A 144,179-nucleotide genomic window follows, 5' to 3' on the forward strand; every position below is an offset into this window, starting at 1 on the left:
AATATTTGCAAACTATGCATCTGACAAAGGTCTAATATTCAGCTTTCACAAGAAAACTTAAGCACATTTATAAGAAAAAACAAAATACATTAAAAAGTAGGCAAAGGACATGAACACTTTTCATAAGAAGACATACATGCAGCCAACAAGCATACGAAAAAAACCTCAACATCACTGATCATTAGAGAAATGCAAATCAAAATCACAAGGAGATACCATTTCAGATCCAGTCAGAATGGCTACTGTTAAAAAGTTTAAAAAAAAAAAAGATGCTGGTGAGGTTACAGAGAAAAAGGAATGCTTATATACTGTTGGTGGGAGTGTAAATTAGTTCAATCATAGTGCAAAACAGTTTGGTGATTCCTTAAAGACCTAAAAGCAGAACTGCCATTCAACCCAGCAATATCACTACTGAGTATATACCCAAAGGAATAATTCTATCATAAAGACAAATGCAAGCATATGTTCACTGCAGCACTATTCACAATAGCAAAGACATGGAATCAACCAAAGTGCCCATCAATGGTAGACTGGATAAAGAAAATGTGATACATATACATCACGGGATACTATGCAGCCATAAAAAAGGATGAGATCATATCCTTTGCAGCGACATGGATGGAGCTGGAAGCTATTATCCTTAGCAAACTAATACAGGAATAGAAAACCAAATATTGCATGTTCTCACTTATAAATGAGGGTTAAAAGATGAGAACACATGGACACATAGAAAAGAATAACAGGCACTGCATCCTATTGCAAGGTAGAGAATGGGAGGAGAGAGGTGATCAGGAAAAATAACTAATGGGTATTAGGTCTAATACCTGAGTAACAAAATAATCTGTACAACAAACCCCCATGACATGAGTTTACTTATATAACAAAGCTGGGTCTGTAACCCTGAACTTAAAGTTAAAAAAATTAATTAAGGTATAGTTGGCAGGTAAAAATTATATATATTTATGGTGTACAACTTGATGTTTTAATGTATGCATATACTATGAAATCATGAAATCTAATTAACATGCCCATCACCTCATATACTTATCATTTTATGTTGTGAGGACATTTACTATCTGGTCTCTTAGCCATTTTCAAGTATATAAGATATTATTATTAACTGTAGTACAGTAGATCACCTGAACTTATTAATCCTATCTGACTAAATTTTTGTACGCTTTGGCCATCATCTCGTCACTCCCCTGTCCCCACTCTCACCCCCTGACAACCACCATACTACTCTATGCTTCTATGAGTTTGACTTTTTTAGTTGCCACATGTGAGTGAAATCATGCAGTGCTCATATTTCTGTGCCTGGCTTAATTCACTTAGTACATGTCCTGCAAGCTCATCCATGTTGTCACAAATTATAATTATTTTCCAAGACTGAATAGAATTCCATCACATGCACACACACACGGACACAGACACACACACACACAACATATTTTCTTTATCCATTCATCTATTGATGAGCCCAGGTTAATTTCCTTTATTGATTATTGTGAACAATGCTATAATGACATTGGTCTAGGCAATGGTTTTTTGTACATGACCCCAAACACAGGCAAAAAAAGCACAAATAAATGAGATGGCATCAAAAAAAAAAAAAAGCTTTTGCACAAACAAAGCAATAGTCAATAGGATGAAAAGATAATCTATGGAATGGGAAAAAATATTTGTAAACTATCCATCTGACAAGGAGTATCCAAAATATATAAGAAACACTCAACAGCAAATAACTCAATAGAAAAAAAATCTGATAAAAAATAAAGAAAGGATCTGAATAGACATTTCTCAAAAGAAGACATGCAAATGTCCAACAGATATATGAAAACAATGCTCAAATCACTACTTATCATGGAAATGTAAATTAAAACTCAAACTACAATGAGAAACTACCTTACACTGTTGGAATGGCTTTCATCAAAAAGACAACAGATGAGTATTGAAAAGAATGTAGAAAAAAAGGAATCCCTGTACACTAATATGGTTTGACTCTGTGTCCCCACTCAAATCTCATCTTGAATTGTAAGCCCCATAATCCCCACATGTCCAGGGAAGGAGCTGGTGGGGGGTGATGGATCATGGGAGTGGTTTCCTCCATACTGTTCTTATCATAGTGAGTGAGTTCTCACGAGATGTGATGGTTTTACAAGGGGCTCTTCTCCCTTCATTCATTTGCTCTCTCTTGCCTGCCACCATGTAAGATATGCCTTTGCTTCTCTCTTGCCTTCTGCCATGATTGTAAGTTTCCTGAGGCCTCCCTAGACATGCAGAACGATGAGTCAGTAACCTTGATAAATTACCCAGTCTCAGGTATGTCTTTATAGCAGTGTGAGAATAAACTAATACACACACTGTTGCTGGAAATGTAAACTGGTACAACCATTATGGGAAACAGTATGGTGGTTCCTCAGAAAATTAAAAATAGAACTATCATATGATTCTGCAATCCCACCTCTGGATACATATCCAGAGGATATAAAATAAGCATGTCCAAGAGATGGCTGCACTCCCATGTTCACTTAAGAAACTTCTTACAGTGGAAAGCAGCGTTTTGATTATTTGCCTATTTGTGAGAATTGAGTCTTTATGTGCAAGTCTTTAAACTTTATTAACAGATTTACTTGTTGGTTTATTTGTTGTTTGTTTTATTTAATCATTCCATTAGAAAATACGTATATTCGGCACATTCTTGTCAGCAACTTTCTTAAAGCTGAAACAGAATTTACCTAATTTATTCCAGTAATTGTTACTAAAGTACAAAGTGTAAAGGAAAAATTAATTGTGTGTATTTCTGTGATGTCATGAATTATTAAAATATAATTATCTGCTTTTGGCATACCTATAACTTCAGTTACTATGGGTTTAAGATGCTGGTCACATTTATGAAGGCACCCCACATATACACACCCTCCTCTCATACATGGAAAACAAAACCTGCTGTTGTTTTCACTGGACAGTGGGTGTCAATAATTTGACCTGGAGACTGGAGGGAAGAAAGGAGGAAAGTGGAAAAGAGGTTCCTTTCTTCAGATTCAGAGAAACAGTTTAAATTTTATTGTTAAAGGATCTGACAAAGCATCGTTTAGGGAGGGGATGCTGCCATTCTGGAAGGGGAGATTTCCCATAAAGGAGGCCACCAGAGAGTTGGGCTGCATTTTCTTTCTCTGTGGTTACCTCTTATTCTTTCTTCACTGAGTCTCACTCACAGCCCTGTAAATCCTTCGGGCAAGAAGCAACAAGTTGCAGGCTGCTTCTACATCTGCCTAGGAAGCGAGTGTTAGGTGGGAGGAGGGCAGAGGACTCATGCATCTCTCCCCTGGACCTTAGTTTCCACCTGCAGACTTTCTTTTAATGTAATCTAGACTCTGTTAGGACCTAGGACCTGAGACCAGTTCCACAATCTCTCCCCCTGCACTGGGCACTCTCCAAGAGTATGCCTGGCAGTCAGGCTCTGGATCCTGGCATGCTGCCTATTCTGGCCTTTCCCTTTTGTTGCCCTAAGGGCTGTGTGTTGTGAATGAAATCACTGGGCAACGAAGTACCTTCAAAAGAGCCCCAAGCTCTCTGGCAATTACTGTGTATTCCAGCCAAAACTGCAAAGAAAGGAGGGCATCAAGCTAAGGGGACCAATCCTCGTCTTTCTACCAGTCCCTTATAACTACTCAAGCTCCCTTTAAAGAGGCTCATATTGGAATACTCTGTTGACAAGTAGATACCACTGCACCTCTGCTAGGGTGAGTGCTGGTAGCTCCTCCCTGTTAAATGCACATCTCAATGCCTCTGCCCTAAGTGCATTGTGCAATAAACGAGCTGTCACACTGAACAGGTGGGAAAGAAGTGAACTGCTTGTTCACTTGCTGCTGTTGCCACTGCTGTTCCAGAAATAGAAGATAAGACAGGTGAGAACTGCTTTTCCTTCTAACAAGAAAGATTCTAAACTGAGGCAATGCTTTGCATTGAGTTCTGGGTTTTGTGGTTTTGGGAACCAGCAGTAGTCAAAGTATCTTCTCTTGGTAACTCCTTCCCCTCTAGGCCATAAAGCCTCTTTTCTTTTTTAAATAAAACACAACAGCACACACACACAAAAAAAAACAAAGACAAAAAAACCTTCAAGCTCCCTTCAGTAGTTGCTACACCTTCAGATTGAGACATCCTTCCTTATTTGCAAAACTCAGCTGCGTCCGGGGGCAGGGCCACAGTGAAACTGCCGGGAGCAGAAAGGCTTCCAAGAAAAAGTACCACATCAGACTGGAAACTGGGGACAGATCAATCCTGGGATATGATGGGCATCAGAAGGCTCCCTCTCCGAAGGACTTAAGAACCAAAGCTGACAGTTTCTTTACTTGGTAAGTTTTGTGTGGTTTGCTGTGTAAAGCATAGAACAGGTATTATTGAACTCAACTTCCTTTTCTCCTTATTGGAAAGGTTTGTGAATTCAAGTCTGTGGACTGAGGTGGTGGGGAGCATCCAGTTAGAACTCTAGTCACATGTCGCTCACAGCCATGTGGGCTGTGCTGGGGATGGTCCATCAAGCATTTGGAATAGGCTTGGTTTTTGGAATGCAGTGGATCTGATTGCTTCTTGGCAGCTTCTCTTTCCCAATTACGTTTGGCTTAGTCTGATAGTCAAATTACTTTACAATCCCTACTCTGATCCAGAAAGTATACAGAGGAGAAAGAGAGAATGCTGTCTAAAAAGAGACTGGGGATGGGGGAAGGAGGATTCTGGTTGGATTTTCACAATGTTCCCTGAATAATCCACAACCCATCCCAAAGAATGGTGACTGCATATGATACCCTGGCTCTTTGTTAAGCTCAAAAAGCTGACTATAACATACCTTTTTAAAATGCTGGCCAATTAAAGCCATTGCACACATTTTCAATTGTTTTGTTCCCTTAATGAAACTCAAGAATGTATATTACAGGTATGGATTTGATTAAAAATGTAAGGTTTCTCATAATGAAGATATGTTCTGGTTCAAATAATTTAGACATTTCCTAAAATCTAAACCCAGTACTTTGCATTACATCAGAAAACAAAACCTTGATAATTTGAGTTCCAATCTGAACATGGTGATTCCACTGAAGTGAAGCTAATGTTTTCCTTTGTATAATTTACAAATGAATTGTTTGCATGAAATTTAATGCAAGCAAAATTGTGAACCTATTTTAGAGAATGGACTGGTTTTTCTAATTGCGTTATTTTTGTTGTTATAGTTGCTGAGACAGGGTCTTGGTCTGTCATCCAGGCTGGAATGTAATGATGCAATCACAGCTAACTGTAACCTCAAACTCTTGGGTTCAAGCGATCCTCCCGTCTTAACCTCCCAAGTAACTCAGAGTACAGGTATGCACCACCATGCCTGCCCAAATTTTTTTTTTTTTTTTTTTTTGGTAGATGTGGGGGAGTCTCACTATGTTGTCCAGGCCAGTCTCAAATTCCTGTTCTCAAGCAATCCTTCTGCTCTGGCCTCCCTAAGTGCTGGGATTACAGGCCACTGCACCTGGCCTCTAATTGCTTTATAGAATTCATTATTCACATGATAATAAATTCACAAATTGTTAAGTATCTCAGCCACCTATTAAACCAAGTTTTAAAATAATAACAACCATTTTACAATTTTAAAAAGACTTCAAGTTGAAGAGCCTTAGGTAGCAGGTATCTTGAGTAGAGTATGTATGTATTTAAATGATGTTAAAGAGAGGCACTACAAATATTGTCTGGTCAAATTCCATCTTACCAAGTAAAAATTAATTGATTTTATTATTTAAAGGTTGAAATATAAAATAATAACAATATAGTTAAGCCTCCATGGTGTAATGTCTAGAAAACTTCTTGCCCTCTCTCTCCAAAGCTGAAATGTCAGATGGTGAGGTTAATTAACACACAACAATCTTGAAGGTTAGCTACTAATTTTTTTTAAATTATACTTTAAGTGCTGGGGTGCATGTGCGGAATGTGCAGGTTTGTTACATAGGTATATACATGCCATGGTGGTTTGCTGCACCCATCAACCCGTCATCTACATTAGGCATTTCTCGTAATGCTATCCCTCCATGCTCCCCCTACCCCACGACAGACCCCGGTGTGTTATGTTCCCCTCCTTGTGCCCATGTGTTCTCATTGTTCAACTCCGATTTATGAGTGAGAGCATGTGGTATTTGGTTTTCTGTTCTTGTGATAGTTTGCTGAGAATGATGGTTTCCAGTGTCATCCATGTCCCTGCAAAGGATATGAACTCATCCTTTTTTACAGCTGCATAGTATTCCATAGTGTATATGTGCCACATTTTCTTTATCCAGTCTATCACTGATGAGCATTTGGGTTGGTTCCAAGTCTTTGCTATTGTGAACAGTGCTGCAATAAACATACATGTGCATCTGTCTTTATAGTAGAATGATTTATAATCCTTTGGGTATATACCCAGTAATGAGATGGCTTGGTCAAATGGTATTTCTGGTTCTAGATCCTAGAGAAATTGCCACACTGTCTTCCACAGTGCTTAAAGTCATTTACACTCCCACCAACAGTGTAAAAGTGTTCCTATTTCTCCACATCCTCTCCAGCATCTATTGTTTCCTGACTTTTTAATGATCGCCATTCCTGGCATGAGATGGTATCTCATTGTGGTTTTGATTTGCATTTCTCTAATGACCAGTGATGATGAGCTTTTTTCATATATATGTTGGCTGCATAAATGTCTTCTTTTGAAAAGTGTCTGTTCATATCCTTTGCCCACTTTTTAATGGTGTTGTTTATTTCTTGTAAATTCGTTGAAGTTCTTTGTAGATTCTGGATATTAGCCCTTTGTCAGATGGATAGATTGCAAAAATTTTCTCCCATTCTGTAGGTTGCCTGTTCACTCTAATGATAGTTTCTTTTGCTGCACAGAAGCTCTTTAGTTTAATTAGATCCCATTTGTCAATTCTGGCTTTTGTTGCCATTGCTTTTGGTGTTTTAGTCATGAAGTCTTGGCCTATGCCTCTGTTCTGAATGATACTGCCTAGGTTTACTTCTAGGGTTTTTATGGTTTTAGGTCTTGCATTTAAGTCTTTAATCCATCTTTAGTTAATTTTTGGATAATGTGTAAGGAATGGATCCAGTTTCAGCTTTCTGCATATGGCTTGCCAGTTTTCCCAACATCATTTATTAAATAGGAAATCCTTTCCCCATTGCTTGCTTTCGTCAGGTTTGTCAAAGATCAGATGGTTGTAGATGTATGGCATTATTTCTGAGGCCTCTTTTCTGTTCCATTGGTCTATATCTCTGTTTTGGTACCAGTACCATGCTGTTTTGGTTACTTGCAATCTTGTAGTATAGTTTGAAGACAGGTAGCATGATGTCTCCAGCTTTGTCTTTTTGCTTAGGATTGTCTTGGCTATCTGGGCTCTTTTTTCATTCCATATGAAATTTAAAGTAGTTTTTTCCAGTTCTGTGAAGAAAGTCAATGATAGCTTGATGGGGATAGCATTGAATCTGTAAATTACTTTGGGCAGTATGGCCATTTTCACAATGTTGATTCTTCCTATCTATGAGCACGGAATGTTTTTCCATTTGTTTGTGTTCTCTCTTATTTCCTTGAGCAGTGGTTTGTAGTTTTCCTTGAAGAGGTCCTGCACATCCCTTGTAAGTTGGATTCCTAGGTATTTTATTGTCTTTGAAGCTATTGTGAATGGGAATTCACTCATGATTTGGCTCTCTGTATTGGTGTATAGGAATGTTCGGGATTCTTGCACATTGATTTTGTATACCGAGACTTTGCTGAAATTGCTTATCAGCTCAAGGAGATTTGGGGCTGAGACAATGGGGTTTTCTAAATATACAATCATGTCATCTGCAAACAGAGACAATTTGACTTCCTCTTTTCCTAATTGAATACCCTTTATTTCTTTCTCTTGCCTGATTGCCCTGGCCAGAACTTCCAATACTATGTTGAATAGGATTGGTGACAGAGGGCTTCTTTTTCTTGGGCCAGTTTTCAAAGGGAATGCTTCCAGTTTTTGCCCATTCAGTATGATATTGGCTGTGGGTTTGTCATAAATAGCTCTTATTATTTTGATATATATTCCATCAATACCTGGTTTATTGAGAGTTTTTAGCATGAAGAGCTGTTGAGTTTTGTTGAAGGCTTTTTCTGCATCTATTAAGATAATCATGGGGTTTTTGTCATTGGTTCTGTTTATGTGATGGATTACATTTATTGATTTGCATATGATGAACCAGCCTTGCATCCCTGGATGAAGCCGACTTGATCATTTTGGATAAGCATTTTGATGTGCTGCTGGATTTGGTTTGCCATTATTTTATTGAGGATTTTCACACTGATGTTCATCAGGGATATCGGCCTGAAATTTTCTTTTCTTGTTGTTTCTTTGTCAGGTTTTGGTGTTAGGCTGATGCTAGCTTGATAAAATGAGTTAGGGAGGATTCCCTCTTTTTCTATTGTCAGGAATAGTTTTAGAAGGAACGGTACCAGCTCCTCCTTGTACCTATGGTAGAATTAGGCTGTGAATCCGTCTGCTCCTGGACTTTTTTTGGTTGGTAGGCTATTAATTGCTGCCTCAATTTCAGAACATGTTATTGGTCTATTCAGGGATTTGACTTCTTCCCGATTTAGTCTTGGGATGGTGTATTGTCCAGGAACTTATCCATTTCTTCTAGATTTTCTAGTTTATTTGTATAGAGGTGTTTATAGTATTCTCTGATGGTAGTTTGTATTTCTGTGGGATTGGTGATGATATCCCCTTTATCATTTTTTGTTGGGTCTGTTTGATTCTTCTTTCTTTTCTTCTTTATTAGCCTAGCTAGCAGTCTATCTATTTTGTTGATGTTTTCAAAAAACCAGCTCCTGGATTCATTGACTTTTTGAAGGGTTTTTTTTGTGTCTCTCTCTCCTTCAGTTCTGCTCTGATCTTAGTTATTTCTTGCCTTCTGTTAGCTTTTGAATTTGTTTGCTCTTCCTTCTCTAGTTCCTTTAATTGTGATGTTAGTGTATTGAATTTAGATTTTTCCTGCTTTCTCTTGTGGTCATTTAGTGCTATAAATTTCCCTCTACACATTGCTTTAAATGTGTCCCAGAGATTCTAGTATGGTGTGTGTTTCTTCTCATTGGTTTCAAAGCACATCTGTATTTCTGCCTTCATTTCATTATTTACCCAGTAGTCCTTCAGGAGTATATTTAGTTTCCATGTAGTTGTGCAGTTTTGAGTGAGTTTCTTAGTTCTAAGTTCTAGTTTGATTGCACTGTGGTCTGAGAGACTGTTTGTTATGATTTCCGTTCTTTTGCATTTGCTGAGGAGTGTTTTACTTCCAGTATGTGGTCGATTTTAGAATAAGTGCGATGTGGTGGTGAGAAGAATGTATAGTCTGTTTATTTGGGTTGGAAAGTTTTGTAGATGTCTATTAGGTCTGCTTGGTCCAGAGCTGAGTTCAAGTCCTGGATATCCTTGTTACTAATTTTAATAGTACATTTTTTTTGTAAACTGAAAACATTACTTAGAAAATTATTCAGCCACAAATTTTCCATGATGGAATAGCATGTCAAAATTCCTGTTTCCTTTGCATTCACATCAGTTACTTCCCCTCTCCAGGCTTCAGGTCATCTATATGATGGAGGTGATAGCACTGATCTTAGAGGGTTTTCTAGGGGATTAAGGTAATGTGTAGAACGTATCAGCTGAGTGGCTAGAACGTAATTGCTGTTTTAGCAGTTTGACACACACCTTGCACATATACATCCATACAATTTGCTTGTTTCTTTTATTTTGATCATTTTTTATCCTACCACCCAGAGGGAGGAAGTCAAACATATTAGTGCATCCTGCTATATTACAGCAGGTTTGATAACTTACACAGAGGAAGAGAAGATGAATATTAACAGATACTGACATTTGCTAACATAGGCCTATGCTGGTCTTATTTTCCATGTACTAAAAACACTCAAGAAATAACAGGCTTTTATTCTGAGGGATAAGTAATTTAGTAGATAAATCAGCCTTCTCAGGCACATATTAATCTGCTACGATTTTAATTTTATATATAATAACTGTAAAGTTTCTGCATCCACTTCCTGTGAATTCCCTCCAAAGCCTATGATGGAAATTAGTTGTAATTAATGTTTGAATAATTTTTGTACATTCTTTTATGAGAATTTGAAAAGTTTCACTTAATACATATACACTTGGCTGGCAAATGCAAGTTTGGGGCAACCTCTCTCACTAACCAGCAATGTGAGCTTAAACAAATTACATCCAACATCTCTGAGCTTCTATTTTCCCTGCATGTCTGATGAGGGCCCTGTGACCCAATAATTGCACAGGCTGTTTCTTTCTGGCTCTAAAAGCCCTAGCTCTAAGTTACTTTTAGTTCCAAGATCAATGCATAAAATAAAGTTCAAAGCTACTTTCTTGATTTTCCAAACAGTGCTGAAAAATCAGGAGACAAATTTGAATTTGTAATATTAAGGAAAAGAAACAAAGGGAGAAAACCCACACTCATCACCGAAGTAGAATAATTTCAAAATCAAGCAATTTAGTTTTGCCCAACAGAAGTCCCAGACAAACTTCTATTACTCTGAAGAGAAAAAATGTGGTAGGTGAATGCATTAGGAGGGAAACACACCACACACACACACACACACACACACACACTACACACATGTATTAATATGAAATGAAAGAAACCTATCCCATCAGATAAGAATATGCCAAAAATCCAAGGGCTGTTTTTCAGAACAGGTGAAACTACTCCTTCCCACCAAAACCAATCTGATAGTTCATAAACTAAATTATAATTGTAAGAAGAAAAACAAATAGGGAATCCTTTCCCCGTTTCTTGTTTTTGTCAGGTTTGTCAAAGATCAGATGGTTGTAGATGTGTGGTATTATTTCTGGGGGGCTCTGTTCTGTTCCATTAGTCTATATCTCTGTTTTGGTACCAGTAGCATGCTGTCTTGGTTACTGTAGCCTTGCAATATAGTTTGAAGTCAGGTAGCATGATGCCTCCAGCTTTGTTCTTTTGGATAAGGATTGTCTTGGCAATGCGGGCTCTTTTTGGGTTCCATATGAACTTTAAAGTAGTTTTTTTCCAATTCTGTGAAGAAAGTCATTGGTAGCTTAATGGGGATGGCATTGAATCTATAAATTACCTTGGGCAGTATGGCCATTTTCACGATATTGATTCTTCCTATCCATGAGCATGGAATGTTCTTCCATTTGTTTGTGTCCTTTTCTATTTCATTGAGCAGTGGTTTGTAGTTCTCCTTGAAGAGGTCCTGCACATCCCTTATAAGCTGGATCCCTAGATATTTTATTCTATTTGAAACCATTGTGAATGGGAGTTCATTCATGATTTGGCTCTCTGTTTGTCTGTTATTGGTGTATAGGAATGCTCATGGTTCTTGCACACTGATTTTGTATACCGAGACTTTGCTGAAGTTGCTTATCAGCTTAAGGAGATTTTGGGCTGAGATGATGGGGTTTTCTAACTATACAATCACGTCATCTGCAAACAGGAAAAATTTGACTTCCTCTTTTCCTAATTGAATGTCCTTTATTTCTTTCTCCTGCCTGATTGTCCTGGCCAACATTTCCAACACTGTGTTGAATAGGAGTGGTGATAAATGGTGCTGGAAAAACTGGGTAGCCATATGTAGAAAGCTGAAACTGGATCCCTTCCTTTCACCTTATACAAAAATTAATTCAAGGTGGATTGGAAACTTAAATATTAGACCTAAAACCATAAAAATCCTAGAAGAAAACCTAGGCAATATCATTCAGGACATAGGCATGAGCAAGGACTTCATGTCTAAAACACCAAAAGCAGTGGAAACAAAAGCCAAAATTGACAAATGGGATCTAATTAAACTAAAGAGCTTCTACACAGAAAAAGAAACTACCATCAGGGGGAACAGACAACCTACAGAATGGGAGAAAATTTTTGCAATCTACTCATCTGACAAAGGGCTAATATCCAGAACCTACAAAGAACTCAAACAAATTTAGAAGAAATAAACAAACAACCCCATCAAAAAGTGGGCGAAGGATATGAACAGATACTTCTCAAAAGAAGACATTTATGCAGCCAACAGACACATGAGAAAATGCTCATCATCACTTGCCATCAGAGAAATGCAAATCAAAACCACAATGAGATACCATCTCACACCAGTTAGAATGGTGATCATTAAAAAGTCAGGAAATAACAGGTGCTAGAGAGGATGTGGAGAAATAGGAACACTTTTACACTCTTGGTGATACCGTAAACTAGTTCAACCACTGTGGAAGACAGTGTGGCAATTCCTCAAGAATCTAGAACTAAAAATACCATTTGACCCAGCCATCCCGTTACTGGGTATATACCCAAAGGATTATAAATCATGCTGCTATAAAGACACATGCACACATATGTTTATTGCGACACTATTCACAATAGCAAAGACTTGGAACCAGCCCAAATGTCCATCAATGATAGACTGGATTAAGAAAATATGGCATATATACACCATGGAATATGTGCCACAATAACAAAGACTTGGAACCAACCCAAATGTCCATCAGTGACAGACTGGATTAAGAAAATGTGGCACATGTACACCATACACTATGCAGCCATAAAAAGGATGAGTTCATGTCCTCTGTAGGGATACGGATGCAGCTGGAAACCATCATTCTCAGCAAACTATCACAAGAACAGAAAACCAAACACCACATGTTCTCACTCATAGGTGGGAATTGAACAATGAGAACACTTGGACACAAGAAGGGGAACATCACACACCAGGGCCTGTTGTGGGGTGGGGGGACGGGGGAGGGATAGCATTAGGAGATGCATCTAATGTAAATGATGAGTTGATGGGTGTAGCACACCAACATGACACATGTATACATATGTAACAAACCTGCACGCTGTGCTCATGTAACCTAGAACTTAAAGTATAATAAAAAATAAATAAATAAAAAAGAAGAAAAATAAGTATAAAATAAGAAAATTTGTTTTACAGGTGTTATTTAATTTGTCAAAGAAATCCCACCGATAAAAATTCATCCTGTATGGCTAGGAGCATCTACATTTTTCTTTTCTTCAGAGAAACAGAGTAGCTTATCATCTAACTAAATTGCCATGGTGCTTCAACTGAGCTCAATTCTAACAAGTCAAGTTGGTTAAATTACAAAAACAAATTTCAACAAATCATGTTAATATACAAGCTATAATTTTCAGAAAGCATTTGCTTTTAAATACTGATGATCCGTGATTTTTTTATATTTTTTAAAATTTTCATCACATTTGTCCCAGTAGACATTTAAATAATCTAGAAAAAGTTAAAGTGGGAACTTATTTTCCCATTTTGCCCTGCTTTTGTTTTGATTACCTTTCACATTTATCATAAATTTAAGAAAGGGATTGTGAAGAGAAGGAATGACCCACCAAGTTTCTATAGAGATACCTAAGTAACATGAGCAACACCCAAGTCTTTCCAGTTCTTCCACATTCTCCCATGTGCCTTGGGCACCCTCCAATCAGATACTATCCTGACATCACCTCTCTTGGAACACCTTTCTCAGGATATCCATTTGGCAAAATGGGTTGGAGATAATGTTCTCAGGTTCCTCCAGTGATTGGAAATGTACTTCTCCCTAAAAATAAAAGATGGAAAGCTCAAAACAGCAGTCTGAAATGTAATTGATGTTTCTTGGCACAGATGTCTATAGGAGTGGTCAGTCACTTCAATAGTTGGTGTGACATGGACACAACACCATCTTTAAGCAGAGGAACAATATTCCTCATGGTAGAAAACAAATCCCTGGACTGAGTATTCATTAAGTATTAGTGTTTCACATTTCAAGTTATATCAAAATACTTTCAGCCAAAAAATTTTCAAACACATGAATGAATATATTTTTTAATGCATTGAGTTTAATATATATAAGCACACAAAGAACTTCATAAAAATAAATAAGAATAATTTTTAAATGGTCTTATTCCTACAAGAACTTAAGATAAATCATCTGTATGCTGGTATTTCCTAGCCTCTTTCTACTTCTGTTTTTTGGGTAATTACAGTAGTTTTTTTTCTTTGGCTTGAAATGAGGAGAGACAGGGAGACCTGGAGTACTGGCTGGAGGGGCCCCCCAGACGGGGACCACCCCCAAAAAAACCCTCCATTGGGAAGAAACAGGCAGGACCCCAGGGAGGTTGGCAGACAAAGGAATGGCTTTTCAGGGGGAAGAAGAACAAAAGGGACATTCCTCTCTGGCCAAAGTTGGTTGAAAAAGGATAAGCTGTCTGAGAGAAAGGCTGGGGAGGTGGAAATTTCTATTCCAAGGGTGTGATTCTTCCTTGGCCAAGACTCCCAACCCATTAAACAGTACAAATTCTTCCTGGACCCCTGAGTATGGCCAGGAATAATAAAACAAACTAACTCTTCTACTCACATCTGAAAATGGAGACAGGGCTCCCTCATCTCCCCAAGGGCAGGCTGAGAAATAAAGAAAGAAAGGTCGTTCTCAAGCCAGACCCCGATTGTCTTGTCTTGGGGAAAAAAAGTGGGGAGGTGGGAGAGATGCCCTAACCACCCTAAAAGGTTAGGTCAGGCTCCTCCCAGTGGCCTTCAAACAATAAATAAACCGCCCCTACCATTGATGTAGGAGCCGTGCAAGGGCGACCACTGGGGGACTGACAGAAAACAGAGAAGTTGTGGACGCTGTGTGTTTTCTGTGGAGGAGATAATGAGAATTACTCTTGAGAGTAATTCTTCCCAAGGATCCCCACCCCACCACAATCACAGCATGAGTCTTTCAGTTGAACTATGTTTCTCCTTGAGATGGCTGGCTGGAGAGAGCATGGATGGAGTGACCCCAGAAAGGGTGGTGGTGGTGGTGGTGGTGGTAGTCATGGCTTCTGGGGCCCTGGGGAGAACACCACGGGGGTCGAGAGGCCATCCACGCTGATGGAAGGGATGTGCACCTGGGCGCTGCCACTGGACGGAAACTGGAAGGAGAGCTTGGCCTGGCTACGGGGCGCAATGTGACTCAGGGTGCTCCAGAAGTGAATGCTGGGAGGCAGCGAGCTGGGTGTCAGCAGCACCGGAGTCAATGTATGCGTAGGAAGTAGGGACCGAGTTAGCGCCCGCTCAGGCGCCTGAAGGCCGGAGCCAGTTCCCGATCCTGGGGTCCGTTCGGGTCCTGGCCCATCTAGCAGGCTCGGGCTGAGTGGAAGCTCTAGGTCCCGGGGCTTCCAGCCCTTCTGCGGCTGGGAGATATCAGGGCTGGAAGCCGCGTGGCCTCCCGCTTGCCTTGCGGTGTCCATAACGACCGCCAGCAGCCGGGCTGGCACGCCCTCCTGTGGAGGGACTTCTGGCTCGGCCTTGGTAGTTTCCAGCACAAACCCTCTCTCCCTGGCAACTTCCAACTCTTCCTTGGACCCTTCCACTTTCACTTCCGGGGGCAAAACCTGGCCCAAACCTGGCTCCACATTCAGCTCTTCCAATTTCAGGTTTGGGGCCTCGGGCGGGGTCAGGATGACCTACCTGCAGAAGCAAGCTGGCCTCCTCAGCCTCCAGGCAGGCCTCCAAGGGGCTTGGACTGGTGCTCCTGCTCCCCGAGGGGGGCGCTGCTGCTCCTGCAGGAGCTGCGTTGGGGAGCAATACAGCAGGCCGAGGATGAGGGGGTGGCTGTGGCTGCAGAGACTGGATGGTGAAGGTGGAATAGAGGCCCGAGCCCACGTACTCGTTCCGGCGGCTACGTGCCAAACCGCTCGGGCCTGCCATTCCTGCATCCTTGGGTGTGCCTGGCTTTCCAGAGGCAGTGTCCCCTGGGGCGGCATGTACAGCAGCAAGGGCCACATTTGGCATGGCCGAGGTAACAGACACCTCTGGCTGGGGCGGGCAGTCCCCAGTGGAGCACCCTGCGACCTCAGGATAGGACACAAACTTATAGACGAACTTCTGGCCGCTCACTTTGCGGATGATGTTCTTGTCATAGTAGTACTGCAAGGCCCGGCTGAGCTTCTCGTAATTCATCTTGGTCTTGTTCTTGCATAGCCCCCACAGCCGGGCCACCTCCTCTGCATCCACCAGCTTGAATTCACCACCATCCCGTGAAGTCCAGGAGATGATGTCGCCATTGCCTTGCTCTCTGAGCAGCTGCAGCAGAAACTGCCACAGCGTCACAGATGGGTCCATCACTGGGGGCGTGCTCACGCCATCCCAGGGGTACCTGTGTGTAGCGTGGCGGTGGCGTTGGCAATGTTGGCAGCTCCGGGGGACGGGGGCTCCATACGCGGCCCCACCGCCCCCCAGGCCTAGGTTCCGAGGAGGCAGTGGCGGTGGTGGCGGTGGCGGCGGCGGCAGCACCTAGAAGCCCCATACTGTTTTCTATAATGGCTAAAATAATTTACATTCCCATTAACGGTGTACAAGGGTTTTCTTTTCTCCATATTCTCACCAAGACGTATCTTTTGTCTTTTTGACAACAGTCATTGTAACAGGTGTAAGATGATATCTCATGAGGTGGTTTTGGTTTGCATTTACCTAATGATAATTGATAGCATTTTTATATACTTGCTGGCCATTTATATGTCTTCTTTAGATAAATATCTATTCCTTTTCTTTGCCTATTTTTAAAATTTTTCTTTTATTGTTTTAGAGGTAGAGCCTTTCTGTGTTGGCCAGGTTGGCCTCAAACTCCTGAGTTCAAGCAGTCCTCCTACCTCAACCCCTCAAAGAGCTGGGATTACAGGCATGTACCACTGCACCCAGCTGCCCGTTTTTTAATTGAGTAGTTTGTTTTCTTGCTATTGAATTGTTTGAATTTCTCATATATTTTGGAGATTAACCCTCTATCAGATGTATGGGCCCTGCTGTGGCTTACAGAAGAGTCAGCATGGCTCCATTTGAAAGTGACTTTAGCATATTGAATGATACAGGATGATTGCTTAACTTTCTTGATTAAAATAAGTAAAAACATAGATGGCCCCGAGATGTATGCTTTACAAATATTTTCTCTCATTTTTTAGGCTGTCTCCTTACTCTCTTTATTATTTCCTTTGTTGTGTAGGGATTTAATTCAATAGCATCTTATTTGTTTATTTTTGCTTTTGTTGCCTGTTCATTTGGGTTCCTATCCAAAAAAATCCATGCCCAGACAAATGTCATGGAGTTTTCCCATATGTTTTCTCCTAGTAGTTTTAAAGTTTTGTATTTTATGTTTAAGTCTGTAATCCATTTTGAGTTGATTGTTATGTATGATGTGAGATGAGGGTCCAATTTTATACTTCTTCATCTGGATATTTAGTAACACTCCACCATTTGTTGGAGAGACTGTCTTTTCCCCATTTAGTGTTCTTGGGATCATTGTGACAGATTAATTGACCTTAAACGCACAAATTTGTTTCTAGGCTGATTATTACTTTCTATTGATTTATATGTATTTTTTATTCCAATACCATGCTGTTTTGACTATTATAGTTTTGTAGGCTATTTTGGGATCTGATAATGTGGTAGTTCCAACTCTGTTTTTCCTTCTCAAGACTGCTTTGGCCACTCCGATTTTTTGTGGTTCCATACATATTTTATAGTGCTTTTTAAAATGTATTTGATAAATGTCATTGGAGTTTTGATAGTAATTGCACTGAATCTGTAGATGACTTTGGTAGTATGTTTTACTGATATTAATAATTCAAATCCAAGAACACAGAGTATTGTTCCACTTACCTGTGTCTCATTTAACTTTTTTTGTCATTGTCTTATAGTTTTCAGTGTATAGATCTTTTACTCCTTGGTTAAATGTAATCCTAAGTATTTTTAGTGATCCTGGAAATTGAATTGTTTTATTGATACCTTTTCCAGAATGTTAGTTGCTATTATACATAAACGTTACGAATATTTGTATGTTGATTTTGTATTCTGCAACTTTACTAAATTTATTAGTTCTAAAAAATTTTTCTGTAGTCTTTAGGGTTTTCTGTGTATAAGATCATGTCATCAGAAAACAAGGACAATTTTACTTATACCTTTCAGATTTGGATGCCTTTCATTTATTCTTCTTGCCTAATTGTTCTGGCTAGAACTTCCACAGTACTATAATATTAGAAGTGGTTAGAGTGGGCATTCTTGTCTTGTTCCCAAACTTAGAGGAAAAGTTTGCAACTTTTCATCAGTGAATATGATGTTAGCTGTGGGCTTGGCACATGTGGCATTTATTATGTTGAGATACATTCCCTCTATACATCTTTGTTGATAATTATTATCATAAAAGGATGTTGAATTTTATCAAATACTGCTTCTGCATCTATTGAAATGACCACCTAATTTTTATCCTGAATTCTGCTAATTGTTGTGTCATATTTACTGATTTGTGTGTGTCAAACCATCTTTGCACCCCGGGGATAAATCTCACTTGATTATACTGTATGTTCCTTTTAATGTGTATTGAATTCTTTTTGCTAGTATTTTGTTAAAGATTTTGCATCTATGTTCACCAGGAATATTGGTCTGTACTATTGTATTCTTTCAGTGTTCTAGTCTGCCTTTGGTTTGAGGGTATTGCTGGCCTCATAAAATGAGTTTGGAAGTATTACCTCTCTGTCAATTTTGGGGGAAAGTTTAAGCAGAATTTATGTTAATTCTTCTTTAATGTTTAGTGGAATTCACTGGTGAAGCCATCAGGTCCTGGAGTTTCCATGGTTGGAAGGTTTTTGATTACTGACTTAATCTTCATACTTATTGTTCTGTTCAGATTTTCTATTAATGATTCAGTCCTGGTAGGTCGTACATTTCTAGGAATGAATTCATTTCTCCTAGATTATTCAATTATTGGCATATAACTGTTCATAGTAGTCTCTTACAAGCTTTTGTATTTCTGTGGCATCAGCTGTAATGTCTCCTCTTTCAATTCTGATTTTGAGTCTTCTCTCTTTGTTTCTTAGGTTAGCTAATGGTTTGTCAATTCTACCTTTCAAAAAAGTTTTAGTTTAATTTTTTCTTGTCTCTATTTCATTTATTTCTCCTCTAATCTTTTTTTATTTCCCTCCTTCTGATAACTTAGGGATTAGTGTGTTCTTCTTTTATCTAGCTCCTTGAAGTGTAAAGCTAGATTGCTTATTTAAGATTTTTTTTTATATTTTATGAACGCATTTATCACTATTAACTTCCCTCTTCAAACTACTTTTACTGCATCTCAAAAGTTTGTTATGATGTGTGCTATTTTTGTTTGTCTCAAAATATTTTTAATTTCTCTTTTGATTTTTTCCTTGACCCATTGGTTGTTCAGGAGTTTGTTGTTTAATTTTCACATTTGTGAAAACTGAAAATTCACAAGAGTTTTTCAGTTTTTCCCCTGGTATTGATTTGATGACAAAGTCATTATCTTTCATAAAATGATATTTCATATAATAGCAAAGAGAATAATAAAACTTTTTGTGAGAACATAAACTGCAGGCAATTTAAAGTATATCTTTGGAACATAGTTTACGTGTATCCTCCCATATATGTTTTTACTCCTACAGTTCTCATTTCTTCTAGACTAAATTTTTATGACAGCTCCATACAATGTATCTGATTTTAGCCCTTTAACCTGGTTTCAATATACCATACACACTGTCATCACCTTCATTGTCAAATCTGCTACCTGAAAAAAATATATAAAAATTCCCATTCATAATAGAATGAAACCCAAACTCCTTATCTTGCTATGCCTGGTGCTTCATGATCTGGTATCAACATGCCTTTTAATCTCTCTCAACCACCATTTCCCCTTATAGCCTTTTGTTCCAGCCAAACAACATGTTTTCTACTGCTCAAACACTGTACTTTCATATCGTTGTTTTTGGCTCAGCCTGCACCCTAAATGTGGAATGACCTTTCACAAATCTTTCTTAAATTCAACTTATCTGTACCCAGATGAGCTAGCAAATAAAGGTTTAACGAAGTAAGGAATTTAGTTTTTATCATGTAAAAAAGAGGTCCAGACATGACCATCTATTGCTGGTAAAGTGCTTTCACAGAACCTTGGGGAACTCTGACTTCTTTTAGATTTTATACTTATGCTTCTTGCCTCATGGTTGCAAAATTACTGCTTCACCTCCAATACTACATTCACATTCCAGAGAGTAAGTGGAAGAACAAAAATAGGGAAAACAGCATATGACAGCAAGTCTTATCACCTTTTTAAAAATTTCCCTACACAGCAACTTCCAAATATATTTCATTGGGCATAATTATATCATAACTAATCTTAGCTATAAAGAAAGCTGACAAAATATTTACTAGTCAGAAAATGTTGTACTAGTGAGGAAGGAAAATGAGGTGAAACCAATATACATTCAGCAATGTTGGCCTTATTATTTGTTTATTTTCGTAATTATCTTTTCCTGGTTGTCTGAAACTTCAAAGTCATCTTTGTACCTTCTAGTGCAGCACGCACTAAGAAGATGCTTATTATATATTTGAGTAAGTTTAACTTTATAAATGACAAGGGAAAGAGAACCATTTTCTGCATTTAAGCATGATTATATTTCACTTTAATGAAAGCATAAACTTAGATAACTTGATCAAGAATAAGTAAACTACTGCCTGGGGGCAAAATGTGGCCTACATTGTTTGTGCACACCATGAACTAAGACTAGCTGATACTTTTTTTTTTTTTTTTTTTTTTTTTTTTTGAGACAGAGTCTTGCTCTGTCCCCCGGGCTGGAGTGCAGTGGCCGGATCTCAGCTCACTGCAAGCTCCGCCTCCCGGGTTTACGCCATTCTCCCGCCTCAGCCTCCCGAGTAGCTGGGACTACAGGCGCCCGCCACCTCACCCGGCTAGTTTTTTGTATTTTTAGTAGAGACGGGGTTTCACCGTGTTAGCCAGGATGGTCTCGATCTCCTGACCTCGTGATCCACCCGTCTCGGCCTCCCAAAGTGCTGGGATTACAGGCTTGAGCCACCGCGCCCGGCCTGATACATTCTTACGGTGTTTTAAAAAATAAAAACAGGAATATGCAGCAGGGACTGTATATAAACTGCAAAGCCTAAAAGATGTGGCATCTGGCATTTTACAGAACATATTTGCCATCCTTTGATATAGGTTAACATGTACTACATTTCTTTTTTTTTAGTGTTAAGGATTTAATTGTATTATTCCAGGGTCATTGAAGCCATCTTTGTCTTTTGAAACAATGTATGTGAGAAAACTTGCCAGCCAACCCTTTCTCTTGTCAGGAAACTCAAATGTCCTATACCCATTCCACAGAGAAACTGATGTTAGGACTTCTGTAATGATTCTCACTCAGACTTATGAGCTAAATTTTCAGGTTTGAAAGTACAACATAATTTTTGATGATTTTTAAGTAATAATGTTCTCCTATGACTATGAAAATTTTAAGAAAAAAAATTATGGTTCTGAAGCAGAAATAAGCATGAGAGTCAATTGTATTTCACCCATGCAATTACTGAATAACTCTATACGTGAGGCTAAAGGGAGAAAGCAATCTTTTTCCTATTGACTCTGCTCCATACCTTGACTAAATTATCCAAGCCAATGATTTGAGGAAGCATATGTGAAACCACCTAGAAGTATTTTACTTTCATGTTGTGTAAAGTATATTTTAAGTTATCTTAACGTTGCATAAAGTCTTCCTGTAATCTCAAGAAGGAGAGGGAGCAATTTTATCTTACTTATCACTAAATCTCCCAGTGCCTATTGCAGTGCCCTGGAGGGAATTATAAGCTCTGTGTGTTTGTGCGTGCACACGTGTGCAAGCATTCCTACCTCCCCTTTAGCTCAAGGCAGTGAAGGCTTGTTTCCATTGTCACATGTCACCTTCTGTTAATGATGAGCAAATCATCACATAGAAGAAGTTTAGGAGTTCTACTTCTCGCATATAAATTCTACTTTTCCTATGTAAGTTCTACTTCATTCATGTAAGTTTAGAGTACTGGAAAATAATATGCGAAGAAAGTAAAATGTAGAACATTGGCATGGTTTCTGAAGGTCAAATATACAGTCACTAATGGAATCAGGATTAACACAGGTGCTCAAGCATAATACCATGGTGTCTCTGTTTCACTAAATTTCCTCTCCTATAAATAGTCCATGTCCTTAAATTTGCTGGATTTTTTAATAAAAAGTAAGTCATGTAATCCCAAGTAATATGAAGGTATACACAAGTACTCCAAAAAGGTTCAGAATAAAGTAACTAAAGTAACAAGGCACACTCTACTGATATGTATTAAAACAAAAAATCTCAAGAAACCAAACGAGTTTCTTGCAGAACCTAAGGACTTCTGTATTTCATTAAGAAAATGTATTGTAAAGGTAAAAAAGCAAATGATAGAACAGAAACAGCACAATATTCTGAATTATAGTGGCCTTTAAGTAAATAATAAGCATTAATATTCTCCTCATAAAAACAAGTTTACTAATTTAGTATCATAAAAACATTTTTTTCAAAAGCCATGTCCAAGGGGGCACCAGTTAAAATAGGGCAGGGATGATTGTTACACTTTCAATTTGTGAAACATTTTTCTTCCTTAAACATTCCAGAGCTTTTATGCAAACATAATTATTAAAGTTCATACGTCATTGGTTCTGAACTTATTATCTGAATTTTCTGTGAGAAAAGCAAGGAATTCTTTTCATTTGGATCCTGACTCAGCACTTATGTCTCATTTACTTTTAGTCACTGTGTTTCTGCTTACAGCATGTGAAATACTCTCACCAGAACAAAGGTCCCAGCGTCAATAAGTCAAATCCCAGACTCTGACAGCTGAGTGAATAGCAGAGGCCAGAGTCCACTTGAAGTGTTCACATTCTCAGAGGCCAAGTTTAGATCTTATCTGCCTGAGAATCCTTTTAACACTGATTTGTCATAGCAGGTAGCTGACAGAACTTAATCCTGAAGACCGGAAACATGGCTTGTACCATCCAAAAGGCAGAAGCACTTGACGGGACTCGTTTGATGCAGATCCTCTGGCATGATGAGAAAGAGTCTCTCTACCCAGCTGTATGGTTGAGAGACAACTGCCCGTGCTCTGATTGCTACCTGGATTCTGCAAAAGCACGGAAACTTCTAGTCGAAGCTCTTGATGTGAACATTGGAATTAAAGGCTTGACATTTGACAGAAAAAAGGTAATTATCTCTAAATTATGTCTCCCTTCTTTCTCACATTCAATAATGGGGCTAGTCAACAATAATTTAGATAACTCTTTTTTATTTGGTCACACATATATAACCACATACGGACCCAGGTTTGTATAGTACTTGGTGCAAATTAAGTATACTCAGTAAATGGAAGCTTCAGCTATTATTATTACTATTATCATTACTACCACTATTTTTAATAAAATTTGCAGTGTTACTTGTCACTCTTTCAATGAGTGGCAGCCTTGAAAACACAAATTGTCTACAATAAGAGCAATGCTTCTAAGCCTCAGTTTATTCATTTGCAAAAAGGAATACTAAAAGAACTTGCTCATAGAAATGTGAGGCATCACTGGGATAATATGGATAAAAATGTTTAACAGTGCCTGGCATACAGTAAGCACAAAAAAAAAAAAAAAAAAAAAAAAAGGACATTAACTAATGTCTTTTAGTCAAATTAGTATGTAGAGATACAAGGCTTGTTCTTGGATTCCCAAAACTACAAACCAGAGGCAGCCACCATTCCATGTTTCTCTCTTCCAAATTTACTAGAATTCTTATTACGTTCCCGTCCACATCCCCACATCCCGACTTGAGGACTTTACTCCCAGATTTCACTGCTTGCTAGCTAGATAGAAATGTTGTTTACTCTTACATTTCTCACCTGAAAAAAATGAGAACAATAGTAGTATCTTCTCCCTAGAGTTTTAAAGATTAAATGTGTTATGTCTATAGTACTTGTTATAAACACTCAAAATAGTGTTATTTTTATTATTGCTGTCGTCCTCCTTATCATCACTACTATTACTTTTTTTTTCTTTTTTGAGATGGAATCTTGTTCTGTTGCCCAGGCCAGAATGCAGTGGGGCGATCTCGGCTCACTGCAACCTCCGCCTCCCGGGTTCAACAATTCTCCTGGCTTAGCCTCCCAAGTAGCCGGGATTACAGGCACGGGTCACCACGCCCGGCTAATTTTTGTATTTTTAGTGGAGACGGGGTTTCACCATGTTGGCCAGGCTGGTCTCAAACTCCTTACCTTGTGATCTGCCCACCTCAGCCTCCCAAAGTGGTGGGATTATAGGCGTCAGCCACCACACCCAGCTGCATCATTACTATTTCTAATACTCTTGGCAGGAATCTTAATTGATAACTAGCTTCAGTTATCACAGAAAGTGTGGGGATCTCAGGTTTAGAGGATGTGGGTCAAGAACTGTAGATCTATCCATGCTCTATTTCTTGAGTGCTATTTAAGGGCTTCAGACCTCAGATGTATTGTTTTGGCTTCCTTGTTTTCCAAAAGCTTATGCTTAATCTCTATCTTAAAAAATCAAGCTGGTCAGGCATGGTGGCTCACGCCTGTAATCCCAGCACTTTGGGAGGCCGAGGCGGGTAGATCACGAGGTCAGGAAATCGAGACCGTCTTAGCCAACATGGTGAAACCCTTTACTAAAATACAAAAAATTAGCCAGGCATGGTTTTGCTTGTCTGTAATCCCAGCTACTTGGGAGGCTGAGGCAGGGGAATCGCTTGAACCTGGGAGGCAGATGCTGAGATTGCATCAGTGCACTCCAGCCTGGCAATGGAGCAAGACTCCTTCTAAAAAAAAAAAAAAAAAAAAAAAAAAAAAACAAATTAAGCAAAGCATAATTGGATTCCCTGATTATCTTAAACAGGATTCAAAAACAGAGCAATAGTGGAGAACAGAAATAAAATCCATATACGTGAAATTTGCTTTTTGTGTTATAAGGTGTACATCACATGGCCCGATGAGCATTACAGTGAATTCCAGGCTGATTGGCTGAAGAAAAGATGCTTTTCCAAGCAGGCCAGAGCAAAGCTCCAAAGAGAATTGTTTTTTCCAGGTAACTTTGCCAAAGTCTTCAATGTCTTTTTAAACCCTTACAGTAAAGGATTTTTATTAAGAAATTTGCTCACAGAAAATTCAAACTTTTGTGCTTTGATTAAAATATGTGATGTGTAAATTATGTGACATTTTTAAAGTTTTACCAACAAAGATCATTTGGGTAGAGATGAAAAAGAGTATAGAGTAATTCTAGACATTCTATAGAGAAAGGAACAAAATAAGCCCAGCAAACTTGTGTCTTTGTCATCTAAAGCAAAACCTGGCACAGCACACCTCAGACACTCCGTAAGTGCTCACTACAAAGAAGCAGGATGAACTAGAGGCAGACTGGCCCTTTATACAAATTTTGTCTAAGACCAGAACAACACAAATCAACAAAGCAAGAATTCTTAACCTGGTCTTCACAGATGGAATTATGGGATTTACGAACCCATGAAATGGTATGCATAGCACTGCATATGCCTGTGAATGTGGGACAATTTGTCTGTGTGTGTGCATGTACAGACACGTGCACGCAAAGCCACATTTGTCTAGGAAGAATTTATATAGGTTTTAAGGGGATCCGTGAACAGAACAATGTTCAGAAAAACTTCAAGTATGGATTCAGTGGATAAAGAGGGCTCTATTGCTGAGCAAAGAAGCAAAATAAATACTTAAAACAGGTGGAAATATTTTTTTAAATATAAATTTTAGGAGACACACAGTAATAGAACTCAAGCAGAGGAACTGGTAAGGGGCGAGGGGTGTTTACAATTCATTCCCTGACTATTTTGAAGATTTATTACATGAAACTATGTGAATCAAAGATAAACTGAAAAACAGTTCTTGCAAGATCTAGTCATTTAAAAGTGCGTAGCACTCCCCTCTCTCTTTTTTTTTTTTTTTTTTTTTGAGGCGGAGTCTCGCTCTATCGCTGGGACTGGAGTGCAGTGGCCGGATCTCAGCTCACTGCAAGCTCCGCCTCCCAGGTTCCCGCCATTGTCCTGCCTCAGCCTCCGGAGTAGCTGGGACTACAGGCGCCCGCCACCTCGCCCGGCTAGATTTTTTTTTTTTTTTTTTTTTTTTTTTTAGTAGAGACGGGGTTTCACCGTGTTAGCCAGGATGTTCTCGATCTCCTGACCTCGTGATCTGCCCGTCTCGGCCTCCCAAAGTGCTGGGATTACAGGCTTGAGCCACCGCGCCCGGCCTCCCCTCTCTCTCTTGCTCCTGCTTTCCTCATGTGACCTGCCTGCTCTGCCTTCACCTTCCATCACGATTGTAAGTTCCTGAAGCCTCTCCAGTAGTTGAGCAGATGTCAGTGCCATGCTTCCTGTATAGCGTGCAAAACCATGAGCCAATTTAATTTCTTTTCTTTACAAATTACCCAGTCTCAGGTATTTCCTTATAGTGATGCAAGAACGAACTAATACAGAAAATTGGTCCTGAGAAGTGGGGCATTGCTATAAAGATAATTAAAATTTAGAAGCAGCTTTGGAACTGGGTAACAGGCAAATGTTGGAAGGGTTTGGAGAGCTCAGAAGAAGACGGGGTAAGTTTGGAACTTTGTAGAGACAGGTTAGATGGTTGTGACCAAAATACCGATGGTGATATGGACAGTGAATGCTTGGCTGATGAGGTCTCAGATGGAAATGAGGATCTTGTTGGGAACTGAAGCAAAGGTCACATATGTTATGCCTTAGCAAAAGAACCTGGCTGGATTGTGTCCATACCCTAGGGATATGTGGAGGTTTGAAATAGAGAGTGATGACCTAGGGTATTTGACAAAATAAATTTCTAAGCAGCAAAGTAAGTGTTTAAGAAGTAACATGACTGCTTCTGACAGCCTGTGATCAGATATGGGAGCAAACAAATAAGTTGGAACTTTCATATTTAAAAGGAAAGCAGACTGTAAAAGTTTGAAAATTTTGTAACCTATTCATGTCTAGGCAGAGAAAGAAAAAGCTTTTTCAGGAGAGGAAGTCAAGCAGGCTGTGGATCAACCACTTATTAGAGATATTTGTGTAACTAAGAAGAAGCCAAGTGCTAATAGCCAAGACAACAAGAAACAGGCTTCGAAGGCATTTCATAGACCTGCACAGCAGCCTCTCCCATCACAGACCCAGAGGCCTAGGAAGGAAGAATGGTTTCCTGGTCCAAGGGCTCCACTGCCCTGTGTGTAGCCTTGGGACGCAGCTCCCACATACCAGCTGCTCCAGCTCCAGCCTCGGCTCCAAGGGGCCCAGGTATAGCTTGGGCCGTAGTTCCAGAGGGCATAAGCTAATGTAAACCTTGGTGGCTTCCATGTGGCTTTAAGCCTGTGGCTGCAGAGAGTGCAAGAGTGAATGAGGCTTGATGTTCTCTGCCTAGATTTCAGAGGATGTATTATGTTGGTGCAAAAGTAATTGCGGTTTTTGCCATTAAAAGTAATAGCAAATATAAGAAAGCCTGGGTGCCCAAGCAGAAGCCTGCTGCAGGGGCAGAGCCCTCTCAAAGAACCTCCACTAGGGCAGAGCAGAGGGAAAATGGGTTGGAGGCCCCACTTAGAGCACCCACTGGGGCACTGCCTAATGGTGCTGTGGGATGAAGGCCACCATCCTGCAGACCCCATAATGGTAGATCCACCGTCAGCATGCATACTCAGCATGGAAAAGCCACAGGCACTCAACCACCTGTGACAGCAACCTCTGGAGCCGAACTTTGCAAAGCCATAGAGGCAGAGCTGCCCAAGGCATTGGGAACCCATGCCTTGTACCGTTGTGTCCCGGAGGCAAGACATGGAGTCAAAGGAGATGATTTTGGAGCCTTGAGATTTAATGACTGCCCTGCTGGGCTTTGGACTTGCATGGGGCCTGTACTCCCCTTTCTTTTGGCTGATTTCTCCCTTTTGTAATGAGAATGATTACCCAATACCTATAACTCCATTATATCTTGGAAGTACATAAATTGTCTTTAATTTTACAGGCTTAGAGGTGGCAGAGACTTGCCTTGTCTTAGATGAAACTTTGGACTTTGGACTTTTGAGTTAATGCTAGAATGAGTTAAGACTTTCAGAGAATATTGGGAAGGCACGATTGTATTTTGCAATGTAAGAAGTACATGAGATTTAGGGGGCCAGGGGCAAAATGATATGGTTTGCATGTTCCACCCAAATCTCATATTGAACTGTAATCTCCAATGTTGGAGGTGGGGCCTGGTGGGTGGTAATTGGATCACAAGAGTTAATTTCTCATAAATGGTTTAGCACCATCCGGTTGGTACTATCCTCACAATAGCAAATGAGTTCTTTGAAGATCTGGTTGTTTTAAGGTGTGTAGCAACACCTCCCTCTATGTTTCTCCTGCTTTTGCCATGTGACCTGCCTGCTCCCCCTTTCAGCTTCCATCATGATTTTAAGTCTCCTGAAGCCTCCCCAAAAGTCAAGCAGATGTCAGCACCATGCTTCCTATAAAGCCTGTAGAACAGTGAGCCAACTAAACCTCTTTTCTTTATGAATTACTCAGTCTCGGGTTTTTATTTATAGCAATGCAAGAACAGACTAATATACCAGCCTTGCTGAGTTTTGTAATACCTTTCCTGGAAATTCTTAGCCACATACCAAGAGAGAGATTTTACCTTAACTCATTTCAAATCTGAAATTCTTAAAAATGTATGGTAACTCTCTGTGGCTTTAAATGAGACTTATGACACTTTACTATGTATGAAGATGTTGCTAATCTATTTGAACCAAATAGCTTCACCATTTCTTCTGGTTATCAATAATAGGGTATGATATTGTACCCTTCCTCTTTAAGCATAGACCAGCTGTGTCAAGAATTTGGTTGCTCCATTTCCTTAGTCTCACCATTTTGATGACTGACAAGGTTTTGTTCTAATGCTTTCTCTCTAAACTGCCAGTTCATTTTTCCCTTTATCTAGCTGGTTAAATCCAGATGGATATTCAGGGAAAGATGTTTTCATTGCCTTCCTCCAATGAGTGCACTGCTAGATTCTTCAAGGAGTCTCCAATTACATAATTGAGTACCAATTGTCTGGGTCACATCACAGTATCAAAAATATATTTTTTTATTTATTTTAGATTTCTTCTGGTACTCAAAATATTTTTCCTTAACTCCGTTCTAATTTTGTAATCCTATTGGATTTTACTTTCATTTCCTTCAAGTTCTTCTTTTGATTTTTTCAGGAAATGCATGCCAACTTTTTATTATTACAGCTTAAGCTTTTAAGCATTGTGAAAGGATATGGACATCCTACTCCATTAATATTTCTTGATGAGTACAGTTTTATAGCTTACATTTTTCAGTACTATCGGGCAGTAGCAAAATGGAAATGATACTACACTCAATTAAGTAGTGGAAAAAACTGGTCACAATGACAGGCTGCAATCATGAATAATATAAGAACTGGCTGCTATTTAGACACTGGAAAATATTTTAATAGTTTAAAACAAGATCAGATTTGTAAAATATATTCTCAAGCTGTGCAGTTGCTGGGTAAAAAAAGAAATTAATGAGCCATTTTTGGAATATTGGTTCTCTGGCTTTTTGCCTGTAGAATTTGATACCTTATTTCATTGCCATTGCAGATTTTCAAACATTTATATTCCAGAGCATGCAAACAAACTCAGTTACATTTGTGAAAGGATTTTGTTTTTTAGTCCCAGTGGTAATGTTTTCTCTTCTGCAAGCACAACCCTCGGAGTGAGGGTTACAGGGCTTTTAAAATCTGGAATCAAGATGCAGACAGTTTTTCCTTGATCTTCCCCTGGCACTTGCTATTGAACTGAAAAATGACAAGACAAATGATCATCATCCAAAAAAACTTTTGTCATGGGAAGGAAGGAAGCTGAAAGGAAGACATGTATAGTGATCACTTCCTCATAAATTTCTATTCAGTTGTGCGTATATTGGGTATCTATTTTGTGCCAGGACCTCTGTAAGGAAATATCAAGACTTTTTAAAAAGACATAGATTCTCTCCTTGAGGACTTACCAAGTCTGAAAGGGAACAATAGCCATGAGAAAATAAGTATAAGACATTACTTGAAGTACATTAAAACCACACATAGAAAGTTAATGATGACACATAGGAAGGAACTTGAAGGGATGAAAGAATGATCCTCAGAAATGAGGTAATACTTGAGCTGCATTTTGGAGAATCAATCAGTTTGTCAGCCTAAGATAGATAGAAAGGAAAGAAATTCTCAGCAAAGAAAAAGGCAGGTAGAAAATCATCAAAGGGTAAAATGGTAGGATAGGTTTAGAAAACTGCAATTAGTTTAATATTGGTGAAGTTGAAATTGTTAGGCAACAGAGAAGAAGGAAGGGGCCAAGCCATGAAGTGACTTATATGCCCTGCTTGGTCCTAAACCTGTAGGCAATTAAGAGTTTTCCCAACAAGGCCTCAGATACGCCATACCATTAGCTTCTCCAGACTGATGTTCTTCTTTTAAAGCCAGAGAAAGGAGTTTAAGATCTGTATAAGTTTAAGAAGATGATTGCTTTCATTTTTTCATCTGTATTTTACATTTTTCAAGTTATGTATTTCTGGTTTTAGTCAAATGAACATAATTTCTCAAATGCCTACAAGTTTGTACATGTCTCCTATGCTTTTTTTTTTTTTTTTTTTTTTTTTTTTTTTTTTTTTTTTTTTTTGAGACAAAGTCATCATCTCTCGTCAAGCCAGAGTGCTGCAGTGGCACGATCTCAGGTCACTGCAACCCCTGCCCCCGGGTTCAAGTGATTCTCCTGCCTCAGCCTCCCAAGTAGCTACAGGTGCTGCAGGGACTACAGGCATGTGCCACCATGCTCAGCTAATTTTTGTATTTTTAGTAGAGATGGGGTTTCACCATGTTGGCCAGGATGGTCTTGATCTCTTGACCTCGTGATATGCCCACCTTGGCCTCCCAAACTGCTGGGATTGCAGGCATGAGCCACCGTGCCAGGTGGGCTTCCTTTTTTCTGCTTGCATTCTCCCCTCCTCCACAGTGCACCTGCCTGGCTCTTGGCTTATCTTTACCCCACAAAAGAGAGTGAAGTAATCAGATCTGTGTTGTAGAAGGCCTCTGAGTTTGGATGGACCAGCATAGGGAGTGACTGGGGTCAGGGTAACCATAGCACGACCTAGAAATAGTCCTGTAAAAGACAATGAAATTTTGAGAGGCAGGGAGGATGGAGGAGAGTGTAGAATCTGTATTCAAACGGAACATACATGACCTGCAGGACAGAAAGTTGCTGGCCATATTCTCCAGTCTCTATCAACTGAAATCCAAACACTTCAAGCCTAGCAGGTATATGTTTCCAAACATATGGGTGAAAATGAAAGACTTTAAATTATACTAGAGACAAGCTTTTTAGGTACTAATTATAATTTAGCTCTCGTGTGAAATTTTGACATAATTATACGCTCATTTTTGTCACTAACTTTGAGATGTAACATTCCCAACATATAACTGGCAGGACCAAAATGGAGAAAAAAAATCACTATATAGTTTGATATACATATGAACCTAAATATTTGTTCTTTTTATTAATCCTCAATATGAGAATGATAAATGCTTGCTTTATCTCTTTGAATTGGTACTGAAGTATTTTTGTATTAATCTCTGACTTTAATAATATTTCTTACAGAAAATTGAGATTTAAAAAGCTATAACTTGAAGAAAATATTTTATTTCCGTGGAGACAGGCTGCTCAGTTTCTCAGTAATCCAGGGATGGAGTACGTTGCACAGCCAAAAAAAAAAAAAAAAAAAAAAAGAATATTGCCCCACAATTCTTTATGCTTCTCTCATGGCAGTCTTTACCACCTACTTAATCAGATTATAGCCCTTCCATCTAAAGCTATAACGCACTTCTTTGTTTCAAAGGAAACATTCCACAAGAGGAAGTGAAAACTCACAAGTAACTGTTGGGACCCTCTAAAATCTATTCATCTTGTACATGGCAAGACAAAGTAGAGAGTTCTTCCTTTTTTGCAGAGAGCCATATATTTACTTGAAGATGGAGATTTTATGATGGTGCAAAAAACAGATTTGGTTTGGTGCGGAGGCCATTTTTACAAAGCCTTGTCATAAAGCAAAAATTGTGTGTGTTTTTCTTAATTCAAGTAATGTGCAAAATAAATATGCCACACCCATGTGACATTTTGCCCCCATTCTAAGCCTTGCTACATCCGTTCTTGAATCCTCAGAAATGGGAGCCTGCGATACAAATCAGAGACGGGGTGAGTGTAGTTGTTTCATTATTTCTTGGTAATTATAAAAAGAACTAGCAAGATTTAGTGAGTTGTTGTTTTTTTTCAAGCTGCGTTAGGATGTCCCAACAGTATCAGGGCTGCCAGGTCAGAATGGCTTCCAAACAGCCCTGTCAAAACAGCTGCCTTAGAGCAATTAAGCCCCCACCACATCATCTTCTGAAATGCATTCTGTTCCCAAGAGAGACAAATTAAGTTTCCTTCCCTAAGGTCACCCAAATTCATAACTCATATACACAGGTGGGAGAAGAGCTCACAGGATATATATGTTTAAGAAGCATGTCTTTGTTCTGTTTTGCCTGTCATATGCAAAATGGACCTATTGACTTGCAGACAAATATCTCTAGGGTTTTTGTGAAATGAATATAGCTATCTCAAATGCATGTGACTTTCTTGTAACTGCCTGAGGGATTCTTCCTGCCTGCTGCTCAAAGAAAGACTATGGTATTACAGTAAAAAAAAAGTAGTTTAATAGACATGAGGCCAGCCATGCCACAGGGGAGATGGAATTAGTACTCAAATCAATCTATCCAATGCTCATAGGTTAGGAGTTTTTCAAAGGCATTTTGGGGAAAGGAGTGCCAGTGGCTAGGCTTGCTGCTGATTGGTTGGGGCAGAGATGAAATTTTAGTGGGTCAAAGCTGTCCTCCTGTGGGCTAAATTGTTTCTGGGTGGGGCCACAGGGGCAGGATTGGAGGGTCCAGGTAGAGCCATGGGGTCCAGTGGAGCCATAGGTGTCAGACATGAAAAAAAAAAAAAAAAAAAAAAACTGAAAAAAAACTCAAAGGCCAATATAAAATAGTGGTGTTACCTGCAGGAATGGCTGACAATCTGTTTCTGCGCCTTAGCAGAATCAGGCTCCTCTCTTTCCCCTAACCTGATGGTCTTTCATTGGTTTTGCAAAGGCCATTGAGTTTTTGGGAAAGTCCTAGTCCAATTTAAAACCATAAATTAAATATCTCTCAAAGACAGCTTAGCCTAAGCCCAGGAATGATTGGGGGAAAGGCAAGATGGGGGAGGTAGGTTAGATCAGTTCTCTTTCATTGCCATAATTTTCTCACTGGTACAATTTTTGCAAAGGGACCTAGTGACTTTCAGAGAAATATCTTTGGGGTTTTGATTAAGTGAATACAGTTATCTCAAATGCATGTCAATTTATGAATGTGTACCTTGCTTCATTTTTCCTCTGTGCATATTGATGTCTTTCAATGTGTCCTATTCTTTCCTGAATTATATAATAATAGATTATTCTCAATTTCTGCACTGCGCTTGGTAAAATCAGGCATAACATCTAAAGAGTCTAATGTACCTATGCAAGATGAGGCTGCCCTTGTTCTGACTGTAAACCCACCAGGAGAGACTCAGAACCTTTGAAGCACACCTCAGTGCCCTATGCTTTTCATAGGTGCCACTAATCTGCAGGTTGCTCCCACAAAATCTGCCTAGTTTGGGTTTCATATGTCAACTCCAGATAAACTTATCTTCCTCATTCCTTTTCTAAACTCCACCCGTACTTCCAGCTAGAAAACACATACCACATGTTCAGATATAAATGTTAAAAATAAGTTTATTTTACTAGATGTATTAAATAAATTTTTTAAAGCCTGTATACTACTGCATCTATTACTTTTTTAAATGCTTGAGTAAGAGGTATATTAATTATATTCTTCTTCAAAAATTCTTTTCTCATTACTTAACAACTTCATAAAACAATGTTAGTGCTAGACAGGACCTTGAAAAGCTGGTATTTTAAAATATTTTAAAAGCCATGATAAAGTTTGAGGGTATTTTTGAGAACCTAAAGTAAATATATTTCAAGAAAGAATTATTACAGTCCATTCCCTTTGTATACCTTTTTAGTGTAGTTGCCACATTGAGAATTAAGGAAAATATTCTAACTTTTTTGCTCTTGGAAAAATAGTTTTTTGTAGTTATACTAAAGTAAATGTATTACTTTTTAAACACAGAAAACAAAATAGAATGGGTTTTCCTTAGTGAATGATGAGCTTCCATTTCTCACAAGCTAGGTTTTTTTGTGTTTTTGTATGTGTGGTTTTTTGATTTTTGTTTTGTTTTGTTTTGTTTTTTGTAGCCCAGGAATAAGTTTTATAACATTGGCAGTTGGGCTACAAGTTTAGAATTTATACATTTAGAAAATTCCAAAGTGTTGCAATTTCCAAAAGTAAAGTTGGAATACTTTCTACACTGGCTTCACATTTACCAAATGTACACATAAGGGATAAATTTAGCCTGCCAATTTTGTTAGTGCCTATATATCAGCAGATTCACCAGACAATAAAAAAGAGGACAATTGATTCGAAAACCATTACCTCTCATTTCTGGTTCCACTTTGCTTCGAGATGGCAGAACATAGAACTACACAGCGTTAGGTTTGGAGTTGCAGTTATCTTCAGCACACTTAAATTTCTTTTGCGTTTAAATAATCTTTATTTACAAAATACTATACTAAGAACTATAATTCCATTAAACTTCAATTTGAGAAAAGTGTAATCACTTAAGTAACAGCAGTTACTTAAAGTGAAAATGAGATCAGTCTAAATTACTTTTGAATAGAGCAAAAATATTGTCAGGTTTCTTGCTGTGGTTCTGGATGTTCAGTAGCAGGCTCCTTTGAAGGCGGAATCAACCCTGAAGGCAACTCGCTTCTACCTTCAGAATATGGGGGTGGGGTAAAATCCAGGTCTTGGGTGAAGGTAAGGAGGAAAACTCCTCGGTGGATAGATGTTTCTCATTGCAAATGGAGCATGTGGTGGACCTGGCAGATCCGTTGGTGGATAGTAACCTCGAGAAGCTCCAAACATGGTTCCTGGAGGAGGTGGGGGGAAAGGAGGTCCTCTTCTCATGAACGGGCCCCTTGTATTCACTGGAAACAATGGACCTCTGATTGGAGCTGGGGGTGGAGGAACAAAGCCGGTGCCAGTGGCTTCATTTTCAGCAGGGAGAGATGAATCAGGCACATTTAAATCACCAAGATCATCTTTGGCATCATTTCTACTGGATACCATTTCTGAAGGCATTGACCCATCCATTTTATCCAAAGAAGGCATATTAAAACGTCTGAGTTCTGCTGGCCCAGACAGTCTATCAGAATTAGAATAAAATCTCTCTTCCCTTTGTGGAGGAAGACCTGAATCAGGATATGATTGTCCTGGTGGAGGAAACATCATCCTTCGTTCCTGATCCCACGGAGATGACAGGCACCCAGTATCAGAAGGAGCCCTGTGAGGATCGGTTAACTTATCACAGCTTGGTTCTCCTCTTTCATTGGTAATCTGATGGTCCAGAGGATTCCCTGGGCCTCTTGGGCCTCTTCCTCCTCTCCCCGGAAGCACAGGTGAGAGTCTGAGTGGACCCTCCAACAAAGTTTGAGGAGAGAGAAAAGCTCTCGTTTCAGATGAAGGCCGACCCAATGGTGAGGGACCATACGGGGAATGCTCTCTGTCAAATGCTGTATTTGAAACATCAGGTGCAGAAGGATCTTTTTCTAAAAGTGCAAATTTAAACCCTGTTTCAATTAATTTTTGTCTATTGTTAGCATTTTCTTTCCTTAAATCATTGAGGTTTCTTTCAGCAGTCCGAGCTGCCAACCAATTATCATGTCCTTTTCTCTCATAGGAAATAACCTGCCTTTGATAAAAATTAATAGTTCTCTCCAATTCTTCTTCACAATCTTTGGCTAGCTTTCTGTAGGTCTCCAGCCCTTCAGTGGTATGGCTGATCTTTTTTTCCACTTTAGAAAGTTTCTCTTCTTCCTGTATCTGGTTATTTTCCTCTAGTGTCAATTTCCTGTGGAGTTTCATTTCATTTTCTTGATATAATTCAGTCATTATTTTAAGTTTCCGTTGAAGTTTCTGATTCTCACTTTCAAAATACATGTTTTCTGACTGCAAAGATACTTGTTGAGTCTGAAGATTTTTAACATGCTTTGTAAGCTCCTCCTTTGTTTTGTCAGCTTCAGATAACTGAGTAATAATGTGGTTTCTTTCTCCTTCTAAGGTTTTTAAAGAAACATTTAACTTAGCAGCATGAATCAGTTTCTTCAAAGCTCCTTTTGGAGGATCATCTAAGTAAGCACCATTTTCTGGTTCACTGTTCACTTCTAATTCCAAGTTATCATCATCCGTTATGTCCTCTCCAAGCACAGCAGCCCGATCTTTCATCTTCAGCAAGCATCCAGTCAGAGTCTTGATGTGATTTTCTTTATCATTTAGAACTTGTTCTGTGTGTACTTTGGAGTCTTCAAATGTTATTTTCTGTTTGTTAAGTTCACTCACTTGTTCCTTCCATACTTCAGCTTCTTGGAAAAGCTGCTTCTGGCTTTCCTGAAGTTGAGAATTTTCACTCAAAACATCTTTTATTGCTATCTCCAGTCGTTCTTCATTCATTTGAAAAATCTTGAAAATGATTTTGGCTTCAGCTATTTGTGATTTGAGGGATTTTGACTCGTCTTGTACAGACTGTATCGTTTTTGAAATATCCGCCATCAATTCATCTTGTTGAGAATGTTTAGATTTCTCTTCTTTGAACTCTTTTTCTAGACAGAGGATTTCATCCTCAAGTTCAGAATTGAACCTGTTCAGCTTTTCACGGGTTGCCTCCAAACTTCGTGCTTCTGCTGCCGCCTTCTCAAAGCTGACATCCTCTAAAGATGACTCTACTTCATAGTCTTCGTATTCTTTTTGAATAAGGCTAAATTTTTCAAGTAGTTTACATTTTTCTTCAATTAGTCCAGAAAGCGTTGCAGCAAGTTTTTTTTCTCTTCCCACATAGAGCCGACTCCTAACCGATCTAAAACTTCTCCACAGAAAAAGGAGAACAGCAAAAAATCCAACAACAGCTGCACATACCACCAATTCCCATGGAAAACCATAAGGATTCGAATCTCGTCTCCTACTTTCAGGTAGTGCTGCCACAACCCTGCATAGCTCCTCCAGGACCAATCCCAAATAGGGCTGAGGGGTAGCGCCGGGCTCCTCCATAGCGCCAAACTGCTCTGGGATCACCGCAGTAACACCGGCCACAACAAACGGTGGAGAACACGCAGCCTTGGGTCTAGAATCCGAATCCGCAGGTGGCAACCGACCGGAGTGGACCACTGCGGAGCCGGCTGCGGGGGCCGCTGGGGAACGCTGGCACCCCATAGGCCTCACAGACCCATGCTGAGAACCCCCATCCCCCCCCCCCCCCCCCGCCACCGGTCACCTTGTTACACTTTACATCCTGAGGCAGCTCAGGTCCGAGCCCGACCCGCCTTAGTTCTGGCAATTTTCACATCGCATATTTTGAAGCTCTGTTGTTTGGTGAATACACTTTTAAAATTGCTGTCTTCTTCATGGATTAAACCTTTGATCATTACATAATCTCTCTGTTTCTGGTAATTTTCTTTGCTTTATCTGATTGATATACATATAAGCACTCTTGCTTTCCTTGCATTAATGTTTGTGTAATAAATCTTTTTTCATCCTTTTAATTTGGCCTGCCCTGGATTGGTAAATTTCAAGTAAGTTTCTTGTACATAGCATACAAGAAACATATACAAAATGGTCATACTTTTAAATACACTCTTGTATTATCTGTCTCTTGATAGACCATTCATAATTAAACTAATTATGGATAATTTAGTGCATAAGCCTGACATGTTTTTCTGTATCAATTTTTGTTTCTCTGCTTGTTTTTCTTTTCTTTTTTTTTTTTAATTATACTTTAAGTTCTAGGGTACATGTGCACAACATGCAGGTTTGTTGCATATGTATACATGTGCCATGTTGGTGTGCTGCACCCATTAACTCGTCATTTACATTAGGTATATCTCCTAATGCTATTCCTCCCCCTCCCGACTCCCCACAATAGGCCTCCGTGTATGATGTTCCCCTTCCTGTGTCCAAGTGATCTCATTGTTCAATTCCCACCTATGAGTGAGAACATGCAGTGTTTGGTATTTTGTTCTTGCGATAGTTTGCTGAAATTGATGGTTTCCAGCTGCATCCATGTCCCTACAAAGGACACAAACTCATCCTTTTTTATGGCTGCATAGTATTCTATAGTGTAGATGTGCCACATTTTCTTAATCCAGTCTGTCACTGATGGACATTTGGGTTGATTCCAAGTCTTTGCTATTGTGAATAGTACCGCAATAAACATATGTGTGCATGTGTCTTTATAGCAGTATGATTTACAATCCTTTGGGTATATACCCAGTAATGGGATGGCTGGGTCAAATGGTATTTCTAGTTCTAGATCCTTGAGGGATCGCCACACTGTTTTCCACAATGGTTGAACTAGTTTACAGTCTCACCAACAGTATAAAAGTGTTCCAATTTCTCCACATCATCTCCAGCACCGGTTGTTTCCTGACTTTTTAATAATCGCCATTCTAACTGGTGTGAAATGGTATCTCACTGTGGTTTTGATTTGCATTTCTCTGATGGCAAGTGATGATGAGCATTTTTTCATGTGTCTGTTCGCTGTATAAATGTCTTCTTTTGAGAGGTGTCTGTTCATATCCTTTGCCCACTTTTTGATGGAGTTGTTTGTTTTTTTCTTGTAAATTTGTTTGAGTTCTTTGTAGGTTCTGGATATTAGCCCTTTGTCAGACGAGAAGATTGCAAAAATTTTCTCCCATTCTGTAGGTTGCCTGTTCACTCTGATGGTAGCTTCTTTTGCTGTGCAGAAGCTCTTTAGTTTAATTAGATTCCATTTGTCAATTTTGGCTTTTGTTGCCATTGCTTTTGGTGCTTTAGACATGAAGTCCTTGCCCATGCCTATGTCCTGAATGGTATTACCTAAGTTTTTTTCTAGGGTTTGCTGGTTTTAGGTCTAACATTTAAGTCTCTAATCCATCTTGAATTAATTTTCGTATTAGGAGTAAGAAAGGGACCCAGTTTCAGCTTTCTACTTATGGCTAGTCTGATGGGCTTCCCTTTGTGGGTAACCCGACCTTTCTCTCTGGCTGCCCTTAACATTTTTTCCTTCATTTCAACTTTGGTGAATCTGACAATTATGTGTCTTGGAGTTGCTCTTCTCGAGGAGTATCTTTGCAGTGTTCTCTGTATTCCCTGAATTTGAATGCTGGCCTACCTTGCTAGGTTGGGGAAGTTCTCCTGGATGATAGCCTGCAGAGAGTTTTCCAACTTGGTTCCATTCTCCCCATCACTTTCAGGCACACCAATCAGATGTAGATTTGGTCTTTTCACATAATCCAATATTTCTTGGAGGCTTTGTTCATTTCTTTTTACTCTTTTTTCCCTAAACTTCTCTTCTCACTTCATTTCATTTATTTCATCTTCAATCACTGATACTCTTTCTTCCAGTTGATCAAGTCAGTTACTGAAGCTTGTGCATTTGTCATGTAGTTCTCGTGTCATGGTTTTCATCTCTATCAGTTCATTTATGGACTTCTCTGCATTGGTTATTCTAGTTATCCATTCTTCCATTCTTTTTTCAAGGTTTTTAGTTTCTTTGCACTGGGTACATAGTTCCTCCTTTAGCTCTGAGAAGTTTGATTGACTGAAGTCTTCTTCTCTCAACTTGTCAAAGGTCATTCTCCATCCAGCTTTGTTCCATTGCTGGTGATGAGCTACATCCCTTTGGAGGGGGAGATGCTTTCTACTTTTTGAATTTCCAACTTTTCTTCACTGCCTTTTCCCCATCTTTGTCATTTTATCTGCCTTTGGTCTTTGATGATGGTTATATACTAATGGGGTTTTGGTATGGGTGTCCTTTCTATTTGTTAGTTTTCCTTCTAACAGTCATGACCCTCAGCTGCAGGTCTGTTGGAGTTTGCTTGAGGTCCACTCCAGACCCTGTTTGCCCAGGTATCAGCAGCAGAGGCTGCAGAAGATAGAATATTGCTGAACAGCAAGTGTTGCTGTCTGGTTCTTGCTCTGGAAGCTTCATCTCAGAGGTGTACCCAGCTGTGTGAGGTGTGAGGTGTCAGTCTGCACCTAGTCAGGGATGTTTCCCAGTGAGGTTACTCAGGGGTCAGGGACCCACTTGAGCAGGCAGTCTGTCTGTTCTCAGATCTCAACCTCTGTGCTGGGAGCACCACTGCTGTCTTCAAAGCCGTCAGCCAGGGACATTTACGTCTGCAGAGGTTTCTGCTGCTTTTTGTTTAGCTATGCCCTGTCCCCAGAGGTGGAGTCTACAGAGGCAGGCAGGCCTCCTTGAGCTGAGGTTGGCTCCACCCAGTTCGAGCTTCCTGGTGGCTTTGTTTACCTACTTAAGCCTCCGCAAAGGTGGGCACCTGTCCTCCAGCCTCGCTGCCACCTTGCAGTTAGATCTCAGACTGCTGTGCTAGCAATGAGGGAGGCTCCATGGGAGTGGGACCCTCTGGGCCAGGTGTGGATATAATCTCTGGTGTGCCGTTTGCTAAGACCCTTGGATTAAGTGCAGTATTAGGGTGGGAGTTACCCGATTTTCCAGGTATAGTGTGTCTCAGTTTCCCTTGGCTAGGAAAGGGAATTCCCTCCCCCATTGCGCTTCCCAGGTGAGGCAGTGCCTGGCACTGCTTCAGCTCTCACTGGTTGGGCTGCACCCACTGACCAGCACAGACTGTCCGACACTCCCCAGTGAGATGAACCCGGTACCTCAGTTGAAAATGCAGAAATCACCCGTCTTCTGTGTCACTCACACTGGGAGCTGGAGGCTGGAGCTGTTTCTATTCCTAAATTTCTTCTTTTAGGTTTTAGAACCAAACTTCCAAATGTTTCCATCCGTGGAATAGCTGTGGGCTATCCCTGTAGGGGAAAAAAAAAAAAAAAAGATTTTAAGAATTTGTTGATGTTTACATTCATACATAGTATTGATTTGCCTAATTTCTGGCTTAGCAAATTAAATAAAAATGTTTAAGTTCTACTCTATCCAATAAATCCTTTCATTTTTCTTTCTTTTTTCTTAAAATTTGATATTTTTCTCAATCAGTAACTTTGTTATTAATCAATAAGAAAGTAGGGTACTGAAATTAAGAGTGTTTTTGGCCCTAAGTCTTGCTACGTCTGTGATTTTGAGCAACTTACTTAACCTTTCTGTGCTTCGATATCCTTATCTGCACAACAGACATAGTAATAGTATATACTTAACTTCTCAATCAGTGCAATATTGGGTGAAGGATAGTGTTGCACAATGCTTATCAACTCATTATTTTTTCAAAACATTTCCTTGAAAGTGGTTGTAAATAACTATAAACAGCAACTCTGGGAGTTTTCTTTTTTGTTTTAAAATAGGTTTATTTCTTTTTTTAAATTTTATTTCAATAGCTTTTGAAGAGTAAGTGGTTTTTTATTACGTAAATGAATAGCATAGTGGTGAAGTCTGAGGTTTTAGTTCACCTGTCACCCAAGTAATGTACGTTGTAACAAATATGTCATTTTTTATTTCTTACCTCTTCTCACGCTCCCACTTCTGAGTCTCCAAAGTCCGTTATACCACCCTGTTTGCCTTTGCACATACTTGATCTCCAGGCCAGGTGCAGTGGCTCATGTCTGTAATCCCAGGACTTGGGGAGGCCAAGGCGAGTGGATCACCTGAGGTCAGGAGTTTGAGCCTGACCAATATGGTGAAACCTCATCTCTACTAAAAATACAGAAATTAGCCAGGCATGGTGGCACGCAACTGTAGTCCCAGGTACTCGGGAGACTGAGACAAGAGAATTGCTTGAACCCAGGAGGCAGAAGTTGCAGTGAGCCAAGATTGAGCCACTGCACTCCAGCCTGGATGACAGAGTGAAACTCCGTCTCAAAAATAAAATAAAATAAAATAAAAATTTTAAAAACATAGTTGAGCTCCCGCTTGTGAGGACATACAATATTTGGTTTTCCATTTCTGAGTTACTTCTTTTAGAATAAAGGCCTCCAGCTTCATTCAAGTTGCTGCAAAATACATTATTTTATTCATTTTATGGTTGAGTAGTATTCCATGGTGTGTATATACCACATTTTCTTTATCCACTCATTAGTCGATGGGCACTTAGATTGGTCCCATAACTTTGCAATTGCAAATTGTGCTGTAATAAGCATACATTTTCAGGTGTCTTTTTTACATAATGACTTCTTTCCTTTTGGGTAGATACCCAGTAATGGGATTCCTGAATTGAAAAGTGGTTCTACTTTTAGTTCTTTAAGAAATCTTGGCCGGGCGCGGTGGCTCACGCCTGTAATCCTAGCACTTTGGGAGGCCGAGGCGGGCGGATCACAAGGTCAGGAGATCGAGACCACAGTGAAACCCTGTCTCTACTAAAAATACAAAAAATTAGCTGGGTGCGGTGGCGGGCGCCTGTAGTCCCAGCTACTCAGGAGGCTGAGGCAGGAGAATGGCGTGAACCCGGGAGGCGGAGCTTGCAGTGAGCTGAGATCTGGCCACTGCACTCCAGCCCGGGAGACAGAGCGAGACTCTGTCTCAAAAAAAAAAAAAGAAAAGAAAAGAAATCTCCACACTGTTTTCTGTAAAGGTTGTCCTAATTTACATTCCTACCCACAGTGAATGCTTCCCTTTTCACCACATCCATGCCAACATCTGTTGTTTATTTATTTTTTAGTAATAGCCATTCTGGTGAGGGTAAAATGGTATCTCACTGTGGTTTTAATTTCCATTTCCCTGATGACTAGTGATGCTGAGCATTTTTTCATGTTTGTTCGGTCGTTTGTACATCTTCTTTTGAGAAATGTCCATTCATGTCATCTGCCAATGGCGTTGTTTTTTTCTTGCTGATTTGTTTGAGCTCCTTGTAGATTTTGGATATTAGTCCTTTGGGATGGATAGCTTGCAAATGTTTTCTCTCATTCTGTGGGTTGTTTAACTCTGGTAATTATTTGTTTTTCTATACAGAGCTTTTTAGTTTAATTAGACCCCATTTATTTGTGTATTTTTGTTTGTTACATTTGCTTTTGGGTGTTAGTCATAAATTCTTTGCGTAGGCCAATGTCCAGAAGAGTTTTTCCTAGGTTATCCTCTAGAATTTGTGTTATTTCAGATCTTCAATTTAAGTCTTTAATCCACCTTGAGTTAATTTTTTTATAAGGTATGAGATAGGGACCCAGTTTCATTCTTCTATATGTTGCTATTCAGTTTTTCCAGCATCATTTATTAAATAAGGTGTCTTTTCTCCAATTTATAGTTTTGTATGTTTTGTCAAAGATCCATTGGCTACAGATATTTAGCTTTATTTCTGGGTTCTCTATTCTGTTCCATTGTTCTATGTGTTTAATTTTGTACAGTACCATGCTGTTTTGGTAACTATAGCATTATAGTATAATTTGAAATCAGGTCAGATGATGCGTTCAGATTTGTTCTTTTTGTTTAGGATTGCTTTGGCTATTTGGGCTCTTTTTTATTTTTTTGGTTCCATATGAATTTTGAGTTTGTTTTTTTTTTACTAATTCTGGGAAGAATAGTGTTGATATTTTGATAGGCATTGCCTTGAATCTGTAGATTTCTTTGGGCAATGTGGTCATTCTTAAAATATTGAGTCTTCTAATTCATGAGCATGGGATGAGTTTCCATTTGTTTGTGTCATCTATGGTTTCTTTTGGCAGTGTTTTGTGGTTCTCCTTATAGAGATCTTTCATCTCCCTGGTTAAAAATATTCCTAGATTTTGTTTTGCAGTTATTGTAAAAAGGACTGAGTTCATGGTTTGATTCTCATTTTGGTTATTGTTGGTGTATAGTAGTGCTACTGATTTGTGTACATTAATTTTGTAACCTGAGACTTCACTGAATTTGCTTATGAAATCTAGAAGTCTTTTGGAGGAATTTTCAGAGTTTTCTAGGTGTATAATTACATCATCAGTGAACAGTAATAATTTGACTTCCTCTTTTCCAAGTTGGTTGCCCTTTATTTTCTTTCTCTTGTCTAATTACTCAAGCTAGGACATTCATTCTAGAAAATGGATGCCCATTTTCTGGTGAAAGTGGGCATCCTTGTCTTGTTCCAGTTCTCAGGAACTGGAACTTTTAACTTTAACCTTTTAATTTTTAACTTATACTTTTAACTTTTCTCCATTCAGTATGATGTTGGCTGATGGTTTGTTATATATGGCCTTTATTCACCTCCTGGCATTTTGAGGTATGTTCCTTCAATGCCTAGTTTGGGGGTTACCTAAAGAGATGCTGAATTTTATCAAATGCTTTTTCTGCATCTATTGAAGTAATTATATGGCTTTCGTTTTTAATTCTGTTTATGTGATGTATAGTAGTCAACATCTGTATCACAGAGATTTTCATAACTTGTGTCAATATTATCATTCATTTCAAAGAATTTTTTAATTTCCTTCTTGATTTCATTGTTAACCCCAAAATCATTCAGGAGAAGATTGTTTAATTTCCATGTGTTTGTATTGTTTTCAGGGTTCCTTTTGGAGTTAATTTTCAGTTTTATTGCACTGTGTTCTGAGAAGGTGCTTGACATAATTTTGATTTTCTTAAATGTATTGAGACATGTTTTGTGACCTATCATATGGTCTATCTTGGAAAATATTCCATGTGTTAATAAGAATGTGTGTTTTGCAGTTATTGGGTAGAATGTTCTATAAATATCAGGTCCATTTGTTATAGAGTGTAGTTTAAGTCCATTGCTGCTTTATTGACTTTCTGTCTCAGTGATCTGTTTAGTGCTGTCAGTGGGGTATTGAAGTCCCCACTGACAGCAACACACTATTGAAGTCCCCAATAGCAACACACTATTATTGTGTTGCTGTCTGTCTTACTTCTTAGGTCTAATGGTAATTGTTTTATAAATTTGGGAGCTCCAGAGTTAGGGACATATATATTTAGGATTGCAATATCCTCTTGTTGGATTGATTCTTTCATCATTGTATAATGACCTTCTTTCTTTTTTGTTTTTAATATTGTTGCTTTAAAGTCTGTTTAATCTGATATAAAAATAGCTACTTCTGCTCACTTTCTATTTCTATTTGCATGGAGTATCTTTTCCCACTCCTTTGTCTTGAATTTATATGAATCCTTATGTACTAGGTGAGTCTCTTGAAGACAGAAGATATTTGGTTTGTGGTTTTTTTTTTTTTTTTTTTCCATTCTGCCAATCTGTATCTTAAGTGGAGCATTTAGGCTGTTTACATTCAATGTTCATGTCGAGATGTGAGATACTTTCTCAGTCATCATGTTGATTGTTACCTACTTTATTTTCTTCATTGTATTATTGTTTTATAGGCCTGTGCATTTTATACTTTCAAGAAGTTCTATTCTGGTGCATATCAACCTTTTGTTTCAAGATTTAGAACTCCTAGCATTCCTTGTAGGGTTTGTCTAGTAGTAACAAATTGCCTCAGCATTTACTTATCTGAAAATGACTTTATTTCTCCTTCATTTATGGAACTTAGTTTTGCAGGATACAAAATACTTGCCTGACAATTATTCTCTTTAAAGAGGCTAAAGAGGCTGGGTGCGGTGGCTCACGCCTGCATTTCCAACACTTCAGGAGGCCAAGGCAGGCGGATCACGAGGTCAGGAGATAGAGACCATCCTGGCTAATACAGTGAAGCCCCATCTCTACTAATATATATATGTATATTAGCCAGACATGGTGAAAAATTAGCCAGACATGGTGGTGGGTGCCTATAGTCCCAGATACTAGGGAGGCTGAGACAGGAGAATGGCATGAACCTGGGAGTCAGAGCTTGCAGTGAGCTGAGATTGTGCCCCTGCACTCTAGCCTGGGCAACAGAGTGAGACTCCGCCTCCAAAAATAAAATGGCTAAAGATAGGATCCCAATCCCTTTGGGCTTGTACGGCAACATAGTTTGGCTCTGTGTCCCCACCAAAACCTCATGTCAAATTGTAATCCACACATGTGAGAGGAGAGGGCTGGTGGGAGGTGATTGAATCATGGTGCTGACTTCCCCCTTGCTGTTCTCATGGTACTGAATGAGTTCTGATGAGATCTGATGGTTTAAAAGTGTGTGGCACTTGCTCCATTGCTCTTTGTCTCCTGACACCATGTGAGAAAGATACTTGCTTTCCCTTCACCTTCCACCATGATTGTAACTTTCCCGAGGCCTCCAAGTCATGTTTCCTATAAGCCTATGGAAATGTGAATCAATTAAAACTCTTTCCTTCATAAATCACCCAATCTCGGGTAGTTCTTTATAGCAGTGTAAGAATGGACAAATACAGAAAATTGGTACTGGGAGTGGGGCACTGTTATAAAGATACCTACAAATGTGGAAGCAATTTTGGAAATTAGCAGAGGTCGGAGCAGTTTGGAGAGCTCAGAAGAAGACAGGAAGATGTGGGAAAGTTTGGAACTTCCTAGAGGCTTGTTGAATGTTTCTAACCAAAATGCTGATAGTGATATGGACAATGAAGTCCAGGCTGAGGTAGTCTCAGATGGAGATGAGAAATGTATTGGGAACTGGAATAAAGGTCACTTTTTAGCAAGAAGAAAGATGGCCTTTTGCCCCTGCCCTAGAGATCTGTGGAACTTTGAAATTGAGAAAGGTGATTTAGGGTATCTGGCAGAAGAAAGTTCTAAGCAGCAAAGCATTCAAGTTGTGACCTGGCTGTTTATAAAAGTCTATACTCATATGTGCTACAGCTATTCAAATCAGACAGGCATCTCTTCATGTACAGGAATGAAATTCCAAGTAGAGTTGAATACTTGATATTCCAAATAGAGACGAATTGTGACACTACCCCTCAGGCAAGCCTGAACCCAGAGGGCATTCCTCCTGTGGCGATTCATTCACCCTGAAGTGTTCCAGAAAGGCTGCCTATAGGTGGACTCATGCTGAACTCCTGTGAGAGAAGCCCTAGCTCTGTCTTCAGTGATTGACAAGAGAGAAAAGAATTCGTCTTCTCCAAGACCCTTTGTGAGCAAAAGGGCTGCCTCACAGTTGGGGCAGAGCTTCAGACTTTCCCCACTGAGCCCAGCACTGTATCTGTGCCTCTGCTGAAAGAAACTTCCCACCAGCAGAAAGTTCTGGGATTCAAGGCCTACCATCCAGATTCATTTATCTCTCAAGGTGTTCTCTTAATATGGTACATTTGCTGTCTGCCTAGGAATAGGAGTTGCTGAGAACCAGACTACTGTGAGTGCTGCTGCTCCTCTAGGTCTAGCCACCTAGTGGGGCTGCCACACTCCAGGCTGGTGCTGGGAAATGTCTGCAAGGGAACCAGTGATGTGATCTGTCCTCAAGCCTCCCAGTTCTGATGGAGATGGCAAGGGAGTGACGTAAACTCTGTAAAGTTCCTTGGTTATAAATAACTTTAGTATGTTGGCTTTCTCAAATGCTGGCAGAAAAAGTAATGAACTGGTCACACGGGCAAACTCAAGACCTCCTGGTTAGCCATGGTGCTGCAAGCAATGGTGATAACTGAGGTAACACACACATTTTCTTCTTCCTGAGCACTGTGTTATTCTACCTGCAGATGTTGTAATGGACTGTGTCAGTTGGCCTCCAGCCAGGAGGTGGCACTTGCAAAAGAGCACAAGCTGTGTTAGCAGTGGGATTTGTGCTTGCTTTGTTACCTAGGGGAGGTATTCTGTATTCTCAGACAATGAGTGAGGCCATAAAGCTCCCAAAAGTTTCTGTCCATTGTGTTAAGTTATCAGGGTGGGTAGAGGGGCAAAGCCAGGTAGCAGCTGGGTCAGACAGGGCCACACTCTGACTCTCCACATGCAGGACAAGCAGCAGTTTTTGTGAAATTGGAGGGCAGTTCTCCTGCCACTGGGGTAATATTCCAGAGAGAAGCACAGCTATCTCTGCTGCACAGAAGAGTTTGTGCAGGAAGTGGGGAACAGCAGGTGGCAATAAACACCACCCAGCTCCCATTCACTTGGCAAGGCAGGTCTCACACTTGCTGTGCTCTCCACTAGCAGCAGCTAGCTAAGTCCTAAGCAGTCTGTGCTCAGAACTCCCCCAGAAGATGCTACCATGGCTTTCAGACCTCACCCCTTCCAGTCCACCCACAAAGCCAGAACACCCAGCTCCTGCACCTGTGGCAGCAGCACATTTCCCACCCACCCTTAAGTTCTGGCCAATGGTGTTTGTCCGCACTTGAGATTATATCCTGAATTTCAGTTGAGAGCCTCTCTCAACCTGTGACTGCCACCTGCATTCGCTGACAGACTTCTGTAAGACCAAAAATGGCTTCCCTCCATCCATGCTGGAGACTGAGAATGCACAGAAGTCTTCCCACTGCTGCTCCTACTTTTATGTTCCCTACCACTCCCTACATCAGCTCCAGTGTTGGGTAGGATTAAGGCCTTCCCCCATGGGCTGTATTGCCAGGTTCCCCAGTGGGAGGGTGTATCCTGGAGGCAGTTTATGCGCCCTCGCACTCTGGGGACTTACAGTTTTCCACCTGGCTTACAGTGAAGACTACAGCCTGCCACTTATTTCAAAGGGCCTGTGGTTTCTTTCAGTTTTCCTGTTAAGTTCCTGTGTTGCTTCTTGGAATAAAAGTTCATAGTGTGAATCTCTACACACTATTTTGTCTTTACAAAAGGGAGAGGCATACTAACAATGTCTCCAATCCACCATAAAACAAACGAACAAACAAAAAACAGTTTTCTTGACCCTCTTCAGCAGAATACTTGTTTTTGAAAAATGTAGAATATTATTATTAAAATTGCTTTTTCGTCTCCCATTGGCTTTCGATTATATTGCATATTTGCTGTTTGCATAGAGATAATTGATATTTAAGTTAGGCTTATGGAGGGAAAGATTATATAGATTGTCTCTCTTGCCAACAGCTTAGGTGGAGCCTTTTATCATCCCATGTCTGTATTACTGACATAACATGGCCTCTCTGTTCATACCCAGCTTGCACAATTCTAAGGGCAATCCCCCTGAGGCTCACAATCATCTCTCCTCCCCCTTGCTCATGTGTTTCATTGCCTAAAGAATAAAAGTCTTCACTAGGGCTTTGCAATCATCCCACAATCTGGTACCCCCTCCACGAGCATGTGGACTCCCTTTTTTGTCCAAGTTCTGCTTGCCTCCTGCATGACTTATTCTTCTCTTTCTGACTGGTCAAGCTTTACCTACCCATTCTACAAGGTTTACTCACATCCTAATGAAGACCTTCATCAATTATTCCACCCTACATTTATATTGATCCCTAAACCAAGCCACAGATATCAATAGGAAAGAAAGTAAGCCCAGGAAACAGCCATCATTTCATTGGTAACATTCAAACAGCAAGGCTTTCATATACAAATGGAAACATACACATTTTTCTTTTCTTTTTTTTAATTACACTTTAAGTTCTGGGGTACATGTGCAGAACATGTAGGTTTGTTGCATAGGTATACATGTGCCATGGTGGTTTGCTGCACCCATCAACCCATCACCTACATTAGGTATTTCTCCTAATGCTATACCTCCCTTAGTCCCCCACCATGGAATACTATGCAGTCATAAAAAAAGGAAGAGTTCATGTCCTTTGCAGGGACATGAATGAAGCTGGAAACCATCATTCTCAGGAAACTATCACAAGAATAGAAAATCAAAGACTGCATATTCTCAATCATAAGTGGGAGTTGAACAAGGAGAACACATGGACATGAGGAGGGGAACATCACACACATACACATTTTTCAAAAAGAATTTTATTAGAATTTGCTAGAAGAGAAGATGAAAGAGTCCACTATATCAAGAAAGCTCTTGACTCACGAAATAACATGGTGTTAACAGAAGGAGCACACACTTTGGAGTCAGAAGAGCTGGTTTTGACTTATTTCTGTGAACTTGACTTAGTTTTATAAATGGCCTGAGCCTCACTTTTTCCATATTTAAAAGAGGCGATGCCTATTAGCTTTGGGAGATGAAGAATAAGTGATAAACTGTAAGTACTTAGCACAGTGTCTGGCACACAGTGGATGCTCAAAACCTGTTAGATCCTTCCTGTCTCCCCTTTTCCTTCCAGTTAAAGCACCATAAACGTAAGAGCAGAGGCACATTAAAGAACATTTGGGAAAAAGACAGGAGAGAAGAAGAGTGCCTTATAATATCTAATGTTTGAGCGCCCCTTACATGAAGAACAATCATGTTCTATTCCTGATTAAACACATGAGAGTATCTCAAAGGTGGACAATTGCCATTTAGTCACACATTGGTTTGATTCCTAGCAAAAGTTTACCTACCTGGTAGATAGTTTCATTTAAATAGAACTAAAGAAGGCAGTGAAAGGACTGTCAATTATGAACCTAATTCCAGTCAAGAATATAGAAATGTTTGGTGAAGCTGGAATGACCAGCACACTTAGAAAAAAGTGATCCTGTGTTATCTATTACTTAGTCAAGAATAGCTACAGATGAAAATACCAGCAATCATCAGCTACATTATATGTCACATATGTGCTAGATACTTGAAAAACAAAAATTCCAATCCAAAAATCAGTACAATCTCATCACCATAGAAGAGCAGATCTCAATAGGGAATATAAAAGAAAAATATCTAAAGAAAACAGTGTGCCCATAAAATGAGGAACCACAGTCTTTAAGCTCGAACTTCAGTAAGGTGTAATAGGAGTTTCTAGACCAGAATAAATTGACCAATCGAGATACACGATGGGAAACCATAGAGGGGATTAATGAAGTTATTTACTTGGAACAATAAGAAAAACATTGAGGAAAACCAAAGGAAAAAATGAACCCGCTGCTGGGAGCAGATGGTCTAAGATTAATTCTGCTCCACGTACAGCATTTTCCATCTCAGCTGATGATGGCAACTCCATCTCTCCAGTAGCAGGCTTATCCTTGACTACTGTTTATCTCTCATGATACCCATCCAACTTATTGGAAAGTTCTATTACTCTGTCATCAAAATAATTCAGAATCCAACCATATCTTGCTGCTTCCACTGTTAACCTTCTGCCACACTACCAACATCATATGCCCTTCTTCTTCCTCCTATAGCTTATTTCCTATTCCCGTCCTGCTCTTTCTTTTTAAAAAATGTTTTAAAATCATTTTCCATGTGAGTCACTGAACTCAGCACTTAATATTTATTGCCCTGCTTAATCTTAGCAATAACTCCCAGGCAGCATTATTATTGTAACCATTTTATACACAAGAAAAATTGGGCTGATAGAAATAAATAACTAGTTTGTAATCAAAGAGAGATGGAGTGAAAGAGCCAAGGTTTGATTTAAGAGCATCTGCACTATTAAATACCTTCTATATTCTTCCTCTTCTATGTGCTCACAGCAATTTGTATGGATCCTCTGTCACTACAATTACTACACCGAATGGTCATTATCTATAATATTTGACTCTCTGTCACAATAGACAGTTGAAATCTAGAGAAATAACTAATATTAGTAACATATATCATTACTGAGCACTTTCCATGGATTGTGCATTTATTCATTCATCACACTTAATGAGTATCTGCTATGTACCAGGCACTATTCTAGGTACTGGGGACTCAGTGGTGAACAAAATAAGAGAAAAATCCTGCCCCTTAGCAGTTCACATTTTGGGAGAGAAATAGACAAATAAATGTACAAATATACCTATAATATATCAAGTAATGATAAGGACACAGACTCAGGCAGGTTGATGGGTGTGGTGGTAGCAGTGTATGGAAATTCTCTTGTGAGTCCTTCTGTCTTTTCATTGAAGTAAGAATCAAAGTCACCAGATGAGCATAAATATGAGGAGGAAGTGTGGAAGGTTTGAGGATAGAAAACATAAGAAACAGTCAGATAGGACCGTGTAAGGTATAGTTAACTAGAGATTACAATAAAATCAGTCATCCTCGTGTGTTTTCTTCCAGCCACATTCAGCTGCTTTGGTTCAAGTGAAGACTTAACCAGACAGCAGGCACACCATGTTAAATTCTTGATAGATATTATCTCATTCAAATTTTACAACTCTGTAGGTTGTTCTCATCCTGTACTTTCCAGATAAGGAAACTGAACTTAGAGAATTTCTCATTTTCCAAATGTCATGCAGATGGGAAGTGTTGAAATTAGGATTTGAACCCAGATTTTTCACCTTCAAACCTTGAGCTGTAAAATTTGACAAATGACCATATCAGATGTAGTCTTTTTCTCATCTCTGTATGTGCTTGGTAAGTTATTTTTCAATGAACTAGCTTCAGAAATAAAGTGCATTAATCGAGGAGACAAATACTTGGCTAACAGGCAATTCTTACATGTTCTGGTGGGCTGAAAAGTTAGTATGAGTCATCAGAGTTGGGACTGCCAAAAAACACTAATTAGATAAGGGCTGCATTAGTAAAAAATGTAGGAATGAGCCCACCCTGCAGGCATAGACCAGACTATACCTGCAGTGTTATGTCCGATTCAAGATGCCAGTGCTGTCATGGGGCATCAGCAAATTTAAACATGTCATCTGAAGAAAAGCAAAAAGGTTAGTAGAGTGCGTGGTACCCAGAAAGCATGAAGAAATACTGGGGAGGAAAGAGACCACTTAACCTTACAAAGAAATACTTAATGCAGTAGTTGTCTTTATGCACATCTTCAAGACTGCCTGTGTTAGGCTGTTCTTGCACTGCTCTAAAGAAATACCTGAGATTGGGTAACTTATTTTAAAAAGAGGTTTAACTGTCTCAAGGTTCTGTAGGCTTTACAGGAAGCATGATGCTGGCATCTGCTCGGCTTCAAGGGAGGCCTCAGGAAGCTTACAATCATGGCAGAAGGTGAAGAGGGAACAGATACATCACATGTACAAGCAGGAGCAAGAGAAAGAGAGAGGTGACACCGACTTTTTTTATTATTATTATTATTATACTTTATGTTCTGAGGTACATGTGCAGAACGTGTCATTTTGTTTCATAGGTATGCACATGGCATGGTGGTTTGCTGCACCCATCAACCTTTCACCTACATTAGGCATTTCTCCTAATGTTATCCCTCCTCTAGCTCCCTACCTCCTGACAGGCCCCGGTGTATGATGTTCCCCTCCCTGTGTCCATGTGTTCTCATTGCTCAACTCTCACTTATGAATGAGAACATGCAGTGTTTGGTTTTCTGTTCTTGTGATAGTTTGCTGAGAATTATGGTTTTCAGCTGCATCCATGTCCCTACAAAGGACATGAACTCATCCTTTTTTATGGCTGCATAGTATTCTATAGTGTATATGTGCCACATTTTCTTTATCCAGTCTATTATTGATGGACATTTGGGTTGGCACCAAGTCTTTGCTATTGTGAATAGTGTCACAATAAACATACATGTGCATGTGTCTTTATAGTAGAATGATTTATAATCATTTGGGTATGTACCCAGTAATGGGATTGCTGGGTCAAATGTTATTTCTGGTTCTAGATTCTTGAGAAATCACCACACTGTCTTCCACAATGGTTGAACTAATTTACACTCCCACCAACAGTGTAAAAGTGTTCCTATTTCTCCACATCCTCTCTAGCATCTGTTGTTTCCTGACTTTTTAATGATCACTATTCTAACTTGCATGAGATAGTATTTCATTGTGGTTTGGATTTGCATTTCTCTAATGACCAGTGGTGATGAGCATTTTTTCATATGTCTGTTGGATGCATAAATGTCTTCTTCTGAGAAGTGTCTGTTCATATCCTTTGCCCACTTTTTGATGGGGTTGTTTGTTTTTTTCTTGTAAATTTGTTTAAGTTATTTGTAGATCCTGGATATTAGCCCTTTGTCAGATTGATGGATTGCAAAAATTTTCTTCCATTCTGTAGGTTGTCTGTTCACTCTGATGATAGTTTCTTTCGCTGGGTGCCACAGACTTTTAAATGGCCAGATTTCTCAAGAACTCACTCACTATTGTGAGGACAGCACCAAGTAGATGGTGCTAAATCATTCATGAGAAATTCACCCCCATGATCCAGTCACCACCCAGCAGGCCGTACGTCCAATACTGAGGATTACAATTCAACATGAGATTTGGGTAGGGGCAAATATCCAAACTATATCACTATTCTGCAATTCTGGAGCACAGAATTAGAGTTCAAAAGGTCTATTGTGCCTCAGCAGAAGAAAGAAGCTGTGACAATTGGAGCTGTTTGAAACCCGCTGTCCCACAGGGAGGTGTGTGGCGTGTCATTGAAAGGGATGAAGAGGGCCTTCTGTGACCTTTTTATAGATGTCATAGAGGAGAGTCACAAAGACAGAGAATAAAACTGAATTATCTGTCTTCCCTGCCAACTCTAAGGAAGTCTGGGATAATAATCCTTCCTTCTGACATCCTTTGGTGCATGTTTTCCTTCACCATACAACTCTTTTCCCATTGTCTTCAGTCAAATTGTGTGGGAATCCCAAATCTGACTCATTGTCTGATGCTGGACAAATTTTCTAAGCTCCTTGTGTCTGTCTCCTCATCAATAAAATAAGAACAGTGATAGAGCATCTCTTATGGGATTGTTGTGAGATTTATATAAATTAATCCATATGAAGTCCTTAGAAGGGTGCTTGAAAATATAAGTACTCAATAAATGTTAGGGTCCATTGTTTTTTAAATTATTTATCATACACTGCCATTTACGGTTTCTTTATTATTTTATGTGTAATTTTTGTTTTCTTCAGCTAGATGGTCATTCTGGTCATAGGCCTGAGCATACAGAATATGTCAGTATTGGTGTTTTTTCATTATTTTGTGTTATTTTTGCTTTCTCCAGCTAGATGGTCTTTCTGGTCATAGGACTGAGCATACAGAATATGTCAGGTTACTAACAGTCCAACATGAAAATGTGTGTCTCTCCTTTCAAGCAGGTTAGACATGTTTAGAAGTCCCATTTGTACATTCTCAGCAATACTTTCAGAGTTTTTTGGGGTTACCACCTAAATATTTTATGAATTTCTTCATCTTTTAAAATATAAAAGTGCACTCAGACTCAATCTCATTTTTCAGGGGTTGCTTTAGCCATCATTAGGAAATAAGCAAAGATTTGTTTTGGATACAGACCATAACAGTTTTCTGAAAACCTTCAGTGTTGAACTTTACAAGTTAAGGAGGAAGGAAAGGAGCATTATTGGTGAAAACATAGATAAGTGACATGATCCTCATAGGTCTTGAGGAACTTACAATCTAGCGGAAGAGACTGAGTCTTCCCTGACCCAGCCCTTTCCTGCTTTTCTACCTCATCTGGTACACGCCCTCTTGCCCCAGTTCTAGCCTTGATGACTGAATTTTTCAAGCAAGATGATTCCCATCTTCCCACTGTCCCTCCTACCCGACAGTCTTTCCCCTGCCCTTTACATGACTGTCTTCTCTCACCCTTCAGGATTTGGCATAAATAGTTTCTCTTTAGCTTGGTGTTTCTTAATCACCATGTCTAAATAAATTCCCTATTCCAATCCCAACATTCATTTATTATTGTTATACACCCCTTTTGTTACCCTCATAGCACTTGCCAAAATTTTTATTTTTTTGTATTAATATTTATGTGTTTGCTTCCTTGTTTTTGCACCCTTTATCCCCAACAAGAGAAGTGATCATATCTATCTTTATTCACAAATGCGATCTCTTTTCCATAGCAAGGATTTCAACAGATGTGTTGTGTGAGTGAAATATTTCAACATAACATCCTGAGCACTGGGACTGACATGCTGGGGGCCAGAGAAGTCAGGCATCCAGAGCACCATTAGCAGTTGCAGGAGATTACCAGAAGGGCATTGCAGAGGCTGCCAGTGCCCTGCCATAGCCCCTTAACACTTGTCACATACATGCCAGCACATGTTGCAAGACTGCCAATCTTCTCTGCCTGAGAAAGCACGCTTGGCCAGCACACAAGAAAGGCCAAAAAGACCCAGGAGTGGATGCCCAGAGGAGCAGCTCTCAACCAAAGAGGGGTAGGCACGGGTATCCTGAGCACCTGAGTGTCCTTTCCCCAAGTGTGAAACCTCTAAGGTATACCCTACAGTGTCCCTATGAAGTCTAGTGGTGCTGAGCCTGTTGCCAAAGCAGTAACCTGTTCATTACAACACGTTCCAGAGGTTTTCTTTCCTGTCTTAATTTCCCATCTTCTATGAGTGTTTCCAGATAGACTTCCTCAATAAATTTCTTGCATTTAAATCTTCATTACAGGGTCAGCTTCTGGAAAATCTCAACATAAGAGAAGTGATCAGAATCTTGAAAGACATGTAGAATTCACTAGACAAGAAGTTAAAAAAAAAAAAAAAAATCTGAAGAGGGCAGGATCCCCATAGTGCAGGAGAAGAAAATCAAAGCTCTATTTTCCACTCAGCTGCCTTTCCTCTAGGAGGGATCAGACTTTGTTTTTGTCAGGGTCCCTAGAAGGTATTTACAGGAAAAGACAGTAAGAGATGGGCTGATCTCCTGCATATTCGATAAGCTATTTCAGAGCCAACAGCTCAGTTCAGTGCAGGTGGACAGAAGGTCCTGAACTCTTGAAATAACACATTGCAACCTAGCATGCTGTGTTCATGGATCTTTAACTAAAGAGCTTCTTTGTGTCTTTTCCTTTTTTGAAATACAGCTCAGGATCCAGGAATGTGATGCTTAACCCCGAAAAGGAAACCTTGTACAAATGGTTCCTTGAAAACCAGCATGTAGCCTGTTCATAAATTTTATGATGTGTGAAGCACATGTTCAAGGAAGTATTTATTAGTAAGACCATAAGTTAAATTAGGAAGGGTAGTTCATACCTTAAATATTCCATCACTTTCCGTACTGTTTATGTACCCCGACCCAGTGTGAAACTTAAATTTGTTTTTAATGTATTCTCCTGACAAATGATTTACTCTAGTCAAATGTATTTTCTTTTGGTTCCCTGGATAGTTAAGTTTTACAGTTGGGGGAAGATAAGAAAATGCTTTTAAATTACTCTTTCAACACACGCAAAGTTAAAATTTCTGTGCTGATATCATAAAATAATTTTCCTGCTGGATTTAATAAAATGTAGTGTGATTTCAGGTATATTAGTACAGGCATACCTTGTTTTATTGCACTTCACTTTACTGAGCTTCACAAATATGCGATTTTTACAAATTGAAGGCTTGTAGCAACACTCAAGCAAGTCTATTGGCGCTATTTTTCCAACAGCATGTGCTCGCTTTTTGCCTCTGTGTCACATTTTGGCAATTACCTTAGTATCTTAAACTGTTGAATTGCTTTCATATCTGTTATGGTGATCTGTGATCAGTGATCTTTGAGCTTACTACTGTAATTTTTCTGGGGTACCAAAACCAGCACTCATATATGACAGATAATTTAATAAATGTATGTGTTGTGACTACTTTACTGTCCAACCTTTCCTCCCTCTCGCTCTCTCTCTCTCTCTCTCTCCTCTCTTTGGGCCTCCCTGTTCCCTGAGAGACAACAATATTTAAGTAAGGCAAATTAATAACAGTACAATTACTTCTAAGTGTTTTAGTGAAAGGAAGAGTTGCATGTCTCTCACTTTAAATCAAAAGCTAGAAATTATTACGTTTAGTGAGAAAGGCATGTCAAAAGTTGAGGGAGGTCAAAAGCTAGGCCTCTTGCACCAGACCATCAGCCAAGTTGTGAAGAATGTGAAGGAAAAATTACAGAAGGAAATTGAAAGTGCTACTCCAGTAAACACACAAATGATAAGAAAGCAAAACAGCCTTACTCCTGATGTGGAGGAAGTTTGAGGGGTCTGAATAGAAGATCAAACCAGCCACATTTCCTTAAGCCAAAACCTAATTAAGAGCAAGGCCCTAACTCTGTTTAATTCTGTGAAGGCTGAGAGAGGTAAAGAATCTATAGAAGAAAAGTCTGGCACTAGCAGAGGATGGTTCATGAGGTTTAAGGAAAGAAGTTTTCTCTATAACATAAAATACAGCTATTGACTTTAAGTTGAAATCAGTGATCATTTACTATTCTGAAAATTCTAGGGCCATTAAGAATTATGCTGAATCTGTTCTGCCTGTGGTCTATCAGTGGAAAAACAAAACCTGGATGACCATACATCTATTTACAGCATGGCTTGCTGAATATTTGTTCAACATCTGTTGAGACCTACTGCTCAGAAAGAAAAGATACTTTTCAAAATACTACTTTTCACTGACAATGTAGTCATTCAAGAGCTCTTATGAAGATGTCCAAGGAGATTAACGCTGTTTTTATGCCTGCTAACACAGCATTCATTCTGCAGCCCAGGGAGCTGGGCTTCTTATCATTTAAGAACCACACATATTTTGTGTCTTTTCCTTTTTTGAAATACAGCTCAGGATCCAGAATGCGATGCTTAATCTTGAAAAAGAAACCTTGTACAAATGGTTTATCATTTTTCTTATCATTTAAGAAACACACATTTTATAAGGTTATGGCTGCCATAGATAGTGTTTCCTCTGATGACTGTGGGCAAAATAAATTGGAAACCTTTTGGAAAGGATTCACCATTCTAGATGCTATTATTAACGTTTTTCATTCATGGGAGGAGGTAAAAAATATCAACATCAACAGGAGTTTGGAAGAAGTTGATTTCAGCCCTCATGGATGACTTGGAGGAGTTCAAAACTTCAGCAGAGGAAGTAACTGTAGATGTGGTGGAAATAGCAAGAGAACTAGAATTAGAAGTAGAGCCTGAAGATGTAACTAAATTGCTACAATCTCATAATAAAACTTGAATGAATGAGGAGTTGATTGTTATGAATGGGCAAAGAAAGTGGTTTCTTGAGATGGAATCTACTCCACTCCTGATGAAGATGATATGGACATTGTTGAAATGAAAACAAAGGATTTAGAATACTACTCAAGTACTGTGGATAAAGTGGTGGCAGAGTTTGAGAAGATTTACCCAAATTTTGAAAGAAGTTCTAGTGTGGAAAAATGCTATCAAACAGCATCACATACTACAAAGAAATACTTTGTGAAAGAAAGAATTAATCAATGGAGCAGACTTCACTGTTGTCTTATTTTAAGAAACTGCCACAGCCACCCCAACCCTCACCAACGTCCACTCTGATCAGTCAGCAACCATCAACATTGAGGCAAAACCCTCCACCAGCAAAAAGGTTATGACTCGCGGAAGACTAAGATGATCATTAGCAATTTTTAGCAATAAAATATTTTTTAATTAAGGTATACATATTTTTCAGATGTAGTGCTATTTCATACTTACAGACTACAGTATAATGTAAACATAACTTTTGGATGCATTGGGAAACCAAAAAGTCTACATGACTCACTTTATTTAGCTATTCTCTTTGTTGTGGCAGTCTGGAACCCAACCCACAGTAACTCCAAGGGTACGTCTGTATCCCTGAAAATCAGAGCATTTCACATTCAGGCCACTATGATGAATTTGCAAACTGGTTAGTCATAGCAGCGTCTGTGAAAGTCACATTTAGCATAACCAAATTTAGGAGAGGCTCACATTGGGACACAGGTTCTAATGGGCTATGGCCCTTAGTCTCTGATTTCAGCAAGACTCCTAACTAGAGCACTCCAAAATGAGAGCTATGGTTGAAAAAGTATAAACTTTGAAGAACTAAAAAACCATTGTACCACACTGTGATGGTAAACTCCTGTAAAATCAGAATTATTTATACTACAGGCTATGCTGCCTATTGTATTGATAGCTGTGCATTATCCTGGAGTCTCTTTGTGTGAATATGGTTAACTTTACACATTTAAAGGATAACATATTTTTTAAAAGAATATAAATCTTTCTGTATTTTTAAAACAAAGAATATTATGTGAGAGTGTGTGTGGGTGCTATTTTACAATGGAAAAAAAAAAGCTCATGTAGAAACAAAAATTCATTGAAACATGCTATGGAAGTATGTAGTGTGTGCCCTAACCAGATGCTTCTTGAATCAACAAAGTAGTCAAAATATAAACTCAACGTTTAAAGAAAATTCATCTTGTGAAAATGATTTTTCAATCACTGTGTATTATATTTCCCTGCCACATGGTCACACTGAAATTCTCTGGAAAGTAATAGTGACCTTAAGTAAAACCAAAAAGGCATGGATCACTGAAATATAGTGATGTACACTAAAGAAGAGAAGCTAGATGATTTTTCAGTGTGCAAAGCCTTGGTTCATTTCACCAAAGGTGAATAGCAATGTTGTTTCAATGTTGTGCAACCAAACCTGCTCATAGTGTTTTTCCTGCTTTTAAAATTCTGAATAGGAGCCAAGGTTTATCTTTAAACACCCATGCTTGAACAAGTTCAGACAAAATGTTCCTAATTGCAGCTTGCTCTGCTTTCATTTTTATCTAGTAGATTTCCTTTAAGAGGGACAGACTAAGCTATGAACATTCAGATATAGGACATAAAAATACCTATGATTATAGTATTTCAAGGCATCCAATGTTTGTTTTATATGCAGTTGTTAAAATTACAGATTTTTGAATCAGTCACCTGGATTTGACTAAGTAGTCCTGTAAATCATTAGCTGCATGACTTAGAACTCTGTTCCCTTCTCTATAACACAGCAACACTGCAAGCATCTATTACATATATTTGCTGTGGAAATTAAAAGAAATAAGGTACAGAAGCATCTAGCACTCGTAGAAAGTATTCAGCAAATATTAGCTATTATTATTGATACTATGGATCTTCTATATGCCATGTACTGTACCAAACTCCTTTCATAATATCATTACATGGTCACAAAAGATCTGCAGAGTAAGTATAACTGTCTCTATTTTATAAAAAAACTGAATCACAGAGAAGAAGCCAAGAAATGACAGCATCTGGTAAGTGGCTAGACAATGATTCAAACCCAAGCCTCTTGCCTCCATGCTCTTTTCTTCATGAATGACTTATCTAATACAGTACCAGTCCATATGGCTATTTATTTAAATTAATTAAAATTAAATAAAGTAGAAAGTTTAGTGCCTCTGTTTCACCAGCCAGATGTCAAATCTCAATGTGTTTCTAGTAGCTATGATATTGGACAGCACAGATATGGAATATTTCCATTATTGCAGAAAGCCCTATTGGACAGTACTATAGTCTGTACCCCTATCATCTCTCTAGGCTGGTTTACTCTCAATAGGAAACAATACATTTTTCTTAAAATCTTAATAAATGCTCATCAATAAATTACTTAAACAGCTGCAGTAAAGGCAACACATTTACTATAGATAATCATGTAGACCATACCTAATTCCATACAACAGTCTACAGAGGAATAGAAAATATATTTTTGGACCAATTACCACAGTGCCAGAAAACTAGAATTTTCATCTGCAATTTAGGCAAATGTTTTGTTCAGCGATAAGAACAAATGGTGATGGGAAATCCAAAAACCAATACGAAATGCCAAGTGAGTCTTTAACATCCCATCCACTTCTAATACTCCATGAGCCCCTGATTTGTAACAAGCTTAAAGCTGTTTTCAATAAATCTTTTAATGTTCTGGACATGGTCCACTTAGGTGTGAGCTTTGGAAAGAGGAAATGGTGATTTGTTATGTATGCCCTTAACACTGATGTTTTGGCCAGTAAATTTTTCTTCTCACTAAAACCCAAATGACCTTTCTAGTTAGGCAGTCAGTAGGTAATTTGTATAACATTTATCATCCTCTTCCTGCAAATCTTTTTAATTGGTATCAGATGTTACAAGCAGAGGACTATAAACACAATGAGCAAATGAGAGTGGCAAAGCAAACAATCACATAATCCAATATTCAAAACAAAGCCACATCTATTGCCTCTCTGAGAAGAGGCTCTTACCATATGAAATCAATCCCATTTTCTTTTGGAAATAGTTGAAGTCTGAGGGACTGCCCTGGGGAACTTCATGAACGTGAAAGGGTAGCTGGGCATCAAGAAAGAGCATTAGACAAGGGATCAGAAAATTTGATATCTATTGGGAGAACCCACTTCCCAATATTTCAACGTAGATTCTTTCTATTTTCCATAAGTGTCAGCTGGCTGAGAAATAAAGAGAGACAGTACAAAGAGAAGAATTTTACAGCTGGGCCTCCGGGAGTGACATCACATATCAGTAGGACTGTGATGCCCACCTGAGTCTCAGACCAGCAAGTTTTTATTACGGGTTTCAAAAGGGGAGGGGGTGTAAGAACAGGGAGTAGGTACAAAGATCACATGCTTCAAAAGGTGAAAAGCAGAACTACTAGTAAGGGTCTAACAAAGATCACATGCTTCTGAGGGAACAGGACAAAAGGCAAAAGCAGAACTCCTGGTAAGGGTTTAACAAAGATCATAAGTCAAAGGGCAAAAGCAGAACTACTGATAAGGGTCTATGTTCAGCAGTGCATGTATTGTCTTGACAAACATCTTGAACAACAGAAAACAGAGTTCGAGAGCAGAGAACCAGTCTGACCACAAATTTACCAGGGTGGAGTTTTTCCCCACCCTAGTAAGCCTGAGGATACTGCAGGAGACCAGGGCATGTCTCAGTCCTTATCTCAACTGCATAAGACAGACATTCCCAGAGCGGCCATTTATAGACCTCCCCCCAGGAATGCATTCCTTTCCCAGGGTATTAATATTAATATTCCTTGCTAGCTAAAGAATTTAGCGATATCTTCCCTACTTGCATGTCCATTTATAGGCTCTCTGCAAGAAGAAAAATATGGCTCTTTTTGCCCGACCCCACCGGCAGTCAGACCTTATGGTTGTCTTCCCTTGTTCCCTAAAATTTGCTGTTATTCTGTTCTTTTTCAAGGTGCCCTGATTTCATATTGTTCAAACACACATGTTTTACAATCAGTTTGTACAGTTAACACAATTATCACAGTGGTCCTGAGGTGATGTATATCCTCAGCTTATAAAGATAACAGGATTAAGAGATTAAAGTAAAGACAGGCATAAGAAATTATAAAAGTATTATTTGGAAACCGATAAATGTCCATGAAATCTTCACAACTTATGTTCCTCTGCCGTGGCTCCAGCCGGTCCCTCCATTTGTGGTCCATGACTTCCCACAACAGATACCTTCTTAGTATCCTGAACGTATCTCAACTATAGCAATGATTGTATTTTGTTTTAATTGCCACCTTCCATGTCAAATTCTCCTGTAGACTGTGAACTCTTCAAAACCTACTGCCTATCACCATGCCTTGTGACATGATAAAATATTAGCCTTATTGAAAATATAAACCAACAAATGACTATTGATTAGGTAGCTCATATAATCAAGAAATACCAAGAAACTGTATCAAACCATCCTTCCTCCCTCCCCCAAAATGTATAACCATCCTGAAACCTTCACACCTCATTGTCTGTTATTGATTTAACCAACTTGCTCTGGCCTAATAAAACATAGCCCACATGCTGACCTGTTTCTCTTTGCCAAAGTGACTTGATTAATATTAAATTCTAAAGTTTTCCAAATATCAGAAGCACTTGAAAAGCAATGCTTAAGGAGCTGGAAAGACTGTGGTTATTTCAGTTCTGGTTACTCCTCACAGAGAGAAAAGAGTTAAAGTTAGGAATTCAGAACCAGTGGCTGGATATCAGCTCAAGTTTCAGGGACAATACAGTAGTCACTGGGGCTGTGGAATGTGTTCAGTACTAACGAATATTAGCATAGTAAAAAATAATTAATGTAACTCTAGGGAGGCCTAATTTACAGTTTGCAATTTTGGTCTGGAAATTCTAGCTCATCATGCAAACTGCTATGCTTAATAACCCAGAAACTTTGGCAATATGTGCATTTATAGCCTAATTAGGCTTTCATACATACACATACCTACTAACTTCTGCCAATGTCCTTATGCAACTAGCTGGTGGAAGAGCAAGAAGTGGCTCCCTGCACCTATATGTATCTTTTTACTACCAAAGCCACTGACTCCTACAAAAACTCCTATTTGTGTAGAAACAGCTATGCTGACATCAAAGAAGCAATGATTTCCAGTCCACAACTATTATAAGAGGCACTGACCCATTCTTCATTCTTAAACAGGGGCTTTATTTTGTTTCTATAAAATGACACATTCCCCAGCTAGAAAAGTAAAGCATTGCTCACAGTGATATTGAGATCAGAAGTTCTCATTCTGAGGGACATGGATGCAGCTGGAAACCATCATTCTTAGCAAACTATCACAAGAAGAGAAAACCAAACACCGCATGTTCTCACTCATAGGTGGGAACTGAACAATGAGATCACTTGGACTCGGGAAGGGGAACATCACACACTGGGGTCTATCATGGGGAGGGGGGAGGGGGGAGGAGGGAGGGATTGCATTGGGGAGTTATACATGATATAAATGATGAATTGATGGGTGCTGACGAGTTGATGGGTGCAGCACACCAACATGGCATAAGTATACATATGTAACAAACCTGCACGTTATGCACATGTACCCTAGAACTTAAAGTATAATAAAAAAAAAAAAAAAAAAAAAAAAAAAAAAAAAAAAAAAAAAAAAAAAAAAAAAGAAGTTCTCATTCTGTCATTTTTTAGGAAGGCTTACCTTCCTAGGGCAATTTTCTTACCAAGGAAGGAAGAAATCAAATGGATTAGCTAGAGTCAGGCTTTTCCTGAATTCAGTTGGTAATATCTGTGTTATTTTCGTGGGCAAATTTGCATTTCCTCTGTGTTCCACTTCCTTTGGGAGAGCCCGGTTTGAAAGCCAATTATTTTTTACATTTTTCTTTTTGTTTTTTCAATTAAGCATTTTTATGAGCATTTAATCATGAAGAATGAGAGAGCTAACGGAAGCATTTGACCTTATCTGTGTGGCACTCCCACCAAAAGGTCTATGTATTCCAGAAATATACCTTCATCTTTTTTTGCTGACCCCAAAGGATGACTTGATCCCAGAGGTTGCTTCTTATCAGGTGAAATAAGAGGAAAGAAGAGCTGTACCTACCATGTCAAAGCTCTCCTCAGCCCCCAGTCCCCAAGAATAGACATATTCTGTTCTAATCTACCATTTTGATTTTATCATCTATTTGGAGTTGAGCAATATAACTTGTCCATTAACACATACAGTATCTCAGAGTTATTTCTAAGCAGTGTCCATGCAGAGAAGCCCTAAGGACATACAGATCAAGAGCCATTCATCAGCTAAACACTATTCCCTTAACAAATGGGACATATTGAATACCTGCTATGGGCCAGACACAGTTGTAAGCAGGAGGCCTATAACAGACTGGTGTGGCACCAAGGAAGAAAGGCCTAGTGACTTGAGCATTTCTAATATGAATAACATTTAATAAACTCCATTATAAATCAACAATCAACTTTAACGAACTAGCCCTTTCTCTGAGGTTATCATCCTATATAAAAAGAATGTAATCCCATCTGGTTTCTTCATTTTCTCAATTCACAGAATGTCAATACTGGGGCTCAGAGCTCCAGCTACCCACTTTGGATTTTGAAGATGTTTTAAGATATGACGAACATGCATACAAGTGGCTTTCCACCCTCAAGAAAGTAGGCATAGTACGACTCACCGGAGCATCTGACAAACCAGGAGAAGTTTCAAAACTTGGGAAAAGAATCGGTTTCCTCTATCTCACATTTTATGGGTGAGTCACCAAATGGTTTGTATTCTGCCATCACAGATAAAGTTTGAAATATTTCACAACTGAGGAAGACCCCCTTGATTGAAGATACAGAAATTTTCATAATGTCTTGAGCAGGAAGCCAGATAAAAAGAAGAGTCTAAAAGTAGTGTTTTGCTGAGAATGATAATTTTTTAAGAGCCCAAAAGCCCAAAGACACCAGGCACCAAAGACATCAGGCTGGTTATAAGTGGTATATGTAGTCTTCTTGGGCTGCCATAACAAAATATCACAGATCAGAAAACTTAAACAGCAGAAATTTATTTTCTTTTTATAGTTCTGGAAACTGAAAGTCTAAGATCAAGGTACTGACAGGGTTGGTTTCTGGTGAGGCTTACATTTTCTGGCTTGCAGATGACTGCCTTCTCACTGTGTCCTCGCATGACCTTTCTTCAGTGCATAGCACACTCCTGCTGTCTGTTCTTCTAATATGGACACTAGTCCTGTTAGCTTAGGGCCCAAGGCTCTATCTCCAAACATTGGGGGTTAGGCCTTCATCATATGAATCTGGGGGGACATAATTTATTCCACAACAGATGTGATGAAAGACTGTGTTTCTCCAAGACTTTACAACATATTAAACTTTATGTTAAAGTTTCTTAAACTTTTACCTCCCAAGAGTTGGCTGAAAATTAAAGTTGGGCCCTGAGAAATTAAAGTCAGTTACAGATGTGTTAAAAAGATAAAACTAACATTCGTAAAATTAGTCCTATGTGCTTTAGTAAGTAACAGGGAGATATAATTGATTTTAACTTTGGAATAAGAGGCTGTTTGCATAAGAATTTCCTTGGAGGTAACATTAATTATGGACAGTGAAACACAACAACAGGAAACACTTATGTAGACATGGGAGTATAACTATATTTCTTTAGAGTGAGCCCCTCATGTGAGATAAATACAGTTATTCTTGGGCTCATAGAGTAGAAAGCATTGAAAGTGAAAGGAACCTTCCAATTCCAAAGGTTGCAACTGGAAGCACATGGGATGTATTCAGATATTTGGTTTGGCCCACATGATGTTGAAAGAAAACGGAATTAGTTGTCAACACTTAAAAACTGGGAGATTTTACATTACATATGGACCTGACTTTTCTTGAAAAATCATCTCTAGCAACAACAGAGCCTAAATCCTTGCATGCCAACAATACATGGATACAAATAGAGGCTGCCTTTGAAGAGAGCATAGACTCACTCTCCAGTTTGCCAAAATCCTCCACCCTCTCCAGACCTGCAAGTGCCCTGCTACTCCTTAGGTTTGCCACTCCTAAACTAGAGTAAGACTTGGTCTGTAGATAAACAGGAGACCAAAAATATTCAATCACTGAAAGACTGCCATCTCTGCCATGTTTAGACTTAGACAACCCAGCACCTACTCTGACTCCGAAACTTACATTTACCATTAGTGGATTTGTGTTGTATAAAATTTGTATCTCCCTTACATCTGCAAGAATTTGAGCTGCCCTAGAGACTACAGCAACAACAGACAAAGGAAAGAGGGGGAAAAGTCTCAAAATTATTAAGAGCCTCAACTGTATTATGTTTTGTTCATTTAATTCTCACAACAACTTTCCAATATGAATATTATCCTTCAGTTCACTGATAAGGAAACTGAAGCCCAGAGAATTAATTTGTAACCCAAGTGCCCACAGATAGTAATAAAGGAACCAGAGTCTGTCCTATCTATGGACTTTCTACTCTACCTTGCTGCCAATAATATGAAGAAAGCACACAGAAAAGAAGAGCTTTTAGCCACTGGTGTTAAATAGGACACTTCGAAACGAATCTCTTCTAAGTCGTTTCACTTAGTTTTTATTTGCTGACAACAAACTTTTTGTATCTATTCCAAGACATTTCACAATTTAATAACAGTGGCCAAATTTTGAGATCTTTGTTGGAGTTCTCTAAACTGCCCCCCAAACCCATCACACTAGGGGTCAAATCTAAGCTTGATTTATTATGTGTGTTTTGTTTTGTTTTTGCAGGTTCTATAAAAGGGCTTAATAATTTGGCCACTGATCTAATATTGTGAAATTATTGGAATAAATACTAAAGGTCTGTTGTCAAAACAAATCAGATCTCCTACTACCATTCCATGTCCTTTACAGACCTTGCCATGTAACCAGATAAGTTAACCTACCCCATCCTACCTTCCTTAGATAATCACATTTCTTACCTGAATCTCTCAAATTATACACATGCCAGAAAATGCCTTTCTTACCACCTTACCCCTTACTTCCACCACTAGTTATCAAGATCTGTCCACGTATTTTTTGACAATTTTTAATTCCCTACCTCAAGAACTGACAGAACAGTTTTGTTGTTTTTGTTATTGTTGTTTTATCTGCTTTTTTGTTTTTGTTGATGTTGTTCAGAGGATATGAAAAATAAATATTTTCTCTAATATTGTCCCCTTTTTCCATTTCTCTGCATAGTAATGTGCAGAAGTGATACTGAAGTCTGATATTTAAAAGAAGAAGGGATACTTAGAACAGTGATTTTCAACCTAAGCTGCTTATTGGAATAGCCCATTTAAAAAATACTGACATCTGCATCCCATCTCCACAGTGTGTTTTCCTTTTTTTATTTTTTATTTTTTAACAGTACTGGTATTTGGCCTGAGTATCAGGACTTTTCAAAACTCTGCAGGTGATTCTCATGTACAGCCAAGGTTGACAACCTCTGGCTGAAAGGAAGGGAGACTTCAATAGAAGGCAGGTCTCCGTTGGGATAGAACCGGGGTGCTTTACATCATCTGAACTCTCACAATGATGTGCACTAAATGGCATTTACCACGTTATTCTTTCTACTTTGGTTGTGCCTGGACATGACATCTTCAGAACAGACTCAGTAGCTGCCTTAAACAATGTCCCTCTCTTTCATATCTTTGTTTCTCCACTGGAAAAGTATCTTACTCTTGTTTGAAAAATAATTAGTTGGTGAGTGAGTGAGTGAATGGAATGAATAAATGCACACAATAAATAATGAAGAAAAGAGATTAAACAACAGAAGAGGGATAGAGAAAGGAAAGTGGAACAGTTAAAAGTAAACTTTGCTCTCCATGCAGATTTTTCAAGGAAGCTTATGCTCTTGGTTAGATGCCTAAAACAATAATAGCTTGCTGATGGTGCCACGTTAGACATGCTTTCCTTGGGAAACTAATATCCACCTCGCACTTTTCCATTCAAGTAGGGTTATTAGTTTCAAAACTGTTAAATGCATGAGTCTAAAATGAAAATGAAAATGCGAATAGCTATTTTTGGTTCTTGGCTGTCATCTCAATTGCTAAGTGGTTGGTTGAATGAACAAAAAAACAGTAGATTCCAGCATTTCATGTTGTCTTCATATACAGCAGGCAAGGAATAAATGTTTAATGAATAAATCATGCCTAAATCTTTGTAAAGGACTATAAACCAGCAGATGAATGGAATAATTATTAGAATCTTTCACCATTATAAACTTACTTTCAACTAAATCAAAATGGCAATAACTTTCAGGACAAAAGTGCATGTCATTTTCCACATCTGTATTTTCTCAGATGCTTGTCATTATTTTGTCAGCACATCATCTAGACAATATTTTTTATGCAACCATGTGAAATGCTCAGTAACTTTACTGACTTGATAATGATGAATACTTTCCTGGTACAAAAGAATAAGAGTAGGTAAAGAAACTCTCATTGTCACCTTTGTCAAATACATGTAAACATGGAGCAGTATGTAAAAAGACAACCTTTCAAGAATTTAAACCTTTGATTTAGGACAATGCTTTTACAGACCAGCGCCAAAATGCCTCATCTCATGTCCTTTCTCCCCCACCAAAAAAAAGAAAATCAGTGAAAATAATTTTCTGGAGCCCTTTTGGGAAAGGTGATATTATTGAAGAAATGAATTTTATGACATGACTTAATCCATTGGGAAATAGTTATTGTAAACTACATTCTACCATACACTGTCATTTTCAAGGATTATACCAAGTTAGGATGTTTTTTCAGAATGTATCCTACAAAGTAAATCCCAAAGAAAGTACAATTTCTATCCATCAAATAGAGTATCTTTCTTGAATACTAATACGTGCATGGCACTGTACTAGGCATTTTGTTGAGTTTAGATTTGGGTTTCTACTTTATGAAAAAATATCTTTTGTAATTGCTGTATGTGGGTAAATGTAAATATTTGAATTGGCTTCCTTCAAGTAATCTAAGCCAATAAGAAATTCCATAAAACCAAGGAACAGACTGAAAAGTAACCCCGGACTTTTGGCATTCCAACTGAGGGAACGTGACAGTCAATGTATGCCAACAGCAGTTCAAAGAGGGTGGATAACAGGAAGGTGATCCCCAGGATGATGCAAATCATGGTCAAGATGGGGAAATATTCATCTACCAATATGATCTTCAGACAAAATGAATCCACTTCTCAAAATTTACACAGGATACCATTGTATAAAAAGGTGTGGCAAGATAATATAAATTTAATTAAGATTATGCAATGCCGTGCAGCCCTTCCTCCCCATCCTCAAGCTAATTCAACTCGGACACATGCCATTTCTATGACATGCCATTCTTCCCCATTCCTGGCCATCCCCTCAATCAGTCCCTTTCTCACTTGTTTGTTCAGGACTGCTTCTTTCTCTTCCTGCTTAACCTTTTGTTTGCTACATGTATCTCTCTTGTTTTTATATCCCCTGGACCTTTATTCTGCCTACAGACAACCTGTGCCAAGTCTTCATGTCTTTTTGGCTGCTTTTTGGCCTTTCCTGCCCTTCTCAGTTGACTTACTAATATTTTTCCTCTTCCCTTCCAACCACCACACCTGCTACATCCTCCCATTGACCTGGCATCCTCTGCATCGCTCCAGCAGAAATTCTCTCCCAGCCTCTGTTCTGTGAAACCACTATCAGTACCTCATCCCCAAGCCCTGGCATTATAATAAAACAAAATAATTATATGCTCCTCACTCAAATGAACCAGTTTTGCACTCTTGATGGCCCACCAGGAAAGAGAAGTGGAAATTCCCTCCCACAAATTCATAACACAAAGTAAGGCAATTTCTATTTTTTGTTGCAGATTCTATTTTTAGTAGTAATACATGCACTATATTAACAAAAGAAAATGAACAGCACTCATGTAAGATGTCACTACTGTTGTTGTTATTGTTGTTGTTGTTGTTGTTGTTGTTGTTGTTTGGCTGGACTATACCAATGCATGGTCTTTTCATACTATAATTCTGGTAAGATAATATTGAGAAGTTCAGACAATCTTCTCTAAAATGGCAAAACTCAAACCCTGAAAATTCCTTTTTTAATGAGTTGGACAACTAAATAAACTGGAGAGGCCAGGGAATTATTATTTACAGAAGCTCATCTGTGAGTATGTGTGTGTACATGACAGAGAAAGAGAGAGAAAGAAAGACTTGGTGGGAAGAGTACAGTGTCATTTTAAAAAATATTTGTCAACTATATTTGATATTATTAATTATCCTCCTTGTAACTCTATCAGTCAAAAATAACCTTTGAAAACTAAGAAGGCATATAACATTGCCATTGCCACTGTCATGTTGAGCTCCTTATAGGCATAAATGGTGGCATAATCAGGGTTGTATCTTTACTGTTAACTCAGCACCTGACACACAATTATCTCTCAGGAAATTTTAATGAAAGGAAATATGTGCTAAGTAAGATATTGTAGACTTCCATCTGAACAAGACAACAAAAACTCTTTGACAACATTGTCAAAATTTGTCAGTCCATAATTTAAAAATTAACCTCATGGGCAACTCAAAGTGACTCTTCTTCCTCAAAAAGTCAAGCAGAAGAGAAAAAAAATTCTAACCTTAGCTAGCAAGACATCTTTCTTTTTAGAACTGAGCCCAGAAGTTCAGATTTGTTTTTTTTCTAAGAATGTTTTATTTGCTGGCATCAGCAAATTGCATTAATACATGTAATAAGGGTTACACTGGTAAGAATAATGGGATAAAACTGGAAACAAAAATCTGAGATATGAACTTCAAGGAATCAAATAAAGAAGGCAAGAGGCAATAGGAAAAGGAGATAAGATAAATGTGGATCTTGGTGGTAGTCAAATTTTATCTTGTATAGCATTGCATGGAAGCTATATAACTGCTGAATAAAACCTATAAGGCCACAAGTTTATAGTAGAAAATATAGGTAAATACTTTGGAAACTTTATGCCCAAAAAGTTTGGGAAGAATTGGGGACCCAGTGCCCCAGAGCATCTGTACTGGATTACTTCCTCAAAAGCTGCTCGAGGATCAACAGGGAAGCAGTCTCATCATGGCTTCACCATGGGCTGTTTGTAAGTGAGAAGTCAATCTGAGCTTTTCATGTAATTTCCCAGATCTCTCTGATTCTCCTCTACTGAGGACTTGCCTCACTCTTTCTGCAGGGGTGTTTTAATACTTGCTATGTCCTTTGAGGTCCTTGGGTGAAAGTTTGTTGGAAAAATGTAGAATGCTACTACTACTGTCCAGTGTTATATCTTCATGAGTTCCTTGCATGCAAGCTTCATTGGATGAATAAAATAAGGTCAAATAGAAATGTGTCTAGTGAGCTGTTTATCTAATTCACCAGCCAGACCAGTTAAGGATTTGCAATATTGAAATGGCCTCTGGGAAGTACAACTACAATATATAGCTTTCCAGCATCCACTAGACTTCTGCTCACATTTCTGAAAGATGTCTTGTAAGCCAGCCCAGCAGCATTTCACACATTAGATTGTATTCGAGGATGTACAAGTGAAAAATATTACTATTTCTTGGCATCTCGCCCCTAAGAAATTGCTCCTACCATAAGTACTGCCGTACAAATCTGACTTTGAAACAGCTACTTGTTTGAAATACTTGTTACCAGAAAACATTTGTGAAGTGTGGGGATTGGAGAAAGAAAAAACAAGTTTACCCATTTGTTGATGTTTCTAATTAGGAAATTGCTTGAGAAAACCACACAGCCCTTCTTGAACAAAAATGGCTTCTGGGTTATGAAAAATCAACCTAGAAATAATTCAAACTTGAGAAGAAGACAAAAAAAATTGCCTGAGTTCTAAATTTAATTGTAATCTCATTTTACTTTTTAAACATTTACACTGGGGCCAGGTGCGGTGATTCAAGCCTGTAATCCCAGCACTTTGGGAGGCCGAGACGGGCGGATCAGGAGGTCAGGAGATCAAGACCATCCTGGCTACCAAGGTGAAACCCGGTCTCTACTAAAAAACACACCAAAAAAACTAGCCGGACGAGGTGGCGGGAGTCTGTAGTCCCAGCTACTAGGGAGGCTGAGGCAGGAGAACGGCGTAAACCCGAGAGGCGGAGCTTGCAGTGAGCTGAGATCCGGCCACTGCACTCCAGCCTGGGCGACAGAGCGAGACTCCATCTCAAAAAAAAAAAAAAAAAAAAAAAAAAAAAAAAAAAATTTACACTCGGACTCCTTAATAACTTAATGTGCTAATTATAATGCTTTGATAGAGGGACCAAAAAAACTCTTTAAAATGTGTATTCTAGTAAGTATTAGGGTTTCTTAAGCAGAGTAACAAGCTATGTTCTTTGAGCCATTGTGAACCTCAGCTTATGTTATCAGCCAAGATCCAGTCTCCAGGGTTCCCTTTGTAATATTAAGTTTCATAGTAATTAATACTGCTGCCAACAAAACCCCTTGAGTATGAAGTCATCTCATGAATGAAAGGAAAAATAATCTCTGTATCTCATGCTCTTTTAGAAATCACTTGAGGAAATGTATGAGATAACCAATTAAGGCAATTGCTTTTCAACGAGTCCTCTGATACCCCACCCCACACCCAACACACACACATACAACCTTCCTTCCTTGCTTGTACTCTGTGCAGCCAGGACAGATGGCTGTTATTGGGATGATAGAAATATTTTTTTATTAAGCCCCTTTTATGTACTAAGTTTTGAGCTCAGCGGTTTACTGCTCAGCACCAAACTTATGTCAATGTAGCTATTCATTTTGGTTGTCTGAAGTCCATTCTTAGTAACAGAATAGATTCTTTTGAATCTTCACAATTCTGAGAAGAATCATTAACCCATCATCCCCAAAAAAATGAGGCAGAAGAATCAGGCTACAAACCCAGGTTTTCTTGACTCAACAGCCTGCAGTCTTTCCTTTATACCATGCTGCTACGGTGGTTATTGTTATCTAACATTTGTCTCCTAATTTCCAATGCCATAATAACTGTTGATTGCTCAGATGCAAGGAGATAATCAGACAGCATTTATAGAAATTTATCAAATTAAGTCAGAATGACAGCACCAGAATATTCATTGCTTTCTCCTGTGTTGAAATTAGCACCAACCATTTACATAAAGGGAAAATGGCAATTGATACAGAATCAAAAAACATGTTATTCAATCTTTCCCATTAAAAAATCAAAACTAAAACCCAATTTTTGTTCTAATAAAATGTATTAAGTAAAATTTGACTGCCTCCAACTCAAAAAGAACCCTACTAAATATATTTAATGTGGAATTCTCATTAATTATTTCACTTTTTTGCAATGCACTACATTATTTGTTTTTTATAATGAAGTCTTTGGGGCTTCCTTTGAAGCAAATTGCTATAACTTTTTCTTTGTGTTTTTACAGGTGGTTGTCATCCTTCTATCACTACCTGACTTCATTTTTATTACTGGCAGTATTATTAACCTTTAAAAATAAATGTACAACAACGATATCTTTTTTCAATTTTATTTATTTTATTTTTAAATTATTTTTGCAGCTTTATTGAGGTATGAGAGACAAAAATTGTATATATTTACAGTGTACAACATGACATTTTGATTGCCACGATCAACCTGATTAACATATCCATTCTTTCACATCATTATCTTTATATTTTGTGGCAAAAAGACCTGTCATCTACTTTGTTAGGAAATTTCAAGTATATGATACATTATTATCAACTATTGTCACCATGCTATTCTTTAGGTCTCCAGTACTTATTCATATAATAACCAAAGATTTCTACCCTTTTGACAAATATCTCCCCTTTTCTCCTACTCCCATCCCTTGTAACCACTGTGCTATTCTGTTACTAAGAATGGACTTCAGACAACCAAAATGAATAGACACATTGACATAAGTTTGGTGCTGAGCAGTAAATTTATGTTTACATGAATTAAATTGTAGGGGAGAAAAAAAGATATTGAACAGCAAAAAAATAGAAAAAGCAAACTGCAGTGCTAAGGATGCATGTGGTTGATAATACTCTAAACCAGGAAAGAAAGGAAGTGAACACCATAAAATTTAGGAAAGCTGTTACATTTGGGGAGAAAAGTGAGGTTTGTGTTTGGTAAAATAGGTTTCTCGTGGTAAAATATAATACAGATATAGAAAATCACATAAAATAAATGTATAGCTTAATGGACTATCATAAGGCAAACACCCTAAACATCAGCCAGGTCAAAAAACGGAACATTGCCAGCCACCCCAAAACCCATTGACACATCGCAACCAGCATAAACCTTGCCTTTTTCCCAAATGTAATGACTTTCCTAAGTTTTATGGTGCTCACTTCCTTTCTTTCCTGGTTTAGAGTATTATCATCAACATGCATCTTTACCACTGCAGTTTGGTTTTTCTACTTTTTAGTTTTTCAGTATCTCTTTTTCCTCCCCTACAATTTAATTCACGTAAACATAAATTTACTGCTCAGCACCAAACTTACGTCAACGTATCTATTCATTTTGGTTTTCTGAAGTCCATTCTCTTGTAAATTCCTAAGGAAGGCCTCGCAGGGACAGTGTTCTCTGAATTCGTGTATATTGACAGCAGTTTTAAGGCCTTTATACTTGAAAATTGGCTTGGCTAAATATAAATTCTTGGCTCACAGCATCTTTAATATGTCACTTATGGTTTTATTGGTAATATGATTTTCTTTTCCTTAAAAGTAATTTAATGGCCGGGCACCGTGGCTCACACCTGTAATCCCAGCACTTTGGGAGGCTAAGGCAGGCGGATCACTAGGTCAGGAGCTTGAGACCAGCCTGGCCAACATAGTGAAACCCTGTCTCTACTAAAAATATGAAAAAATAGCTGGGCGTGGTGGTGGGTGCCTGTAATTCCAGCTACTTGGGAGGTTGAGACAGGAGAATTGCTTGAACCCAGGAGGCAGAGGTTGCAGTGATCATGCCACTGCACTCCAGCCCGGGCAACAGTGTGAGACTCCGTCTCAACAACAACAAAAACATAGTAATTTGACATTTTTACCTGGATTTTGAATTTTTGTTGTTGTTGTTTAAATGTCCAGCAATTTTATAGACTATGTCTTGCTATTGATTGTTCTGGGACAGCTTTTTCTGGGAGGATATGATTTGTTTTAGGGCAGCTTTAATTACTTTTTTTCAGAAAATGTTTCGTGAATCACATTTTTTAGTATCTGTTCTGTTCCTTTGCTTTGGGCTTCTTCTTTTGAGGACTCATGCGTATCTTAAGGCTTCTCTGCATGTCCTTTTGTTACTTTCTCTCAAATCATTTCTATTGATTTCTTTTAAATTGTTCTCCCTCTTATCTCCTAGTTACCTAAAGGCTTGTTACACTTATTTGATCTTGCATTCCTTCTAATTTAGTCGTTGTTTAAGGACTTTTTAAAGATTTTTCCTTTCCTAATACATCAGTCCATTTTTGAGTTTCTAATTCTGATGTTGGTTATTCTTTTACATATTGGACCATTTTGATAAAGACTTTTGGATTCATTCGACGTAGTTATTTAAAAAAACAGAAGTTAGAAAAAAATAATATTTTATCTTTTTTATTGGGGGTGGCCTGTCCTTCTGACATGTACTGCCTGTCTGTAGGTATGCTATTTTGCTACTAATCTTGATTTTTTCTCTTAAAATAATTTTGAGTTTAAACCTTGATATTTTTTGTTGTTGTTGCTAATTTTATGTGAAACTTGTTTTCCTAACTGTTAAAAGGAGACATGATTCAGAAACCTTATTCAATTTATGGTTTTAAGCTATATTTCAAAACTGGCTGACAACTTTCTAAGACCTTCTAGTTCCTCTCCTTTACTTTTATGAGGACCTTGTTTTTTTCTTTGTCTATATTGTTCCTGTACCACTCAATATGCACTCTTCTCAGAAGGAAGGTCATGGAAGGGAGATTTATCTGGTTAGTTTCTAGAATTCATGAATTCCAAACTATTCAGATCCCTTACCATGGACCGTAGGTACTCAGCTATACTGGAATGTAGAAATCCCCTCCCAAGTTTAACTGCCATTCTCACATTGCCCCACTGCACTGTCGAGTAAACACCTGTTAGTGATTTGGGAATGTTTTAGATCCATCATGTACCCAGTTGCTTCTCTCTGCTTTCTCCTGCACAGTTGCCAATATCATAATAGGTCTTGTGGTTTTGAAAGGTTTGTCTCTATCCCCTCCTGTTTCCTGGTTCATGGGAATATCTTGTCACTTAATTTTTGTTTAGACATTGTCATTGAATTCTTGAATTTTCACTCTAGATGTTCTATAGGGATAATTTAGAGAGATTCTTTTAAATTATGTCACCACTATCATTTAAGAAACCTCTCTCTTTACTTTATATCTTTAGGTCTTGTGGAGATTTCCGTATTAGTTTAATGGACTGAGTAATAGCTATTCTAGAGATCAGAAAGGTTATCTTTGTTTCCCTAGTTTGTGTTTGGGGATACTAATTCTCACCTTAAAAAATGGCATGAATCATGCAATGCCCATGTATTATACTCATGTAACAAACCTGCCCTTGTACCCCCAGATCTAAAATAAAAGTTGAAATTATTTTTAAAAAGGCATAAACTCTTTCTTTTTCAGGGATGGATTAAATGTCAATTAATGTCTATAATGAAAGAAGAACTCAAAAGAGAGTTACTTTTTAAAACACAACTCTTGAAATTTTGCCAAGCATTGTTTACAAATAACTGTAAGCACTTCTCCCTAGAATTAAGGAATAAAAATGGTTAATAGCCAAAGTATTCACTATTACAATGTACTTAAAATATACAGTGTAAACCAAAATTAAAGTTATAGTGAATCAGGAAGTAGCACAATTTATTATTCTAGAATCCACGTCTTTACTCAACAAACATTTTTGGCACTGGGTTAAATGCTATGAGACAAAGAATTTGTTTGGGCCGGGCGCAGTGGCTCACATCTGTAATCCCAGCACTTTGGGAGGCCGAGGCTGGCGGATCACAAGGTTAGGAGATCGAAACCATCCTGGCTAACACGGTGAAACTCCGTTTCTACTAAAAATACAAAAGAATTACCCGGGCTTGACGGCCGGCACCTGTAGTCCCAGCTACTCAGGAGACTGAGGCAGGAGAATGGCATGAACCCCGGAGGCGGAGTTTGCAGTGAGCTGAGAACAGGCCACTGCACTCCAGTCTGGGTGGCAGAGCAAGACTCCGTCTCAAAAAAAAAAGAATACTTTTGAACTCAGTTTCTAAAGGAATGAGTTTTTTTGAGACTTTACAGGACAACAGTGGAAGCAGAATTTGAACAGAAGCTAAGGATAGCCATAGAGCAAACTCTCTCCACTGTGGCCCACATTGAACTTCAACTTCCTCTCCTAGGTGATGTTCTTTCCCTCCACTGGGCCTTCCCACATGCTATTTCTCCTTCCTGCAATGACCTTTACTCTTCTCTTTGCCTAGGTAAATCCTACTCAATCTTCAGGTCTCCATTTAGTCTTTATTTCCTACTCTCATAACATGGTGTACTTTAGCTTTGTAAGATAAATCGTACTAATTCATCCTCCCCATAGACTGTAAATTCCATATGGTACAAGTACCATGTCTATTCCATTCACTTCTGGATCCCCAGTTTCTGGACCATTGTAGGTGTCTAATAAATGATAATGGAAAAATAAATATATGGAGCTCTGGTGAGTGACTGCATCTAGGAATTCATATGTGGAAGTGCTGTAACTAGAGTAAGCAATATAATATTCCTTTGATTAATTAACTACAAAATGTATTTTTTGCTTTTTAGCTAGCAGATCATATTTAATATTGAAATTTTAAAATATAAACAATATATGGGCATTGTATTTTAGATCCAATGGGATGAGTAATAATGTTCAAAAGAAGTCATTCTTACATAATCTGATGAGAAGAGCTTGCAGCAAGTGGATCAGAGGTTGCAACTGTTGATAAAAAGAAATCCAGGTTTGCACTCATAAAACATCCTTTTGTATAAAAATTACTTTTAAAAAGGAAAAGTTTACAAATTAATCCAGCATGATTTTCTAAGTGTGAACCATTAATCAAAAGAGTGTTGGCTAGGTGATGGGATTCACACCTGTAATCCCAGTGCTTTGGGATGCTGAGGCAGGAGGATGGCTTGAGGCCATGAGTTCAAGACCAGGCAGGACACCAGAGCAACACACTGTCCCAACAAAAATAAAAATAAAAGCATATTAGCCCAGGCATGGTAGCACATGTCTGCTAACCAGGAGGCTGAGACAGAAGGATTACATGAGACCAGGAATTTGAGGTTTCAGTGAGCTATGATCACACCATGGCATACTCCAACCTGGGTGACAGAGCAAGACCCTGACTCAAAAAACAAGTGTAAAACTTATCACCAAAGGTATAAGGAACAAATCCCATGACACTGCATTTTAAAAAAATAAGACATCACCAAGATATAAAGAACAAATTCAGCAAAAACAATATTCAAGTATTCCACAAGCACTGAAGGAACTGAATTTGTCACAAAACGTTATTAATATCTTGGTTATCTATGACTAGTCATCTGTGTTTGGGCAAATTTAGTAAATTAGCATTCAACTCAATCTCATGAAATATTCGCTAAAAGTTATTTAAAGTACAGGAGCTTTTGACAAAAAATATTGAATAGACAATAAAATGTAAGGGAAAGTTTAGTGAGATGTTGAGAATGACACAAATGGCTCAGTGGAAACACTTAGGTTTGTTTAAAACAGCATCTTTGATAAAAGCAGGATAATTTGCAGAGTTTCAGTCACTCACCCCAGCGCAATAGTAAACAAGTCTATACCACTGGATTAAGATGTTATGTTGAACTTGCCTCTTCAGTTTTAAAAGAATCTGGCCCCATACCTCTACTTCAGTCATGGCCATTCTTAGTAATCTGCTTGAGTTGTTGCCTTACTTGGAATAGCATTAGAATCTGTCTCGAATGAGAGGTGCATGTAAATACACCTTCATCTCACCAAGGCCTCACCATTAGGTTTTTTAAAAGTTCCTTCATGACAAATGAATCACATTTGCACCTGTTTCTCCCATCCAAGTACTAACCAGGCCCAATCCTGCTTAGCTTCAAGGTCAGGCAAGTTCAGGGTTATATGGTGCAAATATGTTTGCATTTTATTTCTGCTGTGTTTTCTTGGAGATGTGGATTTGGGATGCATAAGTAAGAACTTAGTGTCCTCAACAATCAGTAGCAGCCTTCTTGGCATGATTCATTTCTATGACAAGGTAGAAAGGTAAAACAGATGACATTTCTGGGATTTTTCCAGACTTGTGCTATGAGCATTAGGAGAATGTTTATGATTGGAATTGGTGAGCTCCTTTCATGGGATTTATCATAAGATGTGAGCATAGACTTTTAGGCTACGCATCCCATACCGCGCCTAAGACACTCTGAGGCTAATAAATGTTTTATCATTCCCTACCAGTTAGCTCAGAGGGTCAGAGAACTGCTCTGGTGAAGCCAAGTCACAGACCCCCATCCCTGTAGAGGTCAATGAATGTCAAAGAAAAAATCTGTTCTCTGGCTAATGCTTACACCTTGAATCTCAACCAGGTTTTGGCTGCAGTAAAATTCCGTCAGTTTACCCTTGATCATAGAAGGAACCAGGAAAAAGTATGTAGGTGAATCAATGCAAAACCATCACCACTCTTGAAAAAGAATCCAAATGGTCATTTCCTGTTGATCGTGTCAACAGCAGCATTTTCTTAGTCAGAAGATATGCATTCTGCACCTTGACGAAATTACTTTTTGACCTCCTTAAATCTCTTCTCATATGTTGACTATTTTTCAAATGCCAGTGTTGACAGTCATCTGGATCTGTATTTTGCATGGTCTATGGAGTGACATGAACTTCACAGAGAACATGTATTTCTTGGCGACTCTCACTGCAATATAATGGATTGTATGACTCATGTTTGAAATGAGTTGCAGCAGACTATAATACTCCTCATCTTTTTTCACTCGGCCTGTTTCCAGTTCATGGCCACATATGGAGGGATGCTTGACCCTTAGTGAAAGATATATCAGGTGTTCTACCCTAATTTTAAATGAGAAAAATAGAGCAAAATAGTCAATTTTATCTTCAATCCCAGGGAACAGGTAAGGAACTCTTTCCCGTTAAGAAAAATATCCCCACACGTGAGAAGAGATTATAGATTGTATTCCCACTCTCCTCCTGCCACTACCACCCTACTAATACCCTTTACTACATACCGTATGAAAATGAAAGCTCATAAAAGTCACCCTCTCCCTGCTTACACTCATTCAGTCAAAATGTATTGGTTCCCTGCTTTAGAATTGGCACTGGTTTAGTTAATGGTAGGAGATCAAAAGTATTTGTTGTACACTAAAAGAGTTTACAGTCCAGAAGAGGAAGCAGAATTATGTATTTGTATATTTAAATGAGCTTAGACTCTTTAAAAATTATAACCATCTTCATAAAACACCTAACATATTCAGATCTAATAAATGACATGAATAAAACATGCTTATGAGAGTTCTGAGTGTAGGAGTAAATACTGGGTAATTACAAGAATGAGAGGAAGGAAAAGTCCTATGGGGCATCTCCTGTGTGTCAGACATAGACTTTCTTATTTGTTACAAATTTTTGAAATACATTATTGTTCTATTTTCCAAATATATAAATTGGGGCTCAGAAATAATAGATGGATTGTCCAAGATTATATAGTTGTGAATTAGAAACCAAGGCTTTGAAGCCAGCGCAGTTTGAACCTAAAGACCAAGACTTTTTCTAGAATTGAGATTATGAAATAGTTGGAACCTGAGCTAGATTTTCATTAACGATTACAGAGATGGGGAAAACAACAGAAAAAAAGGGCAGAAAAAGAAACCAGAAAAAAAGGCAGGAAAGTGTGTAGTGCTAAAATCAACATAATTAGAACAGATGACTCAAGCATGGCAATAGCTGGCAAGGTTAGAAAATTGCATTGGGTTCTTGAATTCTGGATCAGCAGCACTGAATTCTATCCTTCTGGGACTGAAGAATCAGTAAGAGCTTCTGATAGAGAAATGGCAAAATGAACATGAAGCACTAGAAAGGTTTGCCTGGTTGTAGTACATATTGTATGGGGGAATACCAGAGGCAGAGTAGAATACCAGCCTAGAGTGACTTTCCGGGAAGCTAAAACATCCAGACCAAGGGTCATCTTTTGTGTGCTCATTTGTCCATATGTGAATGGAGATTTTTTTAAGCACTTATTTAAAAGTTTTTTAAATTAGGTGAAGCAAACTTCCTCCTCAACCAGATAATAAATTTTTATATAGTGAATCTCAATAAATAGGACCTCCCTCACCTGGTTTCTAAAGCTGAAAACCTTGGCATCATTCTGGACTCCATTTCTCTCATATCCTACATCCAATTTGTCAGAGAATCCTGGTAACTCTACCTTTCAAGATCAAATTCAATCATTCTCTCCTATGCATGCAGCCATAGTTAGGAGAGAATCATCGTGATTCTCATGTTTAGGAGAGAACTGGTTGCCATCATCTCTCCCTCCTCCCACCTTTTTCCCAGTACCATCTACCCCTTACTCAGAGGCTAGAGCAATTCTTTGAAATGACAATTACAATGTATAATTTACGTAATGGAAAACTTCAATGGCTTCCCATCACATGTAAACCAAAATCTCAAGTCCTCATCCTAGACCCCAAAGCCCTTTGGAAACTGGCTTCTCTCGGTGCATCTGGAACATTTCCCAATCTTGATTCCCTGGTGACTCTGTCTCAACCATGCTGCCCTTGTTCTGCCCTTGTTCTTCCACAAACACACTAGACATACTCCAAACTCAAAACCTCTTCACTTTGGGTTCCTCTGCCTAAAATACATCTCCCAGAAATTCACATTTCTCCTTCCCTTATTTTGCTTGGGTTTCTGTGGGGAAAATGCCACCTATTCATAGAGCACTTCCCACAGCATCATCTCTGTAAAAATACTTCTCCGGCCCCATTCCTTATCTCTTTACCTTGCCTCATTTTCTTTGTAGAACCTATCTCTATTAAATTTAACAATTACTTTTCTCTCTTTTTGTTCCCTGCTATATCTCTGATGCTAAATCAATGACTGAAATAGAAAAGGTGTTCAATGTTTATTTATTCAAAGATAATTTGATGCATATGAATATATATTAATAGACATTATAACAGCAATCAAATGGCATGTATATATAGTGGACGTTTTTCAAGCCATATTTGGTTTATTTTTAAACATGGCCTCCTTTCAGTTACGCATTGTCTGGATCTTCCAAGGATAATAGCTTACAAAGTCTGAATAATGGTTTATTTTCTTGCTACAGAGTTGCAAGTAACCTTAGTTCTTTTTTTAACTCATCTTTTCTTTAGCTTTTAAGCTAAGGTATTTTTTAATTTGGGTAAAATTTATCACAACAATAAAATTAATCATTTTGCGGTACATAGACACCATGGAATACTACACAGCCATATGAAAGAACAAAATCACAGCCTTTGCAGCAACATGGATGCAGCTGGAGGCCATTATTGTAAGCAAATTAATAACTGAACAGAAAACCAAATACTACGTGTTCTCACTTAGAAGTGGGAGCTAAACATTGGGTACTCATGGACATAAAGATGGCAACAATAGACACTAGGAACTACTAGAGGCAGGAGGGACGGAAAGGGAAAGAGCTGAAAAATTACCCATTGGGTACTATGCTCAGTATCTGAGTGATGGGATCAATCTTACCCCAAACCTCAGGATTATGCAATATACCCATCTAACAAGTCTGCACATGCACATGTACCCCCTGAAACTAAAAGCTGAAATTATTTTTTTAAATACCCATTTTAAAGTGTAATTCGCTTTATTTAGTATATTCTGCTGTGTGTCATTTAATACATTCACAATTTTGTGCAAATATCACCTCTATCTAGTTTAATACATTTTCATACATCATATTTTTTAAACTATTCAATTTGGAATGATAGGAAACAAATTTGTTATATTACAAATGGTAAAGAAAGAGAAAGAATCAAATGTTTATCTCATCATCCCTCTGTAAGCTGTTATACTGAGTAACCAAATAGTGCATGAGAAAAAGTGGCTCCCTTTAAAAGTATTCTGAGTGATAAATCTTTTTAAAAAGAGTATCAGTTTGATATTTCATTGTTTGAAACCCTTGATGAACTAACGAATATAGCCATTGAATATGAACAGTACAAACATCAAAAAAGAAACACAGCCAGGCGTTATGTGTCTTGCAATACAAGAACATACTGCCATCTGTGGCTTTGCCAAAGAGAAAGAATAGAGACTGTCGAAGACTCTGCATTTCGCTGCCAGTTTCCCAGAAACTGCACCATGAGTACGTACTCAATGAAGTCCAGACTGTGGGAAACTCTATAGGTCAAATTCTCTAAGTTCTTCAACAATTGTAAGGAGCACAGTTTGAAGGAAAAACTTGTAGATTAATAGACTTAAAACATATAACAATTATTATTAATGAGCAAGTTCAAACATAGTGTCCTTGGATGAACATTTGGGTGATAAAATTGTAAAGAAAAGCAAGGAAATGATAACTATAGAAGTCACAGTCATAGTTACTTTGGAGAAGGCAGAAGTGTCTGTGACTGTAACGGGGCACACATAGGTACCTAAAGTTTTATTTATTGACCTGAGCAAAAGTTTTGAGAGTGTAATTTGAAAATTGAGTTTCTCAGATAAATACACAAATGGAACAGAATAGAGATCCCAGAAATAATGCTACACACCTACAACCCTCTGATTTTCAACAAAGTAGACAAAAACAAGAAATGTGGAAAGGACTCCTTATTCAATAAATGGTGCTGAGATAACTGGATAGCCATAAGCAGAAGATTAAAATGGGATTCCTTCCTTAAACCACATACAAAATTCAACTCAAGATGAATTAAAGACTTAAATGTAAAACTAAAACTATAAAAATTCTGGAAGATAACCTGGGAAATACCATTCTAGACATAGAACCTGGCAAAGATTTCATGATGAATATAACAATAACAACTGCAACAAAAACAAAAATTGACAAATAAGACCTAATTCAACTAAAGAGCTTCTACACAGCAAAAGAAACTAACAACAAAGTGAACAGACAACATATAGAATGGAATAAAATATTTGCAAAGTATGCATCTGACAAAGGTCTAATATCCAGAATCTATAAGGAACTTAAACAAATTTACAAGCAAAAAACAAACAACCCCATTAATAAGTGGGCAAAAAACATGAACAGACACTTTTCAAAAGAAGACACAGCCAACAAGCATATGAAAAAGTGCTTAACACCACTAATCATTCGAGAAATGAAAATCAAAACCACAATGAAATACCATCTCATACCAGTCAGAATGGCTATTATAAAAAGTTAAAAAAATAGCAGATGCTGGTGAGGTTGTGGAGAAAAGGAACACTTACTTTCCTGCTAGCGGGAAAGTAAATCAGTTCAGCCATTGTGGAAAGCAGTTTGGCAGTTTCTCAAAGACCTTAAAAACATTACCATTTGACCCAGAAATCCCACTATTGAGTGTATACCCAAAGGAATATAAATTGTTCTACTATAAAGAACACATACGCATGCATATGTTCATTGCAACACTATTCTCAATAGCAAAGACATAGAATCAACCTAAATGTCCATCAGTGATATATTGAATAAAATCAATATGGTACATATACACCATGGAATACTACACAGCTATATAAAAGATTATGTCTTTGGAGCACCATGGGTGGAGCCAGAGGCCATTATCCTAAGCAAACTAACACAGGAACAGAAAACCCAATACAGCATGTTTTCACTTAGAAGTGAGAGTTCAACATGGAGTACACGTGGGCACAAAGAAGGGAACACTAGACACCTGGGCCTTTGTGAGGGTGGAGGTGGGGAAGAGGATGAGGATCAAGAAAACCACCTACCAGCTACAATATATATTACCTGAGTGACAAAAATACTCTGTACACAAAACCCCTGTGACATGCAATTTACCTATATAACAAACTTGCACATGTACTCCTGAATCTAAAAGTTAAAAAAAAAAAAAAAAAAGTTTCTCCCTAAGAGCAGAAACAAGATAAAAATGCTAGCTTTCACCACTGAGATTCAACATTGCACCAATATTTCCAGCCAGAGCGATTAGACAGTAGAAATAAAGGCATCCAAATGAGAAAGGAAAAAGTAAATCTATCTCTATTCACAGGTGGTATGATCTTGGATATAATAAATCCCATAAAATCCCCCCCCAAAAAAGCTACTAAAGCTAATGAATGAATTTAGCAAGTTTCAGGATACAAAATCAAAACGCAAAAATCAGTTGTCTTTATATACAGTAGCAATGAACAATCAGAAAAGGAAATCAACAGATCCATTTACAACATCATCCAGAAGAATAAAATACTTAGGAATAAATTTAATCACTTAGGTGAAAGACTTGTACAATGAATACTACAAAACATTGCTAAAAGAAATTAAAGAGAACCTAAAGAAATGGAATAGCACCCTGTATTCATGGATTGGAAGGCATAAAATTGTTAAGATGTCGATACTCCCCAAAGCATTCTACAATCCCTACCAAAATTTCAGTATCATTTTCTTATTTTAGAAATGGAAAAGCCAATATCAGATTTATATGAAATTGTGAGGGCCTCCAAGTGGGCAAAACAATATTTAAAAAGAAGATTGAAATTAAAAGACTCACACTTCCTGATTTTGAAACTTAACTACAAATCTACAGTAATCTAAATAGCATGATATTGGCATAAAGATAGACAAATAGATCAATGGAATAGAATTTTGAGAGTCCAGAAATAAACCCACACACCTACAGCCAATTGATTTTCAGCAAACATGCCAATATCATTCAATAGAGAAAGAACAACCTCTTTAACAAATTGTTCTGAGGCAACTGAATACCCAAATGCAAAGAATTAAATTGGACCCACAACTCATATCGTATGCAAAAATTAATTCAAAATGAACAAATTATCTAAATATAAGAGTTAAAGTCATAAAACTCTTAGAAGAAAACATAGAGGTAAATCTTCATGACTTTGGATTGGGCAGTGGATTCTTAGATATAACATTAAAAGCATGAGCTTACTATATAATTCCATTTATGGTAAGTATCTAAAATAGGTAAATCTACAGAGACAGAAAGCAAATTAGTGATTACCAAAGTCTTGGGGAAGGGTAGAATGTAAAGAAACTGCTTTCTAAAATAAGAGGTTTTGATTTGGAGTAATAGAAACGTTTTGAAACTAGATAGGTAGAGGTGGTAGTTGCCAACATTGTGAATTTACTAAACGCCACTGAATTGTTCGCTTTAAAGTGATTCATTTTCTGTTATGTGAACTTCACCTCAATAAATCACTTTTTAAAATGCATTAAGCCAGTAAAACGATAACCTACAATTCCATATATAGTTCTTTACAAACTGTAAGATAGACTGATGTATAAAAGTACTCTCTTGTTGAGAGGAGAGGAAAAATGAGGAGATGTTAATTCTGAAATAGTGACTTTAGACAGAGAGAAGTCAGATTCCTTTTCTCGCTCATAGTCATTATGGAAATTATTTCAAAAAATGAAAAGTTTCCATTTCTCCCCACATATCAAATTCATTCTAACACATTTCCTCTGGCTTAGTGACAACTTGTTTAAACATGTGTTTCTTGCATTTTACAGACATACTTGGCAAGTGCAAGACAAAATCGATGCAAACAATGTGGCTTACACAACTGGGAAGCTAAGCTTTCACACTGATTATCCAGCCCTCCATCATCCACCTGGGGTAAGATGAGCTTCAACATATTTTCCACAAAGCAGGCCAATGACCGATATCTTTTTGTATTTTGAGTCTAGAAAATTACATATTTCACCAGGTAGTTTGTCTTACATAAGTTTTCTTTCTCCAAACACAATCCAAGCTCACAAAATCTTGATACCTAAATCCTAAATATCTTCACCTTCCTAAAGGAGAGAATTTCATACATTTAAAACAACAATAACAACAACATTTCTTTGTTCTTCCTAGAAATTACTATTAGCGTTTTTTTGCTTTGCCAAGACAGATTTTAAGGTAGTAGCAAATCTTGAAGTCTTTCTGTACATATATTTCTAAGAAAGTTGAGAGAAAATGGAATCAGTAAACAAAATGTAGGGTTTCCCTCCAAGTCACATGGGCATCATTCATATCCATTCACTACTGCTGCATTAAAACTCATTCTGCTATAAAGACACATACACATGTATGTTTATTGCAGTACTGTTCACAATAGTAAAGATTTGGAAGCAACCCAAATGCCCATCAATGATAGACTGGATAAAGAAAATGTGGTACATAAACGCCATAGAATACTATACAGCCATAAGAAAGGATGAGTTCAATCTTTTGCACGGACGTGGATGAAGCTGGAAACCATCATTCTCAGCAAACCAAGACAGAAACAGAAAACCAAACACCACATGTTCTCACTCATAAGTGGGAGTTGAACAATGAGAACACATGGACACAGGGAGGGGAACATCACACACTGAGGCCTGTCGGGGGGTTGGGGAGATAGGGGAGGGATAGCATTAAAAGAAATACCTAATGTAGATCACAGTTTGATAGGTGCAGAAACTACCATGGCACCTGTATATCTATGTAACAAACCTGCACATTCTGCACGTGTATCCCAGAACTTAAAGTATAACAAAAAAAAAATAACTCACTCCCTAACTTGACGGCTTAAGAAAACAGCCCTTTACTTAGCCCTTGTCTTTTCAATTTGTGCTGTATTCAGCTAGGCAGCTCCTGTCTTCAGTCACATACCTGCAATCGGTTTCTAAGTTGACTTGGGACCGACTGACTTTCCCTGAGATGGCTGGTTTCTGCTCCACTTGGTCTATTGACCACCAGTAGGTTAGCCCAAGTTTAATGCATATGGCAACTGGAAGAATTTTCAGACAGCTGCACAGCTTCTCAAGGCCTAGGCTAGTCACCTCTGCAATGTTATATTGGTCTAAGGAAATAATAAATCTAGCCCACATTCAGGAGGTGAGGAAATAGACCCCTTATGGGGGAAGCTGCAAAAATGCATTACAAACTGTGTGACTACAAGGAACAGAATAACAGTGGCTATTTTTGGAAACCATCCAACATCCCGTCTATCAGATTCCTTGTCAAGGAGGGAAATGCTCAGTGTGAAGCCACAAATCCCCAGGAGAATCTCTGGGTGGACATTCTTTCTCTACATTTTTACAAAAGTTTCATTTAACTAAATGAGCTACATTTTTACAAAACCTTCATTTTATTACACCAAAAATAAGTGGTTAGGAAACTACCTTCCTAGAGATATGCCATCCCTATTTTTAGAGCTAAATTCGACTATGTGAAATTCTATACAGATATAGAAATCTGTATCTTTAAAGGTAAATGAAAATTTGGGCAATTTTTAAGTTAACAAAGGAGAAATGGGCCAAAATCACAATTAGCCCATTTTTTTCATTATCTTCACTGAACATGTTTTATCTGCACCCTTGTTACCGATTGTTCTCACCACTATTGGCTACGCTAGTCTAGTATTTGACTTTACATGTTTTAAATTATTTTGTTGATTGTAAAACACCACATGATTTCTTTGAACTAAGTGGCAGTAAAATGACCCCTGTAGACACCTTTTGGGGTAAGGGTTGGGGGCAGGAGACACACCACGTGATTTTATTCTAAATGTGGCTCAGATTTTTCTAAAACTCTAGGGTTAAGAGCCAAATTAATCAGCTCAGCTCATCTTCCAAAGAATGATTGAGGGAGTTGGATGGAATAAGGATTAAAGAATGAGACTAGAAAACTAAAAGTTTTGTTTGAATTTTTAAGTTATCTTCTGTCTTTTAAGAATTTAAGTTTTGTTTCTGGGTTAAAATTCGAAGCTTAAGGAAAAGTGATCAAATGGCTTCATAAATGTTCCTGAAGAACAATAGAATGCGTGACTTTTTCATAGCACATTATACTATTTCAAAGCAGTTTTACTTTCATTACTTTATCTGACTCTTCTTGATATTCCTTTAAGGTAGAAACACAAGATTCGATACCTTTTTTTTTTTTTTTTTTTTTTTGAGACCGAATCTCGCTCTCTCGCCCAGGCTGCAGTGCAGTGGCGCCATCTCGGCTCACTGCAGGCTCTGCCTCCGGGGTTCATGTCATTCTCCTGCCTCAGTCTCCTGAGTAGCTGGGACTATAGGCGCCCGCCATCTCGCCCGGCTAATTTTTAGTATATTTAGTAGAGACGGGGTTTCACCATGTTAACCAGGATGGTCTCCATCTCCCAACCTCGTGATCCACCCACCTCGGCCTCCCAAAGTGCTGGGATTACAGGCGTGAGCCGCCACCCCTGGCAAGATTCAATACTTTTATAGGGTAGCATTTGATTAAGGAGGAACTTGGACTTGAACCCAGGCCTCTATATAGTTTTCTGTCACACCACACAGATCCTGAGCTGGAATTTCCAATTATTATAATTTATGTAGTAAAATAGTAAAATTTATAGATTTTATCATACTTTACAAACTTCTTAAAGACAAGAATTGACTCTTACAGTTCTTTGTATCTCAATACTTTGTATCTCAATACTTACATGCACATTGCATGTAATAGAGACGTCGTAGATATGCTATAAAGAGGCAAAGAAGTGCAACAAGCTTGTACTTGTGCCCAGTAAATAAAACTTCCAAACTAAGTGACTTGATAGGAGATTTTTAAATAACAGATGATTCCTAAAATGTCTAGATTCTACTAGAATAATAAAATATAGGCAACCTGTTTGTACTGTTGTTCAAATTTCCATTTTGACTTATTCCAGGGGAGTTGTGCCAAGGTTTGATATTTTCAATAACAAATAGAACAAACCAATATATTTTTCTGTACAGATGAAATAATCTGGAAAATGAGTTACCTGTTGAGAGTTCAGTTTAATCGATTTGGATTATGTGGGGCAGAGATAAGACACCATATCTTTAATGAAACAGAGATTTTACTTCACTCACTGTCTTTGCAGAAGTCACATGCTGCATAAAGTAACATTTAGAAGGAAAATATTTTGGGTTCTGAATGACTCACATGAAGTAAAATTGTGTTTTATACATGACAGGCATATATTTGCCTTTTAACCTAGCAATAAAAGTTTTATCAGTCTCCATCATCTTTTTTCTGTTGGAAGATTGTATTAAAAGTGTAACTGTACAAAAGAAAGTATTAACGGGCCTTGATATATGTAAATAACATCAGCTAATCTTTTTAAAAATTAGCATTTGAAATATTCTGTCAGTTCATGATGGCAAAATCTAAAAGGATTTAAAAAACACTGTGATCCTCCAAAAACAAAGTTATGCTATTGTTTTGCTACTCTGACCAGTTTCTTCCTCAAAAAAAAAAAAATTCATAATCCTATATAACACCACTGGCCTAATACTTTGCAGCTCAGTTCCGACTACATTACTTTCGTATTCAAAAGGCTTCAGTGAATTCCCTCTATGCACAAGTACAAAAGCCCTTCATCTGATATTTAAGACTCTCCATCATGAGGCCTCAAATTGCCCTTCCAACCTGATTCACTCTTTCTATTTATGGCCCTCTGCTGTAGCCAGACGTTTTATTACCCAGTGAACTGTGCATTTTTGCACATCATTATTTCTGTCACCTGATTTGCTTTCTCGTTCTATTCTGCATAACCCAAATCTCATCCATTCTCCTTTGTCTAACTTACCCACCTCTTCCCTTGGAAATCCTTCCCTGCCTACTCTACCATCAAGTGCTCCATCTCTGCAGCTCTTACAAGCTGTGCTTTTTGTTTGCTAATGAGCATTATCATGCCTGCATCTATGTCTTCAACTGTAACATGTTTGAACCATACAGTATTGATTATAAGCAACTTTTTTCTTCCCAACTGTTTTCCGATAAGAGAGACAACAACAAAAAAAGGTTTGTTGGCTTTGGTTTGTTCATAGCCTTTTGAATCTTTAATACAGTATCAAAAAACGGTGCATGCGTATTATTTATTTTATTGAAGATTATTTAATTCTAATAATTAAAATTTAATTTAATATTTATTTAATAATGCATATTTTCTTTTTGTAGGTTCAGCTTCTTCACTGCATAAAGCAAACAGTCACAGGGGGTGATTCAGAAATTGTAGATGGGTTTAATGTGTGCCAAAAGCTAAAAAAGAATAATCCTCAGGCATTTCAGATTTTATCCTCTACCTTCGTGGACTTTACAGACATTGGAGTGGATTACTGTGATTTTTCTGTACAATCAAAACACAAAATTATAGAGTAAGTACTACTTATAAATTTACCATAGCAATAAAACAATTGACAGCAAAACTACATTAATCTAAAGTTTAAACAGAACAAAACTTCAGTGAACTTCAGAGCTTTATTTTTATTAACATTTAACCCAATTTTAGAGTGATAGCATTTTCACTATAATATTTTTTAACAAATTACATAAAATTTATTCCTAATCAATATTAGAGGAAAAGTAACTAAGATTTCACGTATACTTCATTTTTTGAATATAAGTTCTGCATAGCTATAATCAATGTAATTATACTAGTCAGAAGGCTTTTGGCCAGAAGTGAAAGAATATAATTCAAAATAGGTTGATCCGAGAGTTAAACACCTGATATTGGTCCCTTTTTTCTTCTTAGCTTTGCAATCTTCTATGTTAGCTTTATTTTCAAAGATGATCAGCAGAAGCTCCAAGTTTTCATTGTCCTTAGAGCTAGTAATCACACCACAAAGAACACTTTTATTTCCCAATACCTACAATAAAGCTAGATGACCCACTCCCTAATTTCTGTCCAAGTCTATCCCTGAATCAATCATCATAGTCAATGGGTTAGTGAATCCTGATTGTCTATGCCTGGATCACATGTTCAACTCTGGAGCAGGGTCAGCCTCATCTGAACCACATGGACTGAGAATGAAACAGGGAGACTCCCCAAAGAGATGCTAATCCAACAAAGATCATATATTACCTACACAGAACATTTTGTGTTCTCCCTTTCTTTTTATTAAATATTATTTTATCATGATTTTTCCAAGTACCTACAAAGGCCACAAATTTATCCTTTTATTTGCAAATTATCTTACATTTTGTTTCTACAACAGTTTATTTAATAATACCTCAATTAATTTTGGTAGGGGGGTATAATTTTAGAATTGAGTTTAAATTTTTCCATTAAGAGAAACAGCCAAATGATATGAAAATAAACTCATTTAGAAAATAATTAAATCCCCAGTACATTAATTTATTCATTCAACAAATATTTATTGAGGCCAGCCACTTTTCTTGGTACTTGGAATACATTAGTGGACAAAACAAAGATTTCTCCCCTCATACAGCTTATACTCTAATGGGGGAGGGAAATTTTAAAGATTTTTAAACAGATGAGCATATTATAATAAATGTTAAAAACTGTTAAGTGCTTAAGAAAAAAAGGAAAAGCATAGCAAGATGGGAATCTGTAGGGCTTAGCAAGGATGGAACTTGCATTATTAAGCAGTGTGGTGAGGGAAAGCTTTACTGAGATTTGAGCAAACACTCAAAGGAGTGAGGGAGTTTTCAGAAGAGAAGCAGTTTCCCAAAACTGCTAGAACAAAAGTTCTAAGAGGGTCCTAAGAACATGTCTGCGGTGTTCAAGGAACAGCAAGCAGACCAGTGTGACTGGAACAGAGTGAAGGAGACAAGTATTAGGGGAGGAAGTCGGATGGGGACAAGTTCCTGTAGAGTCTTGTTAGCAAATTATAACAGTAACATTTACTCTGAGTGAAACAAGAAGCTGCTGCAAGATCCTGATCAAAGGAAAGACTTTTATATTTATGTAAATTTAGTTATATTTTAAATGGGTCACCCTGACTGCTAGAAAGAGCAATGATAGTAGCAGGAAGACCAGCTAGGAAGCTAGTGCATGACTCCAGACTAGCAATGGTGGTGCCTTGAACATGAGTGGCTGGAGTGACAGCAGTGGTGGTTTGGAGAAGGGACAGTTTTTGGTTACATTTTGCATGTATAAACAGATCGTTTTCCTGAAAGATTGGAGGAAGCGTCTGAGAAAAAGATAGACGCCGAGAATAAAATTCTAGTTCAGAATAAACCGGAGACATTTTCTGAGAGTTCACTCATCAAGGTGAAAAGGAAATAACTGGAGACTCTTAGTTAATAATGTGACAGGTTTTTATGTTTTTATGTTTTTTGTTTTTTGCTTTTTTTTTTTTTTTTTTTTTTTGAGACAGAGTCTCGCTCTGTCGCCCAGGCTGGAGTGCAGTAGTGTGGTCTCGGCTCACTGCAAGCTCCGCCTCCTGGGTTCATGCCATTCTCCTGCCTCAGCCTCCCGAGTAGCTGGGACTATAGGCGCCCACCACCACACCCCGCTAATTTTTTTTTTTTTTTTTTTTTTTTTTTGCATTTTTAGTAGAGACAGGATTTCACCATGTTAGCCAGGATGGTCTCCATCTCCTGACATCATGATCCAACCACCTCGGCCTCCCAAAGTGCTGGGATTACAGGCGTGAGCCACCATGCCTGGCCAACGTGACAGTTTTAACTAGTCAAATATTACCTTAAAATTCGTGACAAATCAAAATTTTGTTGAGACACAATACAGATTCTGCAAGCTTAGTGAACAGAGGTAAGAAACATAGCTATAGATTAGATTAACTGAATGTCCACTGTGTGGCTCATGACTTGGCTTTGATATTTTCTGAAGTAAAATTTCAAAATTTGGCCATCTGTGAGGTCTCAGGAATAACCCCCTGGAGAATAAATATCAAGTGGTTAACATTAATTCACTTAAAAGTATATTTTCAACAACAGGAAATGAAACAAAGCGTTCTCAGTTAACAGAGGGCCTCCATCTCCTAAGTGTTTGGGTTAATTTAATTTACTTTGCAATTAAAATTTTAAATTTGTATGTCCTAGTACAAAAATGTCTTTTATGTTGCTGACTGAATTAGTTATAATTCAGTACAAAGAAAAATAAACCAATAAAGAAACGAGCAAAAATAATGACTCAACTATCCTATCAATTACAAATTCAATCTCGTAAATTCAGGTCTTTTACCTGCCAGCTGTGTAATCTCTCATGTGATTATTTACCCTTACTGATCCACAGTATATTTTCCAGTTTAAAAAAAACGAAAACAAAAAATACTACCACACATGATTGAAGTAGGAATTGCAGAGTTAATATATGGAAGCCCCTACTATTGCGCCTAGTTTAGAAAATGCAAAATAAATTTTAGCTAGCTATAATATGCATGAAGTCCAACACACTCACTGGGGAGAGATTTCTATTTCAGGTCTGAGTTTCTAGAAACCAAAGCAAACAGAATATAATCAGTTACAAGGCAAGATCCTTTTGAAGTCTGAAATAAATTTTTCCTGCAGATCCTCATAAATTACAACATGGTAGACAACACTGTAGTGGCATTCCCATAACAAATGCAAGTTCCATAAAACATTGTATCTATCAATGAGGCAGAATGCTGCCACTAATGAGGAGTACTCACAGCACAAACTGTAGAAGATCATTTTAAAGTCCTTTCTTTGTTTTTTTGTTGTTGTTGTTGGCATCATTGATAATGTTTTGCTTTTGCTGGTTCGCAGCCACTATGTTGTTGGTTTAAGTTTAATTAATTTGTCCTTTATGTATAGCTAATATATAGCCAGTTACTCCCATTTTTGTGGCTTTTTACCTTTACTCAGCATGCAAACTTACATTAGACCTTGTTGTTCTGTTATTAGGCATCAGATTTCTTGCTAACATTCAATTTTGCATTATAGGCTGGTCTTCAAGGTACCAGCTACCCATCTCCTCTAACATTCTTCAATCCTCAGAATAATGTCCCCTCTATATCTTATAACAAAATTTGCTTTCCATTCCTCTATTATTGCTGAGAATGCTAAATTATAAATTTGTGTCTTGTTTTCTCAGGTAAACAGTAGGTAAAAGCAAGCAGGGACTCTGTTACACTCTAAACACAAAAAAAAAGTTGATTACTTTTCTATATAGGTAAACTCTTTAAAATGAAAACCTAATCTAGTATACCATGAGGCATCCAATTCTGATTGTCATTACATTTATTAATCACAAAATTCCTTTCACTGGTACATGAGGATATACCCAAGGACTCTAGAATAGTTAGCTCAAAATTAGCATAACTATTCAAATCAAGGAGCTATGGTAATAGTGGGAAAAAAATAAAGCAGATCTTGAGGGTGACTGAAACAGATGACCCCCCAGAAGTTCCAAAGTCATGACATCCTTTGGTGGATGACACAGAGGATAATATTATATGTACAGAACACATAACAAGAACAAAAAAAAAAAGAAGAAGAAGAAAAGTGGGTCAGAAGCCATAAGGCTAGAATCTTGAAGGTAATATCAAAAGGCAAATGGCCTCAGAAACCATGACAGAGGTCTTAAACCAGCAGCATGAACTCTAAGAGGGTAATTGAAAGGTCGTGCACTCTCTGTTCCACTAAATCCTAGAGGTCTTTTCTACTGACTTACCTTCTATCTGATTCTTTGTACACAAAGCTGTATCCAAAAGGCTCAGAATTCTTGATTTATGTGAAAGCATGTGGAAGCGGGTAGGGTACTGCATTACCTAGTGAGTCACATTTGTATTGTTATTAATACATGTAAATTTACGTTTTAAGTATCTAAGAGCCTTTTTGAAAGCCTGTTCCTTCCTTTTACTTTCTTTCCCAGTGTGGGTTCAATAGGTAGTCTTCAGGCCTTACCCAATAAGCAAAGAATTGGTGCTAATGACCAACTGTTGCGTTTACCATTACAATTGCCATTTGGCCCAAAGCCACCATGCACAAGGGGCCCTAATAGTCACAATTTGTACTTCACTGTCAATGGCATCTTTCCCCATTTGCTGATAATATTCACCAAATGTAACCCAGACCCCAAACCAAGGTCACCAAACCCAGGCATATGTGATAATGCGTTTGGTCTGACTGACCAAGCCTGGGCCCTGGTCAGTTGTTGGTTCTCATTACCACTTCCTGCGCTTGTCCTTCTAGGATGCTGCTCCCGGGAGTAATCCTAGGCACGTTGCCACCATCCTTGTCCACCTTCAGTTTGCATGCCTTCATCCTGTTTCTACCTAAAGAAAAGATCAAGTTGATCGACACTATAAGACTGTCTGAAGGTCCACCTTCCCAATAAGCTATAAAAAAGTTTCCTCTTTTTGCCTCTGTATCTGAGTGATGTTCATGTCTTGCTAATTATAACCACCAAAGCTCAAATCTAAGAAATAATGTTCTTTCCCTATTTATTTATTTATTTATTTTTGAGACAGAGTCATACTCTGTTGCCAAGGCTGGAGTGTGGTGGTGCGATCTTGGCTCACTGCAACCTCTGGCACCTAGGTTCAAGCAGGTGCCTGCCACCACGCCCAAGTAGGTGGGATTACAGGCATGTGCCACCATGCCCAGCTTTTTTTTCTGTGTTTTTAGTAGAGACAGGGTTTTGCCACGTTGGCCAGGCTGGCCTTGAACTCCTGACCTCAACTGCCTCACCCACCTTGGCCTCCCAAAGTGCAGGGATTACAGGTGTGAGCCACCATGCCCGACCTTCTTTCCTTATATTAAAAGCTGTATTGCCTTACATTGGCATGGCCATAATCCGTATTTTAAGAAAGAGAATAGAGATCACAACATTAAGAGCTCTCAAATTACTTAAAAACAAAACAAAAAAACCTTAGTGCCCTCCCAAGGTACTAAAAAATATAGAGAGTGACATGTGCAACAAATATTTATTAACTGCCTGTTATGTCCAGGCTCTATGTTGAGTGCTAGGAATACAACATTAAATGAGATATAGCACTGTCTTCTGGAAGCCTCAATACTAAGATAGGTAGGATGAGTAAATAGATGGAAAGAATATACCTCAGGCTAGTCCCTTCTTTTCTCATGCTTCAATTTTCCCACCTGTAAACTAAGGATTGAATTAGAATCATGCATTTCAAACCATTTTAAAAATAGAATTTTCTTCCCATCATACCCCCCAAATAAAACCATCACACTTAAAACCTTAATAAATGAAACACATAGAACAATTGACCTATAAATTTGTGACATGAAAGGATTTTAATACCTGTTTCAAATAACAAAGAATGAATGACTTTAACCAAGCATAACAAAATTTTTAACTTGAATCTCTCAGTAATACTTATTTTAATTTAAGTTGAATTCTCCTGGCACTGAAGTAGTAAGATTTAGAAAAAAATCTAAATGAATGAATGAAAAAACAAGGAATACATTGTACCACAGGTAGCCTTAAGATCTTCTGTACATGTATTTGGATTTTGTAATATGGTGTTTCAAAAATATCTTTGAAGAGGAATTGACCCTTATCAATGTAAATAGATATTTCATGAATTATATGTTAACTTTTTCTCTTAATAAAACAGGTTAGATGATAAAGGCCAAGTGGTTCGCATCAACTTCAATAATGCAACTAGGGACACAGTATTTGATGTGCCTGTTGAAAGAGTTCAACCTTTTTATGCTGCTCTGAAGGAGTTTATTGACCTCATGAACAGCGAAGAATCCAAGTTTACCTTCAAGATGAATCCAGGTCAGTGAATACATTTTCTCAAACAACCAAAAGCATGGATTTTCTTCAACCTTAACCATCTAGAATTATATCCAGAGCAGTTTTTCTTAGGTATCACATAGAACACCGATAACAAAATCTTGATGAACAACTGACTTGCTTAAGTAGTGGACTCCTGGCCCTCATTGAGGCTTACACTTAATTATTCTATCATGATAAACAAATAAAAATATCCTCATGATTCTTACTCTTAACACACACAAGTAATGCTTACTCATTGGGCTTACTAGTGGAGACAGTACTACCTGAAATAGAGTAGTACCTAAAGTATTCCAGTTACTTGAAATTAAAAAAGCAGAAAGCATTATATTTTTTCTAGACCATCTCTACTCAGTAAAGTGCCATCAAACCTGAGGCTTTTGGCATCGACAGTAAAAGGCGTAATTTCTCTCTGCTGTTGATTTGGCCAAATGGAAGATTCTTTTCCTTTGTATATACTTTTAATTGATCTTTGGTATAATAAGTTAATATGAATCTCCATAAATCCATTGCCATGCAGTCACAGCAGGTTAATTTTTAAAATGGCAACATATAAAATGAAAACATTATGGGGGGAAAAAATACAAAAAAATACAAGTTAGAATCCAAGCTTCAACTATTTAATGGCAGTGTAGTTTTGGGTAAATTCCTCAATTTTTAAAAGCTTTAGTTTCTTCATGTGTGAAAAGATAAGAGAGTACTTTCTTTTCAGGATTCTTATAAGGTTTAGAAATAATGTTACATAAAATACTAGGCACACAGAAGACAAACCAAGAATGTCACTATCCTTTTTATTTTCTGAAGCTGTTAAACTGAGAAGAAACATTTCTTTTTCTTTTCTTCTTTTTTTTGGGGGGGGGGTTTTGTTTTTTTTGTTTTGTTTTGTTTTTTGTTTTTGGGACCGAGTCTCGTTCTGTCGCCCAGGCTGGAGTGCAGTGGCCTGATCTCGGCTCACTGCAAGCTCCACCTCCCGGGTTCACGCCTCAGCCTCCCCAGTAACTGGGACTACAGGCACCTGCCACCACACCCGGCTAATATTTTTTGTATTTTTAGTAGAGACAGGGTTTCACCATGTTAGCCAGGACGATCTCGATCTCCTGACCTCGTGATCTGCCCACCTCAGACTCCCAAAGTGCTGGGATTACAGGCGCGTGAGCCACCGCACCAGCCGAAGAAACATTTCTAATTAGATATGGATCAGTCAAAAAGATACAGATGTTTTACACAGAGATAATATTTTAAGTAAGAATGATTAAAGTACCTTCAGGAGACTACCAGGCTAGGCAGTTGAATTGTCATAAGGTCTAAAGCGGTTTGCATCCAGTGGCCTGATTTGTGTGGAAAAGTAAATGTGCAGTTTCATGTAAAGAAATAAGCGATGATTCTTGATGTGAACCAAGTAGCAGCTGCGTTTTGCATGTTACATTTTCTAGCTCTGTAAGTCATTTAAACGCACAATTATTCATACTGAAAAAAATCTTTTCTTTAGGTGACGTGATTACTTTTGATAACTGGCGCTTACTTCATGGCCGACGTAGCTATGAAGCAGGAACTGAGATATCCCGCCATCTAGAAGGAGCTTATGCTGACTGGGATGTGGTCATGTCAAGGCTTCGTATCTTAAGGCAGAGGGTCGAGAATGGAAACTGAAGTCTCCTGTAGATAATTTTAGTAAGATTCCAATGAGTATATTTTGTGACATATGACACATTATTCACAGACCATGATTTTGTCATTTACATATAATTTCCTTAACAATGAACATGTAACTTCTCTCACAAGGGTACTCTTTGTAATCATATACAATGTCAGCTTTTTAGATGTTTCACCACTCTTTTGCAAATAAAGCATCTTTTCTGCTCTGTTGCATGCCTACTCTAATTTCTTTTGCCCATATATGAGTATCTCCAGAATGTCTACAAATAATTTTTGTAGCAAATGGAACATTTCTTCAAATAAGCCTTTCGTTTCAAATAAAACTTGTCTCAAAACATGCTTCTACCCTGTTGTCTGTAGGATCTCAATTTGCAAGACTACACATGACCATGTTTAGCATGCTTGGAAAAAGGGTTTATATTTCCAAAGATCTGTTGTGTGCACTTTTATTATAGAATTCTATTATCCAAATTTCCAGACCTCACCAATTTAGTGATTCCGACATTTTCTTTTACTACCTAAATTATGACATCGAAATATGATTACTAAAGAGAAAATCTAGTCTCACTAATTTTTTTTTTTTTTTTTTTTTTTTTTTTTTTTTTGAGACAGAGTTTCCCTCCTGTTGCCCAGGAGAGCAATGGTGCGATTTCAGCTCACCGCAACCTCCACCTCCCGGGTTCAAGCAACTCTCCTGCCTCAGCCTCCCACGTAGCTGGGATTACAGGCACCTGACACCACACCCAGCTAATTTTTTGTGTTTTTAGTAGAGACAGGATTTCACCGTGTTGGTCAGGCTGATCTCAAACTCTTGACCTCAGGTGATCCGCCGGCCTCGACCTCTCGAAATGCTGGGCTTACAGAGGGGAGCCACTGCGCTCGGCCTAGTCTAATTTTCTCTTGTCCCGAATAAATACTCCCAGCCACTGTCAGTATTGCTTCCATGTGTCTGTGAATCAGATCTCCTCATTTCTTGTTTTTGACTAACAACTGGAAAAGGAAAAACTAAGAGATATGTACTACTTATGAATAACATGATGTCTGCAAATCTCTGGACAGCTTTACCTGTTGGTCCCAGCTTCCTCCATAGTCACTGCCTTGCCCTAGTGATGGAAGACAGGTGTCACTGCCAGCAATGGAAGTCCTACTCTTATTGAATCCAGTCTCTCTCTACCCCTGCCAAGAAGCCTTAGCATTACCATTTGCTGAAATCCTGGTAGTTCATAAATTTTTGGACCTAATCAAGCTTCCTGTTCAAAAAGTCTTAATTATTGTCACCATTGCAGAGCTCTCTACCTGTTGCCTCAAGACCAAGTGAAAACATTACTTCCATTGTTGTTTTGACTTTTGCTCCACATCCACTTCAATTTCCACAAAGTGTGCCCATTGCATGGGGAGTCTAGATGAAAACCACCTTTAGCCCATGTGGGCACACCACTCTGACACTTTGAATTCTGGTATGAAGTCCACATCTCCAGTCAAGACTCCTCCTTCCCTTATAACACCGCCCCTTTCTGGGGTCCTCATTGTCCTTTTCTATCATCTGGTCTTGATTTGGTCTACTGTAGTATATCACACATTTGATTCCTTTGAACTACAAAGGGAATGAGTTGGGTTCTCAATCCTATACCTCCTAAAATGCTCCTAGAATAAAAACAAGTAAATTCAAGAGGCATGGCCTGGTTCTAAAACACAACATTCAATACCTAAAAACAAATAATTTTCTGGAGTGACCCTAGATTCATCCATTCATAGCATCTAAACCCAAGGCACTTGCCCAGCTAAAGTGACTTCTTATACTTCTACTTATTTGACAGATATTTATCACATATCTAATATATGTCAGGCACTCTGCTAAAAGAAGAATACAAAAGGACTTGAAATGTACCTTCTTAGAGTCTGGTAGGGGAACAGATAAGGATATAGATTATAATGTGCCATGTTAACAGAATGACCTCCAGGAAGGCAACCAAACCAGACTGGGAATGCTAAGAAAACCTTCAGTCTGATTTGAATTATAAAGATTCACAGTAGTTTTCCAGGCAAAGATGGTGAAATGACTCCAAGTTAAAGGGCAGAAGAGGCACAGAGAATTGAGAGTGGAAACATGGCATGTGTTGACTTGCAAGTGAAAGAAACAGATTACGATGTAATGTGAATTCTGGGCTTGTATGCCTAGGTTCAAACCATAATAATGAATCAGTTCATAAGTCTTTGGACAAATAACTGTTACTGTTCCCCTTAAGCCTCATTATTTCTATCTATAAGTGAAACTAATAACAGTTCTTATCCCATTACATTTTTATGAGGATTAAATGAAAGTTCATGTAAAGTAGTGTTTTCTCAAATTTCTCGGCTGATAACTCCTACCCATGGTGCTTTTGTAAAAAATACATCTTCCCAGATCATTCCCTGAGGATTATGATTCAATGGATCTGGAATGAGGACCAGGAATTCCATTCCATTTTTAGCAAGGATCCCAGGTGATATGCATCATCAGTGAAGTTTGGAAAATACTGATATAAAACATTTAGCATAGTTCCAGGATGAGGGTTAGTACTCAATAGACATTAACTATAAATTAGTTATAAAAGCAGAGTTTGCAGAGGAAGAGGGTGATTTCGGATGAAAAGGGATATATGAAGGTAGAAGCAGAAACAATGATCAAGTCATGAAATGTCTAAATGCATGTTGCATTAAGGAGTTAGTATTTCATCTTGAAAGCAATTAGGAGCCATTTAAAGGTTTTTAAGCAGCAAAGTGCCTTGATTAGATATTCATTTCTTAAAGATTCATCTAGCTTCACAGTGAAGGGAATTGTAAATGGGCAAGAGAAAAGGCCATAAATCTACTTATGAGGTTACTACAGGAAGCCAGATGCAAAATTAAGGAGCACTGAATTAGAATACTAGAAGAGGGAGTAGAGAGATACTTAGAAGGCAAAATCTAGAGGACTTGACCCACTGCATGTAAAGAATGAGGGAGATGTCTAACTTGTTGTCCTATCGGTTTATAGTTAGGAGAAATGGGTTGTGCACCATAGTAGGACCAAGCTTGTTCAGCAATAAAATCAATTTTGAACAAACTGAGCTTGAGTTGCCACTGAGCTATTCCATCTGACAGTTGGATATATGTGCACATAGACTACGGAACAGAAATCTGAATTAGACATCCACACTTGCAAAGTATATAGATGGTAGTTGAAATCATCATTTGTTTTCATGGAGACATTTAGTGATGTGACCAAAGTCACCTCCCTAATGGTTTGATGATAAGCTAATGATATTGGCCTGGCTTATAGAATCAGTTAAACTCAGAATCAGAGAAGGCTTATATTCAAAATCAGATGAATCTCTTACATATTATATTTTGTCTCTAAAAAAACAGCATTTCATTACTCTACCCCATGGTCTGGCTGTTTCCTTCTCTATCGCAAATATTATTTCTGTCCTGGAAAGGAGAGACAGAAGGTTTGGATGCAGTTAAACAATTTCTAAAGTGTTATATAGGACATGACATATTATGGGCTACAGCACCTGGTGCTAACTGAAGATGATTAGGTTTCCTGGATATAATTGTCTAAAGATTTGACTTCTCTCCAAACTCATAATAGACCTGATGTAAGTTGGCTTAGAATTTACCCCTATTTGACAGTATGGATTCTTACTCTCTGTTCTGGATTCTTACTCTCTGTTCCATTTCTCTGATTTGACTTAGAGAATGTTAGCTACTTGGCTAGTTCATCAAAATAACTCCACGGGTTACCAGAATTACATGTCACAAAGTATTTTCATTGGTCTCTACTTCTCTCCCCAGTCAACCATTAAAGGGCCGGCAAACGAATATTGGTATAAAGCATTTAAACAAACAAAAAAAAGAAATTCTATAGAAAAACAAGGTGATGCTGAGGGTAATTGCTCTTCAGGAATTTAAACTGTGAAACAAGAGGTATTTTATAAACAAAAATATTCCTTTATGTTAAATAACATTTTGAGGAGGGATGTGAACCAAAATGTCTTGCAATGAAAATGTGATTTGGTTGGACTTTATGGTTTGGAGCATACCTCTGAGTCTCTGCACAATTTTTCCAGCTGTCTGGAATACCCTACTCTACCACCCTTTATGCCTGGAAAACTCCCCTTCTTCCTTCAAAGTTCAGCCTAAGATTGGTCAGCAAGATGATAAAGCAGGAGGTTTCCCACTCATATCCCTCCACAGCAACTATAATTTGGCAGCCATCAACAGACAAAAGTGCCTTTGTAGAAGCTTTGGGAACCAGGTAGGAGGTTTGAAATCCAGCGAAGCTTAAGACCAAAGAGGGCTGTTTTGAGAAGGCAAGTCTAGGTATAGGGCTCACTGACCATGGTACTAGCTAAAGACCCCAAACAGCCCCCATCTTCCTACGGACTTAGATACACACCTGTTTCGCATTGGTCTTGCCAGCAGTACCATCTGCCAAGGGACCCAGGAGAAGTCACACCCCCACTCCATCCCTTAGATAACAGGCCTGCTGACCACAGTCAGCTGAGGACACCGAAGCAGCCTGTGACCCAGCTCCAGTCTTGTGACCCACCAGGACCCATGCCCTGGAGGCAGACTTGCCCACCTCAATCCCATAGCAGATCTTGAAACAACCCTGCAACTTGACTCCAGCCCCTCTCAGTTGTAGACCAAGAATGGTCCCCCTCTGCAGGGACCTGCCAAAAGACATACCCATTCATGTCCCAAGAAGCAGGTCTGCCAACTTCAGTCAGACTGCAGATCCTGAAGCAGCCCTAGAAAATGACTCCCCTGAGCCCAGCAGGTGGCATACATAACCGTACACCTGGAGGCAGACATACAGACTATACTCTCAGATATAGACTCTGAAGCAGTACTATAACTTGATTCCAAGCCACCCTGCCCAGGAACCCACCCAGAAACTTACCTAGTAAACTGGTAAAAGCCATCCAAGGGACCTGGCAGGAGCCTCAACTGTCTGTCTGTAAACCAGATAGCATGCCAGCTGCCCACGAACCTAATTGTTGCAGACCCTGAAGTAGGTCCTGTCCCAGCTGCAATCTTACTGGCCCAGGTCCTGGAGGCAGTCCAGTCTACCCAGAGACCAGACAGGTTTCATATCTGACCAACCTCTGGTAATAGGACTACCAATCACTGAATCCACGATAGACCCATCAGCAGCCATGCAAACTAACCCCAACAGGCAATCCCATCAGGGCAAGGACCCAACAGGAAAAGGTCTTTACCTGCCAAACAGTCTGTAAGATTTGTAAGGTTACCTTACAAACCAGTCTATAAAAATTGGAAAAGGCGTTTCTTCCTTCAAATGCACAGACACCAATACAAGGCTAGATGAACCACAGTGAATGCAGGCAAATATGTTATCACTAAAGGAAATTAAAGTTTTAGTACTCAACCCCAGAGAAATGAAGATCTATCAATTTTCTGATGAATAATACAAAGTAATCATCTAAAAGAAGCTCGACAAGATGCAAGAAGACAGGATAGATGACTAAACAAAATCAGGAATAAAACACATGTACAAAATTAGATGTCTAATAAAGAAATGGAAACCATAAAAAAGACCTAAAAAGAAATCCTGAACTAAAGAACACAATGACAGAGTTGCAAAGGCAACAGATAACTTCACCAGCTAACTCAATAGTGCCAAAGAATCAGGAAACTTGAAGACAAGTCATCTGAAAATAGCCAATGAGAGGAACAACAACAACAGAAAAAAAGAATGAAAAAGAAGGAAGGGAGCATATGGAACTTAAAGGACAGCATCAAGCAAACAAACATATGCATTGTGGGAGTCCAAGAAAGAGAAGAATAAGAGCAGTAGAAAGCTTATTTAAACAAATAATGTCTGAAAACTTCCCAAATCTTGGTAGGGATATGGCTATCCATATTGATGAAGTTCAAGCATCTTTACCTCAAAGAGGATTACACCAATATACATTACAATCAAATTGTCAAAAATCAAAGACAAAGAGAGAATCTTGAAACCAGCAAGAGAACAGCAACTGCAGCCTACAAGGGAACCTCCATAAAACTATCAGCAGACTCCTAGCAGAAATCTTACAGGCCAGGAGAAAGTGAGATGATATATTCAAAGTGTTGGGGCTGGCAGAGATGTGGAGGAGATATCAATCATAACTACCATACCCATCAAAGCTGTCCTTCAGAAATGAAGAAGAGATAAAGTAATAGAGGCAAACATGACATTCTTAGACAAACAAAAGCTGAGAAAATTCATCACCATTAGACCAGACTACAAAACATGCTAAAGGGAGATCTTCAAGGTGAAATTAAAGGACACTAAGTAGCAACATGAAAACATAAGAAAGTACAAAATTCACTGGTAAAGGCAAATATATGGTCAAATTTGGAATATTTGAATACTATAAATAGTGGTGCATAAGTCATTTTTAAATCCAGTGTAAAAGTTAAAAGATAAAAGCATTAAAAATGCTTACAGCCATAATAATTTATTAATACATGCAGAATATTTTTTTAAAAACATATCAATAACATAAAATGTGAGGGGTAAAGTAAAAGGTAGAATTTTAATATGTAATTGAAGTTGTTATCAGTTTAAAATAGACCGTTATACCTGTAAAATACTTTATGCAAGCCTCATGGTACTCACCAAGAAAGCCTCTAGAATTTCAGCATACACCTATAGGTAATCAACATGTCACAAAGGAAGACAGAAAAAGAGTAAAAAATAACTACAAACAGAAAACAATTTTTTAAATGGCAGTCGTTTTTTACCTATAAATAATTACTTTAAGTGTAAATTGATTAAATACTCCAAAATACATAGAGTTACTGAATCGATTAAATAACAGGACCCAATTATATGTTACCTAGAAGAGACTCAATTTACCTTCAGGCTTTAAGTGAAGAGATGACAATAATATTACACGCAAATGGTAACCAAAAGAGAACAAGGTTGGCTATACTTAGACAAGATGAAAAAAAGTTAAAACTGTTTCCTTGTGTAAACGAGATGATCTTATACATAGAAAACTCTAAAGACTTCACATAAAAATTGTTACAACTAATAAACAAATTTAGTAAATTTGCAGGATACAAAATCAGCATACAAGAAATTAGTCACATTTCTGTGCACTAATAATGAACTATCTGAAAAATAAATTAAGAAGATAGACCTATTTACAACAGCACTAAAAATAATAAAATACTTAAGAATGAATTTAACCAAAGAGGTAAGAGATCTGTATACTGAAAACTGTAAGACATTGATGAAAGAAATAAATATTAAAGAAGACACAAACACTAAAAACAATCCTAAAATTCATAGGTAGCAACAAAAGGCCCTAAATAGCCAAAGCAATCTTGAATAAGAAAAACAAAGCTGGAGATATCACACTTCCTGATTTCACACTGTATTACAAAATTATGTAACCAAAACAGTATGGTACTGGCATAAAAACAGACACATTGATAAAAGAACGTAACACAAAGTCCAGAAATAAACCCAGACACATAAGGTCAACAAATCTTTGACAAGGACCCCAAGAACACACATGGGGAAAGGATAGTCTCTTCAATAAGAGGTGAGTCAGATACGGCAGAAATGTTGGAACTATTAGACCAGGAGCTTTTTTATGATTAATATGCCCTTGTAATAGAAAAAAAGTAGGCAGCAGGCAAGCACAGATGGATAATGTAAAGAGAGAGATGGAAATTCACAGAATCAAAAAGAAATACTGGAGATAAAAACAACTATAACAGAAATGTATAACACCTATGATAGGTTCATTAGTAAACTGGACATGACTGAGGAAAAAAAATCTCTGAGTTAGAGGACATAACAATAGAAACTTCCCAAACTGAAAAATAAAGAGAAACAACTTATTAAAAAAAAATAAACAGAACAGAATATCCAGGAACTGTGGGACAACTACAAAAGGCGTAATGTGTAACAGGAATATGAGAAGGAGGAGAAAGACTGAAAGGAACAGAAGCAGTATTTGAAGTGATAATGACTAATTTCTCCAAATTAATATCAGATGCTAAACCAGAAATCCAAGAAATTCAGAAAACAACAAGCCGCATAAATCCCAATAGCAACAAAAACTACACCTAGGCATATTATATTCAAAGTTTGAAAATCAAAAATAAAGGAAGAAACCTTGTTAGAAGTCAGAGGGAAGAAAACTACCTACAGAAAAGCAAGGATAAGAATTACATCATACTTATCTTCAGAAATCATGCACACAAACAAGCAAGAAGACAGAGAAGTGGAATATTTAAGTGTGAGAGAAAGAAAAACATCAGCCTAGAATTCTGAACCCAGAGAAACAATCCTTTAACAGCGAAAAAGAAATAGAGACTTTCTAAAACAAAAATTGAGGGTATTTGTGGCCAGTAGACCTGCCTTACAAGAAATGTTAAAAGAAATTCTTCAGTGAGAAAGAAAAAGATGTAGGCCAGAAACATAAAAAATGAAGAGCACCAGAGAATAAGTAAGTGAAAGTAAAATAAAACATCACTATACCTTGAGCGGTAAGTAGGTTCTCAAGTGTTTGGTTACATGAATCCATCAGTCAATGTCTCTGATGAGAATCAGCTTTTGCCAGCTTTAGTTAGAACATGAACTAACTTGATCAAGTCGCAGGACTTCTTTCTTTCATTTAATGTCAGTAGATAGTACTGAATGTTTTCCATGTTTATAATGTTAATATCAGGCTACAGTATTACCATGTTGGTATCAGACTGTAATCATTGTAATAAAACCAGAGGATCTTGCTCTCTCTTGGGATTCTAAGCTCAGGCGTTTGACTTTAGAAAGTTCATGAACACCTTGAAATTATATGTACTATGTATTGATGCATGTGGTATGTATCACACATGTTTTTCTGAGTCAAAGGATTATTATTTCATCAGATTTTTATAGGTAACTGAGATCCCCTGAAAAAAACAAACAAACAAACAAACAAACAAAAAACTATTTTTATAAAGTTCTTGTTGAGCCCTTGGATTAAAAAAAAAAATCACGGCCGGGCGCGATGGCTCAAGCCTGTAATGCCAGCACTTTGGGAGGCCGAGACGGGCGGATCACGAGGTCAGGAGATCGAGACCATCCTGGCTAACACGGTGAAACCCCATCTCTACTGAAAAAAAACACAAAAAACTAGCTGGGCGAGGTGGCGGGCGCCTGTAGTCCCAGCTACTCGGGAGGCTGAGGCAGGAGAATGGCGTGAACCCGGGAGGCGGAGCTTGCAGTGAGCTGAGATCCGGCCACTCCACTCCAGCCCGGGCGACAGAGTGAGACTCCGTCTCAAAAAGAAAAAATAATCACTTGGGTTTTTGCCTTTTACAGCTTTTCAAAAACACATCCAATCCATTCATTTGCTTATATTTATAACACGTCTCTGAAATTGGCAAGGTTGTTCTGCCCTTTTTCCAGTAGATGAGACAGTCTTTTCATTTTGTTTGGTAGAACACTACATCAAAATGAGATGAGTTTGTGTTCATCTTTACTTCAATACTGCTAGTGGACAAGATTAGTCAGTCTCACAGAAAAAAAAGGATAATCGAAACTAGCTATTACTCTTTACAATATTAGTCTTTGCGATAGCTAGTTTCGATTATCCTTTTTTTCCTACTGAATTAACCAATTATTTTGTTAACATGTATTCAACCATAATAAATGCCTTTAGTGATGATCGCTGTGGCAAGTCTTAATGGAAACTGCCCCCTTCCCATCATTAAGATAAGCAGTGTGAACGGGTCAGTATAAAACCCAACAGTACAATCTGAAATTATTAGGAAGTATCCCTTTAGAAGCAACTACCCACAGATTCATTACTGCGAACACCTACCTCCCAACTTTCCCCATCCTCACTACCCAGTAACCTAAAGAAAGCACAATGAGTATACTGTGAACAGACTTGGAATTTTATTTCTGCTAAAACTAAATTTTTTTCTAATTCCAATTTAGTTTTAAAGATTTGAAAATAGAAACAGATGGGGTTAGCAGACGTTATTAAGAAAAATATTTCCTGCTTAAATGCTACATACCCAATGTAAGCATTTAATTAAATATTTGAGCTGCATTTAAAAGCCATTTTTAGAGGAAGAGGAAAAGTCATTATTTTTCTACAGCTTTTATTATGAAATTTTTGTCTGATAATCACCCAGCATCAATTTTTCAGAAATTTCTTCATAAACTTGGATTCCCCTTCCCTCTAGAAATAATGAAATAACCTTTTGCATTACACTCCAATAAATACTTAGATCTATAAAACATAAAATCATCTTAAATGTCATTAAATTCACTATTTCCGAAAGTATGATAACAATATCAATAGTAATAGACAAAGTTATTTTAAAATTTCAGAATTAAACTTTTTTAAATGTTTAATTGTCACATATTTTATAGTTAAAATTTTCTAATTATGGTAAGTGATGTTGATTTTCCACTTATGATAATGACATAAAGCTCCTTTTAAAATTAAACTTAAGTAACTATTAAAAAAATACTGCTAACCGTGCAGGTGGTACTATTTTGAAGATAGCACTGAACTGACCGAAGTTTGGAAAATGCTGATCATTTTATGAACAAGCAAACAGAATCATAGAAGAGAAATTACTTTCCATGGCTATACGTAGTGAATGACAGAGCCAGAATTCACACATAAGTTTTGGACTCCACATTATTTCTCATTCCACTGTTTCACACTGTGAGGATTTCAATTTCATGTGGAATTAGCTTGGCTCCATGCTGCTTCCAAATGTCTGACCAATGGCTTTACTTTGCATTTCCTTTGAAGCAATCCCAGAACTGATTCAGGAACAAACATGAAGGGGCAAAGAGGTCATTTGAGGGTCTAATATTTATGAGAATCTAAATCAGTGCAAAAGCTCTAAAATTGCAGAACACATTAGATTCACCTGGGAAGCTTATTTAAAATGCTGACCCCTAAGCCACCCCCATTCAGATTCTGCTGACCTAGGTCTAAGAATCTGGATATTGAACCAGCATCCAAAGGATTTGGGTGTAGGTGGTCCATGAACCATACTTTAAGAAATAGCATTCATATTATCTGGTCCAAAAGAAACATTTCATTCTGACTGAAAAGTCCTGAGGGACTTTAATGGCCATGCATTGTCTGTACTTGTTTCACTTTCCTCAGGCAAAGATTTCCCTTAGTTTCCTTTGGTATGTCAGTAGCAAAGGGAGGCATCAAGACAGGCAATGCTTACCATATTCTATGGCATTAGGGATTGATAACGAGATCCTTTTTTCAGCCATAATAAGTCATATTTCTTCCTCAGCCTCTCACCACATGCTCTCCTTATAACCTAAACTTTTCCTTGGAAGCATTTACCACAGCTGTAATCAAAAGGTTTTCTGCATAATTAATGATCCAGATTTTTTTTTCCTCCCTAGACAAATATGATGGCATTGGCACAGTTATATTAACAGCACATGGCATACCTGGAACCCAGCAGACATTCAATAAACAGTTGCTGAATAAATAAGTAAAGTATCACTTTTGAGTACAGAATTTTTTTTTTGGAAGTAATCCAAAACTCACATTTGATAGGTGGAAGAGAAGACATTTTCCCTTCCTTTTGTTTTTAGAGAAAGTTGCATTTATAATTATGATTCCATTATGTGGCTGGGAAGATGTTGATTATAACTGCTCTCAAATTATTGAAATCAATATAATAATAAAACATACTGAGCTCAAAATGAATACTTCTGTTTATTTGTATATGATGTTAAGTAGAAGCCCTGACCTAAGCTTGACAATCTCTGCAAGCCATATGGAAAATATCACTGTCACTGATGCTTCATGAGTCCAAATATTGCTATGATTTCTCTCCAAGAAATATCAGTATGCTGACCCAGATGCTTAGTTTTCATTATACATATAAAGATATAAATCACAAGGTTTCCCTTTTAATACACTCATGTAAAATTGCAGAATTTGTCACCTGACTGTTCTGGGTTAAGTCATATACAGAGAGACCAATTATTCAGCTGGTGGTAGGGCAGCAGGGTGCAGAAGATGCAGTGAATATAGATATGCTGCTTCACTTTAAGGCATAAATCATAACATTTCCTTTTTTAATACACCTATGCAAAACTCAGTTCTTACCACCCTAGTTGTTTGAGTTAAGTCCTTATTCTCAGAACAGTGGTGGGACAAAGGCAGATGAAGAAAAAAGATGTAATAAATATAAATATGCAAGGGGAAAGAAAACTTATTTATAAGATTTTATTTTTCCCTACATAATTTGCTTTCAAATTTTAGCCAGGGTCCTTTAAATATTGGATTCAACCAGAATTCAGATGAAACTCTCATGAAAGCTAGCATTTAATGATCTCTGGAATGTCCTATACATTTTCTTGAAAACAGCTGAAAGTTCTAGTCATGATGAATAATGGACTTTCTCAGCAATCAAAGGGAAACCTAGTCTCAAGCTTGAAAAAGCTCACATCTGAAGCCATCACTAAGTTGTTTGCCACTGGGATTATTGGGTAAAAAATTGAATCAGGGTCCCCCTGAAAATCTTTTAAGTTAAGACAATCTAGGATGCCACTTAACTTTCCTTTAGCAGCAACGCAGACCCTAGAGTCACTGTCTCTCCATGCATACCTATTCTCCCAGTTCCAACTTCATGGTTGGTTCAGCATGTATCACCATCTCAATCACTGGAGCCACAAGCACTGTGGGCTGGCTATCCTGTGCCCTGGACCCTATGGCTACTGTCATTCTACAAGTGTCTATGCTCTTAACCCCAGCTCCATGGCTGTTCCATGTGCACTTGTATGTCATGCGTGAAGCTATCACCACTGCGGGCTAGCAACTGAAACAATGGGCTGTCTAGCACAATACCATCTATGAGCTGGATCTGGTACCAAGAGGAATCCCATCAGCCATGAAATCCCCCATGAGAAGCAAACAACAACAAAAAGAGATCAGGAAGTCCTTAGCAGCCTTCCACCAATTACACCAACAGCCCTTGCTGCTACTGAAGATACCCAGAGCCTTGGCCATTGAGGACTCCTAAAATCTTCAATGATGTTGGTCAGAGGTGACAGAGATGCACAGATACTATATCACTGGGCCTTTCCCAGAACTGTAACTGCCACACTCCACCCAGCTGGCACCCTCATATCTACCCACAGATAAAGGTCCTTCCCCACCAAAACCAGTCCATAAAATCTGGAAGAGGTAATTGGATCCATCAAATGTACAGACATTAACACAAGACTATAACAAAAAATTGTTTTAAATCAAGAAAGATGACAACACCAAAAAGACACAATAATTTTGTAGTAACAAACCCCAAAGATGAATATCTAAAATTTCCTGGACAAATAATTCAAAATAATTGTTTTAAGGAAGCTCTGTGAGCTCTAAGGGAAGATAAGTTGATAACTCAATGAAATCGGGAAAATAATAATGAAAGAATATACAAACAAAATGAGAAGTTCAACAGACAGAAATCATTAAAAAGAACCAAACAGAAATTCTGAAGCTGAAAAACATAGTGAATGAAATGAGAATTGCAATAGAGAGCATCCACAACAGACTTGATCAAGCAGAAAAATCTTTGAGCTTGAAGACAAGTCATTAGAAACTATCCATTCAGAAGAGAAAAAGAAAAAAAAAAGAAAAGCAATGGAGAAACATATGTGAATTACAGGACTCCACCAAGGTAAACAATATTCAAATTATGAGAGTTCCAGAAGGTATAGAGAAGGAAAAAAAAAAAAACCAGAAAGCATATTTTAAAAAAGATAACTAAAATTTTTCCAAATCTTGGAGAATGATGGACATCCAGGTTCCTGAAACTCGTATGTCCCCATACAGGGTCAATTCAAAAAGAACTTCATAAAGCACATTATAATAATAAAATTGTCAAAAATCAAAGGCAAAGATAGAATTTTAAAAGCAGCAAGAAAAAAAGAGTCATCTCACACAAGGAAACTTCCATAAGGCTATTAGCAAGTGTCTCAGAAGAAACTTTGCAGGCTAAGAAAGTGTGGGATGATATCTTTAATTATTAAAATGAAATAATTGTCATCCAAGAATAATTTACACACACAAAAATGCTGCCCTTTAGAAACAAAGGTGAGATAAAGACTTTCCCAGATAAACAAAAGCTGAGGAAGTTAATTACCAGTAAACCTGCCTTACAAGAAATACTAAAGAGAGTTCTTCAAGTTAACCTGAAATGATGCTAACTAACCACATGAAAACATATGAAAGTATAAAAGTCCCTATAAAGGTAACCATATAGTCAAATTCAGAATACTCTAATATGGTAATGTTGGTGCTTAAGTCACTATTAACTCTATTATAAAAGTTAAAAGACAAAAGTATTAAAAATAACTATAGCTACAGTAATTTGTTAATGGATATACAATATTAAAAAGTATAAATTATGGCATCAATAACATAAATGCGGAGGGAGAGATAAAAGTGTAGTTTCTGTTAAGTGTACAGTGTCTAGATGAAGTTATATATTATCAGCATAAAATACTGGTATAATTATAAGATGCTTTATGTAAGCCTCCTGGAAACCACTAAGAAAAAACCCGTAGTACATTCAACTAAAAAGAGAATTACATCAAAGCATAACACTATTTAAAAACTCATCAAATCACAAAGGATAACAGCAAGGGAGAAAGTAAGAAACAAAGAATGTATAAAACATTCAGGTCCGGGCATGGTGGCTCACACCTGTAATCATGGCACTTTGGGAGGCCTAGGTGGGCAGATCACCTGAGGTCAGGAGTTTGAGACCAGCCTGGCCAACAGGTTGAAACCCATCTCTACTAAAAATACAAAAATTAGCCGGGCATGGTGGCGGGAGCCTGTAATCCCAGGGCCTTGGGAGGCTGAAGCAGGAGAATCACTTGACCCCAGGAAACAGAGGCTGCAGTGAGCTGATGGCACCATTGCACTCCCGCCTGGGCAACAGACCAAAAACTCCATCTCAAAGAAAAAAAAAGAAAAGAAAAATGGCCGAGCACAGTGGCTCATGCCTGTAATCCCAGCACTTTGGAAGGCCGAAGCAGATGGATGTCCTAAGGTCAGGAGTTCGAGACCAGCCTGACCAACATGGAGAAACCCCCATCTCTACTAAAAATACAAAATTAGCCTGGCATGGTGGTGCGTGCCTGTAGTCCCAGCTACTCAGGAGGCTCAGGCAGGAGAATTGCTTGAACCCAGAAGGCGGAGGTTGCAGTGAACTGAGATTGTGCCACTGCACTCCAGCCTGGGCAATAAGAGTGAAACCCCATCTCAAAAAGAAAAAAAAGAGAGAAAATACGGTGGAGAAAGAAGCTCTGATTGTGGTCTCTACAGAGTGAGCAAGACAGGGAAATTTTAATGAGACTTCAAAACTTGGGCGAAGAAATTAGAATGGAAGGGGTTTTTAATTTTTGTTCCTTTGGCCTAAGGACAAATTGCAATGATGACATTATGTAGGCAGATTAATTCCCTGAAAGAAAGCCTTCCACCAGGCAGGGACTGAACAATTGAGCCTGGAGAATTCAGTCACCAGAAAATAAAGAGGCAGTCTTAGAGGGTAGAAATCTAAAGAAGCGGGCTCCAAATGATGGGCAAGAATTCTGAAACAGGCCGAGCGTGGTGGCTCATACCTGTAATCCCAGCACTTTGGGAGGCTGAGGCAGGCGGCTCACCTGAGATCAGGAGTTTGAGGCCAGTCTGGCCAACGTGGTGAAACCCCGTCTCTATAAAAACACAAAAATTAGCCAAACATGATGGCGGGTTCCTGTAATCCCAGCTACCTAAGAGGCTGAGGCGAGAGAATTGCTTGAACCCAGGAGACGGCCAAGATTGAGCCATTGCACTCCAGCCGGGGCGACGGAGTGAGACTCGGTCTCAAAACAAAACAAAACAAACAAACAAAACAGGATTCTGAAACATATGTGCTGGATATACTCAAAAAAACCCCTCTAAAACTAAACTAATCTGAGATCTAAACCTCCACTGCAAGTGAGACAGACTTTCACTTTCTAATCTGAGTCTAATCAAGTTAAGTGCCTAGTAATACAAAAACATCAACATTCTTCAGATGATTAAAACATACGTAGTGTCCTGACACATACATTCACAACATTCAAGAGACAATCTCAAATTACCCAAATTATAACAAGCTAGGAAAGTATGAGCCATTCTTCTCCTGAAGAAAGACAAACATTAGATGTCAACCCAAAATGACCCAGATTTGGAGATTATCAGACAATGACTTTAAAGAAGGTATTAAAACTATGCTCACAAGTTGAAGAAAAATATATTTAAATGAAACAAAAGAGTAGAAATCTTGGCAGAGAAATAGAAAATTAAAAGTAAATTGGAATTCCAGAACTAAAATGTACAAAATCTGAAATAAAATTAGTTGACTGGGTTTGAAAACACAAATGAAATAAGGGAGGAAATATTCAATAAGCTTGAAAATAAATCAATGCAAATTATTCGGTCTGAAAAAGAGAGAGAAAAGATTAAAAACAATACACAGAAACTCAGGAGCCTGTGGGGAGATCTCAAAACATATAGAATATGTGTAATTTTTGTCCAAAAGAAGAAAAGAGAGAACAGAGAAAGACTATTTGAAGAAAGAATAGCTGAAAAATCCCAAATATGGTAAAAGACATGTATACTGATTCGCTAAGCAGGATAAGCACTAGTGAAACCACATCTAGGCATATCATAGTCAAACTGCTGAACCCAAACACAAAAAGAAAAAAAAAATGAAAACAACCAGAAATAAGCATATTGCAGAAAGGGAACAAGGATTCAAATAACCATGAACTTTTCAGAAATTATGAGATCCAGAAAACAGTGTGATTTATTTTAAATTGCTGAAAAAAAACTGTCATTCTAGAATTCTATATCCCTTACAAATAAAGGTTTTAAAAAGTCACTTTCATATAAAATAAACTAAGAGAATTTATTGCCAGAAGATCCACACTAAAAGGCATGCTAAAAGGAAATTCTTCAGACTAAATGAATTTGACAGAGTTACACACAAATCTTTTAAGAACGAACAAAAAGCATCCAAAATAGTAAAAACTTGGTTAATATAAGAACCAATTTCTTTTTCTTTTTTTTATTATTATACTTTAAGTTCTAGGGTACATGTGCATAACGTGCAGGTTTGTTACATATGTATACTTGTGCCATGTTGGTGTGCTACACCCATCAACTCGTCAGCACCCATCAACTCGTCATTTACATCAGGTATAACTCCCAATGCAATCCCTCCCCCCTCCCCCCTCCCCATGATAGGCCCCAGTGTGTGACGTTCCCCTTCTCGAGTCCAAGTGATCTCATTGTTCAGTTTCCAACTATGAGTGAGAACATGCGGTGTTTGGTTTTCTGAAGAATCAATTTTTTTTGAGACAGGGTCTCACTCTGTCATCTTGGCTGGTGTGTGGGGGTGCAACCATAGCTCATTGAAACCTAGAAATCCTAGGCTCAAGTAATCCTCCCACCTCAGCCCCCTGAGTAGTTAGGACTACAGGCACATTCCACATGCCAGGAGAATTTTTCTATTTTTTGTAGAGATGGGATCTCACTATGTTGCCCAGGCTGGTCTTAAACTTCTGACCTCAACCAGTTCTCCCACTTCAGCTTCCCAATATGCTAGGATTACAAGAATGAACTACCATGTCCAGCAATTTTTTCTTTCCTAATGTCTTTAAAATAGATACATATACTTAAAGCAAAAGTCATATTATATTTACCATGTGATCCAGCCATTCAACTCATGGATATATGTACCCAAGAGAAATGAAAACATGTCCACAAATGTTTACAGCAGCATTATTCACAATAGCCAATGTCCAAAAACTGGATACACATAAATGCTTACCAAAAAGTGACTAGATAAATAAAATGTGGTATATTTATACAACTAACTACTACTCTGCAAATAAAAAGGAACAAATTTCTGATGCATGCACCATGCATGAGTATAAAAAAAAATTAAAGAATACACAGTGTGTGTGACTCCATTTATAAAAAAATTCTAGAAAATGTAAAATAATCTACAATGACAAAAACAGATCAGTGGGTTTCTTCGGCTGGGGCAGAGGGATGTTTGGACTGCAAAAGAGCACAAGGAAACTTTTGAAGTGATGGGAATGTTCTGTAACTTGATTTTGATTGTGGTTTTTCTGTTGTCAAAATTCGTCTGTGTACTATATACCTCCAATGGTTGCAGTTTATTGTATTTAAACTATTATTCAATTAAATTGATCAAAAAACTTCAAAGTAAAAAGATAGTAGGAAGAAATGAGTTGTCTAAGATACCAAGGACAAGAGAGGGTGGTAAAATGAAAAGTGTTTAAGTGTTTGTAAGAAATAAAATGTGGTGGCTTACATATGCCAACAAATGAGACTAAAGTGCATTTGAGGAAGGCTTCCTCTTTCCCAAAAGATAATTTTAAATTGACTGCTACACACTTACAGGTTGATGTGTTCCTTTTCCCCTGCCTCTGATCCATTGTCATCAAATAACTGTTGTCTCAGGACAAAATTTCCTGTTTAATAATATCCCAGTCATTGTAGAAAACCAGTATTTTGGAAGTTGAAAGATTCTGAAACACTTAATCATAATTGCATATATTTGTAAATTTATAAAAAACCCAAATTCCCATCAAGGATAGACCGGATAAACGAAATGTGGTACATATACACCCTGTGCAGCCATAAAAAGGAATGAGCTCACGTCCTTTGCAGGATATGGATGAAGCTGGAAGCCATCATCCTCAGCAAACTAATACAGGAACAGAAAACCAAACACCACATGTTGTCTCCCATAAGTGGGAGTTGAACAATGAGAACACATGGACACAGAGAGGGGAACATCACACACCAGGGCCTGTCAGGGCATGGAGGGCAAGGGGAGGGAGAGCATTAGGATAAATACCTAACGTATGCGGGGTTTAAAACCTAGATGATGGGTTGATAGGTGCAGCAAACCACCATGGCACATGTATACCTATATAACAAACCTGCACATTCTACACATGTATCCCAGAACTTAAAGTAAAATCAGAAAGAAAAGAAAATACTTTATAATTATGTTTAAATATTTGATATAATTGTATTTAAATATAATTTAAATACTAAATAATTTGAATATTAAATACAATTATATTTAACGTCTATTCCATTAAATTATTTTGGATGAGTTAATTTGCCTCATTGTTACCAGGGTTGATTAAGAGCACTAAGTATTTCTTAGATTTTTAGAAAGTAAACTAACACATGATTCAGCAGTTGCACTCCTTGGTATTTACTCTGATGAACTGAAAACTTATGTCCACACAAAACCCTGCACACGGATGTTTATGACAGCCTTATCCATAACTGCCGAAACCTGGAAACAACCAAGATGTCCCTTGTAAGTGATGGATAAATAAACTATGGTACATCAGACAATGGAATACTACTCAGCACTAAAAGGAAATGAGCTATCAAACCAGGAAAAGACATGGAAGAAACTTAAATACGTACTACTAAGTGAAAGAAGCCAACCTTCAAAAGCTACCTACCGTATAATTCCAACTATATGACATTCTGGAAAAGGGATAACTATAGAAACAGTATAAAAAAAAAAAAGAAAAGAAAAGAAAAGAAAAAGATCAGTAGTTGCCAGGTTTTGCAGGGATGAAGGAAAAATTGGTGGAACACAGAGGGTATTTAGGGAACTGTATGATACTATAGTAGTAGATACATGCCAGTAGACATTTGTCAAAACCTATAGAATGTACAATACCAAGGGAGAACCCTAATGTAAACTTTAGGTGATGATGTGGCAATACAGGTTCATTGATTATAACAAATGTACCATTGTGGTGTGGGATGGGGATAGCAGAGTAGATTGTATGTGTGTGGGGACATGGGCTTTAAGGGAACTCTCTGCACTTTCGGCTCAATTTTGCTAAAACTAAAACTTCTACAAAGATAAAGCTTCTTGATTAAAAAATAGTAATAAAACTGTCTCTAAAAGCACACTTACTAAAACGACATTGGCTTTAGATCTAATGGAAAGACAAAAACAGCAAGCTCTAGTATTGTTAAAATTACCAGAAGGATTTTGTTTTTAATGCTTCATTCTACTCCCTGAAGAGCTCCTAAGTTTGAGCCAACCACTTAAATAAAAAAGAATTTGGGCTGAATCAGAATCAAAATTTTATTGGAAAAGTTTTGAACAGTTTTCATAATTTGATTTTTTAAAAATAAATGTATTACTTAACCTCTCTTCTATTTTCTCTTTTGGGAATAATAGGCAGAGAAATGTGTTTAGGCTACTGTGTGATAATCAGTTCTTACTAATATGGGAAGAAGGAAGAGAAGGATGAGGAAGAAAAGGAAAAAGATGACAGAATGTGGAAGGAAGAGAGGAGAAGAAGAACAAGCTCTCTTTTTATAATTTTGTCCTGTACTTCTTATCTGTATTGTCCCGTCAGAAAATCTCTCTCTGTAGAATCATAGTAAATGGAACCAGCATGTGTTGTGTTTTATGTGGTTTATATGATTTATTTTGAAGGAACAAAAATTTTTAAAGAGTAACTCAATAGAATCAGAATGGAAAGGTTTTATTGTGATTTTATGTGATCTTAAACGCTACATAGAAAATCTGGACCTAAAATAGAGGAGAAATAGATTATACCAGAAGGTTCCAAATTTAATAAAATAGACTCCACATACAGAAATTCTGGCAGGCTAGCAGAAAGTGACTTAGAAAACAGTTATGTCCCCATCACAATATGCAACCCTCCAAGATTCCTGAGCTTGGCTTGAATAAAACAGGCCATTTCTATATAAAGGGACTTCTCTTTCCTGGGACACCTAAGGCATTTACTAAGTGTGTTAGTCAGTTCTTGCACTGCTATAAAGAAATACCTGAGACTGGATAATTTATAAAGAAAATAGGTTTAATTGGCTCATGGTTCTACAGGCTGTACAGAAAACATGATGCTGGCACCTACTTCGCTTCTAGGGAAGCCTTTCAGGAAACTTAAAAATCATGGTAGAAGTCCAAGAGGGAGCAAGCACTTCACATGGCCAGAGCAGGATAAAGAAAGCAAGAGGGGATGTGCTACACACTTTTAAACCACCAGATCTCATGAGAACTCACTCACTCTCGTGACAACAGTACCCTGGGAGAACTCTGCCTCCATGATCCAATCACCTCCCACCAGGCCCCACCTCCAACACTGGAGATTACAATTGAACATGAGATTTGGGCAGGGACATATATCCAAACCATATCATTCTGCCCCGGCCCCTCCCTAAACTCATGTCCTTCTCACTTTTCAAAATCCCTTCTCAACAGTCCCCCACATTCTTAACTTATTTCAGCATTAAATCAAAAGTCCGAAGTTCAAAGTCTCATCTGACACAAGGCAAGTCACTTCCACTTATGAACCTGTAAAATCAAAAACAAGTTAATTACCCCCAAGGTACAATGAGGATATCGGCATTGGGTAAATATTCTCATTCCAAAAGGGAGAGATCAGCCAAAAAAAAGTATTTAAAAAAAGGAGGGCTCCTGGCCCCATGCTTGCCTGAAACCAAGCAGGGCAGTCATTAAATCTTAAAGCTCCGGCCGGGCGCGGTGGCTCAAGCCTGTAATCCCAGCACTTTGGGAGGCCGAGACGGGCGGATCACGAGGTCAGGAGATCGAGACCATCCTGGCTAACACGGTGAAACCCCATCTCTACTAAAAATAAATATAAAAAACTAGCCGGGCGAGGTGGCGGGCGCCTGTAGTCCCAGCTACTCAGGAGGTTGAGGCAGGAGAATGGCGTGAACCCAGGAGGCGGAGCTTGCAGTGAGCTGAGATCCGGCCACTGCACTCCAGCCTGGGCGACAGAGCGAGACTCTGTCTCAAAAAAAAAAAAAAAAAAAAAAATCTTAAAGCTCCAAAAGAATTTATTTTGACTCTGTGTCTCATCCTGGGCACACTATTGCAAGGGGTGGGCTTCCAAGGCCTTAGGCAGTCCTGCCCTGTGGCTTTGCAGGATACAGCCCCTGCAGCAGCTCTCAAGGGCTAGCATTGAGTAGTTATGGCTTCTTCAGACTGAGGGTATAAGCTGCTGGTGGTTCTACCATGCTTCATCATTCTGGGGTCTGGAGGACGATGACCCTCTTCTCACAGATCCACTAGGCAGTGCCTCAGTGGGAACTCTGCATGGGGGCTTCAACCCCACATTTCCCCTCTGCACTACCCTAGTAGAGGTTCTCCATGAGGGTTCTACCTCTCATTCAGGCTTCTGCCTGGACATCCATGCATTTCCATACATTCTCTGAAATCTAGGTAGAGGCTCCCAAGCCTCAACTCTTGCATTCTGTGCACCCACAGGCTTAACATCATGTGGAAACAACCAAGGCTTATAGCTTGCACCCTCCAGAGCAGCAACCCAAGCTTTACCTGGGCTCCTTTTAGCCATGGCTGAAGCTAGAGCTTCTGGGACACAGGAAGCAGGGTTCTGTGGCTGTGCATTGCAGTAAGTCTTGGGCCTGGCCCACAAAACCATTCTTCCCTCAGAGGTCTCTGGGCCTGTGATGTAAAGGGCTGCCAAGATGGTCTCCGAAATGCCTTCAAGGCTTTTTCCCAGTTGTCTTGGCTGTTAGCATCTGGCTCCTCTTAGGCAAGTTTCTGCAGCCTGTTTGAATTCATCCCCTAAAAATGGGCTCTTCTTTTCTACCACATGGACAGGCTGCACATTTTTCAAATTTTTATGCTCTGCTTCCCTTTTAAATACAAGTTCCAGTTTCAGGCCATATCTTTGCTTATGCATATGAGGATAGGTTGCTAGAAGCAGCCAATTCACATCTTAAACATCTTTGCTCTTTAAAAATTTCTTCCACCAGATACCCTAAATCATCTCTCTCAAGTTCAAAGCTCCACAGATCCCTAGAGCAAGGGCACAATACAGCCAGGCTCTTTGCTAAAGTATAGCAAAAGTGACCTTTACTCTCATTCTCAGTAAGTTCCTCATTTCCATCTGAGATCTCCTCAGCCTAGATGGATTTCATTGTCCACATCACTATCAGCATTTTGGTCGCAACCATTCAACAAGTCTCTAGGTAGTTCCACACTTTCCCTCATCTTCTTGTCTTCTTCTGAGCCCTCCAAACTGTTCCAACTTCTGCCTATTACCCAGTTCCAAAGCTGCTTGCACATTTTCAGGTATCTTTATAGAAATGCCCCACTCCTTCGTACCAATTTTCTGTATTAGTCAATTCTTACACTGCTATAAGGAAATATCAGAAACTGGGTAATTTATAAAGAAAAGAGGTTTAGTTGGCTTATGGTTCTGCACGCTGTACGGGAAGCAACTGCTCAGCTTCTGGGGAGGCCTCGGGAAACTTACAATCATGGCAGAGGGCAAAGGGGGAGTGAGCCCTTCACATGGCTGGAGCAGGAGGAAGAGAAAGAAGGAGGAGTTGTTACGCACTTTTAAACACTCATATCTCACAAGAACTCACTCACTATTGTGACAACAGTACCAAGGAAGAAATCTGCCCCCATAATCAAATCACCTCCCACCAGGCCCCACCTCCAACATTGGGGATTACAATTGAGCATGAGATTTGAGTGGGGACAGATATCCAAACCATATCACTAAGCAATTAAAGGAAAGATTCCAGAGGTAGAGCAGAAGGTCCAATCCCTCAACCAAAGTTAATTTTACATCTTCCTAACATACTCCACACTTACATCTTCGTCCTGTCTCCTGAGAGTTCCACTATCCATCCCATTGTTGAAGTCAGTAACCTATGAGCAATCCACACTTCTTCCACTTCCTCACTCTAGATATCCACTCGCCAAATCCCTTTGGTTCCATATATACAATGGTACTAGATTCTGTATACACTACTCCATTCCCACTGTCATTTTCCAAGTAGAGATCCTATTATCTCTTCCCTAGACTAATATAATACCCTCCTCCCAAGCCTCCCTCTAATCTTATGGGAATGACTCCCATCCATTCTGCCCTTGACAGCCAGCTCAACTTCCAAAACACAAATCCTGCTGATCCTTAGCCAGTAAGTACCCATATTGCCACACAGTTGTTTAAGTCTGTGTGGTTAATATATGTACCACCTGCTAAATATTAAATATTATCCTGGGAGTTGATCTTGCCACTCTCTTCCTTAAAACCACTCTCTTATTTAAAATGTATTGTTTTCAGGATATAATTCAATGCAAAGTGGGAGAGATAATTTCCTAAAATACCATTTTTGTTTGTTATCTCCTTTATTACCTAATGCTGCTTCCAAACTGGTAACCAAGCTTTGCAATTCTTTGCCCTAGAGATTCTGATGGAAGAAGATTAGAAACTGAGGTCTTTTATAAATGTCTACATCTTTCAAAGACTTAGACAGTACTTAGATTAGACAGTACTTAGATTAGACTTAGACAGTACTTAGACAGTACCTGGAAGAAGAGGAGACAGAACAGATGAAGTCATAGAAAATAATTGTAGGACATTGGGGGTGAAATAGAAAAATATATGCACAATAGGAATCTAAATGCTACACCTCAACAGTGCAGTAGAAAGGTGGAGAGACTTCAGAATAAAAGGCGGAATGGTCCACCCAGAGAATCTAGATCCTAGACATTAGAGTTCCCACTTCAACAAAGAGTCTCATAGGTGACTACAAAGCCACAAACCTGCAGGAACCAAAAGGATATGAAGGCTGGAACAATGGGCTCTCCATGACAACCACTGTGGTCAGATGATTGATACGGTAAAGGGTCTCTCTAAATGTGTGAACTTTGGAGCATGGGAAGCTCCAAGAATAATGAAAGTGTTGTCTGTCTCATGAACTCCTAAGGCATCCTAACATGGATCTTATTATGCTCAATATAGCTACCATTTTTTGTTACCATTTTTGGCTACCATTTGTCAGCCCAGATGATGGTAAAGTTTTTCTGTAAAGGGCCAGACAGTAAATATTTAACCCCAAATTGTGACCAATATGGTCTGGCACAGCCACTCAACTCTACTGTTATATGACAAAACAGCCAAAGACAATATGTAAATGAATGGCACATCAGTGTTCCAATAAAACTTTATTTGCAAAAACAAGCAGTGAGGCAGATTTGGCCCAAGGGCTGTAATTAGCCAACTTCTAGTCCAACGTATTAAATTACAAGTTCATTGAGGTCAAAGATCATATCTTTTACTAAACCAGCAAAAAACTATCGAGAATTTACCATCAAAATCCCTGAAAAGCTGGCCATCAGGACTCAGTAGTGATTAAGACAAAATATGTTCTCTAATGTAGCTTAGATTCTACCACAAAAGGGGAGATAGCACATAAATAAAATTAATATCTGAGAGCAATCAATCTTATTCACCGATGAGTCTCTACTGCCCTGCACAGTATTCACTACCCACCAAGTACTGAGTATAAATTTGCTCAATGAACATGTCTAGTACTGTAACATTTTTGGCCAACCCTCAGCTCCCTCCTGTCTAAGCAGTTAGAGGCTTAAGCTGCTGAAACTTCCAAGAGGAAGTGGAGTCACAGATTAGTCCGAAAGCAGCTGGCTCAATCACTCATTATTTTTAATGAAACCACAAGCCAGTGCCTGCCTCCAGCTCCCACTAGGAGCTGAAGAACATCTTCAGTGTGGGCTCTCCTACAAGGACACATCTGCTGAAATGACAGGGAATGAACAGCTCTTGTGGTAAGCTGAGTAATGCCCCTCAAGGATATCCACATCCTTATCCCCTGAATCTGTGAATGTGTTGTCTTACATGGCTGAAAGAACTTTGCAGCTACAATAAAGTTAAGGATTTTGACATGGCGACAGTATCCCATATGATCCAAATGGGCCCAATATCATCACAAAGGTCCTTATAAGAGTGATGCAGGAGAGTCAAAGAGAAGCAAAGGTAAGAGGGGATGGGGTCAGGGGGGAGATGTGAAGATGCTATATGGCTGGCCTTGAAGGTGGAGAAGGAAGTCATGAGTCAAGGAATGTAAGTGGTCTCTAGAAGCTAAAAAAGGCAAGAAATACATTCTCCCCTAGAATCTCCAAAAGGAATGCACCCTGCTGATATCTTGATTTTAGCCCTTGTAAGACTCAGATCAGATATCTGACCTCCAGAACTGCAGGATAATAGATTTGCGATAAGTGGTTACTGCAGCTAATAGGAAACTAACACAGTCCCTCGCTCCAGAACTGTCAACAACTGAAGAGGCCTGCAAGCCTTTTGAGTCTTACGGTAGATGCCTTGACCTACCTGCACCACCTCTGTGTTTGCAGCTCTCTTCCCAGAGGCAGCCTTGCAGAGATCCCCAGGCACCATCTGGGAGGCTGAGTGAAGCTGGGGCAGCCCAGGATTGTTGCCCACTCTGTTCCTTTTCCCCCTTCATGGGCCTTCTCCAGTTGCCGCATCAAATCCAAGCAAGGCTCTACAAGACTACCCTCCCCTACTTTCCACCTATGCCTCAACCTTGATTCACCCCAGGCCAGCAGAGCTGTTTGTGTCTGTGTGAGAAATCACTGTTCTCAGATACTTCTCTACTGTGCAACTAGATACACCCAGACAGCCTAGGGAGTAAGTTCCCAGAGAGGTAAATGCCCACCTAGGACACATCAAACACACCTGTGTCAATTCCAAATTTTGAGTACAAAAAAAAAAAAAAAATTACTCAAGAAGGTGCTGATAAAACTTTAAATGTATAGACCTCCCAATCAGAATGTGCCGCCAAGAACAGTTCCCTGTGGCTCTACCTCTCTCGACTCCCATCACTGAAATTGCACCTTTTTCATCAATGTAGGCCTTAGTTCACAGATCTGTGGAAAGAAGATTGGACTAGATAATTATTCTAAGGAATCATCTATTGCACCATGACCTGTGACCTAAAAAAGGGTTTTCTTAATGGGTTTAAGCTGCTTTCCAGCTTTTACCTCAGAGCACCGAGGGTCCTCTGCCCTAGAGTTCTTTCCACAGAGTCCTGCAAGGCCTCCAGAATTTACAGGCCTGGTTTAGCCAGTTAGGCCAAAATGGTTTTCATGTGATGGGCTAAAACATAGAATTCCTAATATTGCTGAGTACACATTCTCTTTAATTGATTTGATTTTTATAAACCTAAACCTGTGCCCACTTTTGCATCATTTTAGCTGGATTTATTCTATTCTTTTTGTAATAACTTTTCTACTGTATTTTCTTTTTTTTTTTTCTTTCTTTTTTTTTTTTTTTTTTTTTTTTTTTTTTTTTTTTTTTGAGACACGATCTTGCTCTGGCACCCAGGCTGGAGTGCAATGGCATGAATTCTCAACCTCCTGGGCTCAAGTGATCTTCCCACCTCAGCCTTCCAAGTAGCTGGGACTACAGGTGCATGCCTCCACATAGAGCTAATTTTTTAAATTTTTTGCAGAGATGGGATTTTGCCTCATTGCCCAGGCTAGTCCTAAACTCCTGGCCTCAAGCAATCTTCCCACCTCAGCTTTCCAAAGTGCTGGGATTACAGGTGTGAGCCATCACGCCTGGCCTTTTACTCTATTTTCATTGTTCTTAGTTTATTTTTCCTCCTTATGATTATTGATACTACTTTCTTACTTCCATTCTTCTTAGGGCTTTATCAAGTTTCCATTTTACTTGTTTCATCCTGTTTTTATTCTAATTTCAGTTGTTTTAGCATTTTTAAATTTTTCTAACTAGTTAATTTTTATTATATCTTTTCTGGTTATTTAAATTACATAACTGAAAAGCACAAAGAGATAATCTGCAGGAATAGCTCATAATCCAAGCAAGAGAAGTAGAATGTTTACTTCTTCAGAAATGTACCAATTTATTCTCTTGGTAATTCATAGACATTAGTAAGTATTATTAGTAGTCTGTGGACTGGGAAACTACAGCAAGTATAATTCGAAGTCTCTCTAAGCACCAGAGGCTTAAATCTCCCTGCGGTAAGCTAAGATGTTAGTAGGGGTTAGAATAAAGGGAAGTACGAGATAAAAGCTTAAGTACTTCAACCATGGGTATCCCCGGGGAGCTCAAAGTCAGTAAAGAGCTCTTCTAAACCTAATACGGAAGGCTTCTTGGTCTTAATATGACCCACTTCTTACTATTTCTTAATAATGTTAAATGTATTTGCTGACCAACAGATTGTGCTTTTATTACAACATAATAAAAACTTCACTGTATTGACCTAGAAAACGGATCAATTTAAAAAGTAAAATAGTTTTTAATTATTTTTATTTTATTTATTTACTTATTAATATTTAGAGATTGAGTCTCTCACTCCATCTCCCAGACTAGAGTGCAGTAGCACGATCATAGCTCACTGTAACTTCAAACGCCTGGACTCAAGTGATCCTCCCAGCTCAGCCTCCAGAGTAGTTGGGACTACAGGTGTGCACCCTCATACCCAGCTAATTTTTCTATTATTTTAGAGATGAGGTCTCGCTATGTTGTCCAGGCTAGTCTCAAACTCCTGGTCTCATGAAATGTTCTTGCCTCGGCCTCCCAAGGTGCCGGAATTGCAGGCATGAGCCACTGTGCTCAACTAAAACTATTTTTAAATATCCGTTTTTAAAAGTTAAAACAGCATAGGTCCATATACATTAAATAATCTTTAAAGCTTATTTAAACTAATAATGTGAACATTAAAAAAATAGCTGAGCAGAGTATTTTAAAACACATATCTGAGTCTAAAACTAAATCACTGTTATGTTTCTGAAGACTTTCTTTACATAATCTTGTTTTTAAATTTTTTCGTAAAATTGTCTGCAAACTTCCAAGTTTCATTTTATGCTTAATAAATATAAAATTAATGACTTTTCTCAGTTTAATTGACTTTTCTCAGTAGACCATTATAATATTTAATTAGAAAATACTTTTTGCAGGTGCTGAGGTTACTGGAAAATTCAGGGCAGTTTCTACTGAATGAAAGACAATAGCATTTTTTTTTAATTTGGGGGGATTAAATGTATAAAAATTTAACCCAAATATACCCAAAATAACTCTATTTTTGCCTCTTTAAAATATTATTATTTAGTAATATTATATTACAAAGTAACAGTTATCAAAAAAGTTGTCTTAGTGATTCTTTGGAATGTGTCATCAGATTTAGATGTTACTAAATTATAGGCATTTCTGTTTGCATTCCATTTTGTAACAGATTTTAAGCATTCCTAATTAAAATTAGGCACTTCATCAAAAGAATCTTTCCTAAATCAAGATATCCTTTTGTGCTTTTATCTCTTATTTGGAGATACAGTCCTATTTAGTAATTAGTATCTGGGCACCATTGGTGGATTGGAGAGTCAGAAGGGGTATTCCCCTTCTGGCTCTGAGTCAGTGGCATCTCAGGTAGAGAATGTATCTTTCCCATGGCTCCAGTTGCTGCTATCAGGCCTCCTGTGGTTCCGGTTTCTGACTGGTGACCCTAGCCCCTGGGCTCAGGAAACACCATATACTCTTTTTGTCCCTTCCAGCCTAGGAGTCGTATTGACTTCTCACTGTTGCTAATCTCTGAGTTTCTTGACTGTCCTCTTAGGTTTCTCAGCTCTTTCATCACTCGTTTTAATTCTCTGCATTAAATAGTCTATGTTTACAATACTTAAAGTAGTATTATCCTGGTCAAACCTGACAGAATCACCCCTGGTCCAGTTAGCTGGGAGGGTAGGATAACATGACCCCCTTCCCAGACTTTTGACCAGGGATATACACAAGCAGGCAAACTGACAAACACATCCCCTGCTCCTGACTGCAAGGGGTGCAGAGATGAAGGGAAGCTGAACAGTGGCAGGGGCCCTAACAGAATGTGGAGAATACTAGAGAGCCTCCAATGTTCTTTCTGCCACCTTTACCTTGGCCATCCTAGCAAGGATGGACTCAGGCTACTCAGTATCAAACTTCCCCAAAGCTAACATTAGTGTAGCCCAATTCTTCAACTGGCTAAGCTAGAAAACAGGTCATTCTTTGTCAAATGCAAAGTTTGTTTTCTTTCTTTCCTTTTTTTCTTTTTTTTTTTTTTTTTTTTTGAGACGGAGTGTCGCTCTCTTGCCCAGGCTAGAGTGCAATGGCCCGATCTTGGCTCACTGCAACCTCCGCCTCCCAGGTTCAAGCGATTCTCTCGCCTCAGCCTACCAAGTGGTTGAGATTACAGGCACACACCATCACACCAGGCTAATTTTTTGTATTTTTAGTAGAAACGAGGTTTCACCATGTTGGCCAGGCTGGTCTCGAAATCCTGACCTCAGGTGATCCACCCACCTCGGCCTCCCAAAGTGCTGGGATTACAGGAGTGAGCCACTGTGCCCGGCCGAAAGTTCTTGCTTTCGTATACACAAAAGAAATGCAGATAAACTCTGTGAATTGTTGGCTGACTTGAATATCTCAAGTGTGAAGCTTTGTTTGATGAAAATGTTAAATATTTGTGAGTTTATAGTTCATGAGGTGCAGCTATATGTTTAAGTTAATGGAGTTTTATTGGCAGAGTAAATGTACACTTGCTTCTAATAATCCACACAATAAAAATTAGGCCCGTCCCAAGTGCCTTAGCTATGGAGTAATCTGTATCAGTCAGAAAAACTTAACTCCACCCCCAGAAAGAGAGGTTAGTTACCTTCAGATTTGTCTCCGTTTATTCACTATGTAGACTCTAAATCACATACTGGAGAGATTACCTGTGTTGTCAAGGTTTCCTTTCAAGAAACAACAAACTCTTCACAGGTCAGGTAGCACTTAAAGCTCATGCAATGGAGAATAAATACAAAGTTGGCCATTCTGGCATTCAGAGGGGAAAAGTCTTTAAAGAATAAAAAACATTCCTATAGTTAGTTGTATAAGTGTACTGAACCATGGGGCATTGCATGACCCAATTTTGGGGCAATTCGTGAGTAAGAGAATTGATAAAGCGGTTAGAAAGGAGGCATGTTCCACACCAAGACAAGATTACAGAGCCCTTTGGATAAATTAAGACTTCACCTGTTGCCCCCAATTCATGTTTTTTGGTTTGTTTGGTTTTTTGTGTGTGTGTTTTGTTTGTTTGTTTTGTATTTTTAGTAGAGACGGGGTTACATCATGTTAGCCAAGATGGTTTCGATCTCCTGACCTCATAATCCACCCGCCTTGGCCTCCCAAAGTGCTGGGATTACAGGCGTGAGCCACCGCGCCGGGTCCCCCAATTCACGTTTTTATCTGGAAGGGGAAACTTGCAGATTGGAGTGACGCATCCTTCAAGTGTGTTCTTTAGGCAGGGACTCCATCTAGTGGTTTACCCTGGAAATTAACCCACAGCCTTTATTAAATACACACTACTTCTTTTCACAAACTTTATGAAAATAGAAAACTAGAGCTCCCTCACGTAGCATGGCTGAGGAAAATTTCCCTCCTGAACCCACTGAATCCTGTCCTTTCATTGCTTGCTGAGAACTGCAGCATTCTTAACCTCTAGATTTTGCCATGCCCTCTCCATTCATGGAGATTTCTTACCCAGTGTATCTCTTTGTACATAAAAGAAAACTGTGATTTCTAACGACCGAAGAAACAAAACTGTGTGTGTCTGTGTGTGTGTGTAGAGTGTATAGACTGTGCTAAGAAAGAGCTCAGCTGTAGAATAAACAATAGCAATTGGTAAAGGTATGGACATAGCATATGTGTTAGTAAGAACAACAAGAGAATGGAATAATGTTAATTGAACAATGAGATAAAAGCAGATGCACAAACTTGCAAGGGAGGAACACCATGGTGCCTCACAGGACCAGGACCAGGAAGCAGAATGGGGCCTAAACAAGCTGAATATCAGCTGGGACATACATAGTTCACGGCCCTGTGTCAGTGATGTCAGATTTCCAGAGCTCTCCTGCTCCTATACACAACTTTGAGCAAGTCCTTCTCCATGTGAGCGTCTGACATTTTATCACTGGATTTTTTTTTTTTTAAACAGAGTTTCACTCTTGTTTCCCAGGCTGGAGCACAATGGCGTTACCTTGGCTCACTGCAACCTCTGCCTCCTGGATTAAAGTGATTCTTCTGCCTCAGCCTCCTGAATAGCTGGGATTACAGGCACGTGCCACCATGCCCGGCTAATTTTTTGTATTTTTAGTAGAGACAGGGGTTCACTATGTTGGCCAGGCTAGTCTCAAACTCCTGACCTCAGGTGATCCACCCGCCCCGGCCTCCCAAAGTGCTGGGATTACAGGTGTGAGCCAGCACACCTGACCTTATCACTGGATCTTAAAGCTGCTTTAGCCACATACCCCTCGGCAGGTCTGATAAGCACTATGGACTCTCTTCTCTTACTTACATTTAATTTTTGTACACAATTTTTATGATTTAAGGACGTCCTTGATTCCTATTTTTACTATTTTGTAGAAAATAGGCCCGTGACAATTCTTAGCACTGGTGCAGTTTTTTTCCTTTGTTTAATATATCCTTACTTTCGCTCTTAAACATTTTTGAGTCCCTTCTGTGTGTGCTCTCACATATTATTCAGTGCCACTGACTCTGTTTTCCCCATCGTTGTTCATTTTTCCTTCTGTTTTCCATTATTCATTTGTGTCATCTCTCTCCGTTTATGTGCTTTCTTTATTAGACATGTCTTCTTTCAGCCACACGAAGAGCAAACAGCCCACTAAAAGAAAATCTTTATGTCCCTCAAGAGAGAATCAGAAAACATGACATGGGAAAGCAGATGAGTGATAGTGGGTAAGAAAGAAATTCTAAGAAGTCATGACACTGAGAAATAAAGGAAGAAATGTACAGAAAGACACCAGATGAAGACCCTTCCAATTTAGGGCAGGAGCTTTCAGTTTTTATGAATGTATGGCATATTTTCAAATGCTAGAAATCTTGGGAGCATACGTGAATGTGTGGAGGATATTTTTCCCCCAAAGATGCTCAGAACAATGACTCTCATCCCAGAGACTCTTGTTAAAATGCAATTTTGGCATTCTACCCATCGAGAGGGGTCTGTGTCCCCTCCCCTTAAATCTGAGAAGTCTGTAACTCACTTATAACAAATAGATTGCAGTGAAAGTAAATTCTAAAGTGAGGTCAGAAAAGGTGAGGGTCCCATGGAACACCTGCACTGAGGTCTTTAGTTCCCATGTGAGCACTCCAACTGCTCTGAGGCTGCCATGCTGTGAGGAAGCAAGCTAGTTTACATGAGGAGACAACATGGAGACACCCTGAGACTATCTGAAGAAGAGATATAAGTGACAGAGATCTAGCTGTCCCCAGCTGCTCCATATCTCTACTGTTATAGCTGTAGCCACCAGCTCACTGAAACTTCATCCAGAACCATCCAGCAGAGCCTTTCCCCAAATCACTAACCACAGAAACCAAGAGAGATGATAAAACAATTGTTGTATTAAGCCAGTAAGTTCTGGAGTAATTTGTTACACAGTAGTAAATAATTGGAATGAAAACAAAGAATTGAAACAATTCTAAAGAAGTCAGGGATCATTAGAATGTAGTCACCACTGCATTGTGACTCACACTGTCTATAAAAACCTCCTCAATTTCTTCCACAGACTCTCCTCAGCAACGTTCCCTTCTGGGTATACTCAAGCTCCAGTAAACACTCTCATTCCATGACCCCGGCTTGATATAACTATTCTATACCCTGTCCTGCAGTGCCTCCCTGACCAACTCATCTCAGTGTGTCATTTCACAGACATCAACATAATAGCAAAAGTATTTGGATCAAAATCTAGTGGTTCACCTAGTACCCAGATCTTGATGTCTAATACTATTTTTCAATATAAGGAACCAGGGATCCTTGGAAAAATGGCTGATTCCAGAGCTGGAGCACGGAAAATACAAACTGAACCTGAAGTATCTTTCAGTGCTAGAAAGTAAAGAAGTATTCAAAAAGCAAAAGGATGATAAAAGTATATAGGAGTCTAACTGAAAGAGCACCTGATGGCCAAAGCTAAAATAATTTGAAGAACAAAATAATGTAATATTAGATTATTATCCAAAGTACAAATAAATATTTATCCATCTCCCTTTTATAGATAATATTTGGAAAACAATTATAGCGGACAACAATCATTACTTACATACATTACTACATGGTAGGTCCTATTCTAAACACTTTGTATATATTAATTATTTTAAGGTAAATACTATTGTCGTAATCATTTTACAGATGAGAAATACAAGGCTTGTCATGTCAAGGCACAGATCGAAAAGAATAACATTTGTACAGCACATTGTAGGTCCTGGCAGGCATAAGAAACCATCTGTTGGGGCACTGGCCACCTCAGGCCCTATCTAGCTACCCAAGAGTTGAGGCCACTAGTGGATTGTTTCAAGGCACACCAAGAAGCTCTGGTATAATTTTCTCAATGTACACAGCCTATAACTTAAACCTAGGTCTACCTAGGTCACACCAAAATGTGACCTCTTGAGCTCTCTGCCCTATAACCAAAATAGTAAATTCCAACACTGTGCTAATAATTATATTAAGATTATATGATCATACTGATTCAATGTAGAGTCTCAGAAGCTGTACAAACTCTTTCAAGGCCCTGAAGAAAATGTAGCTATTAATCTATTGAATAAAAAGTAAAGTATCTGCCCAAGCAAGACACCCAGGACTAACCTGCTCGATGGAGAGACCATTAAAACCTCTCAAGCAGAACACAACTAACCTGAACTCTCTGTTCCCACAACTTTAGCTGAGTCTCACTTCTAGGGGAAAAACACACACACACACAAGGGAACAAGCTGATTTTTTTTCCTTGACCTAGAACAAAAATCACAACATCTAGGAGTTTTTTGAGGTCAGAACAAACTCAAGGTCCAGCCTCCACCCTCTTCCACCACAGGAACATTATTAGAAAAAGGAATAATGGCACTGTAAAAACAGAGCAGAGAGCAGACAGGGGAGGGAACAAGGGAGAGGGTGGAATATTCATTGCAAACACCTGCTACGTGCTAAGACCTATGCCAGACACCATCTAGCATCACTTCATTGCTTTTCATAGCAACAGTTTGAGAAAAGTGTCATGAACTCCATTTTACATGTGAACTCAAGGTTTAGAGAGGTAAAATAATTTGCCTAAGATCAGCTAATCAAGGATGAAGACAGTATTTGAGTCCAACTGTGACTGGCTCCAAAATCCATATTTTGGATAATTAAAGGGATAGGCAGACCCCTAAGCTCAAAGGAAAGCTAGGCCCTACAGAGGGAGATCCAGAAAGGTCCTCATGATGCTGACAGAATGTAGGTCCCAAACTCCATGTTTGTTAAGAAGGGATAAATCTAAAAACAGAAACGAGTGGCATATCTACCTTAGTACAGGTAGGTATGACAGTGGGAAATGACTCAGTAGGGATACATCAGGGTGTCATAGAAGGCTGGATTACAGAGGCAGGCTTCCTGTCTCACAGAAGCAGAGAATGCCAACCATAAGCTAACATTTATTAAGTGATGCTATAATCTAAGTGAGTGCCCCAAAAATCATGTGTTGGAAACTAAATCTTCAATGCAATAGTGTTGAGAGGTGAGGCTTTTTGGAAGATATTTAGGTCATGAGAGCTTCTCTCTCATTAATGGATTAACGCTGCTATAAAAAGGGCTGCAGAAGTGGATCCTCTCTCTTCTGTTCTTCTGCGATGTGAGGACACAAGGTTCCTCTTCTCCAGAGGATGCAGCAACAAGGCACCATTTTAGAACCTGAGAATGAACCTACTGGTGCCTTGCTCTTGGACTTCCCAACCTCCAGAACTATAAGAGATAAATTTCTGTTCTTTACAAATTACCCAGTGTCAGGTATTCTGTGATAGTAGCCCCAAATGGACTAAGACAGATGCTTACAATATGCAAGATACTTTTCTTAATAAGTATTTTCTTACTTAATTCTTGCAGCAGCCCTATGAGGAAGACACAAGTATTATCTCCAGTCTACAATGTGAAACTGAGAACTAAATTGCTCACCTAACTAACCTAATGTCCCTTAGAAAGTCAGGATAGAGACAGGAACTCTGATTCCAGAACCCAAGTTCTTAACCGCGAAGGGGAAAGAAACTAAATTCAAATACTAAGGTTCATACTATATTATTCAGTCTAATTAGAGTATTAAGTTGTATTGCTATTATAATAATGAATTTTACTTTTCTTTAGTAATGAATTTTATTGGTATTAATTTTTATTACCATAGTTTTGAATTTTAGTATTACTATAACACTTGGCTTAATATTAATAATGCATTGTATGTATTATTTTAGTACTGGGTTTTATAGTGATGGTTATTATTGTCACAGTTCAGGATTTTATTATTGCTATAATATTTAGTGTTTTAATAATTACTTTTGGTTGGGCCCGGTGGCTCACACCTGTAATCCCAGCACTTTGGGAGGCCGAGGTGGGCGGATCACGAGGTCAAGAGATCGAGACCATCCTGCCCAACATGGTGAAACCCTATCTCTACTAAAAATACAAAAATTAGCTGAGCGTGGTGGTATGTGCCTGTAGTCCCAGCTACTCAGGCGGCTGAGGCAGGAGAATCACTTGAGCCTGGGAGGCAGAGGTTGCAATAAGCCAAGTTTGTGCCACTGTACTCCAGCCTGGTGACAGAGCAAGACCTTGTCTCAAAATAAATAAATAAATAAATAAATAAATAAATAAATAAATAAATAATGATTACTTTTAAGACCTGTATAGAAGAGGGGGTGGGGAATGACAATCATGGTATGAAACCAATCTCATGTTTGCATGTGTCAAATGAAGAATGGGTAAATGCAGCACTCTGTGGCCAATGTTGCAAATTAGATTACCCAACAAATATTAAAAGCCCTTCTAATCCTTCTAATGTGTATTCCTGTACTATCGCTCCCAGAAAAGGGGGGAAACTACTTTTCCCACAGGCCTTTGCTGCTAGGATACTCATATGACTTATAGTCTGTGAGATCTTCTGGGTTTCTTCTGCATAGCTATGATTAAGGTTCTGGCATCACCGGCGATAACAGGTGGACATTATAGGCAGTGGGATTTCATAATGCAGTTGAGGATTTCTCCTTCCTGTGTTGTTCTATAATGTGATATTAAAACAGCTTCCCTGGCCCTCATTTAAACTGAATAAACTGCCAGTGCAGTGGCTCACTCCTATAATCCCAGCACTTTGGGAGGCCAAGGAGGGCGGATCACTTGAGGCCAAGGATTCGAGACCAGCCTGGCCAACATGGTGAAACCCGTCTCTACTAAAAATACAAAAATTAGCCGGGTGATGTGCACACCTGTAATCCCAGGTACTCGGGAGGCTGAGGCACAAGGATTGCTTAAACCCAGGAGGCAGAAGTTGCAGTGAGTCGAGATTGCGTCACTAACTCCAGCCTGGGTGATGGGGTGAGACTCTATCTCAAATAAATAATAATAATAAAATAAATTAAACTAAGTAATGTCCTACCATAAATCCCTGTTCTAGAGTGGATTCTGTTATTCACCACTAAGAATCTTGGCTAACACACCCTTCTATTGACTGACAGACTTTTTAAGTGGTAAAGAATATATAGAGGCTAGCAAGTCCAAACTAACTTCTAATGTGGGAGACCTTTTTATTAATCTTGATACTCAGCCTCACTTTTATCTCTTCTAAGGAAAGAGGATTCACTTTTGTTACTTGAAGTCCCTTGTAGCTCAAGATGCTTTCATATGGCGTTTTCTAAGGTATCCTCTATGGAAAAATGTTTATATACACAGACTTAAGATTCTGTGGTGGCTGGGCACAGTGCCTCACTTCTGTAATCCCAGCACTTTGGGAGGTCAAGGTGGGAGGATCACTTGAGCCCAAGAGTTCGAGGCCAGCCTGGGCAACATAGGGAGACCTCAGCTCTACAAAAAATAAAAATCAGCCAGGCACGGTGGTGCACACCTCTGCTCCCAACTACTCAGAAAGCTGAGGTGGAAGGAACACCTGAGGCTGAGAGGTTGAGGCTACAGAGAGCTGAGATTGCAACCCTGCACTCCCTCCTGAGAGACAGAGTGAGACATGTCTCAAAAATAAAAACAAAATTTAAAAAGATTCCATGGTAATAAATTTGGGGAATAAATGCTAGGTAAATGAAGTTATTTATATATTTTTTTCACTGCAGGATTTCTCAAGTCTTTCATCTGCTAATGTTTATAAGTAATCTTCAAGAAGTAAACTTTTCAATTGTTTCTCAAACATTAAACAAAGATTTTTCATTTGTGGTGGATCTCCCAATATTATTATTACACTAGATACCCTCTATGGTGCTTGCCTTAAATTAATGGATTACCTAGAAGATGAAATTTCACATTTGAGATAGATAAGTGAAAATGTTGTTTGGTAAGCAAAGACCTGATGACCCTTTCAATAACGTTGCAGAAAAAGCTACCAACGTCTCAATCATGGGATCAGTCCTGTTTTCCAACAGCCCCAACCCAGGAGAAACTCTGCAGGATTATCTGAGCTGCTGCCTCTTCTACGGACTTTCCAGGAACCTACTGCTGCATTACCATCACCCTGAAACTTGGTGGCTTAAGACAACCATGGCACAATTCCTCATGATTCTGGGTCAGGAATTCAGGGAAGGCTCAGCTGAGAAGCTCTTCTGCCCCACATGGCGTAGATTGGAGTCACTCACTGACTATATCCAGAAAGCCAAATCAGGCTGGTTGATCCAAAAAGGTTATATTCGCACGTGTGGCACCTCAGTGCTCCTCCATGTGGCCTTTCTCTCTTTAAGGCTAATTTTGGCTTTCTTTCAGCACAGAGATGTCGGGATGATCAGACATTTCCATTTTTTTTTAACTTTTTATTGTAAACTAATTTTAGACCTACATAAGAATTATAAAAAGAGTAGAATTCCTGTATACTCATCACCCAGGTTTCCCTAATGTTAACACCTTAGACACCTTAATACACGACAGCTAAGAAATTAACATGGTACAATACTACTAACTAAACTATAGATTGTACTAAATTGCACCAGTTGATCTACTAATGATCTTTTTCTATCCCAAGATCCTATTCAGCATCCCACATTGTACTTAGTTGTCATTTCTCCTTATTCTCCTCCAATTTATTGCAGTTCATCAACTTTGTCTTCATGGTCTTGGCACACTGACAAGAATGAGTCAATTACTTTATAGAATATCTCTCAGTTTGGTTCTGTCTGATGTTTTCTCATAATTGGATGAAGTTCTGGTCAGACTATTCACATAATGGCTGGCTTCTAAGAGGAAAGAGAGGAAGCTATCTTTTCCCTTACAGCCTGTAGCCATCAACATTTTGACTGCCTTCTGTTGGTCAAAGCAAGGTATAGGGCCAGCCCAGGTTCAAGGGGAGAAGCCATAGATTCCACTTTTGGATGCAGAAAGGAAGTAATAGATAGTGACCATCTTTGAAGACTATCACAATTGGATTTACAAAACTACTTGTAAAAACCTACCTAGTAAGACAACTGTGAACCCTAGGAATCTGCCATTATCAAACTGATTATTTTTAATTATCTGAAACTTCTTTAAAGTTGAGTTAATAGTTCTTGCTTTGCCTACTTCACAGGATGTGGCAGCCATGAAGGTTTGGTGCTAAGATCTCCCTTAAAGAAGAAAAACTGGCCTGGGATTACATGCCTGTAATCCCAGCACTTTGGGAGGCTGAGGTGGGTGAATCACTTGAGCCCAGGACTTAGAGACCAGCCTGGGCAACATGGTGAAACCTCATCACTATCAAAAATACAAAAATTAGCTGGGTGTGGTGGAGAACACCTGTAGTCCCAGCTACTCTGGAACCTGAGACGGGAAGATCACCTGAGCCTGGGAGGTCCAGGCTGCAGTGAGCTGTGATCACGCCACTGCACTCCAGCCTGGGTGACAGAGTGAGACTCTGTCAAAAACAAAAAGAGAGAGAGAGAGAGAGAAAACTTGCCAGAAGAGGATAGTTAGCCAAGAGCTTCTAGCTGCTGCATTTTGGGGATCTGCTACAGCATTCACGCCGTCCCCAGTTTGCTTTTCCTCAGTGACTAAGTATGGCAGTAGAACAAGAACCAAACCATTTCTGCTTGTCAAGTTCCTCTAGCAAGCCCTCTTCATTCAGAAGCTCCCCATCAACCTAGTAGAGACTTAAAGCTACACTGCAATCTAAGGCTTTTTCTACCCAGTTCTCCCTCTTCTTGTCCTTCCATGCATATCAAACCTGCATTGAACTTGGAAGCCATCCCTTTCAAGTTCCTGTTCCCCCTTCCCTTTATCTTTTTCAATTCATTTTTTGTTCTATTTTAAAGTGAATAATCACATATTTATGGGGTACAATGTGATGTTTTCATACATGTATACACCATGGGATGATCCAATCAGGTACTAATTAGCAAATCCATCATCTCAAATATTTATCATTTTTAGTGGTGAGAACATTTAAAATTCTCTCTAATAGCTATTTTGAAATATACAATAAATTGCTATTAACTATAGTCACTATACTGTGCAATAGAACACCAGAACGTATTCCTCCTAACTTAAACTTTGTAACCATGACCAACTTTACTAATGAAGTTTATTAGAATTAATTTTTATTATCACAGTTTTTAATTTTAGTATTACTGTAAGACTTTTCCCATCCAATCCCACCACTACCTCCACTCCCACCCCAGCTTCTGGTAACCACCATTCTTTTTTTGTCTCGCTGTGTCGCCCAGACTGGAGTGCTGGAGTGCAGTGGCGCGATCTCGGCTCACTGCAAGCTCCGCCTCCCGGGTTCCCGCCATTCTCCCGCCTCAGCCTCCGAGTAGCTGGAACTACAGGCGCCCGCCACCGCGCCCGGCTAGTTTTTTGTATTTTTAGTAGAGACGGGGTTTCACCGTGTTAGCCAGGAGGGTCTCGATCTCCTGACCTCGTGATCCACCCGCCTCGGCCTCCCAAAGTGCTAGGATTACAGGCTTGAGCCACCGCGCCCGGCGGTAACCACCATCCTACTCTCTAGTGCTATGAGTTTTTAAAAAAATGAGACCATATGGCATCTGTCTCTCTGTGCCTGGTTTACTTCACTTAACATATCATCCTCTCTAGGTTTATCTATGTCGTTACAAATGACAGAATTTCCTGGGTTTTTTTACATGACTCAATTGTATTTCACTGTGTAAATACGCCATATTTTTTTAAAAAAATTCTATCCCTTCCTTGATAGACACTTAGGTTGATTCCATATCTTGGCTATTGTGACTAATGCTGCAATGAACATGGGAGTATAGACATCTTTTTGACATACTGATTTCAATTCCTTTGGGTATATACCCAGAAGTGGGATTGTTGGATCATATGGTAGTTTTATTTTTAGTTTTCTGATGAACTTCCACACTGTTTTCCAAAATGGCTATACCAATTTACAATACCAACAGTGTACAAGGGTTTCCTTTCCTCCACACTCTTGCCAACACTCAATTTTTATTTTAGATTCAAGGGATACATGTGTAGGTTTATTACATGGGTATACTGCATGGTGCTGAGGTTTGTGGTACAAATGGTCCTGTCACCCAGGTAGTGAGCATAGCACTCAGTAGGTAGTTTTTCAGCCCTTCCTCCCCTTCCTTACCTCCCTGCTCTAGTAGTTCCTAGAGTTGTTTCTTTCTGTCCATGTATATCCAGTATTTAGCTCCTGCTTATAAATGAGAACATGCAGTATTTGGTTTTCTGTTCCTATATTAATTCACTTAGAATAATGGCCTCCAGCTGCATCTATGTTGCTACAAAGAATGTAATTTTGTTCTTTTTTTATGGCTGCCTAGTATTTTGTGGTGTATATGTACCACATTTTCTTTATCTAATCCTCCATCCATAGTTACCTAGGTTAATTCTATGTCTTTGCTATAGTGAATAGTGCTGTGATGAACATATGAGTGTATCTGGGGTTTTATGGTAGGACAATTTATTATCCTTTGGGTATATATGCAGTAGTGGAATTGCTGGGTTGAATGGTAGTTCTATTTTAAGTTCTATGAGAAACGTCAAACTGCTTTTCACAGTGCCTGAACTTACATTCCCACCAACAGTGTATAAGCATTCCCTTTTCTCCACAGCCTCACCAGTATCTGTTATTTTTTTACTTTTTAATAATAGCAATTCCTACTGGAGTGAGATGGTACTTCATTGCGGTTTTGACTTGCGTTTCTCCAGTAACTGGTCATGTTGAACTTTTTTCATGTTTCCTTGCCACTTGTATGTCTTCTTTTGAGAAGTGTCTGTTCATGTCCTTTGCCCCCTTTTTAATAGGATTATTTGTTTTTTACTTGTTTAATTTTTTAAGTTCCTTATAGATTCTGGATATTAGACCCTTGTCAGACGCATAGTTTATAAAATATTTTCTCCCATTCTGTAGGATGTCTATTTACTCTGTTGCTAGTTTCTTTTGCTGTGCAGAAGCTCTTTCATTTAATTAAGTCCCATTGGTTAATTTTTTGTTTTGTTGCAATTTCTTTTGAGGACTTAGCCATAAATTCTTTGCTAAGGCTGATGTCCAGAATGGTCTTTGCCAGGTTTTCTTCTAAGATTTTCACAGTATGAGGTCTTCTGTTTAAATCTTTAATCCATCTTGGGTTAACTTTTATATGGTGAAATAAGCAAAGGGAAAATGACTCCCTATTCAATGAATGGTGCTGGGATAACTGGCTAGCCACATGCAGAAGAATGAAACTGGACCCCCTATCTTTCATCATCTTTTTGAGAATAACCAATCTAACAAGTTTGAGGTAATATCTTTTGTGGTTTTCATTTGCATTTCTCTGATGATTAGAGATGTTGAGCATTTTATATATATTTGTATATAATAAAGCTTATTTATATATCTTCTCCTTTACCTTTCACTGTCATTTCCTGCGATAACTCTCTTGGACTTTTCATTTTATCTTAGCATCTGCTTCAAGGAGGACCTGAGATGACACAGGAGGATGCTGTGAGAATCAAATGAAATCATGAATACAAACAGTCTTTGAAAACCATAGAATGAGAAACAAGCATTAGGTATTAATTATTTTTAAAATACAGGGGCAAATTGCTTTGACAGCCCAATAACAGCCTTCAGAAATGTACTGCACTGCCACCAAGTACTTTAGTTAATACTAATATTCTTAAATATAGTCCTCAGTTTAAAAATAGATATATTTAACAGCCCCCAATGTAAGAAGGCATGTAAATTTGAATTGAAAGAGATTTTCATTAGAAAGAGAATTTAGTTTTTAAAGAGATAAGTTTCTGTTATCTGGGATATTCATTCAAGGTGAAAAGCTAGCAGTTTTTCTGTGTTTAATCCTCTACCTGAGACAGAACATGTTCTGGGAATTGGATGGGGAGCTGGCTACCCTAGAGAAGTAATATTTGTGGCTAAAGTCCCCACTAAGAGCTCCTAAAATGATTAACATTCTGTCTCCTTTTTATAATAATAACCCACAAAGCAGGAATCCTCTAAAACCTGCCTGTTCTCTGAATCCTCTAAATTTTATTTTGCTCCTATTCTATCTATTCTACACTCAGCAGCAAGGGTTATCATTCCTCTGGTTACTACCCATGTTAGCTTAACAAATACTTTGTGGATAAGTCAAAATGCCTTAAGATGTTTGAGCTGATGATAAGCTACAGATTACTCACCTTACCCCGCCCACTGCAACAACACACACATGTGAGTGTGCACACACACACACACACACCCTCTCTGCTTCAGCCACATTCCATTATCCTTGAAGATGCACAATGCTGACACATCCTAATACTGCTGAGATTGAGATTACCTGGAAATCACTGTAGAACAAACAAAAGAGATTTAACTAATTGTTGTGGCTTTGCATGCACAAACATGAAAAGCACCAGCTTCAAAATTGTCAGAATGAATGTTTGCTTGGAAGAAAATCTCAGAAACAACACTGGACAATCCTTTTAACCCCTAGGAACCAAATGGGGAGTTGGTGGTGGGCAGTGAAGCAGAGGTGTTTAGCAACACTACACAAGTGGGAATCAAAAGTAG

The 144,179-nt window shown here is 38.5% G+C and overlaps 1 protein-coding gene and 2 pseudogenes across 4 annotated transcripts; 1 reads left to right on the forward strand and 2 right to left on the reverse strand.

The window, feature by feature from the left end:
- Nucleotides 1-3,832: 3,832 nt before the first annotated feature.
- On the forward strand, nucleotides 3,833-100,518 carry BBOX1 (gamma-butyrobetaine hydroxylase 1). 4 transcript variants are annotated; one of them, XM_030918915.1, is made up of 8 exons: nucleotides 3,833-3,908; nucleotides 22,868-23,121; nucleotides 24,881-24,995; nucleotides 65,391-65,589; nucleotides 87,559-87,664; nucleotides 91,988-92,184; nucleotides 98,341-98,507; nucleotides 100,015-100,518. In XM_030918915.1, the coding sequence occupies exons 2-8, from the start codon at nucleotides 22,903-22,905 to the stop codon at nucleotides 100,173-100,175; spliced, it is 1,164 nt and encodes a 387-aa protein (XP_030774775.1). In that variant the 5' UTR covers nucleotides 3,833-3,908; nucleotides 22,868-22,902; the 3' UTR covers nucleotides 100,176-100,518. The 4 variants fall into 4 exon arrangements, with proteins under 4 accessions (XP_030774775.1, XP_030774774.1, XP_030774773.1 ...); XM_030918914.1 differs by lacking the exon at nucleotides 3,833-3,908 and adding an exon at nucleotides 4,082-4,355 and having other exon boundaries at nucleotides 22,865-23,121; XM_030918913.1 differs by lacking the exon at nucleotides 3,833-3,908 and adding an exon at nucleotides 4,132-4,355.
- On the reverse strand, nucleotides 14,883-16,349 carry LOC104671121 (annotated as a pseudogene).
- Nucleotides 34,735-37,225, reverse strand: LOC104671128 (annotated as a pseudogene).
- Nucleotides 100,519-144,179: the final 43,661 nt, after the last annotated feature.

Source organism: Rhinopithecus roxellana, chromosome 15, assembly GCF_007565055.1.
Source record: "Rhinopithecus roxellana isolate Shanxi Qingling chromosome 15, ASM756505v1, whole genome shotgun sequence".
In the NCBI taxonomy this organism is placed as follows: Eukaryota; Metazoa; Chordata; class Mammalia; order Primates; family Cercopithecidae; genus Rhinopithecus; species Rhinopithecus roxellana.

Bases quoted from the DNA above. Each gene is read 5' to 3' on its own strand.
- BBOX1 (XM_030918915.1), top strand. From the start codon at position 22,903: ATGGCTTGTACCATCCAAAAGGCAGAAGCACTTGACGGGACTCGTTTG. The intron at 92,185-98,340 runs GTAAGTACTACT...TTAATAAAACAG, and splicing joins TCAAAACACAAAATTATAGA to GTTAGATGATAAAGGCCAAG. The intron at 98,508-100,014 runs GTCAGTGAATAC...TCTTTTCTTTAG, and splicing joins TACCTTCAAGATGAATCCAG to GTGACGTGATTACTTTTGAT.